This window comes from Gorilla gorilla, chromosome 6 (genome assembly GCF_029281585.2).
Source record: "Gorilla gorilla gorilla isolate KB3781 chromosome 6, NHGRI_mGorGor1-v2.1_pri, whole genome shotgun sequence".
Taxonomy (NCBI): Eukaryota; Metazoa; Chordata; class Mammalia; order Primates; family Hominidae; genus Gorilla; species Gorilla gorilla.
The window spans coordinates 74,817,767-74,924,255 of NC_073230.2; the positions used below are offsets into that span (position 1 = coordinate 74,817,767).

General features: G+C 42.5%; 1 protein-coding gene across 4 annotated transcripts; it reads left to right on the forward strand.

Moving 5' to 3' along the window:
• Positions 1-21,091: 21,091 nt before the first annotated feature.
• On the forward strand, positions 21,092-94,767 carry LOC129523663 (integrator complex subunit 4-like protein 2). 4 transcript variants are annotated; one of them, XM_063708572.1, is made up of 15 exons: positions 21,096-21,627; positions 30,270-30,358; positions 33,026-33,146; positions 47,802-47,873; positions 50,251-50,425; positions 59,069-59,274; positions 62,745-62,887; positions 65,161-65,276; positions 66,156-66,289; positions 68,453-68,610; positions 71,941-72,021; positions 73,830-73,960; positions 81,073-81,132; positions 83,592-83,751; positions 83,970-84,491. In XM_063708572.1, the coding sequence occupies exons 3-11, from the start codon at positions 33,096-33,098 to the stop codon at positions 71,966-71,968; spliced, it is 1,083 nt and encodes a 360-aa protein (XP_063564642.1). In that variant the 5' UTR covers positions 21,096-21,627; positions 30,270-30,358; positions 33,026-33,095; the 3' UTR covers positions 71,969-72,021; positions 73,830-73,960; positions 81,073-81,132; positions 83,592-83,751; positions 83,970-84,491. The 4 variants fall into 4 exon arrangements, with proteins under 4 accessions (XP_055202924.1, XP_063564642.1, XP_063564643.1 ...); XM_063708573.1 differs by having other exon boundaries at positions 83,623-83,751; XM_055346949.2 differs by lacking the exon at positions 30,270-30,358 and having other exon boundaries at positions 21,092-21,627.
• Positions 94,768-106,489: the final 11,722 nt, after the last annotated feature.

Sequence of the window (106,489 nt, forward strand, 5' to 3'; positions counted from 1 at the left end):
AAATTGTTTGTAAAGACTGCATTGTGACTGAGAAAGGGCATGCAAACTAGATGAGTTTAATCCTATCTCTCACTCCTGACTAACCTTATATGTATACACAAATACAAAATGCTCCAAGTTGGATGTGAAACAAATGGTGCTATAATACTCGCCCTTAAATATAATTGCAGATAGCCACAAAATATAAAACCATTTAAGGATGTGGGAAAATTAGTATAATAAAGAAGAAAATACAGAATAACTTTTTCTTCTGTTATTTAACTGGTGTAAAATTAATTCCTTGACTCTCATATTTTGTCAACAAATATGATAATGTATGTGGTGATGTACTGTTTTGCCTTGAGAAGGAAAAAATTATAGCCATAAAATATTTAAGAAAATTCTGGAAATAAGAGTAATAGAATTACTTTTTTCAGACATTTCCCAAATGTGTTTTAAATGGCTTTCCTGAAGGAGAAATAGAGAGGGAGAGAAAAAAAGAGAACATTTAGATATAATTACAGATAAGACCTATGCATAATATTAGTGGACTTAAAAATAATCATGCATATTCATAGCTGAATCGCTAATTAACATTCTCAGAATTTTGTTTAATGTAAGCAAGTTATCCTAATAGGGTTAGGGCAAAAACAATATGATAAAGATTGAAATCTGTGGCTATTTAAAAGCACTGAAAACTTGACTAAATTGCCTCTCCCCCCCCTTAGACATAAACAATTAAGCCACATCATGTTTTTTTCTTCCCCGCCACCCCCTCCCCCGACCCCACCCCAAGACAGAGTCTCACTACTCTGTGGCCCAGGCTGGAGTGCAATGGCGCCATCTTGGCTCACTGCAACCTCCACCTTGTGAGTTCAAGCAATTCTCCTGCCTCAGCCTCCCGAGTAGCTGAGATTACAGGGGCCCACCACTGCAATCTCAAAAAATACAAAAAATAAAAATAATTTTTGTATTTTTAGTAGAGATAGGGTTTCCCCATATTGGCCAGGCTGGTCTCGAACTCCTGACCTCAGGTGATCCAGCTGTCTCCACCTCCCAAAGTGCTGGGATTACAGGCGTGAGCCACCGTGCCCGGCCTCATCATGTTTTTTAAACAATAAAAAGGGCAAGTTTTAGAAGACAGTATCTTAAGGCTGGGTGCGGTGGCTCATGCCTTTAATCCCAGCACTTTGGGAGGCCAAAATGGGTGGATAACTTGAGGTCAGGAGTTCGGGAACAGCCTGATCAATGTGGTGAAACCCTATCCCATCTCTGCTAAAAGCACAAATGAATTAGCCAGGCATGATGGCGGGTGCCCATAATCCCAGCTATTCGGGAGGCTGAGGCTGGAGAATCGCTTGAACCCAGGAAATGGAGGTTGCAGTAGATGGCGCCACTGCACTCCAGCCTGTGCGACAGAGCAAGACTCTGTCTCAAAAAAACAACAACAAAAAAGACATATTAAGATACAATAACACTTTGACACTTTGCTGATTGTTGATGAGTTTCAAACTCACAGAGGGTTTTGAAGAAAGGCTGGCAGAACTTGAAGGCAGAACACATGGGCTGAAGTCCTGTCTATGCCTGTTACTAAATAGCAGTGTGAGCTTCTGGAGGACTCTGAACTCTCTCAGCCTCTGTGAAATGGAGATAACATTTCCTGTGGAGCTGCGTCAGAGATGTTGGGGAAATCATATGGAAATCAAGTATAGCTGTCAACAAGTTTTGTGAACTGTAAATGACCTTAAGCATATAAAGTATTAGTCATCTATTCACTCGTTCACAAATGGAGCATGCCTAGTGTTAGGAGGCATGTGGTGGGGTTGGCGGTGGGAGTCATTAACATGGTGAATGAGATCTTGAGAAGCAGTGTGTTCCCCTGGGTAAGGGCATGGGCTTTGGAGTTAAACCCACCTAGAGTAATTCAGGGCTCATCACTCCGTGACCTCCTGTCCTGAGACCTTAATTTGTCCAATGTTACATCATTGTAAATCCCAGTTTCTTTAACGTGGATATGAAAAAACACCATATATTTCACAGGGGAGTTATGAGGATGTGAGAACTATGATCAAGCACTTAACTTCACATGTTCAAAGTGCTCAATGACAGTTGGCAACTATCAATCAACTCTTCACACATTATATCTCTAATCAAGGGAAGCAGGCATTTGCACCAATAATGACAGAACAAAACAACATGGGGGAGAGTAGTAGTATAAACAACTTTGAGAGTTCATAGGTGGGCTGCCATACTTTCAGCTAGAGTGATAAGTAAAGACTTTGGAGACAGGTAAATATTAAGAATAAATCCTGAAGAACGAGTCATACCTCAATAGGAAGAGATATGATTGGTGGACAGCATTTTAGGTAGACAGAGAATAGAATGAGCTAAAGTGTAGAGATGAGAAATTTGAGTGCTCCAGTTGTCTAGACTAGCACTGTCCGATAGAACTTTTGTCCACAAAGGCAATGTTGTATGAATGTTCTGTCCAATATGGTAGCCACTAGTGGCTGTTGAACACTTGACATGTGGATAGTGTGACTGAGGAGTTGAATTTTTTATTCTATTTAATTTTAATTAGTATACATTTTAAAACCACATCTGATGAGTGCCAGCTCAAATCATAGGATACACGGAGAGGAGTTTAGTGTGATAAGATCCAAACAGATTGGCAAATTTCGAAGAACTTTACTGCTAGGCCAACATGTTTAGATTCCAAAATAGAACAAACATATTTAGAAGCAGGCAAAACAAAAGAATACGTTTATGAAGGAGACCAAAAAGTTGCAGAGAGAGAAATAGGAAGGCCAGGAATCCAACAAGGAATGGGCATTGAAGAAAGACTTGCCTCGTACTGTTAGTTAGAAGCCAATGGATATGGGAAGAAAATTTGTTAGATTTGGTAATTCAGAGCTTCTTTGTGACTTTCAGAAAAAAAGTTTCCCCTGAGTGGTAGAGGTGAAGAGAATATTGCAGGAAATTAGGAGTAAGGTATGCTGAATAGAGGCAACATGGAACAGCCTTTTTTTTTTTTAAATGTTTGTATTCCTAGAGTTATAGGATAAAGCATTACACACTAAGTTAGTCTCAGCAAGTACTGTATATTTGCCAAGTAAGTGGAGTTCTTGCAGGCAAACTAGGTAGTTTCAATGCCAGGTGTGAAATTATAATGGTTTAGATAAAATTTTGAAGCAATTCTACAAATAAGTACTCTGAGTCATGACATTTTTAGGCCACATTGAAAACGCTAGCTGAAAGAATACAAACAATGTTGAAATCATATTTAAGCCCCTTGCTGAGTTTATATTCTGAGCTAAGGATAGATTAGCCTCATGCCCTTATATGATGAAAAATTGTTTTGTTTTTCTTGCACAGCACAGTTAGGTATCAGATAAAGGGGGAGGAGTATCCTCATGGATACCTCAAAAACAAGTAACCCATGGACAGAGGACAGAGAAATTTCATGCAAAGACAGATTTTCCTATCTCTTATGATTAAATTCTCTCAGTTTCCTCATTATGAAAATCATTTGGGATACTTGATAAATGTACAAAATCTTCTGCCTCAGTTCATACTGGTCAATATAAATCTTAGCTTGGGGATCTGAATTTTTAATTAGCACCTGAGCAATTCTTAGTATCAGGCAATTTTAGGAAATGTTTATTCATCCTTTGAACAAACACCAGTGGAGTGTTTTTTCCGTATTGCAGACATTCAGATACTAGGACACAAAGATAATTAAGACATGGTTTCTAGCCTTAAGAAATTGTTCTAGGAGAGAAGACAGTAAATGCCATGTAAGAAATGGCTTGGTAGCTGTTGCAAAAGGACCACAGAGAAGGGCAGCTCAGCATTAAGGAGACCATGGAAAACTGTGCTTGGGGAAGGTAAAGTTTGAGTAGGGTATTCAAGGATAAGCCAACCAGATATACAGGGAGTGTGAGAGAAAAGCACTCTTTTCAGGATAAACGTCACGTTAAAGACAAGAAGAGATTGTGTTGGGTCTATGAATACTACTGAATTCAACACAGCTGGAAAACAGGTTTTCCATGAGATAATGGCCTGTGTGGCAACAGACAAAGGCATTTTTGTACCAGAGCACAAAAATAAGTGCCTAGTTATTTTCAAGGTAATGTGAAATCATTAAAGGGTAGTCTGGGGTTGGTGAGACTGGAGATAGGGAGACCCATTAAAAACTTAATACATTAATTCAGGTGAGAGGTGATGGTGTCTGACCTAAGGCAATAACCACAGAGGTAGAATGGAAAGAACAGTTTTTGATAAATAGTTGGTGATTTATTGTGTATGACATAATCAGACGATAGTTCTTTTGATCCTTTTATTAATATTGTCTCAATGAAATGAACTGAATTGCTGAATAATTGATTTTGTAGATGGCTCACATATGGCTCACATGATACATTTAGCCATGATGGGGAACATATAATTGTTTGCCATTTATACCTATGGTGACTTCTTAAATTGGATTGCTATTGGACAAGATTTTCAGTATTTATCCCATTGATTTAAGGAGACACCAACACAGAGGATGGTCTAAGAGGTTTTCACAGTCGCTTCTGTGGGTATCCCAAACTCTTTGATATTATATAGGTGAGGAAGTATGTATTGCTTACTACTTTTTAAGTTCTTCCTAGTATTCTGGCCCTTTAACAGTTTATTCTGTTTGTTTTTTTTTCCTTCTTTGATTACTTACAGTTGTAATACCTTTTAAAGACATTTTATATCTCTTCCTTGACTTATTCCAAATTTAAATTAATACATAGAATATGTATATTTACAAAATATGTTAACTAAATGAATTATTTTTGAATTATTTTGAGACTTTCTAAAATAGTTTAAAGTATCTTGAGTTGTCATGAAACTAACTTTGAAAGGTGCTGATTTAAAGTGACAATATTTGTGGCCATGCAAGAAAAGAGGCACTGGACATTTTAATAAGCAGTTTAATAGAATTTAAATATATGACAGCCAATTACCGACAGAATACAAAGCATCATAAAGTATGATTTGCAGACATATTTTATAAATTGGAACACCTTAAGGATTCATGGCATTTGTGTAAAATGTGTGGTCGTTAACACATTTTAATACATTGATTCTATTGTGGAAGGTCGTGTGACGTGGAATGTTAAACAATTAAAATGGTCAAATGTACTTCCATGTTTATGTGATTTGCATTCATAGGAAGAAAATGGGTAATGCCGAAGGAACATTGGCCTAGAGAAGCTTACTGAAGCAAGGGAATTTGGAGTGAGACAGACATGGTTTGGGATTCTGACTCTTCTAGCTTTGTGAACCTTAATGAATGGGCTCACCTCCCATAGCTTCCCTTTCCTCAATTGTAATATGGGAATAAAAATGCTTACTTACAGGGTTGTGTTGAGGATTAAATGAGATAATGAAAGTAAAATGTCAGTATGGCATCTGAGTCATGGTATGCCCAGTGGAAAAATAACAGCAATCATTATTATTTAAAAAAATCAGGATTCAAGATTCTAGTTGCAGTCCAGGTACAAATTCATGATGATCTTGAACAAGTCACAGTTTCTGTCAGGATCTGAGCCTCTTCGTTTGTAAAATGAAGCTAGTAGACTGGATGAATTCCATGTTTGATGACTGAAGTTAGGATTCAATGACTTATATGAGTCACATCTGAACCTGTGTCAGAAAATTTATTATTTAAAAAGTTTCATTTACCCCAGTCATGCACCTCCTTTGTAATCATTGAGAATGCATTTAATCCAAAATGATTTAGAGGCTGCAGGAATGTTGATTCTGAAAGCATGATGGGTATCCAGGTGAAGAATTCCATCAGGCAGTTAGAGAAGAAACTCAGGAAAGAGGGCAAAGCTAAAAAACATGGGAATTTGACAACACAAACGATATTTAAAGAATGAAAGTGACTAACACTTCCTCAGAAACAAAAATGTATGCAGGCAAATTTTACATTTATATATATTTTTCCTAATATTCATAGCAGGGGTAACCCATGAAGAATAACCCTACTTATTAATTCTAAAGTGTTTACAAAATATTGACTTACAATATAAAATTTTAAAAACAATTTGAATGTCCACATAATTCTGTCATGATAATTAGCAGATATTTTATGCATTCGGGATAGGTGAGGCCAATCATTTTTTGAGATCATGGATGCATTTTCTATCTGTCTCAGCCCAGTAGGTTGCCATGTTGAGAGCCTGAACATAGAATATGGCTCAAGACAAAGAAAACTCTAGAAAAGGTAAAGCTAGGAACTTAGAGATTCACATTTTTGGCTTATTCACCCTCAATTACATCCAGTTAATTTGAACTAATGATACTTTTCTGCTTATCCTCCTCTACATGTGCTCATTCTCAAGAGGTTGTATAGGATAGGGATTGGGCATTTGATTTTGGAGCTAGATTTCCTGAGTTCAGGTAACTTTCGGGAAGTTAGTTTACTCTCTGAATGGTAGGTTACACAGGCAGGAATTAATATTAGTACCTACTATCTAAGGGTGTGTGAGAGTTAAATTAGATAATACAGATACGGAACACTTAGGCCAAAATCTGATACACAGTTTATAAGCATCAACTGTTTTTTCCTTCAGTTATTAAAATAAGTTTCGCTTCTCTCAAGCCTAAATTTTAAAAAGTTCTTTAGTTTTAAGGGAAACTAATATGCTTAGTGGATTTGATCATGTTCGGAATAGAAAAAAACTGCAATGAATATGGTTGTTTTTGAATTGACCTGTCAATTTCATCAGAAAGCCAAACTGAGTGTACTGTACAGACACAATTTAAGTTGAAAAGTGCTCCCCAATGAAAGTTATCAAAGGTGAAGCAACAGTAACACATTCCAGAAGAGGAAAAATGCATCTTTAAAACTGTATGTGTGTGTATGTATGTGCGGGTGTGTGTTTTAAACTGTAGCAGAGAGTATGAACGTCTAGCATAATACTGGGAATTTGCTAAATTCTTTTTATTAATATAAAATAAATGTTATTTATAACTTAAGTGCTTTGTAATTGTGTTTATAGGAAAAAAAGACATTTCACAAAAGTTATCTTCTTTTTCTTACTCTGAAACTATGACATATGCCTGATGGATATAGATTTTCATTTTAAAAATTAAAGAGCAGCTCAAATGAGTTTAGTTATTTTCTTCGATGATGAAATGCTCCCCAGAGGTGGACCAAGAGGAGTGATAAATCTTTGATGCACCTGTGTAATATATGCAGTACACTGCTGAGAGTATCTGGTTTTGAGGTTTCAGTGGCAGAACACCAACTGCAGGGAATCTGGATATTCTAGCATACTTCTGACCTTAAATGTATTATCTACTGAAAAGAATAATGCACAGTTTCAAAAATGTTAACATGGTCTCAAAAGAAGGTGAGGGTTATTTTCCATACTTTAAAAACACTGTACCAAACAGCTTAAAATGCTAGTGTCCCTTTAACTTTAAAATAGAGGCTTCATTTATTTCGATGACTGCTATTTAGGGTACCCTAAACAACATCTTAGTAGCAGAAAGAATTAATACTCCTAATATTCCTTTTGGTGCTGGGAAATGGCCTCTGGGTAAGACAAAGAGGTCTGGGCTGATGACACAATGGAATGTGAATGGCTTTCTCCCTGTGGTTCTAAGCATGGGTCCTCCAGCTTCTCAAACGTTCTTAGCACTTCAGAATGAAGAGGAAAATGGGGAAAGGTTAGGAAAGCAGAAAATAAGAGGTAGGGCAGAACAACCCTTTGAAGAGTTTGCTCATCCTCAAAAGTAAAGACATAGAGTTGAAGTTCTTCTGAGAACAGCAGAGTCCCTTCCCTTCCTTCCATCCTATGCACATGCAAAGATCAAGAGCAGAAGCAGCTTTCATGCCAAGACACAAGTCAAACACCCAGACCACTTATAGACATACACAAGTTTACTCTGTGAGGGTCCTTGGGTGTGGGCTGGCAATATCTGTATATTCTTCATGCAAATGATAAAATATAAAGAATGTTTTGAACCCACAAACATAACACATCTTATGAATCATATGTATTAAAAGTATTTTAGTTTATGATCAACCACAAAGTTGTCTCTTTTATTTAACACTTTCCTTTTAATTTAACAGTTCTAGTATTTACTGTGTGTACAAGTATAAGTATAATGCTTAGAGATGGATTTAATTTCATATTCTCAAGTTGTTTTCAGAAGACAGTCTTTACCATACAACGCAAAATGTACAAAATAGTTTACAAACTCTATTTCAGTCATATATTGGCAGGCTCTTTAACAACTAGAAAGACAAGATGTTGTAAAATTGACTCATTTGTTCATTATGTATACCACATAGAGAACAAAGTACAATAAAATGCACAGAACATTCAGGATAAGACGGCTAATCTTGGCTTACTATAAAATGACTGGCATGGAGCCCTTTCCTCTTCTTTCTTCCGCCTTGTTCCCTGAACCAGTGCACACATACAATGTATACTGCTCAAAAAGGTGATTTGGTTATTTCATTTCCAAAAGACAAATGTCATATGAATTTTATCAAGGATATTTATAAAATGTGCTCTTTTATTACTACCTTAAACATGTATAAGTCACTTCAGAACATCTATAAAGACTCAGTATTTCAAAAAAGTACTTAACATTGTTAACTATTTGTACACTTATTAGGAACAAAATGCATACACAGAACAATGAGTATAATAAGAAAATATCTTCAAAATGTGACCAGCTTGGCATAGGCTTATAGACAACGATTCCATTCATTTTTGTGGACTTTTCCATCTCCTCTAAAACCCACTGAGCGAACATGGACTTATGTGGCTCTTGGTGTCACTTCTAGAGATGGTCTCACAATTCCATATCCAAAAGTCAAAAGTCATTTTCAGAAGACATTTCTTTCCTATGATTTCTTCTTTCTTTTTCTTTTTAAATAAGACATTTACAAGATGTGGGATTTTCTAGCATACCTTAGAACTTCTTTACATACAGAAGGCCAAGATATAGCAAAATAAGTTTTCCTCTCAAAAAATGGGGGGAAACTTGAGTGCAGCTCTTTCATATGCTACAGGCATGCCTTGTTTTATTGTACTTTGCAGTTTTTGCATTTTTTACAAATTGAAGAGCTGTGGCAACCCTACATCAAGCAAGTCTATCAGTGCCAATTTTCTAATGGCATGTGCTCACTCAGTGTTTTGATTTCACATTTTGTTAATTCTCACAATACTTCAAACTTCTTTATTGTAATATCTGTTACAGTGATCTGTTTTCAGGAGTCTTTGATGTTACTGTTGTAATTGTTTGGGGGCACTACGAACCCTATCTCTGGTTGAGAAATTTTGTGTGTGTTCTGACTGCTTCAGCAACCTGCTGTTCCCCCATTGCTTTCCCTTTTTTCGGGCTTTCCTAGTCCCTGAGCCACAGTAATATTGGAATTTGGCCAACTAATAACCCTACAATGACCTCTAAATGTTCAAGTGAAAGGAAGAATCATATATCTCTCACTCTAAATAAATAACTAGAAAAGATGAAGCTTAATGAGGAAGGCACATGGAAAGCTGATGTAGGCTGAAAGGTAGGCCTCTTGCGCCAGAGAGCCAAGCTGTAGATGCAAAGGGAAAATTCTTGAAAATTAAAAGTCCTACTCCAGTTTCTCTCCCTCTCCCTCTCCCTCTCCCTCTCCCTCTCCCCTCTTTCCACGGTCTCCCTCTGATGCCGAGCCGAAGCTGGACGGTACTGCTGCCATCTCAGCTCACTGCAACCTCCCTGCCTGATTCTCCTGCCTCAGCCTGCCGAGTGCCTGCGATTGCAGGCGCGCACCACCCCGCCTGACTGGTTTTCGTATTTTTTTGGTGGAGACGGGGTTTCGCTGTGTTGGCTGGGCTGGTCTCCAGCTCCTAACCGCGAGTGATCAGCCAGCCTCGGCCTCCCGAGGTGCCGGGATTGCAGACAGAGTCTGGTTAACTCAGTGCTCAATGGTGCCCAGGCTGGAGTGCAGTGGCGTGATCTTGGCCCGCTACAACCACCTCCCAGCCGCCTGCCTTGGCCTCCCAAAGTGCCGAGATTGCAGCCTCTGCCCGGCTGCCGCCCCGTCTGGGAAGTGAGGAGCGTCTCCGCCTGGCCGCCCATCGTCCGGGATGTGAGGAGCCCCTCTGCCTGGCTGCCCAGTCTGGAAAGTGAGGAGCGTCTCTGCCCGGCCGCCATCCCATCTAGGAAACAAGGAGCGCCTCTTCCCAGCCGCCATCACATCTGGGAAGTGAGGAGCCTCTCTGCCCGGCCGCCCATGGTCTGAGATGTGGGGAGCACCTCTGCCCTGCTGCCCAGTCCGGGATGTGAGGAGCGTCTCTGCCCGGCCGCCCCGTCTGAGAAGTGAGGAGACCCTCTGCCTGGCAACCGCCCCGTCTGAGAAGTGAGGAGCCCCTCCGCCCAGCAGCCACCCCGTCTGGGAAGTGAGGAGCGTCTCCGCCCGGCAGCCACCTCGTCCGGGAGGGAGGTGGGGGGGTCAGCCCCCCACCCGGCCAGCCACCCCGTCCGGGAGGGAGGTGGAGGGATCAGCACCCCGCCCGGCCAGCCACCCTGTCCGGGAGGTGAGGGGCGCCTCTGCCCGGCCACCCCTAATGGGAAGTGAGGAGCCCCTCTGCCCGGCCAGCCGCTCCGTCCGGGAGGGAGGTGGGGGGGTCAGCCCCCCGCCCGGCCAGCCAACCCGTCCAGGAGGGAGGTGGGGGGGGGTCAGTCCCCCGCCCGGCCAGCCGCCCCGTCCGGGAGGGAGGTGGGGGGGCCAGCCCCCCGCCCGGCGAGCCGCCCCGTCCGGAAGGGAGGTGGGGGGGTTAGCCCACCGCCCAGCCTGCCGCCCTGTCCAGGAGGGAGGTGGGGGTTCGGCCCCCCGCCTGGCCGGCCACCCGGTCCAAGAGGGGAGGGGCGCCTCTGCCCGGCCGCCCCTACTGGGAAGTGAGGAGCCCCTCTGCCCGGCCAGCCGCTCTGTCCGGGAGGGAGGTGGGGGGGTCAGCCCCCCGCCCGGCCAGCCACCCCGTCCGGAAGGGAGGTGGGGGGGTCAACCCCCCGCCTGGCCAGCCGCCCCGTCCGGGAGGTGAGGGGCACCTCTGCCCGACCGCCCCTACTGGGAAGTGAGGAGCCCCCCCCGCCCGGCCAGCCGCCCCGTCCGGGAGGGAGGTGGGGGGGTCAGCCCCCCGCCAAGCAAGCCGCCCCGTCCGGGAGGTGAGGGGCGCCTCTGCCCGGCCGCCCCTACTGGGAAGTGAGGAGTCCCTCAGCCCGGCCAGCCGCCCCGTCCGGGAGGGAGGTGGGGGGGTCAGCCCACCGCCCAGCCTGCCACCCTGTCCGGGAGGGAGGTGGGGGGGTCAGCCCCCCGCCCGGCCAGCCAACCCGTCCAGGAGGGAGGTGGGGGGGGGGTCAGTCCCCCGCCCGGCCAGCCGCCCCGTCCGCGGGGGAGGTGGGGGGGCCAGCCCCCCGCCCGGCGAGCCGCCCCGTCCGGAAGGGAGGTGGGGGGGTTAGCCCACCGCCCAGCCTGCCGCCCTGTCCGGGAGGGAGGTGGGGGTTCGGCCCCCCGCCTGGCCGGCCACCCGGTCCGAGAGGTGAGGGGCGCCTCTGCCCGGCCGCCCCTACTGGGAAGTGAGGAGCCCCTCTGCCCGGCCAGCCGCTCTGTCCGGGAGGGAGGTGGGGGGGTCAGCCCCCCGCCTGGCCAGCCACCCCGTCCGGAAGGGAGGTGGGGGGGGTCAACCCCCCGCCTGGCCAGCCGCCCCGTCTGGGAGGTGAGGGGCACCTCTGCCCGGCCGCCCCTACTGGGAAGTGAGGAGCCCCTCAGCCCAGCCAGCCGCCCCGTCCGGGAGGGAGGTGGGGGGGTCAGCCCACCGCCCAGCCTGCCACCCTGTCCGGGAGGGAGGTGGGGGGTCAGCCCCCCGCCTGGCCAGCCGCCCCGTCCGGGAGGGAGGTGGGGGGGTCAGCCCACTGCCCAGCCTGCCGCCCTGTCCGGGAGGGAGGTGGGGGTTCGGCCCCCCGCCTGACCAGCCGCCCCATCCGGGAGGTGAGGGGCGCCTCTGCCCGGCCGCCCCTACTGGGAAGTGAGGAGCCCCTCTGCCCGGCCACCACCCCGGCTTGGAGGTGTACCCAACAGCTCATTGAGAACGGGTCATGATGACAATGGCGGTTTGGTGGAATGGAAAGGGGGGAAAGGTGGGGAAAGGATTGAGAAATCGGATGGTTGCCGTGTCTGTGTAGAAAGAGGTAGACATGGGAGACTTTTCATTTTGTTCTGTACTAAGAAAAAATTCTTCTGCCTTGGGATCCTGTTGATCTGTGACCCTACCCCCAACCCTGTGCTCTCTGAAACATGTGCTGTATCCACTCAGGGTTGAATGGATTAAGGGCGGTGCAAGATGTGCTTTGTTAAACAGATGCTTGAAGGCAGCATGCTCATTAAGAGCCATCACCACTCCCTAATCTCAAGTACCCAGGGACACAAACACTGCGGAAGGCCGCAGGGTCCTCTGCCTAGGGAAACCAGAGAACTTTGTTCACTTGCTTATCTGCTGACCTTCCCTCCACTATTGTCCTGTAACCCTACCAAATCCCCCTCTGCGAGAAACACCCAAGAATGATCAATAAAAAAAAAAAAAAAAAAAAAAAAAAAAAAGTCCTACTCCAAGGAACAGGCAAATGATAAGCAAGCAAACCGTGCTTACTGCTGATATGGAGAAAGTCTGAGTGGTCTGGATAGAAGATCAAACGAGCCACAATGTTCCCTTAAGCCAAAGCCTAATAAAGAGCAAGACCCTAATTCTCTCCAGTTTCTTGAGGGCTAATCAAGGTGAGTAAGCTGCTGAAGAAAATAACTAGCAGAAGTTACTTCATGAGGTTTAAGTAAAGAAGTCATCTACATAACAGAAAAGCACAAGGTGAAGCAGCAAGTGCTGATGTACAGACTTCAGCAAGTTATCCAGAAGACCTAGCCAGGAGCATTGATCAAGGTGGATACACTAAACATTAGATTTTCAATGTAGAAGAAGAGTCCATCTAGGACTTCTTTTTTTTTTTTTTTTTAATCTATGAGGAAAAGTCAATACCTGGCTTCAGAGCTTCAAAGGACAAGCTGACCTTCTTGTTAGGGGCTAATGCGGCTTGTGACTTTAAGTGAAAGCCTATGCTCATTGACCATTCTGAAAATCATAGGGCCCTTAAGAATTACGCTAAATCTCCTCTGCCTGTGCTCTATAAATGGAATGACAAAACCTGGATGACAGCACATCTGCTTACAGCGTTGTTTACTGAATACTTTAAGCCCACTACTGATACCTACTGCCCAGAAAAAAAGGTTTCTTTCAAAGTATGACTGCTCATTGACAATGTACCTGGTCACTCAAGAGCTCTGATGGAAGTGTACAAAGTGATTAATGCTGTTTTTGTATCTGCTAACACAGTATCCATTCTGCAACCCATGGATCAAGGAGTGATTTTGACTTTCAAACCTGATTATTACAAAAGTATGTTTCATAAGGCTATAGCTCCCATACATAGTGACTTCTCTGATGGATCTGGGAAAAGTACATTGAAAACATTCTAGAAAAAAATTCATAATTCTAGATGTCATTAAGAACAATCATGATTCATGGAAATAAGTCAATATATCATGGGAGGAGAGCAAAATGTCTTAGAAGAAATTGATTTCATCTCTTATAAATGTCTTTGAGGGGTTCAAGATTTCAGGGGAAGAAGTAACTGCAGATGTGGTAGAAATAGCAAGAGAACTAGAATTAGAAGTGGAGTCTGAAGATGTGACTGGATTGTTGCAATATAATTATCAAACTTAAACACATGAGGAGCTGCTTCTTATGGATGAGCAAAGAAAGTGGTTTCTTGACATGGAATCTATTTCCCGTGAAGATGCTGTGAACATTGTTGAGATGTCAACAAAGACTTATAATTTCATATAAACTTAGTTGATAAAGCAGTGGCAAGATTTGAGAGGACTGAATTCCAATTTTGAAAAGTTTTTCTGTAGGTAAAATGCTATCAAGTAGCATTGCATACTACAGAGAAATCTTCTGTGAAAGGAAGAGTCAATCAATGCAGCAAACTTCATTGTTGTCTTACTTTAATAAATTGGCACAGCCACCCCAACCTTCAGCAACCACCACCCTGATGATTCAGCTTCCATCAACATGGAGGCGAGAACCTCCACCAGCAGAAAGGTGACTTGCTGAAGCTCATGCTGAAAGCATTTTTAGCAATAAAGTATTTTTAAATTCAGGTATGTACATTGTTTTTCTGATATAATGCTATCACACACTAATATAGTACAGTGTAAACATAATTTGTATGTACACTGGGAAACCAAAAATTTCATGTGTCTCACTTTATTGTGGTAGTCTAGAACAAAACGTGCAATATCTCTGAGGTATTTGTATATACACTGGTCTTCTATTAATGGCTGCTTAATCTTCCCAAAGGATGGCAGACACATCCTGTTGGCCAAATGTGGCGGCACATTGTTCTACCATTTCTCTCTTCCCACATCAAGATTTGGTTCTGATTAACCAACTTTTCTAGCCTCAGCTCATTTTCCAGGCCCCTTAAGGGACAGTACAGAGTGGCATCTTGTTCACTAGGGACACAGTGGTCACCTCAGATCTGGGATCTGCACAGCTCCTTAGCCTGAGGTTGAGCAGCTAGAGCTCAAGTCCACACTGGTCCACTCTTTCAACTCCTGATGCCCCTGTTGGGTTGGGGTTGCCGTGTTCCTCCCAGCCTTCCATGCCCTTCACACAGTAGTGTTGTTTACTCTGGGCATGGTGGGGGCTCAGCTGTGGCCTGCAGAGCTGGGGCCCAGTGGGTCTGGCTTGGAGAGGTCACAGGCAGGATGGGGATTGCTGCCATCAGGGCCTAAGCCTGGCCCTGTGCCTGAGAGCACTCAGCTCACCCACCAGCCTGAGAGCTAGGGGCCCAGAGGGTGCCAGCCAAGCTCTATGTCTTACCATGCTCTCTGCTAGAATTCACACCTTTATTTTCATTTTTTCTCTGATTAACATTTTATGATAGAAAGTATCCTTAGGTCCTGATCATATATTTTTTTCTGCTGTAAGCTGTTACTAATATTGAGGTACTTTATAAATACTTTTAGATTCATTATGGATTTATTACTCACTTGAATCCCACTTAAGACCTTGGCCCTGGTTCAAACACTGCACACTTTTTAAAACAGGTAGATGACAACATCTTTTCCTGGGTTTCTTGTCTTGTCTCCTCCTTTCACCTCTGTCCTCTCATTTCTGTTCTTCTCTGGCTTTCCTCTGCTTTTTTCACTCCTCTCATTTCTCTGTTGGCATTATTGTTATTTTTTGTTCCAACTGACCCTTTTGATAGGATCGTTTTCTCTCTTCCTCCTTTAATGTCTCATTTTTTTGGATATTGCAATATAGAAAGAAATGCAGACAAGAATTACTTACTGGGATTTACCATGTTATAAAGCACCTCTGCTTTTTCTTCTTTGCTGGTGATTCATTACTTGAAAATATTGACATCAATTTCCAGAAATTTATAAAAGTCTCCAGTCAATACAACTAAATTTCAAATAAACCTACAGTGGTTTGGGTAAGAAAGTGCCCAATTTACTACTTTTTTTCTTTTCTTGTAAATCACAACAGCGAATGTTTGGAACAAGGCTGCATCAGGGCACTGTAAGAAATTAGCCTATGTAAATGAGTTTTTTATTTCCTCAGAGCCCTTCATACTAGTGACTCAGATTGGTGAGAACTTGCTGAACTGTTTAGTTCTTAGTGGGACAGCACTACCTCCTTATATCAAAATTGCCACAATAATGTCTCCTTTTAGTTCTGTTAACCATAGGAAAACACACACCTGGAAATATGTAAGAGACCAATGACTTTGAACTAAGATTTTATAATTCCATGCTTTTTAAAGAGATCGAAGTATCAGGAAGGCTGATGTCTCATATCCCCTAATATTGCTGTGATAGCAATTATGCATAGTACGCCCCAAATCATGTCATTTTCTTGTCAGATCTTTAATTTAGAGAAGACTGTTACAGGTGGTAACCACTTTAAAAATTACCACTGTGTTCAAACCATATAAAAATTGAATCAAGGCCGGGCGCGGTAGCTCACACCTGTAATCCCAGCACTTTGGGAGGCCGAGGCGGATGGATGATGAGGTCAGGAGTTTGAGACCAGCCTGACCAACATGGTGAAACCCCATCTCTACTAAAAATACAAAAATTAGCCAGGCATGGTGGCATGCGCCTGTAATCCCAGCTACTCAGGAGGCTGAGGCAGGAGAATTGCTTGAATCGGGGAGTCGGAGGTTGCTGTGAGCCGAGATTGCACCACAGCACTCCAGCCTGGGCGACAGAGCAAGACTCCGTCTCAAAAAAAAAAAAAAAAAAAATGAGTCAAAATATATTAAAGACTTGAATGTAAGATCTGGAGCCATAAAGCTCTCAGAAAAAAAAAAGTATAAATCTTTGTGATGTTGGATTAGGCAATGTTTTCTTAGACATGCCACCAAAAAGCATAAGAAATAAAAGGAAAAAATAGATAAATGAGACATTGAAATTAAAAACTTTCATGCTTCAAAGGAAACCACTAAGAAAGTGAAAGAACAACTTACAGACTAAGAGAAGATATTTGCAAATTACATATCTGATAAGGCAGTTGTAGCTAAAATATAAAGAACTATTACAACTCAATAAAAGACAACCCAATTAAAAATGGATAAAGGATTTGAACAGACATTTCTCCAAAGAAAAGTATAGAAATGGCCAATAAGAACCTGAAAAGATGCTCAACACCATTGGTCACCAGGGAACTGAAAATCAAAACCATAAGTAGATACCACTTCACACCCACCAGGATGGCTGTTATAAAAAAGACAGATAACGAGTTTTGGCAGGATGTGGAAAAATTGGAAATGTCCTACGTTGCTGGCAGGAATGGAAGATGCTATAGCCACTTTGAAAACAGTCTGGCAATTCCTCAAACAGTTAAGTAAAGTTACCAGTTCTACTCTTAGCTGTGTACCTAAGAGAATTGAAACCACACATACACACAAAAATGTGTATATGAATATTCATGACAGCATCATTTATATTAGCCAAAAAGTGGAAACAAGTCAAATATCCATCAATTAATGAACAGGCAAATAAAATGTGGCATACCCATACAACGGAATATTATTTGGCAATAAAAATAAATTACTCATAGATGCTACACCATTGATAAACCTTGAAAGCATGATGCTAAGTGAAAGCAAACCAGTCGCAAAGGACCACCTGTTATGAGTCCATTTATATGGAATATCCAGAATGGGTGCATCTATAAAGAGGAAAAGTAAATTAGTGATCGCCTAGGGTTGGGTGGTGAAGGGACGGGAACAGGATGATTGAAGAGTGGTATGTAAGGGGAATAAGGCTTCTTTTTGGGTAATAAAAATGTTCTAAAATTGGTTATGTTGATAGATGAGCTGTGCTATGTGTATATTAAAAGCCATTGAATTGTTCATTTTAAATGGGTGAATTGTGTGACATGTGAAGTATATCTTGATAAAGCCGTTACCAAAATAAAAGTTCTTTCTTGATTAGAAGAATAAAGCCTGGGGGGTCACTGGGCTCCTTTAATTCACCTAAACTCAGGCCCTCCAAGTGGGGCCATGGAGAGGAGCCCCACGTGGGGTTAGGCTGCTGAACTCTGGGGTTCCCACCTTCTCCTTCCCTTCAGGATCCGCCACAGACAGACACTTTTTGCTTCCTTAAAGTAGGATCAAATCTAGATCCTCTAGCCTGGGCAGTAGAGGAAGAAATGCTAGCCTGGAAGCTCAGCATTTGGTTTCACTAAGGGCCATGTAGTTCCCTGCAGCCTCCTGCCTGGCCCCTTGACATATCCAAAGCAAAGGAAGTCCTGCCCCCTCCCCCCACTTCCTTTCTACCCTGCCTGTGCACAGTGGGTGGGTTGGTGTGTCTGGACACTGAGGACTTCCTCCCCCTCTGCCTGTCCTTCCCTCGGCCCTGTGTGCCTCAGGGCAGATATAGCAAACTCTTTCGACCATAGTTGATGGTAGGACATTTTAGATTTTGTTTCTCAGCTCTGTACAAACGCAAATACACACCCCCACACAACTAAAATCAAAGTTTCACTACATAACACTGGGCCTTACTGCATGTGGTTCATTCTAGCATTTCTGTTCTGTGCTGTGCTAAGCTATATTACTGTATGTTCTTTCAGTAAAAAAAAAAAAAAAAAAAAAAAAAAAATGCTGGTTTTGATTCACTACTGTGTTCTTATCTTTGGTTTGAAGAACATTGCTTATAACGGTGCAGTGATTGGCTAAGAGGATGTTTGGGACCTGCGGTTTGGGGTAGTCCTGCTGGCTGGGTCTCATTTGCTGGGAGACTCTGGGCTCCTGGCCCCTCTGGCACTGTCGTGCCTGCTAGGAGCTGAGGGAGGGTGGGCTGGCAGATTGCTTCCTTGGTTGTGTGGGTTGGGGGCCGGCTGGCAGGCGACCCAGCTGAGGGGACATGCTCTGCCCGGGGTGGGGATGCCGGGAGAAGGTGCCTGCTGCCTGGATGCCACCCCCCGGGGCTGAGCTCCCTGTCCTCTCCATGGCCTCCAGGGAAGAATGACATCTTTGGGGAGCCTCTGAACCTGTATGCGAGGCCTGGCAAGTCGAACGGGGACGTGCGGGCCCTCACCTACTGTGACCTACACAAGATCCATCGGGACGACCTGCTGGAGGTGCTGGACATGTACCCTGAGTTCTCCGACCACTTCTGGTCCAGCCTGGAGATCACCTTCAACCTGCGAGATGTGAGTTGGCTGCCCTGAGCTGGACCCCATCCTCCTGCTTCCAGCTGTGTGGCTGCCCCTTTGCTGTGTGACATTGAATGTGATGCTTCTCTGTCTCAGTTTCCCTGTCTGTCAAATGGCATCATAGAGCAGGCTACAAAAGTCCCAAACTCAGTCTTTGCCTGGAGCAGACTCACACTGGGGGCAGGGAAGGGTTTCCCCAGGGCTGGGGCGCCCAGCCCTACTTTTTCTGTGTTAAGGAGGGAGCTTGGGGCCTGACCCTGGTGGGGCAGGAGAGCACCGAAAGGGCCCTGATACTCATTTTGGTTCCAGACCAACATGATCCCGGGCTCCCCCGGCAGTACGGAGTTAGAGGGTGGCTTCAGCCACCTTCCGCAAGCTGTCCTTCCGCAGGCGCCACGGACAAGGGTGAGGAGGGGGAGGTGGGGGAGGGGAGGAAGGGGGAGGGCGGGGACAAGGTGAGGCTGGGAGCCGGAAGGCGGGGTGGGCCGTGTCTGCTTTACCCGGGCCTCAGACCTTCCCATCCCTTCCTCCAGTGTGCCCACTCCACACCCCAGCTGTCCAGATGCTGCCCATCTTTCAGGGCCCCTGCAGCTGTCACCTCCTCCAGGAAGCCCTCTTCCACCCTCCAGGGCAAGCCTAGGCTTTTTGGACTTCACAGGGCCGGGGTCTCTGTGAGCACTGCCTTGAATTGATGAGGAGGAAAGAACACAGGACAAAGGAGGGCCAGGGAGCCAACGATGGGGCTGAGGCCCCGCAGTCCCAGAGATCCGCCAACCCCTGAAGCACCAATGCCAGTGCTTGGGCAGTCATGGGGTCCTGGGAGTTCTTGGTCGGCTTCACAGTGGGTGCAAGATAGCAGAAGAAGCGACGGGGGACAAACCAGGGCGTCCTGCCCAGTCCTCTCTCAGGCTCGCTCCTGTCCCCTCCTCCACCCTCGCCCCCTCCTCTCCGCTCTCCTCCCCTCTCTGAGGCCCATTCTCTGTTTCCCACAGACACGGAGCAGCCAGGGGAGGTGTCGGCCTTGGGGCCGGGCCGGGCGGGGGCAAGGCCGAGTAGCTGGGGCCGGCCGGGGGGGCCGTGGGGGGAGAGCCCGTCCAGTGGCCCCTCCAGCCCTGAGAGCAGTGAGGATGAGGGCCCAGGCCGCAGCTCCAGCCCCCTCCGCCAGGTGCCCTTCTCCAGCCCCAGGCCCCCCGGAGAGCCGCCGGGTGGGGAGCCCCTGATGGAGGACTGCGAGAAGAGAAGCGACACTTGCAACCCCCTGTCAGATATCCCAGGCGACGGGCGAGGGAGGAGTGGGCGGGGCAGCGGTGGGGCGTCTACCCCGCTCACCCAGGTCTGCTCTCTGGCTGCAGGCGCCTTCTCGGGAGTGTCCAACATTTTCAGCTTCTGGGGGGACAGTCGGGGCCCCGGGCTTTTTGCCCGCCGTGGCTTTTTGCCCGCCGTGGCTTTTTGCCCGCCGTGGCTTTTTGCCCGCCGTGGCTTTTTCCCCCCGCTGCCGCGGCTTTTTACCCGCCGCGGCTTTTTGCCGCCGCGACTTTTTGTCCCCGCCGCGGATGATTTTTGCTGCCGCGGCGTTTTGCCCCCGCCGCCGCGGCTTTTTCCTCCCCGCCGCCGCCGCCGCGGCTTTTTGCTCCCCGCCGCCGCCGCCGCGGCTTTTTGCTCCCCGCCGCCGCCGCCGCGGCTTTTTGCTCCCCGCCGCCGCCGCCGCGGCTTTTTGCTCCCCGCCGCCGCCGCCGCGGCTTTTTGCTCCCCGCCGCCGCCGCCGCGGCTTTTTGCTCCCCGCCGCCGCCGCCGCGGCTTTTTGCTCCCCGCCGCCGCCGCCGCGGCTTTTTGCTCCCCGCCGCCGCCGCCGCGGCTTTTTGCTCCCCGCCGCCGCCGCCGCGGCTTTTTGCTCCCCGCCGCCGCCGCCGCGGCTTTTTGCTCCCCGCCGCCGCCGCCGCGGCTTTTTGCTCCCCGCCGCCGCCGCCGCGGCTTTTTGCTCCCCGCCGCCGCCGCCGCGGCTTTTTGCTCCCCGCCGCCGCCGCCGCGGCTTTTTGCTCCCCGCCGCCGCCGCCGCGGCTTTTTGCTCCCCGCCGCCGCCGCCGCGGCTTTTTGCTCCCCGCCGCCGCCGCCGCGGCTTTTTGCTCCCCGCCGCCGCCGCCGCGGCTTTTTGCTCCCCGCCGCCGCCGCCGCGGCTTTTTGCTCCCCGCCGCCGCCGCCGCGGCTTTTTGCTCCCCGCCGCCGCCGCCGCGGCTTTTTGTGGTTTTTTTGCCCTAGCTCCCACTGCTTTTTGTCCCCCCCCCCCGCAGCGGCTTTTAGCCCCCGACGCCGCGGCTTTTTGCCCCGACGCGGCGCATTTTTGCCGCCGCGGCTTTTTGCCCCCGCCGCCTAAGCTTTTTGCCCGCGCCGCCGCGGCTTTTTGCCCCCGTCGCCACGGCTTTTTGCCGCCGCGGCTCTGAGGGCGGGAGCGGCAGACTCCGCTGCCAGCTCTACTGGCGTCCTGGCAAGGGCAGCGCCGAGGGGCGCTCCCGGTCCAGCTCTCCCGGCTCGAGGGTTCCTTGACTAGGCGCCCGAGCCCCGGGCTCCCTGCCTCAGCCGCTGTGGCCTGCATAGAGCGGCGCTGCGCGCGGAGGCGATGGGAGAGAAGAAGGAGGTTGGTGGCGGGGGTGATGCAGCGGCCGCTGAGGGTGGCGCAGGGGCCGCGGCCAGCCCGGCGCTGCAGCAGTGCAGGCAGCTCCAGAAGCTCATCAGCATCTCCATTGGCAGCCTGCGCGGGCTGCGCACCAAGTGCGCTGTATCCAACGACGTCACCGAGCAGGAGACACGGACCCTGGAGGTAAGTGGTTTGGGGACCCGAGCTGGGCTCGAGGAGCGGCCCGGACACCTCCCTCGGGGCCCCAGTTCACTCCTGGCCGAGTTGCATCCTTGAGCCTGCGTCGCGCCCTTGGAGGCTTCCCCTCCCCCCTGCACTTGCTGATGCGGCAGCTGAAGGACCCGGGACCAGCCCTCACCTTGGGCAGGATTTGTGGGGCGGGTGCTTGGTAGGAACTGGGATGGAGGCTCTAGGGTCCTGGGGGGCGGGGGGGGGGGTTGGGGGGGTTGGCTGCGCGCGGACATCCCCTTACCCCCCGAATTTCCATCTGGTCCAGCCCTCTCATCTTGTAGCTGAGGAAACCGAAGGCCTGAGGGAGAACTGACTTGCCAGGAACCCCTGTTAAGGAGAATTAACAAAGTGTGGTTATTAAAGGAGAACTGAGTTGGGAGTCAGACCTGGAGTCCCACACCCGTGGTTAAGACATTATACCACCTTGAGTCTGGCCTGTTGACAGGGTGAGCCACTCCTCGTCTGATTGTGGGGTCTTGACCTCAAGGGGTTTTGTGCAGGAAGAAGCAAATGGGTTTGCTTTCCTAGCTCTGTCCAGTACCTTAGGGACCCTGAGGACTGAAGAGATTCTTGGAGAGCCACCTGGTGTATGTCATGGGTGGGCCTTTCTTGAAGGTCAGTCTGCCCAGTGGGCTGGCTCAGCCCGAATGAACTGTCTTGAATCTTTGGAGTTGTCTGTGTACTTTTAAGGGCTTCTCATCCTTGCACCAAAAGATCCCCTGGAAATTAGGTGGGAAAACCTTACCTTTTGTGGGGCTTTGTGTTTGTCTTAAAAGTTCATGCACATGGCCAGGTGTGGTGGCTCACACCTGTTATCCTGTCCTGGATCCCTTGAGTCAAGGAGTTTGAGACCAACCTGGACAATACAGTGAGACCCCGTCTCTACAAAAGATAAAATATTAGCCAGGGGTGGCTGTGCGCATCTGTAGTCCCAGCTAGTACTGCGGCTGAGGCGGGAGGAGCACTTGAGCCTGCACTGAGCTGTGATCTCACCAGTGTACTCCAGCCTGGGCCACAGAGCAAGACCTTGACTCAAAAAATAATAATAATAATAAATAACAAGAAAAATTCTTGAAGATTTTGCATTCTGTCCCACTATCCATTGGTTTTCATGTCAAGATAATGTGAGAAATTCTTTACAGTTGCTTCCAGAAGGAATAGCCTTTTGATCAAGTGCACAGGTGTCCAGTCTTTTGGCTTCTCAGGCCCACATTGGAAGAAGAATGCTCCTCGGCCACACGTAAAATACACTAATGCTAACAACAGCTGATGAGCTTAAAAAAAAAAAAAAAGGTTTGTGCATAATTTTCATGATACCCACTACCACAGATAGGCGGAAAAGTTGTAGTCACAGGGTTGGACACGGCTGATCTAGTGTCTTGTCATCCGTTTTGGCTTTCTCCCTGATTCCAGAATGCAGGTAGAGATGTAGAGACGTGCTCTCAAGACAGCTGTTGAGATAAAAAAAATTCGTTGTCATTTATTCCCAAGGACAGCTGTTTGTCATTTGCATTGAAAAAGTCTCCATTCAAACTTCTGTCACATATAAAATCTATTTCTATAAGTCTGTATTTTTCTGTTGTCTTGGCCTTTGTGGGCAGTAGTGTGTTTTAACTGAGCAAACTGTCCTTCCAAATAATGAAGCCGAAGTCAGCCTACCTGCTTGCCATTTTTCTTCCCCTTCCATTTTTCTAACCTCAGGATAATTGTAAGAATGAATTAAGATTTGTGTTTAAGGCCGGGCACAGTGTCTCAGGCCTGTAATCCCAGCACTTCGGGAGGCGGAGACGGATGTATCACTTGAGCTCAGGAGTCCAAGACCAGCCTGGGCAACATACTGAGACTCCGTCTTGTATAATTAAATTAAAATTTAAAAAAAGAAGAGAAAAAGACCTGTGCTTAAAATTTTAAAAAGGGGGGAAAGTGTAATGCAAAATGTGGACTATGCCAGCTATGATTGGGAAAAATAATTTTTCATACAGCATTATCTGTAGACTTGTATTAGCGGCATACTGGTCATAAGCGTTTTGCTGTCCTCAAATATGAGGTAAGCTACTTTAAAGTGTGGTGGGGCTTTCTTCCGCGTGGCTCCTGGAGGTGTTGAGTCCTAATTTAGCCAATTAATTTGGGTTTAGTTTTGATATGGATAAGGGAGACCAGCTTCATTCATGGTGCACACACAGTTTTGCCAATAAGGAAAAAAAAAAGCCACCAGAATGTTCCTACTCATTAGATGCTATCTGGAGAGCTCCTACCCCACCCGCACCAAGGCCCGGGCCCTTAAAAAGACTCAGTGCAGCCTTTCTGTATCTCATACTGTATTCTGCAAGATGCTCCTGTGAAAGAAAGTTGTGCTGCACCAGCCATCTCCCTCCTGAAGATCCCTGCAGATGAGGATTTGTGTTTTAAAGGTTCTGAGAAGTCCTGCAACAACAGTTCTCAAACTTATTTGTCCAGGGGATCTTTTCTTCCACTGAACGCCGTTGGGGAGACACGGCCTTAAGCCTTGAGCAGAGAAAGAGACAAGAAACTGTTGGCTCACTTATAACCAAGTGTTGTGTTTATGTTTTAGGTTTTTATGAAACTGAGGTGCTGTTTGAGGTTCTAAATCAAACTGGGTGGTTGAAGAGAGGCTGGTATCCCTGTAGACTTAGCCAGCCATGAGAGGTTGCCTTTTGTTGAAGGAGGTGTTTTACAAAGGGAAATAGGGTGTCTCCTGGGTATCACGTTAGCACTTAAATACATGTATCATTGAAATGAAATGAAATGATGAAATGATGAAATGAAGTGATCAAATGAAGAACTGAAATGATGAAATGATGAAATGAAATGAGATGAAATGAAATGATGAAATGATGAAATGGAGTGATGAAATAATGAAATGATGAAACGAAATGGTGAAATGAAATGAGGAAATGAAATGATGAAATGAACTGAAGTGAAATAATGAAGTGAAAAGATGAAATGATGAAATGAAGAAATGATATGAAATGATGAAATGAAGTAATGAAATGAAGTGAAATGATGAAATAATGAAATGATGGATTGATGAAATGAAATGATGAAATGACGAGATGAAAAGGTGAAATGAAACGAAATGATTAAATGAAATGACGAGATGAAAAGATGAAATGATGAGATGATGAGTTGAAATGAAATGATGAGATGAAATGATGAGATGAAGTGAAATGATGAAATGATGAAATGGAATGATGAAATGGTGAAATGAAACGAAATGAAATGAAATGATATGAAATGATGGAATCAAATGAAATGAAGTGAAATGATGAAATAAAATGATGAAATGATGAAATAAGGAAATGAAATGATGAATTGATGAAATGATGAAATGAATGATGAGATGAAAAGATGAAATGAAATAATGTAATGAGATGAAAAGATGAAATGAAATGAGATGAAATGAAATCATGAGATGAAATGAGATGATAAGATGAAGTGAAATGATGAAATGAAATGATGAGATGAAATGATGAAACAAAATAATGAAATGAAAGGATGAAATGATGAGAGAAAATGAAATGAAATGATGAAAGGATGAAATGGAATGATGAAATGAAATGGTGAAATGAAATGAGGAAATGAAATGAAGTGAAATGATGAAATGAAATGATGAAATGATTAAATGAAATGAAAAGATCAAATGATGAAATGATATGAAATGAAATGAAGTGAAATGATTAAATAATGAAATGATGAAATGATGAATTGATGAAATGATCAAATGAAATGACGAGATGAAAAGATGAAATGAAATGATGAAATGATGACATGAAAAGATGAAATGAAATCATGAGATGAAATTATGAAATGATGAGATGAAGTGAAATGATGAAATGATGAAATGAGGAAATGCAATGATGAGATGAAGTGATGAAATAATGAAATGAAAGGATGAAATGATTAGATTAAATGATGAAAGGATGAAATGAAATGATGAAATGAGGAAATGAAATGATGAAATGAAATGATAAGTGAAATGATGAAATGATGAAATGGAAACATGAAATGATGAAATGATGAAGTCAAATGATGAAATAAATGAAATGATGAATTGATGAAATAATGAAATGAGATGAAAAGATGAAATGAAATGAGATGAAAAGAAATGATGAGATGAAATGATGAGATGAAGTGAAATGATGAAATGAAATGTTGAGATGAAATGAAATGATGAAATGAAAGAATGAAATGAAATGATGAGATGAAATGAAATGATGAGATGAAATGATGAGATGATGAGGTGAAGTGAAATGATGAAATGATGAGATGAAATGATGAAATAATGAAATGAAAGGATGAAATCGAGAGGAAATGAAATGATGAAATGGAATGAGGAAATGAAATGATGAAGTGAAATGATGAAATGAAATGAAATGATGAAATGAAATGATAAAATGATGAAATGAAATGAAAAGATCAAATGATGAAGAAATGATATGAAATGATGAAATAAAGTGAAATGATTAAATAATGAAATGAAATGATGAATTGATGAAATGATCAAATGAAATGATGAGATGAAAAGATGAAATGATGAAATGATGACATGAAAAGATGAGATGAAATCATGAGATGAAATTATGAAATGATGAGATGAAGTGAAATGATGAAATGAGGAAATGCAATGATGAGATGAAATGATGAAATGAAATAATGAAATGAAAGGCTGAAATGATTAGATGAAAGGATGAAATGAAATGATAAGTGAAATGATGAAATGGAAAGATGAAATGATATGATATGAAATGATGAAATGAAGTCAAATGATGAAATGATGAAATAAATGAAATGAAATGATGAATTGATGAAATAATGAAATGAGATGAAAAGATGAAATGAGATGAAAAGATGAAATGATGAGATGAAATGAAATCATGAGATGAAATCATGAGATGAAATGATGAGATGAAGTGAAATGATGAAATGAAATGTTGAGATGAAATGATGAAATGAAATGATGAAATGAAAGAATGAAATGAAATGATGAGATGAAATGATGAAAAGAAATGATGCAACGAAATGATGAAAGGATGAAATGAAATGAGGAAATGAAATGAAATGATGAAATAGATGAACCAAAAATACTTATTCATTTTTTTTCTTGGCATCCTTCTAAGAGTATTTTAGTGAGGTTAATTTCTAAAACTAAATTGCTATTCAATGGCTTTACAGTTGGCCTTTGCACCACAGGGGTTTGAACTGTGCAGGTCCACTTAGCAAAACCAACAATTCTACATCCTTCTCCACACCCTGCCCATGAAAAGGATGAGGGTGAAGACCTGTTTGATCATCTACTTCCATTTAATAACTAGTAAATATATTTTCCTTATGATTTTCTTTTTCTTTTCTCTGGCATGTTTGTTAAGAATACAGTATATAAGACATATAACATATTAAATATGTGTTAATTGACTGCTTGTGTTATTTGTAAGGCTTACAGTAGGCTATTAGTAGTTAAGTTTTGGGGGAGTCAAAGTTATAGTGGACTTTCTACTGTGCAGGGGGGCCAGCACCCCAACCTCCGTGTTGCTTAAGGGTCAACTGTACATGTTATTTCCTTTCCTGTAAGAGAAAAATGATGAGAAGGTCTTTTCTCCAATAAGTGTATTCAAAAGGTAGCAGACTTGAAATGTGTTGGTGCCACCATTTTGCGTATCACTTTGAAAACTTATTATTAAAAATCGTACTAAAGCCTTACTTTTCCAACCTTAGAAAAAATGTTACAAAGAAAAGGAGTGAAACCATGGTAGTTTGCCCTGAAATTTGAAATTATCTTTTAAAAATATATTTTTACATTAATTGCTTCCAAAATAGAGATCAGTTGCATACAAATGGCAGGTCACCCTAATCCACCCTATGACTGCATTTAGATTCATGAGGAATTGTGCCATCTAGAAAGGACAGAAGAGGAATAGAGTGCTCTGCGTCTTGAAATATAAACATGCACATAGCCACATGCTTTGATTCTGTTATCACTGTGTACTTACTGCTAGGAAGAGGGCATGTTTGTGGATTTTTATGCTAATTATTATGCAAGTTGTTAATGATTTAGGCTTTCAGAACCATATAAAGATTTTTTCCTTTTTTACCTTTCAGATATAAACTATCTTGCATTGTTCTTCTGATCATATGAGGGATAAATTTGCCTAAATATTCTTCAGACCATAATAGTATGTCCATATAAATGCCAGTAGCAAGAATAGAATCAACCACAACTGCCTTTGTAATTATTAAAAGCATGTGTGCCTATAAGTAATTGGCATTTTATATAATCAAGAATCTTTGATATAATCTCTCAACTATTTGAAACATGGCTCACATATATTAATTTTATATGCAAATATATATATAATATCATTGTATATGAAACTAAATTTTGGACTTTAGAACAGCTACTTAGAATCTTGACTTAAATGTCCACAGTAATATTTCACTTAAAAAAATTTAGCACACTGTCACTATGATGAAAAAAATTACTATAAAATTATTTAAAAAATTTTTCCACCCTGACATTTAGAACATTCTCACATTTGTGGTTAAAACCTATTGTGATTGTTCCTAGAATTTAGATAAAAAATGTTCCAGAAAGTTTGAAGAGAAGCACTTTAGTCAATTTTTATTTGTTCAAGCATGAAGAAATGGCATTTCATTGACATTTTAAAAACTATTCAGATTCCCTCTTTGAATTCAAGTGTTTCAAAGATATCTTAATTTTAAATACCAAAATAGGAATAGAATATGAAGGGCTGGTTATGAGTAATATGAGACACTTTTATGAGAGGATGAGATTACAATAACAATACCTCCTCTCATAGAATAGCCAGCAAGTCTCCACTAAATAACAGTGCCTTGATTTTATAGATGTTTAATCATGGATATTGAGTTCATGTGAACCATTGGTAGACACAGGAGTTTATTAAAGAATCATATAATATCTTTCAAGTATTTAGAATAGTGTTGAAATTAAGCCTGCATCCCCACGATTTTCAGAGGTGCTGATGCCTAAGAAACTCAACCCCTTGCATGCCAAAATTGGCTTAAATCCCACCCATTACCCAAGCTACACTTCAAGCATCAAGGCTCAAAAATGTAATTTTAAACATGCAAGAGTTTGAGGAATTCACTACTCACACTTTCTTGAACAGTCTATCCAAGTGCATCAAGCAAAATGTAAGTAAAGAAATTTTGACCAAAGGATTGATAGTAATGTTGAATACGTTTAATAGTAGATCTAAGATTAAAAGGTGAGAGTGAGGGTGAGAAGAGTGTATGAATGCTTTGTGTTCTGACAAAGAGAATGTAGCACCCATGTCCTACCTGCTCGGTTGCATTGCCAGTGCCCACGGTAGGCTATTTTATCCCAGTTTTAGGTTTTTTTGTTTTGTTTTGTTTTTTTCTTTTCAGGAGAGTTAGTCCAAGACCAATAACTCCATAAGTGGTAGAATTGGAAGACTTCAATAGTGCTTAACATTTTGTACATAGCTTTATAACAGTTTTTTTTCTTTTTTTCTGAGAGATTCTTTTCAATATACCCAATCATGGTTGAACTCAAAGTCATTGCTTATTTAAAATCTACAACTGCTGACGTTTTGTATCCTTCACATTCCAGGTAATTGGTTTTTTTGTGCATTTTCTGTATTTTTCTCCGTCAGTCTGCCTAGATATTTGTTAGATTTAATATTTTAATATTTTTCTGAAAAATTGACCTTTTGCAGTTTTAAACATATACTCAGTTGTTTTAATTCTGCTTTTTCATGTACTATTTCCTCTTTTTTTTTGTTTTTTTTTTGTTTTTTTGATACTATGTGGGAAGCCAAATAATTTAAAGGAAACTTGGATAGTAAGGACTCAGAGGAAGGGAAGTTAGTTGGCTGATTCAGATGTTTGGTGGCATAAGACTCTGTTAGTAATCTAGGCAAGCAGTAATGACAGCATCAAGGGAGTGAGGATGGACTGATAGTGTAGAATTTAAGATATAAGGTAGAATTTGCTTCCTTAATGAGTTCAGGTTTGCGTGTGTTGAGTACAAAAGTTTGATGGGACATCCGTGAAGAGAATTCCAGCCATAAGTAGTTATAAAGGTCTGGAGATCAGGAGAAATCAGAGCTAAGGGTAGGTATTCGGAGCCATCAGTATTTAGGGAGTATGGGGCTACCCAGAAAGAGTGAGTGGATTGAAACAGAGGCCAATGATTTCAGACCAAGGTAAACAGAAGTGTGCGCTTTGATTTTTACAGTGGGAGGAAAAACCCATAATTGGTGTTTGAGCCTGTGAGAACAGTACTGTGGGCTCCCAGCATGCTTTGCTGGGTTTGATCTGTTCTAGATGTTTTTATGCCGTCAGTCTGTGATTCTCCTTCCAGACGCAGGGTAGAGTGCATAGTCAGAATATAGCCAGAGCAGCTGACAGAGGTCAGGATTCATTTTTAAGCAAAGATTCAAGAAGTTAAAACCACACACAAGTGTTTTACTGGGCATCCTTATCCAACTACCCTATGTCTTCACTTTGAAAATAGTTTAAACATTGCCTGAGAGGACACAGAACTAATAGACTTTTGGAATTCTTCTTTGCAGGCCTGTAAATTACTCTGTGATGACTATGAACAAGTGCGCAGTGCTGCAGTCTAGCTTATCTGGGTTGTCAGTCAGCTGTATCCTGAAAGGTCAGTGCGGGTGTAAGCTGGCTTTTGTTGATTGTGAAGCCGTTTTCCTCTCCTCTCACCATGCAAAAAGCCCACTTCTAGAAAAGAAATGTTGGTTAGATTTTTGGAAGGCAATGGGGAGTAAGGGAAAAGCACAGGCCCTGAAAATCAGATTGCCTGGTCCTCATTTTTCTTCTCTGATAGGAACTTTCTGTACACCTTCGGAAAGATACTTCACTTCTTTTGTCCTAATCTTCTCATCCATAAGTGAAGAAATTAGAATATCTTTCTTAAATGGTTTTCAGTACTTTACAAAAAAATCTTTAAAATTGTTTGGGACCCATTTTAGTTTGGCTTGCGCCAAATGCCAGACAAAGATACCAGATGAGTTTGAGAATAATGATCTCTTATGTAGTTTTCCTGGTTAAAAATATTTTCACAGCAATTAAATTAACCACAGTGATTCTTTGAGGAGGTAGGCAATATTATTTATTATATTTTGTAAGATAGAATATTATATTTATAAATATTTATTTATCTTTTATTTATAAATATTTATAGAATATTTTATTTTTCCTTGTATAGGAAAAAGAGGTGTTTTTTCCTCTTCATTAAACTGCCAAAATTTGAAAACCAGAATGGATTAATAAATCTGTAGGAGTAGGCTCCATTTGTAGTAGACTCCATTTTAGGACTTAGACACATACAAAGAAAAGCGCTAACTGGAAATTGTCTCTTCTTTTAGGACTGGATTGATAAGTAAGTTTTATATTGATTTATTCTGAGATTTAATGTATTTATAGAAGTTCAGTCTGGACACGGTGGTGCCTGTAATCCCAGCACTTTTGGAGGCCGAGGTGGGCGGATCACCTCGGGTCAGGAGTTCAAGACCAGCCTGGCCAACATGGTGAAACCTCATCTCTACTGAAAATACAAAAATTAGCCGGGCATGGTGGCACACGCCTGTAATCCCAGCTACTAGGGAGGCTAAGGCAGGAGACTCGCTTGAACCTGGGAAGTGGAGATTGCAGTGAGCTGAGATCGCACCACTGCACTCCAGCCTGGGTCACAGAGCAAGACACTTTCTCTCAAAAAAAAAAAAAAAGAAGAATTTCAGTTACAGAAGATAATAAACTTAAGGATATGAAATATTCGGTGGAGGCTAGTTTTTGATAATTTCATAAATCTTTGAACCTTTGGTGGGTTACGTACTTTTTTTTTTAAGGCAGGGTCTTGCTCTGTGGCCCAGGCTGCAGTGCAGTGATGTGATCTCGGCTTACTGCAACCTCCAACTCCTGGGTTGAAGCAATTCTCATGCCTGAGCCTCCCAAATAGCTCGAATTACAGTTGTGCACCACCACACCCAGCTCATTTTTTGTACTTTTAGTAGAGATGAGGTTTTGCCATGTTGGGTAGGCTAGTCTTGAACCCTTGGCTTCAGGTAATCTGCCCACCTCAGTATCTCAGTGTGCTGGGATTACACGCCTGGCTGAACCTTTGGTGGGTTACACACTTTTATTCAATACATTGAAAATTTGCACCTGGTTGCAGTGGCTCAGCCCTGTAATCCTAGCACTTTGGGAGGCTGAGGCGGGCGGATTGCTTGATCTCAGGAGTTTGAGATCAGCCTGGGCAACATGGTGAACCGTCTCTACTAAAAATATAAAAAATTAGCTGGGTGTGGTGGCATGCTTTTGTAGTCCCAGCTACTCAGAAGAGTGAACTGGGAGGATCACCTGAGCCCAGGAAGTTGACACTGCGGTCAGCAGTGCTCATGCCACTGCACTCCAGCCTGGGTGACAGAAGTGAGACCCTGTCTCAAAAAAAAAGCATAATTTGCAATGCAACTGAAAGAGTTGGTTTGTACTCCTAGAGTGATTTGTTTATTTCAAACTGTATTTAATCCTTCTAGGATTTGAACTATTCAATTATCATTTTTGTGTGTCAGTCTTCATTGACTGTTCTCAGTTTATTGAGCCTGCAGCCTTACTTACTTATGTATTTATTTGTTGTTGATTATTATTATTATTATTATTATTATTTGAGATGGAGTCTCGCTCTGTTGCCCAGGCTGGAGTGTAGTGGCACTATCTCAGATCACTGCAACCTCCACCTTCCAGGTTCAAGCGATTCTCCTGCCTCAGCCTCCTGAGTAGCTGGGATTGCAGACATGTGTCACCGTGCCCGGCTAATTTTTATATTTTCAGTAGAAAGGAGGTTTCACCATATTGGCCAGGCTGGTCTCGAACTCTTGACCTCAAGTTATCCACCTGCCTCAGCCTCCCAAAGTGCTGGGATTACAGGCGTGAGCCATTGCACCCAGACTGTATTTATTTTTTGAGACAGGGTCTTGCTCTGTCATCCAGGCTGGAGTGCCGGGGTGTGATCTCAGCTCACTGCAACCTTCACCTCCAGAGCTAAAGTTATGTTCCCACTTCAGCCTCCCAAGTAGCTGGGACTATCAGCGCATGCCACCATGCCTAGCTAATTTTTGTATTTTTTTTTGTAGAGATGAGGTTTTGCCATATTGCTCAGGTTGGTCTTGAACTCTTGGGCTCAAGCAATCTACCTGCCTGGGCCTCCCAAAGTGTTGGGATTATAGATGTGAGCCACTGTGCATGGCCTGAATCTGCAGACTTAGATTCATGTTTTGTTCTAAGTGATTTCATTTCTTTTCTTTTAATTTAGCATTGTCCCAATTCCTTCTTCTAATGAAGAAATACGCTTAGTTGATGATGCGTTTGGAAAAATTTGTCACATGGTCAGTGATGGCTCTTGGGTGGTTCGTGTTCAGGCAGCAAAACTGTTGGTAAGTTATACTTTTTATGTATGTATGAATGCATGTATATATTTATTTATTTTCTTTTCTGTAGAAATGAGGCCTGTGTGGCCCAGGTTGGTCTCAAACTCTTGGCCTCAAGCAGTCCTCCTGCCTCAGCCTCCCAAAAGACTGGGATTATAGGCTGGGTGCGGTGACTCACACCTGTAATTCCAGCACTTTGGGAGGCGAAGGTGGGTGGATCATGAGGTCAGGAGATTGAGACCATCCTGGCCAACATGGTGAAACCCCGTCTCTACTAAAAATACAAAAATTAGCTGGGGCGTGATGGTGCACACCTGTAATCCCAGCTACGTGGGAGGCTGAGGCAGGAGAATCGCTTGAACCCGGAGGTGGAAGTTGCAGCGAGCCAAGATCACGCTGCTGGACTCCGGCCTGGTGACAAGGAGGAGACTCTCATCTTAAAAAAAAAAAAAAAAAAAAAAAGGCTGGGATTATAGATGTGAGCCACTACACCCAGCCAATAATCCTTTTTTTAAATGAACACATTGCTTGTTAAGTTTTTACAAACATTTTGAGAAACTACAGATGGCGCAGTGTGACCTGAATTTAAAACCCCAGAATTTCTTTTTCTTTTTCTTTTCTTGAGACAGGGTCTTCCTCTGTTGCTCAGGCAGGAGTGCAATGGTGCAGTCACGGCTCACTGCAGCCTTGACCTGCCAAGCTCAAGCGATCCTTCCACCTCAGCCTCCTGAGTAGCTGGGACTACAGGCATGTGCCACCCTGCCTAGCTAATTTGTATTTTTTGTAGAGATGGGGTCTTGCTTTGTGCCCAGGCTGGTCTTGAATTCCTAGGCTCAAGTGATCCTTCTGCCTTGGCCTCCCAAATTGTTGGGATTACAGGTTTAAGCCACTACTCCCAGCCCCAGAATTTCTTAATATAGAAAGAAATAGTTCACTCTCCTGTTCACTTTTAGAACTGGAAAGAATCTTAAAACATAATTCTATTAACCCTACTAGGAATTAAGATAGCCGGAGCCCAGAGAAAAAGGAAAAAAATTAAAAATAGTTTTTCCCATTTATTAAGCACTTGTTATGTCCTAGTTCAGGAGGCTCAAACCCCCAGGCTGTGGACCAGTCCTGGTCCATAGCTTGTTAGGAACCAGGCCACACAACAGGAGGTGAGTGGTAGATGAGCAAGTATTACTGCCTGAGTGCTGCCTGCTGTCAGATCAGCAGCTGCATTAGATTATCATAGGAGTGTGAACCCTATTGTGAACTGAGCATGTGCGGGATCTAGGTTTCATGCTCCTTGTGAGAGTCTAATTCCTGATGATCTGAGGTGGAACAGTTTCATCCTAAAACCACCCTGCTTCACCACCCTCTCTGGTTTCTTCCATGAAACTGAACCCAGATGCCAAAAAGGTGGGGGACCACTATCTTAGATAATTTGAAGGAGGCCCCTTACATATATTTTCTCATTTTCTCTTTACAGTAATCCTGCAAGATAGATGCCATTATCCAGTTGGGGCATGGTGGCTCATGCCCATAATCCTAGCACTTTAGGAGGCCGAGGTGGGTGGGTCACTTGAGCCCAGGAGTTCAAGACCAGCCTGGGCAACACAGCAAGATCCCATCTCTATTTTTCAAAAAATAAAATTTTAAAAAATTTAAAAAAAATTTTTTTAAATGCTGTTATCATTTTCTAGATGAGAAAACTGAGGCTCTGAGGAGTTAAGTAAGTTATCCAGCTTATACAGACAGAAAATTGTAGAGTGAGGTCAGATCCTGATCTTGCATCTTTTAGCCTGGTACTTTTCTGTTTTCTTTTTGAGGACTCAGCACATTTATTGAAAATTTTTAACTTTTGTGGCTCACGCCTGTAATCCCAGCACTTTGGGAGGCCAAGGTGGGCGGATCACGAGGTCAAGAGATTGAGACCATGCTGGCCGACATGGTGTGAAACCGCGTCTCTACTAAAAATACAAAAATTAGCTGGGCGTGGTGGTGCACGCCTCTAGTCCTAGCTACCTGGGAAGCTGAGACAGGAGAATCGCTTGAACCCGGGAGGCAGAGGTTACCCGGGAGGCAGAGGTTACCTGGGAGGCAGAGGCGCAGTGGCTCACACCTATAATCCCAGCACTTTGGGAGGCCGAAGCGGGCAAATCACTTGAGGTCAGGAGTTCGAGACCAGCCTGGCCAACATGGTGAAACCCCATCTCTACTAAAAATACAAAAACTAGCCTGGTGTGATGACACACACCTGTAGTCCCAGCTATTCTGGAGGCTGAGGTGGGAGAATCACTTGAACCTGGGAGGCAGGGGTTGCAGTGAGCTGAGATTGTGCCATTGCACTCCAGCCTGTGCAAAAGAGCGAGACCCTGTCTCAAAAAAAAAAAAAACATTGTTTAACTTTTAAGGGATAAAATTGTTTTGTAATAGAGTGTTGGCCTAATAGCCTTATTTTATATCTGTGTTACCTTGTATATGTCACTTGATATTAGTCTCAGTTTCCTCATCTGTTAAGTGGGGTTCTAATATCTCTCATATTTACCTGATAGTGTTGTCATGATGCTCAAATGAGATACAGTCTATGAAAATGTTTATAAACTAAAAAGTACTATACTATGTAGGGTGGATGGGGGCATAGTGTATAACTATATGTGTGTGTAAGTATCTATAAAAATTTGTATACGTGTCACAGCAGGAAAAGCTGTGATTCTTTTTGGACACTTCCCCTTTGAGTGCCCCCAGCCCTGCCACTCTTGGTGAGACTGTTGGCTGAATGCTTTGTTTCTGACTGTACTGGACACTGATCCAGTGATAGCTTTAGTCCTGTGACCAGTATTTATGGGAGTACTTGCTGAAACCCGTGTGAAGCATTTTCATGAGATATAGTAATGGATGATTGGAGTATTTCCACTCTTGTGCATATTAGAGTTAAACAAGCCAGCTGTTACTGATTTTATTTCTGAATTCATATTTTAAAACTTTCTTTTGGGTTATGAATGTTTTAAAATTCAGAACAGTCTAATCATTCATCACATCCTTTCATTTGGCATTTACAGAGGATCTACAACGAACTCTAGGTGGGAGTGGGGAAGAGAAAGATGTTTTAGAGGAGTAAATTAATGATATATCTTTACCTGAATAGGCAGTTTTAAAAAGTAATCCTTAAAGTAAGAATCATTCAAAATTTTCAGTTTTGTACTCTATAGGATCTGAAATTTATTTGCATAAAGTTGTATGTATAACATATGGTACATTGAAAGGATTTCTACTTGAATGACTCTAACTTGAGTCACATGCCTTGTGTTATAATTTCATGTTAAATCCGAACAGCTTCAAATTATATAAGTAATTATGTTTGTATTCAGAAATAATAATCATTCTTACCTTGCTGATAATAATAATTACTACTATGTATAGAGTTCCTGGCCTACTAAGTGAGGCATTTTTAGTCATACATACACACATAAATACACACATATTCACACATAAATATTAACCCACTTCTTTATATACAAGCACACATGCCTAACTCATTTGCATACTTTTGCAAGTAACTTTTAATCTTTTTAAACTCTCTGAGGTAAATGTATTACTTATAAATAACAAAATTAAAATTTAGGAATGTGGTATAATTTTTCTGAGACCACACAGATAGTAAATGATAGATGAGGACTTCAAACTTCATAATCTAAAGCCCATGTATAATCCTTTCCTGGTGAGTATCCAGTTACACATTGGGATTGGCCAGTTAAGGCCCTGCTGGTTTATTAGTATCTCTGTGCAAGCTAAGAGGTAAAGCTGCCCTACTCCAGCTCTCCAGTAGATAAACCTGTGATCAAGTGATTTGTGTATAATCTTTCATTAAAAATTAATTTTTAAAAATTGACACATTGGTTGAACTAGTTTACAATCCCACCAACAGTGTAAAAGTGTTCCTATTTCGCCACATCCTCTCCAGTACCTGTTGCTTCCTGACTTTTTAATGATCGCCATTCTAACTGGTGTGAGATGGTATCTCATTATGGTTTTGATTTGCATTTCTTTGATGGCCAGTGATGATGAGCATTTTTTCCTGTGTCTTTTGGCTGCATAAATGTCTTCTTTTGAGAAGTGTCTGTTCATATCCTTTGCCCACTTTTTCATGGGGCTGTTTGTTTTTTTCTTGTAAATTTGTTTGAGTTCATTGTAGATTCTGGATATTAGCCCTTTGTCAGATGAGTAGATTGCAAAAATTTTCTCCCATTCTGTAGGTTGCCTGTTCACTCTGATGGTAGTTTCTTTTGCTGTGCAGAAGCTCTTTAGTTTAATTAGATCCCATTTGTCAATTTTGGCTTTTGTTGCCATTGCTTTTGGTGTTTTAGACATGAAGTCCTTGCCCATGCCTGGGTCCTGAATGGTATTGCCCAGGTTTTCTTCCAGGGTTTTTATGGTTTTAGTTCTACCATGTAAGTCTTTCATCCATCTTGAATTAATTTTTGTCTGAGGTGTAAGGAAGGGATCCAGTTTCAGCTTTCTACATGTGGCTAGCCAGTTTTCCCGTCACCATTTATTAAATAGGGAATCCTTTCCCCATTTCTTGTTTTTGTCAGTTTTGTCAAAGATCAGATGGTTGTAGATATGCGGCATTATTTCTGAGGGCTCTGTTCTGTTCCATTGATCTATATCTGTGTTTTGGTACCTGTGGCGATTCCTCAGGGATCTTGAACTAGAAATACCATTTGACCCAGCAATCCCATTACTGGGTATATACCCAAAGGATTATAAATCACACTGCTATAAAGACACAAGCACACGTATGTTTATTGTGGCACTATTCACAATAGCAAAGACTTGGAACCAAGCCAAATGTCCAACAATGACAGACTGGATTAAGAAAATGTGGCACATATACACCATAGAATACTATGCAGCCATAAAAAAGGATGAGTTCATTTCCTTTGTAGGGACATGGATGAAGCTGGAAACCATCATTCTTAGCAAACTGTCGCAAGGACAAAAAACCAAAAACCGCATATTCTCACTCATAGGTGGGAATTGAACAATGAGAACACATGGACACAGGAAGGGGAACACCACACACCAGCGCCTGTTGTGGGGTGGGGGGAGGGGGGAGGTATAGCACTAGGCGATATACCTAATGTTAAATGACGAGTTGATGGGTGCAGCACACCAACATGGCATATGTATACATATGTAACTAACCTGCACATTGTGCACATGTACCCTAAAACTTAAAGTATAATAAAACAAACAAACAAACAAAAATTGACACATTGTATATATGGGGCACAAGTTGATGTTTTGATACACATCTATGTTGAATATTAATCCAGTCAGGATAGTTAGTATAGTTATCACATCATACATTTATCATTTCTTTGTCATGAACTTTCAACAGCCTCTCTTACAGCTATAATATTGTATATTTTGTAATATACAATATTTTACTGTTAATCAGTCACCTTTATGTGCAGTTGAACACCAGAATTTATTTCTCTTAATTGTGACTTTGTATCTGTTGTCCAGTTTCTTCCCATTCTCTCCTACTCCCTCCCCTCCTCAGTGTCTGCTAACCACTGTTATACTCTCTGCCTCTATGATATCAATTTTTTTTGAATACTTTAAGTTCTGGGATACATGTGCAGAACGTGCAGGTTTGTGACATAGGTATACATGTGCCATGGTAGTTTGCTGCACCCGTCTACCTATCATCTACATTAGGTATTTCTCCTAATGCTGTCCCTCCCCGAGCCCCCCACCCTCTGACAGTCCCTGGTGTGTGATGTTTCCCTCCTTGTGTCCATGTGTTCACATTGTTCAACTCTCACTTATAAGTGAGAACATGTGGTATTTGGTTTTCTGTTCTTGTGTTAGTTTGCTGAGAATGATGGTTTCCAGCTTCATCCATGTCCCTGCACAGAACATGAACTCATCCTTTTTTATGGCTGCATGGTATTCCATGGTGTATATGCACCACATTTTCTTTGTCCAGTCTATCATTGATGGGCCTTTGGGTTGGTTCCAAGTCTTTGCTGTTGTGAACAGTGCTGCAATAAACATACGTGTGCATGTGTTTTTATAGTAGAATGATTTATAATCCTTTGGGTATATACCCAGTAACGGGATTGCTGGGTCAAATGGTATTTCTGGTTCTAGATCCTTGAGGAATCGCCATGCTGTCTTCCACAATGGCTGAACTAATTTACACTCCCACCAACAGTGTGAAAGTGTTCCTATTTCTCCACATCCTCTCCAGCACTTGTGGTTTTCTGTCTTTTTAATGATTGCCATTCTAACTGGTGTGAGATGGTATCTCATTGTGGTTTTGATTTGCATTTCTCTAATGACCAGTGATGATGAGCTTTCTTTCATATGTTTGTTGGTCGCATAAATGTCTTCTTTTAAGAAGTGTCTGTTCATATCCTTCACCCACTTTTTGATGGGGTTTTGTTTTTTTTTTTTTTTTTGTAAATTTGTTTAAGTTCTTTGTAGATTCTGGATATTAGCTCTTTGTCAGATGGATAGATTGCAAAAACTTTCTCCCATTCTGTTGGTTGCCTGTTCACTCTGATGATAGTTTCTTTTGCTGTGCAGAAGCTCTTTAGTTTAATTAGAACCTATTTCTCAATTTTGGCTTCGTTGACATTGCTTTTGGTGTTTTAGTCATGAAGTCCTTGCCCATGCCTATGTCCTGAATGGCATTGCCTAGGTTTTCTTCTAGGGTTTTTATGGTTTTAGGTCTTATGTTTAAGTCTTAGATCATGCAGTATTTGTCTTTCCATGTCTGGCTTATTTCACTTTACATGATGTCCTCCAGGTTAATCGATGTGGCAAATTACAAGATTTTATTCTTTTTTATTTTCTTTAAGTCAGGGTCTTGCTCTGTTGCCTAGGCTGGAGTGTGGTTCTACGATTGCACAGTCATAGCTCACAGCAACCTCAAACTCCTGGGGACTCCAGCCTGGACAACAGCGAAACTGTCCCTAAAAAAAATTAAAAACCAGATTGTTCTTCTTTTTTGATGTAGCCATTTATTGCTGTATACTTATCTCTTAGAACTGTTTTTGTTGCATACCATAGGTTTTGGTATATGTTTTAATTCTTGCTTGTGAAGTGTGTTTCTTCTAGGCAATGTATACTTAGATTTTGTGTTTTAATCTATTCAACCAATGTATACCTTTTATTTTTTTGTTTCTTTGAGACAGGGTGTCTGTCTCTCTGTTGCCCAGGCTGTAGTGTACCTTTTAATTGAAGAACTTAATCCACTTATATTCAAGATTTTTTTCTACTTCTTCTTCTTTTTTTTTTTTTTTTTTTTTTGTTTCTTTGAGACAGGGTCTCACTCCGTCACCTAGGCTGGAATGCACTGGTGTGATCTCAACTCACTGCAACCTTCACCTCCTGGGTTCAAGTGATTCTCATGCCCCAACCTCCCCAGTACCGGGATTACAGGCATGTGCCACCATGCCCAACTAATTTTTTTGCATTTTTATTAGAGACGGGTTTTGCCATGTTGGCCATGCTGGTCTCAAACTCCTGGCCTCAAGTGATTCGCCTGCCTTGGCCTCCCAAGGTGCTGGGATTACAGGCATGAGCCACCGTGTCCAGCTATATTCAAGATTGTTATTGATAGATAAGGTCTTATTCCTGCCATTTTGTTAATTACTTTTTGGTGGTTTTGGAGATCCTTTGTTCTTGTCTTCCTTTCTTGTTGTTCACCTCTGATTTAGTGGTTTTCTGTGGGATCAAGCTTTGTTTTCATTCTCTTTCTTGTTTGTGTATCTGCTGTAACTTTTTTCTACATAGACTATAGAGTCTTCAGTTAGGCTGGTGTGGTGGCTCTTGCCTATTATCCCAGCACTTTGGGAGGCTGAGGCAGGCACATCGCTTGAGCTCATGAGTTTGAGGCCAGCCTGGGCAAGATAGTGAGACCTCGTTTCTACTAAATAAAGAAAAAAGAAATCAGCCGGGCATGGTGGCACACACCTGTAGTCTCAGCTACCCAGGAGGCTGAGGTGGGAGGACCACTTGAGCCTGGAAGATTGAGGCTGCAGTGAGCCATGATCAGGCCACTATGCTCTAGCGTGGGCATCAGAGTAAGACTGTCTCAAAGGGGAAAAAAAAAGTCTTGTAGTTACAATAGAATGTTTTAAGCTGATAGCAATTCAACTTTGGTTACATAAAAGGACCCTAGGTGTTTTCCCTCCCCCCTTCAATTTATATTTTTGTTGCCTTAATTTTCTTCTTCATCTGTTATGTGTTCCTTAGCTACTACTTGTAGCTGTTGTAGTTTTTGACCATTTTAAATTTAACCTTCATACTAGCAGATTGAATATTTTATATGACATATTGTATCACTGGGGTTTGATCTGTTTGATTTATGAGTTTACCTTTACTGGTGAGTTTTATACTTTTGTGTGTTGTTATGATAGTGATTATTGTCCTTTTGTTTCTAGTTGTAGCATTCAATACCTTGAATATATTAATTCTATCCCATTCTCTCCTGGTCTACAAGGTTTCTACTGAGAAATCTATTGATAGTAATGGAGATTCTCTTGACAATTTTCTCTTGCAGCTTTGAAAGTCTTACTCTTTGACTTTCGATAGTTTGATTATAATGCACCTTGGAGAGGATCTTTTTGGGTTGAATGTAATTGCGAACCTTTGAACTTCCTGAATCTGGATGTCCGTATTTCTCCCACTACTTGGCAAGTTTTCAGCTATCATTTCATCAAATAGGTTTTCTGCGCCTTTCTCTATCTCTTCTCCATCAGGCAATCTTCAATGCAAGTATTTGTTTGCCTATTGATGTCCCATATGTTCCAAGGCTTTCTTTTTTATTCTTATTTGGTTTTTTTTCCCCCTCTTAATGGGTTATTTCAAAAGACCTGTCTTCAAGGTCAGAAATTCTTTCTTCTGCTTGATCCTAGTCTATTGTTGAAGCTCTCAATTGTATACTCTTTTTATTTTTTTCATTGAATTTTTCAGTTCCAAGATTTCTGTTTGGTTCTTTTTTATGATATTGATTTCTGTTGAATTTCTCATTCAGATCATGAGTTGTTTTCCTGATTTCATTTAATTGTTTGTCTGTATTCTCTTGTATCTTACTGAGTTTCCTTTAGATCACTATTTTGAATTCCTTTTCAGGCATTTTGTAAGTGTCCTTTTCTTTGGGGTCTGTCATTGGAGACTTTTTTCCTTTTTTTTTTTTTTTTTTTGAGACAGGGTCTTGCTCTGTCACCCAGGCTGAAGTGCAGTGGCATGATCTCAGCTCACTGCAACCTTCTCCTCCTGGGTTTAAGTGATCCTCCCACCTCAGCCTGCTGAGTAGCTAGGACTACAGGCGCATGCCACCACACCCGACTAATTTTTTTATATTTTGTAGAGACGGGTTTTGCCATGTTGCCCAGGATGGTCTTGAACTCCTGAGCTCATGCTATCTGGCTGTCTTGGCCTCCCAAAGTGCTGGGATTACAGATGTGAGCCACTGCCCCCAACCAGGAGACTTCACCGTATTCCTTTGAGGGTGTCATGTTTCTTTGATTTTCATTTATCATGTGCAAGATACTGGATGTTGATATCTGTGCATTTAGTAGTGTAGTTGCTCTTTTCAATTTTATTGAGTAGCTAGTATATAGTAACAGTCTTTTTCTGTAGATGGTTTTAGGGTATTAGCTGGGTATGGTGTGTTGCCTTTGGTTCTGGGTGGACTCAATGGGTGGTGTAATAATCCTTGTCAGCTTCAGCTGTAATCTTCAGCTATAATCCTAGTCATTAATGTTTGCAATTGCCTCAGTTGCCTAGGTTGTGGGAGTTTGTGATGGCAATGCTATAGATGAGGGTACTGAGCTGATTTTTGGCCAAGACATGTACAGGCTAAAATGGCTGCCAGGCTGTCTATCTGGTTTTCCAGGGAGGCAGTAGTTACTGCTGTGGTGGCTGTCGTGCTGGGCTCAGGCCTTTGCTGCAGCGGTCTGCTGGGCAGCTCTGTGGCTACGTAGGGAGATGGGGCTACTGCCTGGTTGGCTGTTGCTTTGGGCTAGGCTCAAATGCTTTTGTGCAGTGGGGCTGGGCAGTTTGGCAGCAGTCTATGGTAGGGGGCCAGGGCTACCACAGGACCAGTTGGACTGTGTGCTGTGGGACTGTGGGACTCCACTGTGGCCTGTTTTATGGGACAGGACCACTGAATTGCCAGCTATCAGGCAGGGCGTGGGCAGGTGGTTCTGTGATGGGTGGTGAGGAAGTAGGGCTGCCGCAGGATTGGCTTTTTGGCTGAGTACTGGCGCATGCATACTTGGCAGCCCAGATGGTTGTATGGAACAGGGGTGTTGGGTAAAGCGCTGCCAGCTGTCTATTTGATGGCTTCCTTGCTGTGCAGGTCTGCCTGTTTTCTGGGTGGTTGGTAGCGCTGTGTGAGGTCTGATGCTGAAATCTTCGTCACTCTGTTTGACCTAGACTCTATGTGGATGGGGTTATGGTGCTGCAGGCCATCGTGTGATCACGGTAGAATGATGGCTGGTTCTCAGGGATGAAGAGAGTCAGTTGCTACTGGTCCCCAGGGCAGGATGCACACTAGTAGTGAGTCTAGCTTCAACTTGGTGCCATGCTACAGCAGCTTAGGACAAGGTGGGCTCCCACTCTGAGGCAATACAGCTGAATGATCTCTTGGCTACTCTCCAGACTGGATTTGTGGCCACTGAGGACTTAAGGACTCTCCTTTATCAAGAATTGCTGGTGCCTGTGGCAGCAGTGGGGACCACTGATAGGTATCTCCAGCTTGCTTTTTCCCTGTAAGAAGTTCCTCTGATTTTAAGTTGATTTTGGCAAGGGAGACAATGTGGCAGGTAGGAAGCCTCATTCCCTTCCCTGTGGTGCTATCCTGAGGCTTCCATGTTCCACAGGGATTTTGCCCTTTCTCTGGTGCTCTGCAGCATATATCTACAGTCATTTTAGTTGAAATATAGTTATTTGTTATTTTGGTCTCTTTTTGTTGTGGGTGATGTGTGCCAGGTAACTCTGGTGAGCCATTTTTTTTAAACGAATCTGCATACAGATTGAGTATCCCCTATCCAAAATGCTTGAGACCAGAAGTGTTTTGGATTTTGTTTTGTTTTGTTTTGTTTTTGGATTTTGGAATATTTTATTTGTATTAGACTTACTTGTTGGGCATCCCAAATCTGAAATATGCTCCAAAATCCAAAATCTGAAGTGCTCCAGTGAACATTTCCTTTGAGCATCATGTTGGTACTCAAAAAGTTTTGGATTTTGGAGCATTTTGGATTTCAGATTTTTGGAATTGGGATGTTCAACCTGTATAATCTTTAGATCACCTGTTCAGCAAATCGACAAACACCGAGGACAGTTTCTGTCTTCAACGAAGTTGGTAGTCAGGTAGCCAGGGATAGCTAATCAGTGAATAATAATACCTGGTACTGGTAGGAAAGAGCACCAACCACAACCACAGAAGCCTTCTTGGACGAGCTGATCTCTGAACTGAGTTTTGAAGGATGAGTAACTAGGTAGCAATGCAGAGAAAGAGAAAATATGAGCAGGGATATAAAAGCAGTACATTATCATGCATAGCAATATACTAAGCTGCAATATCATACTAAACTACAAGCAGTTTAGTGCTTTCTAGTTGGGGGGTAATGTTCAATATAGGGGATCTGTAATGAGGTAAGTTGGAGAGGAAAACAGAAGCCAGGTTCTACAACAACTTAGCTTTGTAGCCTCGAGTCTATCTTGCTTAAAAAGTGAATAGTTTCCAATCCCTTTGGCTTATAGCAGTATGAAAAATTTTCTGATATGTGTTATATCAGAAAATTCAAAACCATGTAAAAGAGGTTAGCTTTTACTTATTTATAACTGCCCTCTTTGTGGGGCAAAGAAACTTGAGGTTCCAGTAAGCAGATTCATGGGACTATTTAGAATACAGTCACTACTTTTATAAGCCTTAAGAAGTCATTGACCTTAAAAATTACAACATTTTCAGACTGTTAGGTTATAGACTTTTATGCCTGTAAGTCTGCCCATGACTGGTCTTTCCCAGGGTAATTGCAGATATTCCTAGTTAGTGGCAGTTTTATGTCTGATGTACTTATCACCTAGTTGCATAGACTTATGTTATTTATACCAGTTGAGCAGTTTTTGCTCTTAAAGCAGGTGTGTGATAATTGTTAAATATCTTGTATCTAAATTTCACATACATTTAATAAAGCTCTCAAGTGAAATGGTTTTCTCAGTGTTAAGTAAGGTTTTCATAGCATTAACTACCTAAATTTAGGTTGTTAAGTAGTGCTAGTAGTACAGTTGGAGAGATTCCATCTTAATCTAAACATATTTGTCTTGGTTAAAGTATACCAGAATGTAGCTTTTTTTCTCCTTGGTGAGGTGCACTTTATAATGAACTCATTATCTTTTTGGTCCAAATCTGTTTCTCTGTGTTTTCGTAAGTGATACTATCATCTGCTAAGTCATGAACCAGAGGAATTTGGGAATAGTTTTTCTATGTCTTACATCCATTGAGTCACAACTCATATCAGTTCTTCCTTCTTGACATCCCCTAAATCCATCCCTTCTCCATTTCCACTGGTCCTGCAGTAATAGACATCTCACCATTTTTCAAGTGGATTACTATGCTATAGGACTCTGTGTTTGTGGACTTAAAATGGAAAGCTTCACCTATTCTTAGGTGACATTGAAAATTTATTTCAAGTAATGATATTTAATTTTGGGGGGCACAAATTTGCATAGTACTCCCTCTGTGCTGCTGTGTTGGTTGAGCGTGCAGCTGAGGGCATTGGAGGAGGGCACTGGGAATTATGGATGAAGCAACTTACTGTGAAGTCATGAAAACTTTTATTCTAGTAGAAAAAAGCCAACGGCTAATGCTAGTGGTAAAACTAGAGAGAGATTTAGGAGGTCTTAAGCGTTTATAGTTCTTATTTATAAAATTGTTGTTGGGATTTAAAAAATGGATGTTAGATATGACATTGACTCAGATCTACGTAACAAAAGAAAAAGTGGTTTTGAAACTACTTTAGTCAAAATAGTACAGCAGTTGTTTTTGTGGAATCATAGGAAAAGTGTGAACTTGAGTAAGGACATTCCCCAGGAACATGTAATTTTCTATGAAAAATTTGGTTAGAGAAAAGATCTGAGCCTGTATAAGCATTTCCGCATTTATTAACGTAGGAATTAGAGAAGATCTCAGATAAATTTCTTAACGTCTAGGACCTGCTCCAACAGCCTCTGAAACTAGTCTTTTTGCTTTCATTTTGATTCCTTATGGTCCATTAGTCATACTGTTGCAAGATGGGCTTTATGAAATATAAATCTATGTTCTCCCTTACTTAAAATGAGTAAGTTGCCTAATCTCAGCCTCAGTTGTCATCTAGAAAATGGGGATGAGAGGTATATGGGATTATTGGGAAGAATAAATTGGAAAAATGTAAGTAAAATATTTTATACATTGTTAAGCTCATTAGATGTTTAACAGGGATTATGTAATAATTATTTATAAGGCAAACCCCTTACTATGGCAAATAAGGCTCTTTATTATCCTATCTGTACTGCCTTATTTTCAGGAGCCCTGTCTTACGTTCCATTCGTAAAACCACTTAATATTTCCCACTTGGCATTTGCACTGTGATTTTCATTTCTCCAAGTATACCTCTCCCTGCCTGTACCTTAATACTGCTTGTTCTCTCCATTCCCATGGCATCATTCATAGATGTATATTACAGCATTTCATACCATATTGCAGGAATCTTTTTTCTTGTCAGTTTCCCTTACTAGTCTGTGAGATTGTTGAGTGTACAGCTGTTGTCTTTTTATTTTTGTATTCTTGTTCCTGGTAACTGTAGACACATAATTGAATGGTTGCTAAATATTTGTTTAATTGAATGCATGAATGAATGAACAGATGAATGGAAAGAAGAATGAAAAGGAGTGGAGAGTAGTCGTTAAGGGAAAGGATTTTGGAGCCTGGATTTATCTCCTAGCTCTGGAATTTATTCTTTGTGACCGTCAATATGTTATTTAATCTTTTTGTGCCTTTTCTCCATATATAAAATGGGACTAATATAGTATTTACTTCTCAGGGTTATAGTGAGGATTTAAATGAGTTAATATACGTCTAAAGCCCTTAGAATAGTACATGACACATAGTGGCCGGGCGTGGTGGCTCACGCCTGTAATCCCAGCACCTTGGGAGGCCGAGGCAGGCAGATCACCTGAGATCAGGAGTTTGAGACTAGCCTGCCCAATGTGGTGAAACCCCGTCTCTACTAAAAATACAAAAAATTAACTGGGCATGGCGGCGGGCACCTGTAATCCAGCTACTCAGGAGGCTGAGGCAGGAGAATTGCTTGAACCTGGGTGGCGGAGGTTGCAATGAGCTGAGATCATGCCACTGCACTCCAGCCTGGGTGACAAGAGCAAAACTCCATCTCAGGAAAAAAAAAAAAGCACAGTAGGTGACACATAGTAAGCTCTATTTAGGTGTTAGCTGCTGCTAATATTTTTATTTTCCTGCTGATTCAGAACCCATAGCATCTTTACTGTCATGAATAATATTATCTTTATGCACTTAAATTGGCTATAGACTGAATTTTAAGATAATGTTCAAATCATAAAAGTTGTTTTATATGCTCTGGATTTTTCTTTTTATAGGGCTCTATGGAGCAAGTCAGTTCTCATTTCTTGGAGCAGACCCTTGACAAGAAGCTGATGTCAGATCTGAGGGTACCTTTTATTCTTTGTTGTTTAAACTGGGTTTCTGTAACCAATGTAGGGGGGCAGTATTGTGAGTTGTGTTGATTTAACTTAGCAGCATTTGTTAAATTAACGTATGATAACTATTACATTTTAATTTAAAATCTTAGTAAATTGAAGCAAATAACAAATGACTTCATTAAATTTCGTATTATTGTAATGAAATACTTTGCACAGGTTATGCTTTACAAAAAAGAGGCAAGATTAATTTTCTAAGCCAGGTGCAGTGGCTCACACCTGTAATCCCAGCACTTTGGGAGGCTGAGGCAGGTAGATCACTTGCGGCCGGGAGTTTGAGACCAGTCCGGCCAACATGATGAACCCCGTCTCAACTAAAAAACAAAAATTAGCTAGGTGTGGTGGCATGTGCCTGTAGTCCCAGCTACTTGGGTGACTGAGGCAGAGAATCACTTGAACCCTGGAGACCAGAGGTTGCAGTGAGCCGAGATCGCACCACTGCACTCCAGCCTAGGCAACAGAGTGGGACTCTGTCTCAAAAAACAAAACCCAAAAAAACAACAAAAAAAAACCCAGAAAACCCCAAAAGATTAATTTTCTATTTGTTAGGAACTACAAAGGCCCATTCTCATTTTTTGAGATGGTATGACATTTTAGGACTCTTTTTCAGCAGCAGTTACCATGGAAGACTGAGTAAAGCCTTTCTCCAAACAGTAACAAAATACCCCCCACCCCACGCCATTTTTTCTTCTTTTTTTTTTTGAAACTGGGTCTCACTCTGTTGCCCAGGCTGGAATGCAGTGGCACAATCATTACTCAATGCAACTTTGATCTCCTGGGCTCAAGCATTCCTCCCACCTCACCCTCCTGAGTAGCTGGGACTACAGGCATACCTCACCATGCCCAGCTAATTTTTTTTATCTTTAGTAGAGATGAGGTCTTGCTCTGTTCCTCATGTTGGTCTTGAACTCCTGAGCCCAGGCAGTCTTCTTGCCTCTGCCTCCCAAAGTGCTGGGATTACAGATGTGAGCCATTGTGCCCGGCCCCAAATGCCTCTTATGAAATGCCCTTAAGCTTTGATTGTGATGGTTCACTAACGTGGTTTGCAGAACCAAATTTGAGTCTGAGAAAATAATATGTACATTCATTGTTAGTACCTCAATTTTGAAATTACAAAAGTGATATTATAGAGTTGTAGAATTTTTGATAAGGGAAAGGAAAACAATTTACCCATATGCCTGCTACCCTAATATAATGACTTTGGTCATTTTGGTATATGTCTCTCAGCTCTTTTTCTGGTGGATGGTTTTTTTGTTTGTTTGTTTGTTCTGTTTTGTTTTGTTCTGTTTTGTTTTGTTTTGTTTTGTTTGAGACAGGGTCTCGCTCTGTCACCCAGGCTGGAGTGCAGTGGTGCGATCTTGGTTCACTGCAACCTCTGCCTCCCGGGCTCAAGTGATCCTTTCACGTCGGCCTCCTGAGTAGCTGGGACTACAGGTGTGTACCACCACACCCGGCTAATTTTTTGTAGTTTTTTAGAGATGGGGTTTCATGAGAGGCTGATGTATAAAGCAGAGTGCCAGGTCATTCATTTGTGATGAGAACCATAACTGTCAGGTGGACTGGATACACTAACCGGTATATTCCACCTTAGGCAATCTCTGTGTAAAGTGAGTTTACTAGATTATTTAGTGACTGTACTGCAGCTGAAATAGAACGCAATGTTGCCAAATAGAAAAATACTTTTACTGGGACTGAAGATAATTTTTTTTTTGAGGCGGAGTCTCACTCTGTCGTCAGGCTGGAGTGCAGTGGCATGATCTCGGCTCACTGCAACCTCCACCTCCTGAGTAGCTGGGACTACAGGCGCGTGCCACCACGCCCAGCTAATTTTTGTACTTACAGTAAAGATGGAGTTTCAACATGTTGGCCAGGATGGTCTCAATCTCCTGACCTCATGATCAGCCTGCCTTGGCCTCCCAAAGTGCTGGGATTACAGGTGTGAGCCACCTGCTCCCTGCCCGATAATTGTTTTCTTAGAGTCAACGTATTGTCTACCCAAGATGGTTTTTGGGGGGGCACTGCCATTATTTGCCTCTCTGGCTCTCTCTTTTCCTATGTCACTGCCACAGCAAACATAACCAACTTTCTTAACACATTCTTCAGCTATCTTTATCCTCTTTAATTAGGTACTTTCAGCTATTATAGACCAGCAAGGCTTTGGTTTCATTTTAAGTTGAATTTGCATTTCTCTTGTATGAACTACTGATAATTTTTACAAACGTAACTCTCAAAGAGCAGTTTTATTTTCTGCCTTCCCATGTTCTCAGGGTTCATCTTAGTGTTCCTTCATGAACCTCCTACAATTGGTAATTGTTGTTGTCCTCTGCAGAGGAAACGTGCTGCACATGAGCGTGCCAAGGAACTTTACAGTTCAGGGGAGTTTTCCAGTGGCAGAAAGTGGGGAGATGATGCTCCCAAGGAAGAAGTAGATACCGGGGCTGTGAACTTGATTGAGTCAGGAGCTTGTGGAGCTTTTGTTCATGGGTTGGAAGATGAGATGTATGGTAAGTATCACTGTATAATAGCAATAGCACTCTTTAAGTGACTGCCGTGTGTCAGGCATTGTACTGGGTGATACATATGTATCGTTTCATTTAGTCCTCACAGTAACTCTGGGAAGTACTTACTATGCTTTTTATTTTACACACAGAAGAGACTGAGGCCCCAGTAGTATGAGACAATGGTAAAGAGCAAGAGATTTGGGTTCAGTCAATCTATATTTAAATTCCAGCATTTTTATAAAACAGGGATAATAATAACTATCTTTCTGAGTTGTGAGAATTAAATGAGGTTCTGTATACATAAAGCACTTGGCATAATACATGTGCCTATTTATAATAAGCACTTAATAATTGGTAATTAAAATTGATATTAATACAAATAATAACTTGATATTACTTACCCAGCTAGTAAGAGACAGAGCAAGATTTAAACCTAGGTATGTCTGACTGCCAAACCTTTATATGACTGATGAATATTTTATTTCACCTTCAGTTTTGAAAGATATTTTTGGGCCAGGCGTGGTGGCTCACACCTGTAATCCCAGCACTTTGGGAGGCTGAGGCTGGAGGATCACTTGAGGCCAGGAGTTCAAGACCAGCCTGGTTAACATGGTGAAACCCTGGATCTACTAAAAATACAAAAAATAGCTGGTATGGTGGCATGCACCTGTAATCTCAACTGCTAGAGAGGCTCAGACACAAGAATCACTTGAACTCAGGAGGCAGAGATTGCAGTGAGCTGAGATCGTGCCACAGCACTCCAGCCTGGGCAAGCAACAGAGCAAAACTCTGTCTCAAAAAATAAATAAATAAATAAATATAGAAAGATATTTTTGTGGGAATACAATTCTAGATTAATAAGTTTTTTTTTTCCAAGAGACTTTTTTGTTTTATGAGACAGGGTCTCACTGTGTCACCCAGGCTAGAGTGTAGTGGTGTGATCACAGCTCACTGAAGCCTTGACTTCCTGGACCCAAGCAATCCTCCCACCTCAGCCTCTCGAGTAGCTGGGACCAGAAGCACATGTCACCATGCCCGGCTAATTTTTTAATTTTTTGCAGAGACAGGGCCTCCCTATATTGTCCAAGCCAGTCTTGAACTCCTGGGCTCAAGTGATCCTTTTGCCTTGGCCTCCTAAAGTGTTGAGATTGCGGGCGTGAGCCACTGTGCGTGGCCTCTACCAGTCTTTTAATGATATTGCTCCATAGTTTTCTGTCGAGAAATCTGCTGTCGTTTTTATCTTCCTCTGTATATAATGTGTCTTTTTATCTCAAGCTGCTTTTAAGATTTGTCTTTATCACTGGTTTTAAACAATTTGATTATGATATGCCTAGGTATAGTATAGTTCATGTCATGTTTCTTTTGTTTGGAATTTGTTGAGCTTCTTGAATCAAATAGTTTTCATCACAGTTGGAAATTTTTTTTTGCTATTATTTCTTTCTCTCTCTTTTTTTTTCGGGGGGTGTGGCGGGGACAGAGTTTTGCCCAGGCTGAAGTGCAGTGGTGTGATCTTGGCTCACTGCAATCTCTGCATCCTGAGTTCAGGCAATTCTCATGCTTCAGCCTCCCCAGTAGTTGGGACTGCAGGTGCCCGCCACCACCCTCGGCTAATTTCTGTATTTTCAGTAGAGACGGGGTTTTGCCATGTTGCCGAGGCTGGTCTCAAACTCCTGAGCTCAACTTATCTGCGCGCTTCAGCCTCCCAAAGTGCTGGGATTACAGGTGTGAGCCACCATACCCAGCCACTATGTTTTTTTTAATTTCTCTGACTCTACAGGCCCTTTGGCGGCTTTCATTACACGTGCATTAGGATACTGACATTGTTTTACAGCTCACTGATGCTCTATTCTTCCTTCCTTCCTTCCTTTCTTTCTCCAGTTTTTATTTTCTCTTTGTGTTTGATTTTGGATAGTATCTATTGCTTTGTCTTTGAGTGTTGCAAGATATAATCTGATGTTAATCCCACCCAGTATATTTTTCATCTCAGACATGTAGTTTCTGTCTCTAGAAGTTTGATTAGAATTTGGGTTTTTTCCACCCTGGACCACATAAGGAGACCCTATCTCTACAAAAAATTTAAAATTAGCCAGACATGGTTGTGCATTGCCTTTAGTCCCAGCTACTTGGGAGGCTGAGGCAGGAGGATTGCTTGAGCCCAGGAGTTAGAGGTTGCAGGGAGCCATGATCACACAAGTGCACTCCAGTCTGGGTGACAGAGCAAGACCCTGTCTCAAAAAAAAAGAAGAAAGAGTTTGGGGCTTTTTAGTATCTACCATGTCTTTCTTAACATACTTTATCTTTCCTCTAGCTTTGTCAACAGATAATATGTTTATAATTGTCTTACTATCCTTGTTTACTAGGACTATTATTTCTGTGATTCCTAGGTTGGTTTTGATTGATTTTTTTTCCTCCAGTATTATATATTCATCCTGTGTATATTCCATCCTGTGTCTTTTCATGTCTGATAATTTTTAATTGGATGCCAGACATTATAGATATTTCACTTTATTGGATACTGAACATTATTTTATTCCTATAAATATTTTTGAGCTTTGTTCTGGGATCCGTTTTTTCAGGTCTTATACTTTGTTAGGCAGGATTAGAGTAGCATTTAGCGTACAGCTTACTTTTCTCCACTAGTGAAGCAAAAAACTCTTCTTTTTCACTACTTGAAGCACAAAACCTCTTCTTTTCTTTTTTCTCTTTCTTTCCTTTTTTTTTTTTTTTGAGACAGGATCTTGCTTTGTTGCCCAGGCTGGAGTGCCAAGGTACAGTCACGGCTCGCTGCAGCCTTGACCTCCTGGGCTCAAACAACCTTCCCACCTCAGCCTCCTGAGTAACTAGGACCACAGGTGGGCACCACCACACCTGGCTAATTTTTGTATTTTTTGTAGAGATGGGTTTTGCCATGTTGCCCAGGCCAGGCTTGAAGTCCTGGCCTCAAGCAATCCGGCCACCTCGGCCTCCCAGAGTTTTAGGATGACAGACATAAGCCACCACACCTGGCTGCAAAATTCTTCTAAGTTAACTGTGGTTTTATAGGCCCTGTGTGACCTCTGGAGATTGTTTCCTCTCATTGTTTTGAGTGGTTCTTTTCCAGGCCTCAGATGGTCTCTGTCGCACAGATCAGAATTCAGCTGAAGACTTGAGGCGACCATCTGCAGATCTCCCAAGCTCTCTGTCTCTCTGTGTAGTTCTCTCCTTTCCAGAAATTTGCTCTATGAACTCTAGCCACATTAGACTTCCCAAACTCCTAGCTCAATCTTCTCAACTCAGGGAGAGAAGACCTAGTGCCTGGAGTCTCTCTAAACGGAATTGTAATCATTGAGATCACCTCATTTATTTCCCATCTCTCAGGGATTGCAGTCCTTTATTGCCAGATGCCCAGTGTCTGGAATGCTGTTGTTTCATATATTTTGTCTCTGTCTCATCCTTGGAGGATAAAGCTGGTCCTCATTACTCCATCTTGTAATAGACATCCTATAAAAGCCCATGTGATTTCCATATGCTATCTGTCTCATGTACATCTCAGAATTTCAGTGCTTTGAGATGATTGACTCCAGCCTCTTCATTATCAGCAAGGGTAACAGACCTGGTGAGGTAATGTTGATTGTCCACATTTTACAGTAAATTTGTGCCAGAGACCTGTGCCAGGTCTTAAAAATGCCTATACAATCATACCTCAGGATAGAACTGCTTCTTAGAAGGGCAAGAATATTATTTTTGAAAGAAAGTTTTTCATCAGTAGATGTAAGAATTGGGTTATCCTATCATTTGTTCTAAAATGTTCCATATATATAGAAAGTAAATCTACCTCTGCTTTTTGATTCTCTATGAACTTAAAATATGAATTACAATTTAAATAATATTGGATAATAAGGAAGTCCAGTTATTAAAACCTATTTTACTCTAAAATGAGTAACTGAAACCTATTTTGTTTCTATTGGCATTTTTGCTTTGTTTCGTTTCTACAACTGAATTTCATCACTTTTAACATTTATATGATTTAGTTATACAGTTTTCAGTTTGCCATTAAGATTTTTTAAATACTTTTTTTTATACTTTTAAGTTCTGAGGTACATGTGCAGAACGTGCAGGTTTGTTACATAGGTATACATGTGCCATGGTGGTTTGCTGCACCCGTCAACCCATCATCTACGTTGGGTATTTCTCCTAATGCTATCCCTCCCCCAGCCCCCCACCCCCTAACAGGCCCCAGTGTGTGATGCCCCCCCACCTGCAGTGTCCATGTGTTCTCATTGTTCACCTCCCACTTATGAGTGAGAACATGCGGTGTTTGGTCTTCTGTTCTTGTGCTGGTTTGCTGAGAATGATGGTTTCCAGCTTCATCCATGTCCTTGCAAATAACATGAACTCATCCTTTTTTATGGCTGCGTGGTATTCCATGGTGTATATGTGCCACATTTTCTTTATCCAGTCTATCATTGATGGGCCTTTGGGTTGGTTCCAAGTCTTTACTATTGTGAATAGTGCTGCAATAAACATATGTGTGCATGTGTTTTTATAGTAGAATGATTTATAAGGCTTTGGGTATATGCCCAGTAATGGGATTGCTGGGTCAAATGGTATTTCTGGTTCTAGATCCTTGAGGAATCGCTACACTGTCTTCCACAATGGCTGAACTAATTTACACTCCCACCAACAGTGTAAAAGTGTTCCTGCTTCTCCACATCTTCTCCAGCATCTTTTGTTTCCTGACTTTTTAATGATCGCCATTCTAACTGGTGTGAGATGGTATCTCATTGTGGTTTTGATTTGCATTTCTCTAATGACCAGTGATGATGAGCTTTTTTTAATATGTTGGTTGGTTGCATAAATGTCTTCTTTTGAGAAGTGTCTGTTCGTATCCTTTGCCCACTTTTTGATGGGGTCATGGTTTTTTTCTTTTTTGTGTGTGTGAATTTAAGTTCCTTGTAGATTCTGGATATTAGCTCTTTGTCGGATGGATAGGTTACAAAAATTTTCTCCCAGCCTGTTCACTCTGATGATAGTTTCTTTTGCTGTGCAGAAGCTCTTTAGTTTAATTAGATCCCATTTGTCAATTTTGGCTTCGTTGCCGTTGCTTTTGGTGTTTTAGTCATGAAGTCTTTGCCAATGCCTGTGTCCTGAATGGTATTGCCTAGATTTTCTTCTAGGGTTTTTATGGTTTTAGGTCTTACATTTAAGCCTTTAATCCATCTTGAGTTAATTTTTGTATAAAGTATAAGGAAGGGATCCAGTTTCAGTTTTCTGCATATGGCTAGCCAGTTTTCCTAACACCATTTATTAAATAGAGAATCCTTTCCCTGTTGGTTGTTTTTGTCGGGTTTGTCAAAGATCAGATGGTTGTAGATGTGTGGTGTTATTTCTGAGGGCTCTGTTCTGTTCCATTGGTCTATATATCTGTTTTGGTACCAGTACTATGCTGTTTTGGTTACTGTAGCCTTGTAGTATAGTTTGAAGTCAGGTAGCGTGAGGCCTCCAGCTTTGTTCTTTTTGCTTAGAATTGTCTTGGCTATGTGGGCCCTTTTTTGGTTCCATACTAGTATATATATTTAAGGGGTACATGAGATGTTTTGATACAGGCATGAAATATGAAATAATCACATCATATAGATAGGTATCCATCTCCTCAAGGATTTATCCTTCGTGTTGCAAATGTTATTAAGATGTAATCAAATTAAGTTAAGTTTAAAAAGTGAGTATACCATAACCAGGTATCAGGTATGACAGCTTTCTAATTTTATCACATTTATACAATTCTGGGAAAATTTGGGTTTTAGGGGTGCATTGCTGGGAATGAAATGGAGCCTTATTTCGCTGGCTGTTCACTCTAGTGTAGTGCCTCACATACTTCTAGTCTTCTAATTTATCCATCTTCTCTCTCCTTTTTGGGACTTTGTGCATGCAGCTTTTCTTCTAGAAAGGCTTTTTCTTTCTTTTGGCTTAGCAGCTCTTTTAGTTACTGTTTTTAGGGATCACGTATTACAGAAAGCCACCTCTGATCCCATTGATTGGGCTATATTTCTTCATATGCATTTTCTTACATTCCCTGTGCTTTTCCATGGCAACAGTCATCACTCTGTAATGCAATTAACTGTTCTTATTTGTAAGCCTGGAGGATAGTCTTGCTTTTGTTCATCTTTGTGTCTTTAGTACTAAGTACAAACCTAATAGGTAGCTAAGTCTGGACCCAATTATACATGTGCAGATGCTGAGGATCAGTCTTTTTTAAAATATAGTATAGTAGATTCCTTTTCTCTGCTCTGTACCCATGGGGAATCTGTGACATATTATTTATTTATTTTTAATTAACTTTTTTTATAGAGATGGGGTCTCACTATGTTGCCCAGGCTGGTGTTGAACTCCTGGGCTCAAGTGATCCTCCTGCCTTGGCCTCTCAAAGTGCTGGGATTACAGACGTGACATGCCTGGCCGACATATCTTCAACATTCCAAAAAGTTCAGTGGAAAATGTCAATTTTCTTGCTTATAGTCTGGCCGTTCAGGCAAAGTAAAATACCACATTTCTTTGCTTCTGCTTGGAACTGTATCAGCTGAGGTCACACTGATTATCTCTTTCTGATCAGAAATTCCTTCCTGATTGCCTTGGTGGGCTTGCAAATGTTACATATGAGTCAGTGTGGTGTAATGGATAAAATTCTAGGAGGAAGAGCCAGCACTTAACATGTTTGGGTTTATCTCTAGCTTGCCTTATAATTAGCAATTTCATGTTTAAATTATATTATTGTGAAGTGAAGAAAATTGTTCTCTTCTGATGAAAAGGAGGAATTCATAACTACCAAGAAAAACCTGAATCATCTGTCTTTAATGTAGTAACTCTACTTTTAACATGTCTATAAAACCTTTCTTTATACAAAGAGGAAATTGTGTTTGTAAGTTTTAACCACAACTTGAGGTACTTTTTGTTTTGTTTGTTTTGGAATAGTCCATTTTGTTACAGAAGCATATGGGAATCACTAGAAAAAAACAACCATGTATAGAAGTCTTGTGAGCATTTTCTGTGTCTTACTCATTTCTCATCTTTGTATCCTAGCCCTTAGTACTGCACCTAGCATATAGTACGTGTTCAGGACCCATTTATTAGTGAATGAAGAAAGGGCTTCCTCGGATCAGTGGCTTTATTGTTTACATGTTCTGAGCATGCCAAGGGGTGGAAAACATGCCTCTGTTTTCAGGGTGCTTACAGAACCCAAACCTATACCCTAGGTGATACTTATTGAGCCCTTAAAATATGCCAGGCAGAGTCCCTATGTGCTTTACCTGTATTATCTCATTTAGTCCTAACAACTCTGTAAGGAAATGAGTATTATCTCCATTTACCAGGTGAGAAATTTGAGGTGCCAGGAAGTTGAGTTACTTATTCAAGATCACCCTCCAACTTAGTGGAGGGATCATTCACTACAGTGTGCTCTGAGACCTCTATCATTCCAAGCATGTATCCTTAACCACTATATGATTTTAGCCTACAATCAACAGACCTGAGTATTGGTCCTATTCCTGCCCTCATTCACTTTGAGGCAAGTTAATCCACGTTGCTGAATCTTACCTGTAAAATTCGAACAATGATATTTAGTCTACTTTAATCTTAATAATAATGATAACATTATTTACTAACTGACTTTTTAAAAAGTACTGTGGTTGGAATACTGAGATAAGTAAGGCAATTTAATTTTCAAGAAGTTAATGTAGACAGACTACTGAGATAAGTAAGACAATTTAATTTTCAAGAAGTTAATGTAGACAGACACGTGACTTCATCACATATATGTGGAGTCAGATTTAAGCCATAGTCCTTGTGATACTAAAGTCCATGTTCTTAGATCGACGTTAAGGTGGGTGGTATGTGAAACTGTGGGCATAGAGATCTCCCAGGGAGAGTTTATAGAATGAGTGGAGTAGAGAATAGAAGACAGCCTGAAGGAGAAGGAATCCATCTTGGACTTTTCCCGTGGCTCTTAATTTGATATGAGTTACTTTATATATATATAAAATATGGGGCTTCAGTGTGTTGCTCAGGCCGGCCTTGAACTCCTGAGCTCAAATGATCCTCCTACCTCAGCTTCCTGAGTAGCTGGGACTTTGGTGTATGGCACTGCACCTGGCTGATGTGCAGTTTTTGTTTTTTTGTTTTTGGAGTTTTTTTTTTTTTTTGAGACAGGGGCCCAGTCTGTCACCAGGATGGAGTGTAGTGGCACGATCATGGCTCACTGCAGCCTCAAACTCCTGGGCACAAGTGATCTTCCTGCCTCAGCCTCCCAAGTAGATGGGACTATAGGCGTGCGCCACCACACTTGGCTAATTTGTTTTTTGTGTGTTTTGTTTTGAGATAGGGTCTTGTTCTGTCACCAGGCTGGAGTGCAGTGGCATGACCTTGGCTAACTGTAATTTCTGCCTCCCAGGTTCAAGTGATCCTCCCATCTCAGCCTCCCAAGTAGCTGAGAGAACAGGTGCACACTACCACAGCCAGCTAATTTTTTAATATTTTTGGTAGAAACAGAGTTTTACCACATTGCATAGGCGGGCTCCAGTGGTCTGCCTACCTTGGCCTCCCAAAGTGTTGGGATTACAGGCATGAGCCACTGTGCCCAGCCTGATGTGCAATTTCATTTGTTCTTTTTTCTAGGGGTTCGTATTGCTGCTGTGGAGGCCCTCTGCATGTTGGCCCAGTCTTCACCCTCTTTTGCTGAGAAGTGCCTTGATTTCCTAGTTGACATGTTCAACGATGAAATTGAGGAAGTACGTCTGCAGTCCATACATACCATGAGAAAAATCTCTAACAACATCACCCTCCGAGAAGATCAGCTTGACACTGTCCTGGCTGTGCTAGAGGTGAGTGTTCCTAATTTGTTACTCATTTCTTCATCCCTCACCCCCCCTGTTAAAATCAGGTATTGGTGACAGAACAGTATATCAGGCAGCACAGTTCTGTTTTCTCACCATACCCCTCCCCTAAGATGGAAGAAATTGACTGTGAAACAGGAAATTTGAATAAGCTTGGTCTTTCTGTGATCAAGAAAGGATAGGATGCCTAGGGAATACATAGTGTCTAACCTGAATTGGCTGAGGTGAGGTTGGGAAGAAGGAGGAAGTGCTGTAGTGGACACTTGAAGGAGGAGTAGGACTTAACTAGGCTTTTTTTTTTCCTTCTTCTTTTGAGACAGGGTCTCACTCTGTCACTCAAGCTGAAGTGCATCTTTTTTAAAGGAGAAGTGACACTGGTGGTAGGATGAAAGGGTACCAGACAGAGGGAGCAATGTCTAAAGATGCAGAGATAAGACAGAATATGATATATTCAAGGAACTAAAAAGAGTTTATTATAATGATAGCGTAGAGTTGAAGAGATGGAAGAGTGGAGGAAGTGGCTATAGATAAGGTAGGGGCTAAATAATGAAGAGTTCTTTTCAACCTTTAATTTGATTTGATTCTTGTAGTGAATCATAGGCTGTTATAGCAGCAAGTGCTCTTAGGGATTGATTCATTCTACCCTGGGAATTTTATAGAGAAAAAAATAAGTTGTCTGAGTTAGTGGCTGAACCAAAATGTAAACACAGAGTTGCTTCCCAGGCCGTACAGCTCTAGGTAGTTCTTGTATTATTTTTCTAAAATGTCTAGATTTTAATTGCAACTACTCAAGTTCTTCAGAGTATTCATAAATGGGGTTTGTCCTCTGGTTTCCTTTTTGGGGAAGATGGGGTTCAGATGTGAAAGGGATAGTAATTAGGTGCTTAGTTTTTAGAACACTTGTAACAGATTTCTACTGCATACTTTAAAGAATAGCTGGTGCTTTGGTTTTGAAGGTCCCTACCATTCTCTCAGCTGCTTAGCACTTCTACTAAGATTTTTCCTGAATTATAAATCTTTATAATTTTTTCATGTATTTTTTCCTAAAAATAAGTTTACATTCTATGTGTGGTTCTTCATGGGTGGCCTCATACATAGCCTAGCCACTCCTTTCCTTTTTAGCTTTCTTTTCCACCATTCCTCACCTTGAACTTTATGCTGAAGTCACTTTCCTACACATATTGCTTTTCCTCACAATTTTACCTTCAGTGTAATTTCCCCCTCAGTTTGCAAAACTGCCACTTTAACCCAGGAGACGTCCACTTATTCCCACAGCCTATATTAGGTAACATATCCAGGAAGCCTTCCCTAACTGTTACTCCCAGCCCTGGGTGGGCTAAATGCCACCACTCTATTCCCATAGCACTCTGTGTATACTGCTCTAGCATTTTTCAGTAATTCTGTATTTCATAAGACTGTGAGCTCCTCAAGGTGTCTTGACTTTTCTTTTCTCTTTTGTTTTCCTTTCCTTTCCTTTTTCTTTTCCTTTTTCCTTTCCTTTCCTTTTTCTTTTTTGTTTGTTTGTTTGTTTTTTGCTTTTTGAGGCTGAGTCTCTCTCTGTTCCCCAGGCTGGAGTGCAGTGGTGCGATCTTGGCTTACTGCAACCTTCACCTCCTGGGTTCAAGCAATTCTCCTGCCTCAGTCTCCTGAGTAGCTGGGATTACAGGCACGCACTACAATACTAATTTATATATATATATTTTTAGTAGAGATGATGTTTCACCATATTGGCCAGGCTGGTCTCGAACTCCTGACTTCAAGTGATCCACCCACCTTGGCCTCCCAAAGTGCTGGGATTATGCTGTGAGCCACCGTGCCCAGCTGACTCTTCATTTTTTTTATTACCAATGTCTTGCAGCAGTGTCTGGCACAATTAGGTGCTCGGTAAGTGTTTGCTGAGTAGCTGAGCTATGTTCCAAGCTATGTTTTGATGTACTGAATTGTTCACAGGTATGCTTATTTGTGAGTACTTATGTATATAACTCACAAACAATCCTTGCTTTTTAATTCTTTTCAGGAGTTCAGACCCATATAAACTTACAGTAGACTATTCTTCCACCCTGCTGTGCACTGCTCCTTTATATTTTCTGTGTCACTGTGCTTCATTGCTTTGAGCCTTACCTTGCTGACCCTTCCAGGTGGAATTTGCCTTTTTTTTTTTTCCTGCTGTGTCAAGATCCTACCCTGCCTAGAAAAACTCACTTCTTTATTCAACAAGCACTGTCTATGTATTAGAAATATAGGGATATCAAAACAGACAGGATCCCTGCTGTCATAAAACTTATATTCTAAAGAGAGGTGGAGTAAACAAACAAAATGATTTCAGATGGTGATAAATGTTTTGCAGAAGATAAACAGTATGATGGAGGAATGGGGAATTTCTCTGTAATTTGAGTGGTTAGTAAAGACTTTCTGAGGAGATGATGTTCAAGTTGAGTCTTGAATGGTAAACAGAAGCTAGCTACGTGAAGACTGGGAGAATAACTTCAGGTAGAGGCAACAGCTAGTGGGAAGGCTCTAAAACACAAGTGAGCTTTGTTGTGTTTGCAGAATAGAGAGAAAGCCAGTAGGAGTGAACCACAGTGAGAAAGTAGAAATGTGGCATGAAATGAAGTCTGAGAGGGGATTAGGGAGAGGTGGAGAGCCTTGTAGGCCATTTTAAGATGTCTGGATTTTATTCTAACATTATGGAAAACTGTTGCAGAATTTTATGGATAGGAGTGACATTTCGATTTGCCTCTCTTTTAATATTTCTCATTCTTGAAATCTTGAAATTCACTTCAGATAGATCGACTCTTTCCCTCACTCCTCCATTTAGCACATACAGGTATACCTCTCTTTATTGGGCTTTGCAGATATTGTATTTTTTTAATAAATTGAGAGACTGCGGCAACCATGCATTGAGCAAGTCTATCAGTGCCATTTTTCCAATAGCATGTGCTCACTTTTTGTCTGTGTCACATTTTGGTAATTCTTGCAATATTTCAAACTTTTTCATTATTACATCTGTTACAGTGATCTGTGATCAGTGATCTTTGATGTTACTGTTGTAATTGTTTTGGGATGCCACAAACTGTGCCTGTATAAGATGGCAAACTTAGTAAGTGTGTGTGTTCTGAGTGTTCTGCTAACTGGCCATTCCCAGCCTCTCTCTTAGCCTTTCTTCTTAGCCTGTCCTTTTTCCTAGTTGCAAAAAGGCTCTTGTACCTTCAGCATCATGACTGAGTTCCAGATAGGATGGAAAAGGAAGGTTAAAGAACAAAGGGGATAAAGCTACTGCCTCTGGTCCTTTATCAATAAAATGAAAGATATTTCAGGAATTTCAGCCAAAAAACTTCCACATACTTTGTTACATGGCCACCCTAGATGGGAAGGTGGCTGGGGAGAAGGGGATGGTAGATAGAGGCTGAGTCTGCTAACCAACAGTAACTACTATTATTATTACTTCTTTTTAAAAGGATTCATCCAGAGATATTCGAGAGGCTCTTCATGAACTCTTATGCTGTACCAATGTTGCAACCAAAGAAGGGATTCATCTTGCATTGGTGGAGCTGCTGAAAAATTTAACCAAGTACCCTACTGATAGGGACTCCATATGGAAGTAATGACTTTTTTGCCCATTTACTCACTGAGTCGCATAATGTGGTAAATGTACAATGCTGACATTTGTTCCGTCCTTATAGATTGAGGGTAGTATGGCCCTGAATTTTGCCTTTACTTTAGAAACGTGATTCAACTTAACCGCTCTCAGGAATCTGATTCCTAAGCTGAATATCACATTTTAGATTACTTACTAATTTGTGCATCTATCCACCTAGCAAATATTATGTGCCTGCTGTGTGCTGACTACGCACCAACCCTTGTGGTAGCTGTTACAAGTATAGAAATTAATTAATTAGATTTCCTCTTTCTCCTATATAGTGTTTTGTTTTGTTACTTTTTTTTTTGAGATGGAGTCTTACTCTGTCACCCTGACTAGAATGCAGTGGCGTGATCTCAGCTCACTGCAACTTCTGCCTCCTGGGTTCAAGCGATTCTCCTGCCTCAGCCTCTCGAGTAACTGGGATTATAGGTGCACGCCACCATACCCAACTAATTTTTGTTTTTTTTTTTAGTAGAGATGGGGTTTTACCATGTTGGTTAGGCTGGTCTTGAACTCCTGACCTCAGGTGATCCACCTGCCCTGGCCTCCCAAAGTGCTGGGATTACAGGCATGAGCCACTGTGCCCGGCCTTATTATTTTTTATTCATTAAGTTCTGGTTTAGAAGGTGCACTTAATTGGCTGGGCGCAGTGGCTCACGCCTATAATCCCGGCACTTTGGGAGGCTGGGGCGGGTGGATCACCTGAGGTCAGGAGTTCAAGACCAGCATGGGCAACATGGTGAAACCTCATCTCTACTAAAAATGCAAAAATCTGCTGGGCGTAGTGGCACATGCCTGTAATCCCAGCTACTCGGGAGGCAAAGGCAGGAGAATCGCTTGAACCCTGGAAGCAGAGGTTGCAGTGAGCCGAGATTGTGCCACTGCATGCCAGCCTGGGCAACAGAGCAAGACTCAGTCTCAAAAAAAAAAAAAAAACCATAAATAATAATAAACATATATAATTACCTTGCTTGTATAGTTCCATATAGTTTATAAAGGGCCCTCAGGTAGTTATAATAGCTAACATTCAGTTCTTACTATGTGACAGACGCTTTGCTGAGTACTTTATGTTAGTTATTTAATGCATATAGCAACTCTGTGAAGTAATGACTTTTAATCTCATTTTGTAGATGAAAAAATTTACTTGCATAAGGCTACTTAGTTTCAGACAGATCTGTGATTTCAGGACTTCACCCAGGATATCAATTAGAATGTTTTTGCCCACAAATAAAAAAGACAATCTGATTAAAAATATCTTAGCCAATAAGTCTGTTTTTTCATAATGAGGTCAGAAGGTTGGTTTCAGGATTGGTCATTCAACAGGTTACCAGGGCTCTCTTTGGTTTCTCTGCAGTTCTCTTGGCTCTTTTTTTTTTTTTTTTTTTTTGAGACAGAGTCTCTCTTTATCGCCAGGGTGGAGTGCATTGGCATAATATCGGCTCACTGAACCTCCGCCTCCCAGGTTCAAGTGATTCTCCTGCCTCAGCCTCCCGAGTAGCTGGGACTACAGGCCCGTGCTGCCATGCCCAGCTAATTTTTGTATTTTTAGCAGAGATGGGGTTTCACCATGTTGGCCAGGATGGTCTTGATCTCTTGACCTCCTGATCCAGCCATCTTGGCCTCACAAAGTGTTGGGATTATAGGCGTGAGGCACCACACCCGGCCGGCTTTCTTCTCATAGTTGTAAGATGGCTGCCTCATAAGATAATATCTCAAGACAGAAAGGAAGGGTCATTCCCTTTCATGCATTGCTCTTTTGATTTGCAAAAACATCCCTGAGAAGCTCCCCAGCCAGCATACTCTTCGTGCTCCATTGTCTAGAACTGGCTTACTTGCCTACCAGCAAACCAGTCACTGGAAAATGGGAATGGGATTGCCATGATGGGTTTAGACCAATAGTGGTTCAGCTCTTGGGCTGGACCTGCCTTTTCCGAGCACTTTGCTGCCTGCCTGATACCTGAGTAAAATCAGGGCTCTCTCAGGAAGAAAGATGGGGGAAATGGCTGTTGGTTAAATAAACAGTTCTTTTATCTTTATAATAACCAGTTTTTTAGATGAATTAACCAAGTTCCAGAATAACTGGGTGACTTATCTGAAGTCATAGAGTTAGCAAAAGTATATGGTTGAGAATTTCCAATTCCAGTTCAGGTTTTCTGATTCCAGTTCCTAGTACTTTTCAAAGGACTAACTTTACTAATTTGTTGATGTGCATTCTTATTTGTTTGTTTCAGGTGCTTGAAGTTTCTGGGAAGTCGGCATCCAACCCTGGTGCTTCCCTTGGCGCCAGAGCTTCTGAGCACCCACCCATTTTTTGACACAGCTGAACCAGACATGGATGATCCAGCTTGTATCCTCTGTGCTTAGGATGGGCCCTGATGTGTTGGCAGCAGCTTTGGCATCTCCTTCTGCAGTGTAGCTAGGGTGGTCTGAGTTTTCTTTTCTTTGCTTTTCTTTCCTTTTTTTTTTTTTTTGAAGACAGAGTCTCATTCTGTCACCCAGGCTGGAGTGCAGTGGCCTGATCTCGGCTCACTGAAACCTCTGCCTCCTGGGTTCAAGCAATTCTCCTGCCTCAGCCTCCTGAGTAGCTGGGATGATAGGCGCCCGCTACCACACCCAGCTAATTTTTGTATTTTTAGTAGAGACGGGGTATCACCATGTTGGCCAGGCTGGTCTCAAATTCCTAACCTGTTGCTTGGGCTGGAGTGCAGTGGCACCACCCCAGCTCACTGCAACCTCCGCCTCCCGGATTCAAATGATTCTCCTGCCTCAGCCTCCCAAGTAGCTGGGATTACAGGTGCCTGCCACCACTCCCGGCTAATTTTTGTATTTTTAGTAGAGACGGGGTTTTACCTTGTTGCCCAGGCTGGTCTCAAACTCTTGACCTCAACTGATCCACCCGCCTCAGCCTCCCAAAGTGTTGGGATTACAGGCGAGAGCCACCATGCCTGGCCAGTATGTACTTTGATAGGCCATATAGTTGCTTACTTTATAGGCAAAATCATTTCCATTTTTTTGTATTCTTGGCAGTCTCTGGCATTTTTAAAAACCTTTGGTAATTGGGGGTGTGGGTGGAGTAGGGGAATGTATTTTGTTGTTTGTATTTGCATTTCTTTGATTATTAGAAAATCATAGTCTCTTGATGGAGATTTTGGAGGTGGAAAGTGAGAGTGCCAGAATCTGGCCAACCTTTTATACTTCAAGTTTACTTAACCCAGTGATCTATCAGATATTGCAGTTTTGGTACTTATTTTCAGTGCTGCTAAAACCTGTCCAACAATGCGAGCATTGTTCTCAGATCACACCTTCAGGCACTATGCCTGCCTCCGAGACAGTCTTTCTCATCTTGTTCCTGCCTTGAGGGTATGTTGAAAACATCTGTTGTCCTTGTTTTTATTTTGCACGGGGTAGGGGTATTTTTGTTCATGTTTTCCTTTGAGATGGGGGTCTTGTTATGTTGCCCAGGGCGGTCTCAAACTCCTGGGCTTAAGCCATCCTCCTGGCTCAGCCTCCCAAGTCGCTGTGATTACAGGTGAGCACCACTGTGTGCAGCTTGTTTTTGGCTTTTTATTTTTTGTGCTTTGTGGTTATTAAATAGTAGAAAGCAGTCCATATATTCTCTGAAAACTTGTTTGTTCATTCTCTTTCTCTCTTGGGCTCTTTGCCATTGTTTTATACTTTTGCTTTTGTATCCTTTACCTTTTAAGATGATTCATTTTTTTTGGTGTCCCTGGGTTATTGATATTAGGCAAGAAGAAAGGAACCTGGAACAATAGATTATATTTTAGATCAAGAATTTAAATTGTTATATATATATAATATATATATATATATTTTTTATTATTATTACCTTTTGAGATGAAGTCTTGCTGTGTCGCCCAGGCTGAAGTGCAGTGGCGCGATCTCGGCTCACTGCAAGCTCCGCCTCCCAGGTTCACTCCATTCTCCTGCCTCAGCCTCCCGAGTAGCTGGGACTACAGGCACCTGCCACCACACCCGGCTAATTTTTTGTGTTTTTTAGTAGAGACGGGGATTCACCGTGTTAGCCAGGATGGTCTTGATCTCCTGACCTCGTGATCTGCCTGCCTCAGCCTCCCAAAGTGCTGGGATTACAGGCGTGAGCCACCACACCCAACCTAAATTGTTATATTTTAACTATTACATATAGCCATGATTCTCCACAAGTGCTTATTTTTTAAAAATAAAACCTTTACTATTTTTAAAACCTAGAGATATAAAGAGGAAAATTTAAAAATGGATCATAATAATAATAGCAAACACTTCGTGAATGCTGTGGCCCAGGTACTCTTCCAATCTCTCTATTTGCATTAACTCATCCCTGCTTGGGTGACTCCAAATCACTTTATTTGGAGTAATATACAAAATGAGGCCAGGTGCGGTGGCTCATGCCTATAATCTAAGCATTTTGGGAGGCTGAGGCGGGTGGATCATCTGAGGACAGGAGTTCACGACCAGCCTGGCCAACATGGTGAAACCTCATCTCTACTAAAAATACAAAAATTAACTGGGCATGGTGGTGGGCACCTGTAGTCCCAGCTACTCGGGAAGCTGTGACAGGAGAATTGCTTGAACCCAGGAGGCAGAGGTTGCAATGAGCCAAGATTGCGCCACTGCACTCCAGCCTGAGCGACAGAGTGAGACTCCATCTCAAAAAAAAAACAAAAAACAAGTAGATACAAAATGAAAAGTGAAATACTCTTTGCTCTCTCCTCCCCATCCATCTTAAAAGGTAACCACTTTTAACAGTAAGAATAAGTATATCTGAAGGGCTAGGCCAAAAATAAAAAAAAATTATTCTCATGAAAAAATTGTATGCTATATAAGTTTATTTGGTAATAAATCATTACTCTTCCTTCAAGTGAAAGATAAGATAGTGTTTTAAAGATAAATGTGGCCGGGTGCAGTGGCTCACGCCTGTAATGCCAGCAGTCTGGGTGGCTGAGGCAGGCGGATCACCTGTGGTCAGGAGTTCGAGACCAGCCTGACCAACATGGAGAAACCCTGTCTCTACTAAAAATACAAAATTAGCTGGGTCTGGGGCGGCCACCTCTAATCCCAGCTACTCAGGAGGCTGAGGCAAGAGAATCGCTTGAACCTGGGAGGTGGAGGTTGCAGTGAGCCGAGATGGTACCATTGCACTCTAGGCAACAAGAGTGAAACTCTGTCTAAAAAAAAAAAGATGTAGCAACAGTTTAATTTTTAGTCTCCTTCCTATGGTTGGCCCATTTATTTCAGTTAGCAATAGAAAATATTATAGCTTTCTGTTTTTCTCCTGGCAGCTGTGGCTGTATTGGGTAGACTATGTTTGCATTTTGTCTCTTTCTCTTTAACTCCCAATTGTTGCTGAGGAAGGGGAGAAATGTTATTTATAGAATCTCCTAGCCTTTTTTCCCCTTTGTTTTGTTTAGCTCACATTTTTAATGTGCTTTTATGTGTTTGTGTGTGTGTTACCAAAAGCTGAGCCACCAAACTTCATGACTCTATAATCCCACTGTGTTTGCTTAGTTACCAGGTAGAAAACTGGTGTCATCAACTGTTTCTCCCAGCATCATACCTCAAGAGGATCCTTCGCAGCAGTTCCTGCAGCAGAGCCTTGAAAGAGTGTATAGTCTTCAGCACTTGGACCCTCAGGGAGCCCAGGAGCTGCTGGAATTCACCATCAGGTAGGGTAATCATCCCTTCATCTGACAGAGTTAGTGCTGTTACACTCAGCTTGACTGTTCTGAATTCTGGTGTTGGTTACTAGGCTTGATATTCTGACTCTGTTGGTCTACATTCACACACGGTTTTATGGTCTGTTTATATTTGGATTAGATTGTGGTTAGAACATATTTTTTAAAAGAGCTCTTTATATTCATGACTCGATTGATGATTAGTACACAACAGAAATAGTTACAAAGAACCTGTTTTTAGTTTTTTAATTTTATATATTAGGATGAGTGAGGGCACTCATGAGTGAGGGATGTATTAACTATTCAAAAAAACTAAATTTTTTTTTTAAAGAACATCTGTTCTTTAAAGTCGTAGAACATTTTCATCACTCCAAGAAGTTCCTTCATGCCCCTTTGCAAAGTTGTTTGGCTTTTCCAAGCCTCTGTGAAACCCCAGGAATTCAAGGAGGCCATGGAGAAGAATCCACTTTTCTATAGTAGCAAAATATGGTGAGGAAAGAGAAGTGATTACTCCCAAAAAGAACACATAATTGTTGGTTATTCAATGACAAGGAGTGACAGTGTAGGTAAGGGGCCCAGAGCCAGAACCCAAGGCAAGTGTGTTTAATAACAGGAAAAAAGCTAAATAAATTTTGGTACAGCTACCTAGCAGTATATTCTGTAGTCAGTAATTCTTTATGAAGAATTATACAACAGCATGACAAAATACTTAGGGTGTAATGTTATGTACCGAAAAGAAGGGGAGCCAATCATAATCCCAAAAGATAGTCCAGAACATCATAGTCCTAAACTGTTTAAATTCCAAAAGACTAAAATCCCTAAAGTCTAAAATCCCAAAACCACAGCCCAGAAAATATCAAAATCCCCAAAATATAATTATGGAAGAAATAATTTAAAAAATTTAAAGATATTTATTTTTTAAAGGGGAACTTATTTGAGAAACATAAAAACACAACAGAATAATTTATACACCACCTAATATAATAAAACAGACAATAATAACATACATTTTTGCAAGCATAAACACTCAGGTTACTAATAACATTTGGGTGGGTCTAACAGTTATGAGCAGATGAGCCATATTTATAAAGAAATTGGTCGTAAAGAGAAAGGTATAAATGCATATCACTTTGGTTGTTAATTGTGTATACCCAGCTTTTTAACTCTGGTCATCTGAAATACTGTGCCCAACAACCTCAAGTCTTTTGATGAGATTGATGGAAACTGTGCTGGGTCACCACTGCATATGCAGTCACCCAAAGAGCTGAGATCTCAAGAAATTTTATCTTTCACAAATGCAGATGTACGAAAAGGATATCTCATTTATCGAGGAAGTTTCAACATTTTATGTACACACTCAATGCTTATACGCAAAGTCAGTATTGTGATAATGCACTTTCATGGAGTCAGATTTCTGTTATCCAAGCAACAGAACCCAGAGAGTCCGTTTTGCTATTTTGCCTTTTTTTTTTTTTTTTTTTTTTTGAGACAGAGTCTCAGCTTATCACCCAGGCTGAATACAGTGGCGTGATCTCGGCTCACTGCTGCAACCTCTGCCTCTTGGGTTCAAGCAATTCTCCTGTCTCAGCCTCCCAAGTAGCTGGGATTACAGGTGTGCACCACCACGCCTGGCTAATTTTTGTATTTTTAGCAGAGACAGGGTTTTGCCATGTTGGTCAGGCTGGCCTCGAACTCCTGACCTCAGGTCATCCACCCACCTCGACCTTCCAAAGTGCTAGGATTACAGGCATGAGCCACCGCTCCCAGCCCATTTTGTCTTAAGTATTTGTTCTCTCCTGGCCACTGGCTGATTGGATGGTGCCCGCCAATATTGAGGGCAGATAGTCTCCACCTAGTACACTCAGATTTATACACTAATCTCTTCTGGAAACACTCTCATAGACACACCCTCAATGTGTAAAACAAAATAATGTTTTACCAGGTTTCTGATATTCCTTAATCTGGTCAAGCTGATACCTAAAATTAGGTCCACAAGTCCACCCCTTGTCAGCTTGGCACTCATACACATCTCCTTAAGCCATATTTAATTTCCAAATAAAGACAATAACATGGTAATAGTTGTGCCTAACATGATACAACTAACATGATGCAACTATCCTGCATGCAACCCAAAACACACTAATCACTTCCCCAGAATTTGGATGTCAGGATTTCAACATTTGTGATTGTATGTTTTGGGATTATGATCTAATCCCCAAACTTAATTCTGCTTTCTGACTACAACTGTCAAAAAAACATGCATACAAGAAATGATTAGAAGTAAATATTCCAGAAATTCCTATAGTTTATCTATAGTTTAGACCTACCACTGTTTGATAGCCACCAGATACATGGGACTCTTGAGCACTTGAAAAGTTGTTAGTCCAAACTGAGATGTGTTATTAAGTGCAAAATACACACTGGATTTCTCAGACTTAGTATGAAAAGAAAATGTAAACTATCTAATTAATAATTTTAAAAATACTGCATGGTGAAATGTCAATATCTTGGATATATTGGGTTAAATAAACTTTTTTAAAAAATTAACTTAGTCTTTGTATCTTCAAAATTAACTTACATCTTTGTAATTTAAAAACTGTGGCTATGAGAATATTTAAAATTATATATAGCTCATGTTATATTTCTATTGGACAGTGTTAGTCTAGGTTTTCTGTAATGTCATTTGATTACATCTGTAATTCAGAAGGACTGAGAAAATAAGAGGCTGTCACAGAAGTTTGTGCAAGAGATGAGGTCATGTGGATGGATAGGTGAGGAGAGAGATGGAAGGTAAAATCGTGGCTCTTAGTGGTGGTTTTGAATGTAGAAGATTGAAAGAGGGAGAAATCTAGGAAAGCTGCTTGATTTCTAGTTGAATATGTTGGTGAAGTGGTTGGGGCTTATAACATAATGAGCATAGGGGAAAAGAAAAAAGAACCACAGTCAAGGAAGAAGTATCTAGGTGGCTTGGGTTAGTCCAGTGGCTCTGGGAACAAGGAGAGCCTAGAGCCCGGAAGCTGGCTTGCCTGCGCATTCTGGTGAAGGTTTCGTGGTTCCTGTCCTCTGCTTCCAGAAGCACTGATCTGAGACACAGAGCCTTTGGGCCAAGAATTGGATCAAATGGGTGGGAATTCATTTAGCCCAAACCATTGGTCTCATCTTTCTCCATAATAGATACAGCTTATTGGGTTAAAAGAATAAGATTAATTGAGAAGTCCTGTTCATGGTAGACTTTCAAAGGAAAACAAAAATGTAAATTCCAAATGATATGCCAGTCTTTGTGACGTCAGTATTCTGTTCCCTCCTGATTTGTCTGTGTAGGCCTTGCAGGAAAAGTCATGGCATGTAGCTGCCCCTTTGTATTTGAAGCAGAGTGATTTGGCCTCAGCAGCAGCAACACAGGTAAGCTTATTCAGACCTTCCCTTCAAATAGGTCTGTGTCCAGGAATTGTCTGGTCCAAGGCGGAGCCAGAGGCCTTCCTGTAGCTCTATACCTCTGCTGTGGCCTCCCTAATTTTAGGCTATGACAGAAGTTAGTGATATGAGAAGGAGCATAACTAGGGGACGCAGCACTCACTGTGGACTCAGGGGACCTGGGTCCTAGTCCCAGGTCTTCCTCTGATTTGCTGAGTGATATTGAGCAAGTTACTTAAATTCCCTGGATTTTTTCTCTTCTATAAAATGTGGCAGTTGGGCCAGGTGCGGTGGCTCACACCTGTAATCCCAGCACTTTGGGAGGCTGAGATGGGCGCATCACTTAAGGTTAGGAGTTTGAGACCAGCCTGGCCAACATGGTGAAACGCTGTCGCTACTGTCATGAATCTTTCTTCTGAAAATGTAGCCCAACTCAGTTAAGGTTGTTTATATCTTTAGCCTGTACCATCTCTTCAACATTAAAAGGTCCTGGGTAGTTCATTAAGTAGGCTTTAATTTTATTTGTCTCTAGTTTATTTCTTTTTAGCTTTGAGCCGTTCCCCTTTGCACCTAAGTATTGACACTTGGTGATCTCTTGCAGGTCAAGTCTTCCAGATAGGGAGTCTGTAAATGACCCAGGAGGAAGCTAATGATGGTGATTGTTATTGTTACATTACAGTTCACTAAATGATTTCAAGTCTATTAGCTTAATTAACCCTCATAATAATCCCATTAGATAGGAATAAGTATTAAGTCTATTTTAGAGATGAGGCAGTTAAGGCTCAGCAAGGTTAAATTCATAGAGCTATAGGTAATACAGTCAGGACTTAAGACCAGATCCTCTGATACCCAGAATCTGTTTTCTACTACAGTGCTGAACTCTTGTCTGATCCAGACTCTTTCTCAGACCTGGTATGTGGCTTATTGTAGAAGAGTAGCATTTAATGACTAGAACCCGATAATTGAGCCACATTGGAAGGATGGGACCAGGGAGCAATAATTTGGAAGGAAAAGAGGAAAGGAATTACCATTGCTGTATACCAGATACTGTGATAAACACATTGCATGCTCCTTTTGATACTTGAAACTTCATGATATTGGTACTGTTTCTTCCCTGTTTACAGAAAGGGATTGAGACACTCATGTAATTTAACTTGTCTTATTGCCAATTGTAAGAGAGTCTGGAGTCATTTCCGTGACCCTAGAGTGTTCACTGGGAGGCAAGCACAGAAGAAAAAGAGAAGCATCATTTTGATGAAAATCGCTTATTTGGATAGAACCAAGCAAGATCGGGGACTTGATCTGGGGTCATAGACAATGTTCTCTTGCACTTATTTCCGTCCCAAACTCCCTCAGACCAGGCCCATGGAACAGTCTGTCAGGATAACTAACATATGGTTAATAGTTCCTGATGCTTAATTCTTGAGGACTTTGTGGGGATTGGGTTTCCATACATAATATATATATATTTGTTCCCACAGCAGAGTGGGCTTCATTTAGGGTAAGAAGCAGTGCTTTCAGTGCTTTTCAGTTTGCTTAGTGATTAAACTGTCTTATCTTCACATCATCAACTAAGATGATTTTATTACCAGGTCAGTCTTCTTTTTAAATAGGCAAAATAATTTATTCTCTTTTTACAAGGCATACTATACTAATTTCTTTCAACACTTAAAAGCATAGGGATGTAAAATCTCAGTTAAGAGTTTCACCTAAGGTCATTTAACAGTAGAATTCTATGCTGCTCTCGAGTAAGACTATGATATTTTTATTGATTGTTAATTATCTTTTCTTTATAGATTATGGAAGAGACCTACAAAATGGAATTCATGTAGAGTGGTGTGGAGAATAAGCAGGTGGTGATTATACATCACATAAGGCTGCAGGCCAAAGCTTTGCAACTTATAATAACAGCACAAACTACACGAGGGTAAGATGTGTGGTTGGCCAAAATATGTGGCATGTTCCTTTCAAAGATACTTCAAATGCATTCAGACATCACACGAAAGTTAATGATAAGTAAAATGAAATTTAGGAAAGACTAGCTAAGGAATGTGTGATCTATTCATTTTTTTCAGATATTACAAATTCTGTTGTTGGATCAGATTAGACCCTTGGAAATCCAATTGTGTGTCTCCCTTGCTAAAAACCCTCTGGTGACTCTCCATTACATATAGCACAACACTGGACTTTATCTGGCAGTAAGGACATTCTGTATCCTCCTGCTTGATAGATTTCCTCAAGAATTTAGTGCCAGGGACCACTTTTTCTGTTCTGAAGGGACTAATAAGCTTTTTCTCAGGCAATAAGGATAAATTAAGAGGATGTACTGGGAAGTCAGACTACTTTGTTCAAATCTTGTCTTTTCTACTTACTAGTTGTTTGGTTATGAACCTTTCTGTACCTTGTTTCCCTGTACAAAATGAAAATGAAGACAGCATCTACCTCATGGCATTTCTATGAAGAATAAATGAGATAATACAATATAAAAACACTTAGCATGGTACTTGATACGTAATAAGAGCTCAGTGTAATTATAGCTGTAAGACTTTCAGATAACTGGAATTGCCACATTTCATTGATTCCAAGATACACATTTTTTATTATTGTAACTTCTCTGAAATCAGATATTTTGATGGTGTCCCATAGTGTTTTTTGTTTCTTACTATTTCATAAAATAAAGGTGCATCTTAAGAATGATGGCATCATAGATTTGATACAAAAAAGTACTTAGGTGACTCATTGCCAGCTCACAGACATGTTTGATGCTCAGTCCAGCTGCTGTGTCAAAAAAAAAGTGGCATAGAGATATAAATATGAATGTTTAAACACAGAAACATACTAGGTCAGAAATGACATCCTGAAAAATAAAATATTTTATTTCTTCACTTATCTTGATAGTGACCTCATAAAGTCAAAGAATCATTTAATCTTAAAGATACTCATATGTGGCCGGGTGTGGTGGCTCACACCTGTAATCCCAGCACTTTGGTAGGCCAAGGTGGGCAGATCATGAGGTCAGGAGATCAAGAGCATCCTAGCTAACATGGTGAAACCCTGTCTCTACTAAAAATACATAAAATTAGCTGGGCGTGGTGGCATGCACCAGTAGTCCCAGCTACTCGGGAGGCTGAGGCAGGAGAATCTCTAGAACTCGGGAGGCGGAGGTTGCAGTGAGCCGAAATCACATCACTGCACTCCAGCCTGGGCAACAGAGCAAGACTCCATCTTTATAAAAAAAAAAAAAAAAGATATTCATATATTCATTTAACAAATGTTTAATCCCTACTATGTGCCAGTTATAGCTGAAAAAACAAAAGTGCTTGTGATGGCATCTATACTGTTTTTTAAAAAAGATTTTTTTTAGTTTATATATAATTGTTACAAAAATTAAAATATTACAGGGTAAGTGAAGGTTCTCTGGTAATCTGCCACTTCGAAAACAGCTGCCAACATTTCATGTGTATACTTCCAGATTTTCCCAAACCATATAAACATAGATTATAAAGATGTGTACAATAACATAAAGGGGATCATACCATACTTTGCTGTTCTGCCTCCTATTCCTTTCACCCAACATTATAATATGCTTATCTTGTCGTGTCATTATATAAAGATACTAATGTTTTTAGGTCTTTACTCATGCTATAATATTTTATATTTTTCTTTTTTTTTTTCTTTTAGACAAAGTCTCGCTCTGTCACCCAGGCTGGAGTGCAGTGGTCCAATCTCAGCTCACTGCAACCTCTGCCTCCTGGGTTCAAGCGATTCTCCTGCCTCAGCCTCCCAAGTAGCTGGGATTACAGGCATGCAACACCATGCCCGGCTAATTTTGTATTTTCAGTAGAGACGGGTTTCACCATGTTAGCCAGGCTGGTCTCGAACTCCTGAACTCAGGTGACCCACCCGACTCGGCCTCCCAAAGTGCTGGGATTACAGGCGTGAGCCACCGAGCCCAGCCTATATTTTTCATTTGTATGCATTCCTGTTTTTTTCTTTTTTTTCTTTCTTAAGTTTTGCTAGATTGTTTTCTTTTGTCCTCTAGGGGTTTGAAAGTTATGCACCGTAATTCTAAACACTTCAAGTGAGAGGCAGTAGAACATACTGGTTAAGAGGGCTGTGGTGTCACACTGCTTGGGTTCACATCTTGACTTTACCATTTGCAAACTGAGTAACCCTTGGACAAGTTACTTAACACTTCTTGGCCTCAGTTTGTTCCCATAAGTTAAACTGAGATAATAGTAGTACCTATCTCTTCCTCACAGGGTTATTGTAAGGGTTATTGAATTATTATATGCAAAACCATTTATTTATTTTATTTATTTATGAGACAGAGTCTTGTTCTATCACCCAGGCTGGAGTGCAGTGGCGCGATCTCAACTCACTGCAACCTCTGGTTCCCGGGTCCAAGCAACTCTCATGCCTCAGCCTCCCAAGTAGCTGGGACTACAGGCACATGTCACCACACTCAGCTAATTTTTTTATTTTTAGGAGAGATGGGGTTTCACCATGTTGGCCATGCTGGTCTCAAACTCCTGGCCTCAAGTGATCCACCTGCCTTGGCCTCCCAAAGTGCTGGGATTCCAGGCGTGAGCTACTGTGCCTGGCTGGATTATTATATGCAAAGCCTTTAAAATAGTGTCTGTCACATCCATTATAAATACTTGATACATGTTAACTAATATTAGTTTCAGTAATACTGTTATTACTTATATTTTTAATGAACATATTGAACTTATATTTATCAGCATAAAAAGTTAAACAGAATTTATGGTCACCTCTCTAAGATCAAGGTGATCTAAGAGATCAAGATGATCTAAGATGAAGATGAAGATTTTAGTATGCTTTTGTTTGTCTCTTACTGCTTAAGTAATTTGGGCCAGTTGGCCGGGCGCAGTGGCTCACGCCTGTAATCCCATCACTTTGGGAGGCCAAGACAGGTGGATCACGAGGTCAGGAGTTCAAGACCAGCCTGGCCAAGATGGTGAAACCCCATCTCTACTAAAAACACAAAAAATTAGCCAGGCGTGGTGGTGGGCATCTGTAATCCCAGCTACTCGGGAGGTTGAGGCAGAAAATTGCTTGAACCCAGGAGGCGGAGGTTGCAGCGAGCCGAAATCGTGCCACTGCACTCCAGCCTGGGTGACAGAGTGAGACTCCATCTCAAATAATAATAATAATAATAATAATAATAATAATAATAATAATAATTATTCAGGCCAGTTAAGGTCTCTTACTGAGCAAAAAATAATAATAGCAATTTGGGCTAGATGCAGTGGCTCATGCCTGTAATCCCAGACTTTAGGAGGCGAAAGCAGGAGGATCGCTTGAGCCCAGCCAGGAGTTTGACCCCAGCCTAAGCAACATAGTGAGACCCTGTCTCTAAAAAATAAAAATCAAAAATTAGCTGGACATGGGTGGTGTGCACCTGTGGTCCTAGTTACTTGGGAGGCTGAGGTGGGAGGATCCCCTGAGCCCAGGAGTTCGAGGCTGCAATGAGCTATGATCATGCCATTGCACTCCAACTTGGGCAACAGAACAAGACCGTATGTCTTAAAAATAATAACAATAATATGGCTGGGTGCGGTGGCTAACGCCTGTAACCCCAGCACTTTGGGAGGCTGAATCGGGTGGATCACGAGGTCAGGAGATCGAGACCATCCTGGCTAACATGGTGAAACCCCGGCTCTACTAAAAATAAAAAAAAAAATTAGCCGGGCGTGGTGGCAGGTGCCTGTAATCCCAGCTATTCGGGAGGCTGAGGCAGGAGAATGGCATGAACCCAGGAGGTGGAGCTCGCAATGAGCTGAGATCCCACCACTGCACTCCAGCCTGGGTGACAGAGTGAGACTCTGTCTCAAAAAAAAAATAATAATAATAGTAATAACTTGGAGGTTTGTTTCAGCTGATTATGTTTTTATAATGTAGCTTATATTAATTTTTATGTTTATAAATATAATCTTTTAAAGTTATAAGTACATAATCCTTGTATATCCTTGTTTATTTTTATTTTTAATTTTTTTATAAAATATTTTTTATTTTTAAAAATAATAGAAACGTGGTTTCACTGTGTTGCCCAGGCCAGTCTTGAACTCCTGAACTCAAAGTATCCTCCCACCTCGGCCTCCCAAAGTGCTAGGATTACAGACGTGAGCCACCACTTATAATCTTTATAAGTTTAGCTCCAACTTTGCCACCACTGTTCTCTGTCGCCTTTTAAATTCCTTTGCTCTCATACATAAATGGAATTCTTTTCCAATATTTCCATATTGCTATGGTGCCTTTATTTATTTATTTTATTGGGCAACCCCCGCCAAACCAGAATAGGTTCATAGAGACTCTCTGCCTTTGCTATGTTCCCTTTTAGTATTTAATGTTACAGTTGAATGTTTTATGTCAGTCTGGTTCTCTTCCCTACAGCTTATTTTTCATGCTCAAACCTTTAAAATTTTCTTTCTTTCTTTAATTTCACCAGGATATATCTAGGTATGTGTTTTCTTTCAATATTCTTGCTGATCTTCGGTGGGAGTTTGAAGTATCAGCTGTTTTTAGCTCAGGGATTTTTTTTTTCTCCATTATTTCTTTACTTCTTCTATACACTCTAGTCTGTCATACTAAATGTTGGATTTTCTGGATCTATTTTTCCTATACCTTTTCTTTTGTAATTTCAATTTCTTTGTTTTTCTATTCTATATTCTGAGTAAATTCATTTTTTTTTTTTTTTTTTGAGACGGAGTTTTGCTGTTGATGCCCAGGCTGGAGTGTAATGGCACAATCTCAACAATCTCAGCTCCCTGCAACCTCCACCTCCCGGGTTCAAGCGATTCTCCTGCCTCAGCCTCCCAAGTAGCTGGGATTACAGGCATGCACCACTGCACCCGGCTAATTTTGTATTTTTAGTAGAGACAGGGTTTCTCCATGTTTGGTCAGGCTGGTCTTGAACTTCTGATCTCGGGTGATCCGCCTGCCTCAGCCTCCCAAAGTGTTGGAATTACAAGCATGAGCCACTGTGCCTGGCCAGTAAATTCTTTAATATGGTCTTTTTAGTTTATCATTTCAGTTTACATTGTTGTTGATTCCGCTGTTCTCAACTGTTGAGTTTGATTTCATTATTATGTGTTTTATTTCCAAGTGTGCTTCTCTACTATTTTTTTCCTTTTTTTTCTGCTGTATAGTTTCTCTTCTTGTCATCTGCTGTTTCTGTAGCAGTTTCTCTTGCTTTGTCAATGTAATATCCTTTTAAATCCCTGTTAACTCTCACCGAGGTTGTTGATTAGAATTTTTTAAAAAGTTTTCTGTGCTTTCTTGCCTTGAAAGAAAGTCCTCTTTTTGAGGACTGCTTGGTCTCCTTTACAGCTCCTGATTGTCATTTATAACACCTAGTCATTTTCCATTGTCTTTGCCTACTTACAATGAAAGTCTAGACTAGTTTAAATTGGTAATTTGTATTCTTTAATGATTGTTAGCCCCCGAGTGAGCCTCACTTTGATAGCTTTCCTTCCCTCACACCAAAGGAAAAGTAGGAGATCTTAGTATTAGAGGCCTACTTCATGTATATGGCCTGTTGATGAGGATGCCTGCTCTTTTTTGACGTCTGGGGAGAGTTCCCAAATCTTTTTGTATTTTACTTCCTGGAGTCTCTCCAAGATGATTCTCTATATAATCAGGCAAACAAATGAGGAAATGTCACTGCTTGGCCAAATTGCTTTCCTTTGTGCCCTTGCTTGGCTGGAATTCTCCCTTCTAGCCCTCTCACTCCTTGTGGTGTTTGGTGGGTAACCTCACTATGAAATTTCACTTCCATTTCTGGTAGAAGATTAGTTTAAAAACTTTCAAGTGCTACTTTTTTTTGTTGTTTTTTTTTTTCAGGAAAAGAATTAGAATGAATGTTGCTTCCAGAGTAGGTTTCCATTTGCCATCTACCCCCGGCCCCATTTTTTGTTCATTCAGCAAATACTTATTGAATGCTGCCTGTGCTAGGAAATATATGATGAATACAAAGTCTACTCATGGAGACTATATTTTAATAAAAAGACTAAACTTTGACATCATTCTCTTACATATTTTTACATAAGGAAAGAGTATTTGTTTTATCTTGGTGGGAACTTTTATTCCTCCAATAAAAATATATTAAAGAAAACAAGTGGGAAATTTCACGCAGAAATTACATACAAGAAATAGGAAGAAAATATACAAAGGTCAAAACTTAGTAAGTCATATTGACCTAGCATGTTGCCTGGATTATTTAGGTATGCAATAACTTTTTACTGAAATGGAATGTTCTCAAGTACTGTGAGGCCAAGTAATTCAAGATAGAGAGGAAGGAACACCATCTATGTCTGTCGGCAAAATAGTAGCAAAACCTTTTCCCCTCTTGCATAGGAATTTAGTTAACTTTTAGGTATGTTTCTTGGAGCCCTTACAGTATCAACTACCTTAGTAGGCTATACCGCTATGGAAAAAATGATCTCTGAGTAAATTGCATGTAGACCAGAAGGAAATATAAATGAACTAGTTTCCAGATGCCGATACAATGGCTGTAGGCTTCATTGAGTGCAGTGATTCTTGAAACTGGATAGATCTTGCAGCAGTCCACACAGCTATCTGGGAGCTTTCATCCCAATGCTGACAGCTCATGTGCAAGGAGATGAGATCTAAATCAGATAGGTATAGAGACCATACTAGCTGAGATGCTAATAAAGCAAGGACTCCTGAAGAAGGGGAACTTGACACTGTACTGCCCACATGCTATGCTTCTCTTCTGTATTCGTAGTGAGTCTAGTGCCAAGTGTAGCCTGTGATAGTCTTTGATTTTTAATATTCTTTGAGCTTAATGGGCACTGCAGTGGTTTAATCAGGTCTTGGGATCCCGACAGGTGTTTCCCCCAGGTCCATTAGGAGTCTTCTGTTACTTTTAGAGATCATTTTTATAGTGTAAAATACACTAACTTTCCTTTAATTTAGGCTCAGGTTTCTGGGACTTTTGATCCTCCTCAGTTTGCAGATTTCACAAGCAAATTATTTTATGTTTCTTTTCTACAGACTTTACCCCTTATTTGGGATGTGTGAAAAATTTTTACAGGAAGTAGACTTTTTTCAGAGGTAAGTATTTTATAACTCTTCCGGCTTATAAAATCTTGGTTACACGGAGTATAGCACTTGCAGGCAATAGGAACAATCACAAATCACATTCCTTGGTTTAGCTTGTGCAGCCAAGCTATCATCTGTGGCCATGTCGTTAACCTTAAATTAGGAAAAAAAAAACTAATTTGGTTTTTTTCCTTAATATTAATAGAAACTTCTTTGAAGTTGGAGCTTCAAAACTAAACCTACCAGGAATCACTTGCATTTAGCACTCGGCTAGGCCATAAAAACACAAGTAATATGAAGAAAACGTGTAAATACGTTTGTTGAAAAAAATCATTAGTCATCTGTTTTTTTCAACACTGTTCGTTCACACCATTCTTATTTATTTATTTATTTATTTATTTATTTATTTATTTGAGACAGAGTCTTGCTCTGTCACCCAGGCTGGAGTGCAGTGGCGCAGTCTTGGCTCACTGCAGCCTCCGCCTCCTGGGTTCAAGTGATTCTTCTGCCTCAGCCTCCCAAGTAGTTCGGACTACAGGTGCCTGCCACCACACCTGGCTAATTTTTGCATTTTTAGTAGAGATGGGGTTTCATCATGTTGGCCAGGCTGGTCTCTAACTCCTGACCTCAAGTGATCTGCCTGCCTTGGCCTCCCAAAGTGCTGGGATTACAGGCATGAGCCACCACCGCGTCTGACCTCATTATTATTTTTTGAGACAGGGTCTCACTCTGTCACCCAGACTGGCACAGCTCACTGCACCCTCGAACTCCTGGGCTAAAGCTATCATCCTGCTTCAGACTCCTGAGTAGCTAGGACTACAGGCATGTGCCACCATGCCTGGATAATTTTTAATATTTTTTTTAGAGATGGGGTCTTGCTGTGTTGCTCAGGCTGGTCTCAAACTCCTGGCTTCAAGAGATCCTCCTGCCTCTGCCTCCCAAAGTATTGGGATTACAGGTGTGAACCACTGCCCCAGGCCCTATTCTTATACTTATACTTGCATATTTCTCTGTAATCTACAAACAATTGTTTTGTAATTTTGTAGGTAAATTTTATTTTGTAGAATACATATATTTTTTCAGAGTTTTATATGGAATGAATCTGCTAAAGCACATGCAGTAGTTGAATGGAAAGCTTGATGAAGAAATAGGAGTCAAGGGAGTGGCCAGACTTCTGGTATGCTGGCAGAATAATACTGGGAGAAGACATAGGATCTTAAAGCACTGATGAAGTCTGTTTCATTTCTTCCGCTCATTGTCTCTGCCCTCATGAAGTTCACCAAACCTGAGGTTTTTGTGACTCTGTACTTGTCATTGGGGTGATGATAGCTTCTTAGAGGGCTGAGTTGCAAGGCTACCTTCACCAGCAGGTAATGCTGTCTAGCGAACTGTACCATCTAGCTTGGCTTTTTAAGATCCTAGTTTTGAGGCTGGGCACGGTGGCTCACGCCTGTAATCCCAGCACTTTGGGAGGCCGAGGCGGGTGGATCATGAGGTCAGGAGTTCGAGACCAGCCTGGCCAACATAATGAAACCCTGTCTCTACTAAAAAATACAAAAAATTAGTAGGGCATGGTGGTGGGCAGCTGTAATCCCAGCTACTCGGGAGGCTGAGGCAGGAGAATTGCTTGAACCCAGGAGGCGGAGGTTCCAGTGAGCCGAGATCACGCCATTGCACACCAGCCCGGGCAATAGTGCGAGACTCCTTCTCAAAAAGAAAATAAAAAATAAATTCTAGTTTTGAATCTGAAATAAGTTCATGCCTTACTTTTGGCTTTAGATTCTTTAAAGTAGAGAGTCTGTTTTTGCACAGTGGGGTTGAAAAGATTTTTGGGAAGATGATAGCTCTGAATCCCCAAAGTTCTTCATCTGATGTTCTTAATTCATCCTTTGAGTTCCTGCACAGATATCACCTCCTCAGTGAGATATTTTTTGACTATCCACTGGCACGAGGCCCAAAATTGGATCAGTCTGAGCCAGGAGTAACGTACTGAACTTTTCTGAGCCTCAGTGAGGCATCATCCCCTCTGAGTCTCAGTGTTTCTGCCACTTGAATGTAAGCTCCATTGAAGCAATCGTTTTGTTCTCTTTTGTTCACTGTGTTTCCAGAACCTAAAATAGTGCTTGGTGCTTCGGAGGTCTTAAAAATGTATTTGTTAAAATAATTAATGAATCTATAATATGAAAATAAAAATTCTAATGATGCATAGGATTGCTGGGAGTTAAATAAGATCATGTAAAACACTTAAGAGTATGCCTGGCACATAATGGTTATCAATAAACAGAGGCCTTTCTGATGACCATGTGACTGAGGCATGATTGTATAGGTACCAGTCTATCTTGGTCGTAAACTGCAAGCTCCTCTCACTTCATCATTCTTCCTACTTCAGGGTTTGGTAGGTGTCTGGGGCCCAGCCTGTGGTGAATGAGTGCACAGTTGAATGAGTCAGTTGCTTCTGTTTGTTCCTCCAGGTATTTCATCGCTGATTTGCCCCACTTGCAGGACAGCTTTGTGGACAAACTCCTTGACCTTATGCCCCGATTCATGACATCCAAACCTGCAGAAGTGGTCAAAATTCTACAGACCATGCTGCGACAGAGTGCCTTTCTGCATCTCCCACTTCCAGAGCAGGTCAGGGTCTATTTGGCCCCTGTAGGCCAAATCTGTCCAGACGGTCAAAAATCTTTACCTTGGTGATCTTCTTTGACCAATGGAGCAGCTGGGCTAGGCTCTTCCTCTGAGTGGCTCCCACATGCCCACTCATTAGATAAGGAGACAGAAAAAAGATGTGTTTTCTTGTCCAGGAATGACCTGGCTTTAGAATCAGAGGATTTTCCTCTTGCTTACAGATCCACAAAGCCTCAGCCACCATCATTGAGCCAGCGGGCGAGTCAGACAACCCTTTGCGGTTTACCTCTGGGTTGGTGGTTGCCCTGGATGTTGATGCAACCCTGGAGCATGTGCAGGATCCTCAGAACACTGTTAAGGTCCAGGTCTGTCGGGTTTGGGTCGTCGTGGAGCTTCTAGACTGACCTTGTGTTGAAGTATTTAATGTTAGTACCCCTGTAGTCTCTACTTGAGGGACAGAAACTGGGACAGGAGAAGAAATGAGCCTCTGTGGGAAAGAACCTAGGCTTGAATCTCAACTACTGCTGAGTGTGGTTTGGAGCAAGTTACTTTAAACTCTGAGTCTCAGATTCTACAACTGACAAATAGGAGGAGTTGACATAAAGAGATAATGTATTTAAAGCCCCCAGGACCCAGTAAGGGTTCAGTAAATGATAAGACCTTTTCTAATCTTGTAATGTGACGTTAAGATTTGGTCTTTTGTTACAGAAAACTATAATAAACAAGCTCCTTTCAGGCTGTGAGTCAGTCAGCTGGCAGATAAAATTTATGGATGGGAAAAAGCGATTACTAGGAAATATTCTTTCCCAAGTTACATAGATGTAATAGAGACACATGAGAAATGTAGTAGAGACACTAATCAATTCAGACAGTGCAGTTAAGCCCCACAAAGAGTACTACTCCTTCATTCATCCATCTGTCCACTCATTCATCCTTCCTTCCATCCATCTGTGCAATCGTGTTTACTCTATTGCATGCACTAAGTGCTGTGGTTGCCAAGGTAAATATGTCACAGTTCTTCCTCTCGGGGTGTGCACAGTTTCATTGAGAGACATACAAATGGGCAGGCAATTATAAAACAGGGTTTGGTGAGTAGACATGCACAGGATGGGTCATCTCCTAGACTGTCTCCTAAAAAACCCTTTCAAAGCACCTCTACCACATGCAGGCCCTAAACCTTTTAGAGTATTCAATTTGGAGTGTGGTGGAGGCTCAGGAAAGGAAAGGAGAAGGGCACAAGGGATATGAGAGAAGGGCCAAAGGGATATGAGTCAAAGCAGGGATGCAAGCACTGGCAGGAAGTACAATAAGGGGACAGGAAAATAGGCTGGAACAGGCAGAGAAGGCTTCCTGGAGGAGGTAAGGATGAATCAGGCCTTGAAGATTATGCTTTTCAGCTATGGTGACAATAAAGGAACGGGCCTTCTGGCTTCCAAGCAGAAATTATTATAAATTATGAGACCTGCAGAGAACTAGTTCTGAGCTAGCTGTGAAGTTGTATTGCATATTGGAGTGTTTTTGTTTTGTTTTGTTTTTTTCCACATTAGTGGTTGTCCACCTTCACTGCACTTTAGGATTACTCAGAAAGCATTAAGAACAGATGAATAGGTGTCAGCCTACATTAATTCAATCAAAATCCTGAGAATAGGGCCTATGGACACTAGTGTTTAAGAGTTCATAGGTGATTCTAATACGTAGTCAGTGATACCAGCAGAACTACTGTCTTACATTGTCCCTGAAAAAAACTTCACTGATCACCTGAGTGTAAAGGAGATTGTAGGCAGGTTACTTAAGGGTCATCTCCTAGACTGTCTCCTAAACCCCCTTCAAAGCACATCTACCACACGCAAGGCTAAACCTTTTAGATACCTTATAGGTAGAGGGACGGGAAACTCACAGCCCCATCGTGGGACAGGTCCAGTGCTTTGAAAGTGCCATCCAGTCCAGTCACCACACCCTGACTCATTCCTCTGTTCCAGGCACTACTTCAGGTGCTCGATAGAGATATAGCAGTAAACATGCCTCAGAGATGACACTGAGATTACATTCCCCATTAAAATACTGTAGATCTGTTCTTTAAAGCAAAGCCTGCAGAACTCCATTCATTAACTGTTTATTTTATTTTATTTTATTATTATACTTTAAGTTTTAGGGTACATGTGTACAATGTGCAGGTTTGTTACATATGTATACATGTACCATGTTGGTGTGCTGCACCCATTAACTCGTCACTTAGCATTGGGTATATCTCCAAATGCTATCCCTCCCCCCTCCCCCCACCCCACAACAGTCCCCGGGGTGTGATGTTCCCCTTCCTGTGTCCATGTGTTCTCATTGTTCAATTCCCACCTATGAGTGAGAACATGCGGTGTTTGGTTTTTTGTCCTTGCGATAGTTTGCTGAGAATGATGGTTTCCAGTTTCATCATGTTTTATGGCTGCATAGTATTCCATGGTGTATATGTGCCACATTTTCTTAATCCAGTCTATCGTTGTTGGGCATTTGGGTTGGTTCCAAGTCTTTGCTATTGTGAATGGTGCCGCAATAAACATACGTGTCCATGTGTCTTTATAGCAGCATGATTTATAGTCCTTTGAGTATATACCCAGTAATGGGATGGCTGGGTCAAATGGTATTTCTAGTTCTAGATCCCTGAGGAATCGCCACACTGACATCCACAATGGTTGAACTAGTTTAGAGTCCCACCAACAGTGTAAAAGTGTTCCTATTTCTCCACATCCTCTCCAGCACCTGTTGTTTCCTGACTTTTTAATGATCACCATTCTAACTGGTGTGAGATGGTATCTCATCGTGGTTTTGATTTGCATTTCTCTGATGGCCAGTGATGATGAGCATTTTTTCATGTGTTTTTTGGCTGCATAAATGTCTTCTTTTGAGAAGTGTCTGTTCATATCCTCCGCCCACTTTTTGATGGGGTTGTTTGTTTTTTTCTTGTAAATTTATTTGAGTTCATTGTAGATTCTGGATATTTGCCCTTTGTCAGATGAGTAGGTTGCGAAAATTTTCTCCCATTTCGTAGGTTGCCTGTTCAGTCTGATGGTAGTTTCTTTTGCTGTGCAGAAGCTCTTTAGTTTAATTAGATCCTGTTTGTCAATTTTGGCTTTTGTTGCCATTGCTTTTGGTGTTTTAGACATGAAGTCCTTGCCCATGCCTATGTCCTGAATGGTATTGCCTAGGTTTTCTTCTAGGGTTTTTATGGTTTTAGTTCTAACATGTAAGTCTTTCATCCATCTTGAATTAATTTTTGTATAAGGTGTAAGGAAGGGATCCAGTTTCAGCTTTCTACATAGACTAGCCAGTTTTCCCAGCACCATTTATTAAATAGGGAATCCTTTCCCCACTGCTTGTTTTTGTCAGGTTTGTCAAAGATCAGATGGTTGTAGATATGTGGCGTTATTTCTGAGGACTCTGTTCTGTTCGATTGATCTATATCTCTGTTTTGGTACCAGTACCATGCTGTTTTGGTTATTGTAGCCTTGTAGTATAGTTTGAAGTCAGGTAGCATGATGCCTCTGGCTTTGTTCTTTTGGCTTAGGATTGACTTTGTGATGCGGGCTCTTTTTTGTTCCATATGAACTTTAAAGTAGTTTTTTCCAATTCTGTGAAGAAAGTCATTGGTAGCTTGATGGGGATGGCATTGAATCTATAAATTACCTTGGGCAGTATGGCCATTTTCACGATATTGATTCTTCCAACCCATGAGCATGGAATGTTGTTCCATTTGTTTGTATTCTCTTTTATTTCGTTGAGCAGTGGTTTGTAGTTCTCCTTAACATCTGTTAAGGAGATTAATTAACATCTGTTAATGAGACCTTTCCTCGATTAAATATTCTGTCATTGGAGATTGGTACATTTCTTTGTCAAGGGCAACAGTTTTTAAGCCATTCACATACACACGTTCCTGGGAGAAGTGACACTGTGGGAGATTTTTTTTTAACCCCTGAAAATAAACATATCGGAGAATACATTCATGATCTCTCCACAGGTTCTAATAAAGGGGGGAGACCTGGGTTCTGCACCTGGCCTTGTTGTCGTGGTTAGGGTTGCTTTCAGGCGATGGCACCTGTTCTCCAGGTGTGTCTGGACTTCTACTTGCTTTAGCCATACATGGCCACCAGGGGGAGCAGTCACCCCACAGTTGCCTGGAGCGCCCACGCTCTCCAAATTCACAGCTTGAAATGTCACCTGTGGCCGTCTGCGGTCATCCACGGTTTTCTTTCTTACCTTTTCTTTCCTTCCTTCCTTCCTTCCTTCCTTCCTTCCTCCCTCCCTCCCTCCCTCCTTTTTCCTTCGTTCCTTCTTTCTTCTTTTCTCTTTCTTTCTCTTTTCTTTCTTTCTTTCTTTCCCCCTCTCTCTCTCCCTTCCTTCTTTCTTTCTGTCTTTCTTTCTATCCTTCCTTCCTTCTCCCCTCCCCTCCCCTCCCCTCCTCTCCCCTTCCCGACAGAGTTTCGCTCTTGTTGCCCAGGCTGGAGTGCAGTGATGTGATCTCAGCTCGCTGCAACCTCTGCCTCCTGGGTTCAAGCAATTCTCCTGCCTCAGCCTCCCAAGCAGCTGGGATTACAGGTGCCCACCATCAAGCCTGGGTAATTTTGTATTTTTAGTAGAGACGGGGCTTCCACATGTTCGCCAGGCTGGTCTTGAACCCCTGACCTCCGGTGATCCATCCTCCTCGGCCTCCCAAAGTGCTGGGATTACAGGCGTGAGCCACCTCAGCTGGCCATCCATGGCTATTTTCACCATGCCTCGCTTTCCCCTGTTGGTTCAGTCACCCTCAAAGGACAGAGCCTCTGTGCTATAGGCCTCCCCCCAGATCTGTGCATTGCCTAATATGACTGGACCCTCCTCCCCACCCCCCATCCTGCCCCACCTCCTCTGATGACATCATCGGCTCTGGAGCCACCACTCAGCCTCTTGCAGGAGGGTCCCCTCCCTCCAACCCCACTGGCCCCTCAGGACCCCACATCCCCCGGCACCGTCTGGTGCAGGGACTCTTTTTTCTCCTATACCCCACGTACTGTAGAATCTAAGGTAGGGTCTATATCCTTCATGCTTCCTGTGGTCGTGTCCAAGACCTTTCTCTTTCAAAGGCAGCGGAGTCACCTGCTGTCCCTCTCAGTGACTGCTGTCTGCTGGTCTTCCGCTTGCACCTCGTTATCCATTGAGGACTTGTGTTCCTGGCTGACTGCGTTCTCCATCCTTCTTGCCGTCTTGTAGAGCAGCAACCCCTCTACATTCCCCCAGCAGGTTTGCAACAGTGATTTCATACAAGATGTTGGTGTCGTCACCCACGTGGACAGGCCAGGCTACTCCGCATCTCTCTGGGCACTTAGACTGCTGCAGCTCCAGTGAGCTTTTCCAACATGCCTCTCAGCCACCACTCCCTGCCTGCGGTCACACCTGGGACCCTCCATCACCCAGAAAGGAGACTTCAGACAGCTCTCTGCTGACCTCTCTTCTCTTGCTCCAGAACTCTCCACTTGGCCTCCCGACCTCATTGTCACTCTCTCTGTGGTCAATGCCTTCCTTAATCATGGTTCATAATTAAAATCAACTGCTGCAGGGCGAGGTGGTTCACGCCTGTAATCCCAGCACTTTGGGAGGCCGAAGTGGGTGGATCACTTGAGGTCAGGAGTTCGAGACCAGCCTGTCCAAAATGGCAAAACCCCTGTCTCTACTGAAAATACAAAAATTAGCTGGGTGTGGTGGCAGGCGCCTGTAATCCTAGCTACTAGGGAGGCTGAGGCAGGAAAAATCGCTTGAATCCGGGAGGTGGAGGTTGCAGTGAGCCGAGATCACACCACTACACTCCAGCCTAGGCGACAGAGGGAGACTCCATCTCAAAAAAAGAAGAAAAAAACCCTCCTTTTTCTCTCTCTCTCCTGACATTGTTCCCCTGGGCAAGGGTGACATGAACAGGCTGGATCTCTTGCATCTGCATCTGGACAGCCAAGCATCACTGGGAAAGCACACACTCAGCTGCACTTTCACTTTATTTATTCATCTATTTATTCATTTACTTATTTATTTATTTATTTATTTATTTATTTATTTATTTATTTATTTATTTATTTTAGTGACAGGGTCTCACTCTGTCACCCAGGCTGGAGTGCAGTGGTGTGATAGAGCGAGACTCCATCTCAAAAATAAATAAATATATAAATACAGGGGACAGAGACAACAGCATTCCAAGATGAATCAGAGAAAGGATCTGCTGCCCAATTACAAGGAAGCAAAGACAACAGTTTGTGTGTGTGTGTGTGTGTGTGTGTGTGTGTCTGAGACAGGGTCTTGCTCTGTCACCCAGGCTGGAGTGCAGCAGTGCAATCATAGCCCACTGCAGCCTAGAACTCCTGGGTTTAAGCAATCCTCCTACCTCAGTCTCCTGAGTAGCGGGGACTACAGATGCACACCACCATGCCCCGCTAAGTTTTTATTTTTTGTAGAAACAGGGTCTCGCTATGTTGCCCAGGCTGACCTTGAACTCATGGCCTCAAGGAATCCTCCCACACTGGCCTCCCAAAGTGCTGAGATGACAGCCGTGAGCCACCACACTGGGACTGCAGTTTCTTATAAAGTTAAACATATACTTATCATAGGACCCACCAAGGCTGGGCGCGGTGGCTCACGCCTGTAATCCCAGCACTTTGGGAGGCTGAGGCAGGTGGATCACCTGAGGTCAGGAGTTCACAACCAGCCTAGCCAACATGGTGAAACCCCCATCTCTACTAAAAATACAAAATTTCCAGGCATGGTGGCACATGCCTGTAATCCCAGCTACTAGGGAGGCTGAGGCAGGAGAATTGCTTGAACCCAGAAGGCAGAGATGGCGGTGAGCCAAGATTGCGCCATTGCACTCCAGCCTGGGCAGCAAGAGTGAAACTCCATCTCAAAAAATAAAAATTAAAAAGACACCCAGCAATCCCAGTCTTGGAGTTTTATCCAAGAGAAATGAAAACATATTCATAGCAGCTTTATTTGTGACTGCCCAACACAAGAAAAAACCCAAATATTCACCAACAGATAAATAGCTAAACAAATTGTGGTATATCCCTACGATGGAACACTACTCAGTAATAAAAAGAAATGAATTACTGATACATGCTACAACATGGATAAATATTTTTAAAAATATACCAATAGGGCTGGGCGCGGTGGCTCATGCCTGTAATACCAGTACTTTGGGAGGCTGAGGCAGGTGGATCACGAGATCAGGAGATTGAGACCATCCTGGCTAACACGGTGAAACCCCGTCTCTACTAAAAATACAAAAAATTAGCCGGGCACGGTGGCACATGCCTGTAGTCCCAGCCACTCAGGAGGCTGAGGCAGGAGAATCACTTGAACCCAGGGGGCAGAGGTTGCAGTGGGCCAAGATTGCACCACTGCACTCCAGCCTGGGGGACAGAGCAAGACTCAGTCTCAAAAAAAAAAAAAAAAAATTATACCGATGGAAGGCCAGGCACGGTGGCTCACACCTGTAATCCCAGCACTTTGGGAGGCCAAGGCAGGCAGATTACCTGAGGTCAGCAGTGACCAGCCCAACCAACATGGTGAAACCCTGTCTCTACTAAAAATACAAAATTATCCGGGCATGGTGGCGCATGCTTGTAATCCCAGCTACTCAGGAAGCTGAGGCAGGAGAATCACTTGAACCCGGAAGGCGGATGTTGCAGTGAGCTGAGATTGCGCCACTGCACTGCAGCCTGGGCAACAGGAGTGAAACTCCATCTCAAAAAAAAAAAATTATACCAATGGAAAGAAGCCAGACACAAGAGCACATACTGTTTCAGTTATATGAAACACTAGAAAATACAAATGCCGTAACAACAAAGATCAGATCAGTAGGGCTGGGGGTTGGGACAGGGGGCTGACTGGAAAGAGGCCCTAGGAACCTTCTGGGTGATGGAAATGTTATTGTGATGATTACAAGTATGAATAAATTTGTCAAAATTCATCAAAATGCGCACTTAAAGAGTGTATTTTATTACATTTAATTATATAGCAATAAAACACCGGCTTTAAAAAACTCTCTGATAAGAGGCTGGTCTAGGCAAACTTGAGGATCCCTTTCACCCTAATTCTAGCCCAAATATTTTCTTTTTTTTTTCTTTTTTTTTTTTTTCCCCCTGAGATGGAGTCTCACTCTTGTCGCCCAGGCTGGAGTGCAGTGGCGCGATCTTAGCTCACTGCAATTTCCACCTCCCAGGTTCAAGCAACTCACCTGCCTCAGCCTCCTGAGAGCTGGCATTATAGGCACACACCACCATGCCCAGCTAATTTTTTGTATTTTTAATAGACAGGGTTTCACCATGCTGGCCAGGCTGGTCTTGAACTCCTGACCTCAGGTGATCTGCTCGCCTCAGCCTCCCAAAGTGCTGGGATTACAGGTGTGAACCACCATGCCCAGCTAGTCCAAGTATTTTCTTAAAAATAAAATAAAACAAGGCCGGGCATGGGGGCTCACCCCTGTAATCCCAGTACTTTGGGAGGCCGAGGTGAGAGGATTGATTGAGTCCAGGTGTTTGAGACCAGCCTGGGCAACATAGTGAGACGTCATCTGTACAAAAAATAAAATAAATGAGCCAGGCATGGTGGTGCATACTTGTAGTCCCAGCTACTTGGGAAGCTGAGGGGAGGATCACTTGAGCTCAGGAGTTTGCGACTGCAATAAGCTATGATTGCACCACTGCACTCCAGCCTGGGTGACCAAGTGAGACCCTGTCTCTTAAAACAAAAAGAAAAGAAGGAAGGAAAGGAAGGTAGGTATCAGGTATATATTAAATCATCTGAAAATTTTAAAAAGTCCTGATTACTTTGTTTCACCGACATGAAAGTGACAGGACTATGGTCATGATATTGAAAACCTACCTGGCACTGTAATACAGGAATATTGGATTTTATTATTTTCCTCCCTGATTCTCATTCCAATATCAGTCATCAAATATTTAAAAAGTAATAATATGCAAACATACGTAAAGAAAATATAGTGGCCAGGTACAGTGGCTCATGCCTGTAATCCCAGCACTTTGGGAGGCTGAGGCGGTGGATCGCTTGAGGCCAGGAGTTTGAGACAAACCTGGCTAACATGGTGAAACCCTGTCTCTACTACAAATATAAAAATTAGCTGGGCATGATGGCATGCGTCCAGCTACTCGGGAGGCTGAGGCAGGAGAATCCCTTGAACCCGGTAGAGGGAGGTTGCAGTGAGCCAAGATCGCGCCACTGCACTTCAGCCTGGGCGACAGAATGAGACTGTCTCAGAAAAGAAAGAAAAGAAGAGAAAAAAAGAAAAAGATAGTAAATACATTTAATGAATGAAAGCATGATTAATTTAATTCCCAACTTGAAGTTGTATCGTTATTAACAATGTACCTGGTAAGTACTTATTTTAACATTCTAATTCTAATGGGAAAGGAGACGACAAAGTCGGACACTTCAACTCTGAGTTTGGGATGGCCCCAATTTTGCACTGAGAGTGCTCCTGCGCAGGACTGCATCATTCATTCATGCTGTTTGGAAACAGGCAGCTGCTGAGAGATTAGACAGTGAAGCTACCCCAAAAAATAAATCAATGAAAAGAAAGCCTGGAGATTCTAGGAAATGATCTGCCTATGCGACTAAGCAGACTAAATGTAGACTCAGACAGGAAGCCTGGAAGAGGAAAAGGAAAGTCGGCGAAATCAGAAAGTTGGGCGCAGGGAAGGCACAAGGCAGGGACTTAACCTGCGTCCTGGGCCTCCGGGGCTCCTGCGGCTGCAACTTTCTGGCTGCAGGGGGCCAGGGCCGGCTCCGACGCTCAGGCGAGCAGTTCCCAGGGAGGTGAGCTGTGCAGACCGGCAGGGCCTCCACTGAACACTCTCCTGAGATCTGCTGATAAGCGGGGTGGCTTCTGATCAGTTCTGAAAGTGCCTCCGTAAACTGGAGACACCAGATCTCTGCTCTGCAAAGCCGGGCTGGGAGGACGCCTTGGCCCCGCCCCAGGGTAGAGGCTCCGCGAGCCCGCCCCCTCCTCCTCCGGGGTCTCAGCGCCTGCAGACGGAGAGGTGCACCGTGTGGAGTACGCTTTCTCGCAAAGCCGCGCCCTGTGGCACCTTTGCTTTGCAGAGGAAGAACAAAAGAGCTCCTGGACCTTCAGAAGCTGCTCTGCGCTGCCGCCACCGCCACTTGGGATAAGAGTAGGTGAGGGAAGCAAGGGACCGCTGCACTGATTCTGCAATTAATGAAATCCCCGTGGGGGTCCTCTTTTGAAATCCAGGTTTGACCTATTTGGCCTATTTTTAATTTTTATTATGTTTTTAAATAGAGATGGGGGGGTTCTCACTGTGTTTCCCAGGCTGTGCTCGAACTCATGGGCTGAAGCGATCCTCCCTCCTCAGCCTCCCAAAGTGTTGGGATTACAGGTGTGAGCTACTGCGCCCAGCCTATTTCTTTCTTTTTCAAAAATTTCTGGCCGGGCGCAGTGGCTCAAGCCTGTAATCCCAGCACTTTGGGAGACCAACACAGGTGGATACCTGAGGTCAGGAGTTTCAGACCAGCCTACACAACATGGCAAAACTCCGTCTCTAGCAAAAATGCAAAAATTAGCGGGGCATGGTGGCGCATGCCTGTAGTCCCAGCTACTTGGGAGGCCAAGGCAGGAGAATTGCTTGAACCTGGGAAGAGGAGGTTGCAGTGAGCCAAGATCATGCCACTGCACTACAGCCTGGGCAACAGAGTAAGACTCCCTCTCAAAAAAAAAAAAAATTTATTCCATGTGTCACTTGCCCAGCTCCTTGTATGTTAACTACAACAAATAAGAGGTGTTTCCCCCAAACATTTACCACTGGCATTAGCTGGGTGGAGCCGGGCATCAAGGTCCACTCTAAAACACAACCTGAAACCTCAGAGGCTGACAGTCTGCGCTCCAGGCTCACTCTAAGTTGCTCACCCACACAGAGGATGCAATCCCTGGGGCAGGACACATGGTCACAGCGTCCCTGCCCTTAGCTACAGGACCCTCCCCACCAAAACACAATTCTTTTTTTTTTTTTTTTTTTTTTTTGAGACCAAGTCTCCCTCTGTCACCCAGGCTGAAGTGCAGTGGTGCTCACTGCAACCTCCGCCTCCTGGGTTCAAGTGATTCTCCTGCCTCAGCCTCCCTAGTAGCTGGGATTACAAGTGCATGCCACCACGCTCAGCTAATTTTTGTATTTTTAGTAGAGACAGCGTTTCACCATGTTGGCCAGGCTGGTCTCGAACTCCTGACCTCAAGTGATCTGGCCACCTTGGCCTCCCAAGCTGCTGGGATTACAGGCATGAGCCACTGTGCCTAGCCACCAAAACACAATTCTATCCGGTAACAAGAGGCCTGATGCTCTTGGATTGGATGTGCCCTACATTCAATACTTCCAGATTTTGAGGCCAGGCTCGGTGCTCCCGCCTGTAATCCCAGCACTTTGGGAGACCAAGGCAGGAGGATCGCTTGAGCCTAGGAATTTGAGACCAGCCTGGGCAACAAAGTAAGGCCCTGTCTTTATTATAAAACTAAATAAATAATATTTCCAGATTTTATTAGTAAGAAAATGGTTGCAAGTTTTTGGGGACATCCAGTTTAATATCTGCCAGTGAGGCAGAAAATTTAAAAATAAATATGCATTCATTCACTCCAAGAAAAGTAGCAGGCAAGGCAAAGGTTAAAAGGAAAAGAAACAAGTTTTCCTCTGCTTAGCAGCTCACGTAAAGGACAGTTATAAAATAACGCTGTCTGAAAAGCCAAGACCAAAGGAACAGGATCCAGACACCTCTCCCCCTTCCAGAGCAAGGTTGAAAGAAAAAAAAAGGAGAAAGACAAATTACTTTACTGTTACTCTCCTTTCTCTAGCTTCTTTTTTTTGTTTTTTGTTTTTGTTTGTGGTTTTTTTTGAGACAGAGTCTCACTCTGTTGCCCAGGCTGGAGTGCAATGAATGGCATGATCTTGGCTCACTGCAACCTCCGCCTCCCGGGTCCAAGCGATTCTCCTGCCTCAGCCTCCCAAGTAGCTGGGATTACAGGCATGTGCCACCATGCCCGGCTATTTTTTTTTGTACTTTTTTAGTAGAAACGGGGTGTCATCATTGGCTGGACTGGTCTGGAACTCCTGACCTCAAGCGATCCACTGCCTCGGCCTCCCAAAGTGCTGGGATTACAGGTGTGAGCCACTGTGCCCAGCCACTCCTTTCCCTAGCCTCTTAAGCGTGACTGTGTTTTACAAATGTCTGTATTTAGCCAGTTCTTGTTTTTCTTTCGATGCAGCTACAAGGCCACAAGTTAAGCACTATATGATTAACTGCCTTTGTTTTGCTTTTGTAAGCCTGCTTATAAACCCCCCACCTCTGTCTTTGTTCTAGGCTCAGCTTTTTAGATGTGAATCCACTGAGCCAGTGCTTACCTTAAAATGAATATCTTCCTGTGTTCCCATATCAGTATCTCTGTTCCTCAGTTTACCATAACACCAAGTCTGTGGGAAGTGGTTCTGATAAAGGATTCAGAGGATGAATTCTGATATTTTGAAATAATGAGATTAAAAAATTATACAATTCATGGTGGGGTTCCTAATAGGGGTCTGAAATAACAATCTAGTCAAGAACCTGTATATATTTTGCTTTTGTTCTCTGTCACCCAGGCTGGAGTGCAGTGGAGCAATCTTGCAACCTCTGCCTCCCAGGTTCAAGCAATTCTTCTGCCTCAGCCACCCAAGTAGCTGGGATTACAGACGTACACCCATGCCTGGCTAATTTTTGTATTTTTAGTAGAGATGGGGTTTCACCATGTTGGCCAGGCTGGTCTCAAACTCCTGACTTCAAGTGATCTGCCCACCTCAGCTTCCCAAAGCTCGGGATTACAGGCATGAGCCACTGTGCCCAACCTGAAGTAGTTTTTTTAAAAGCATAATAAAGGAAACAAAATGTTAAACACCAAATGTTTGTATCTAAGTGTAAGTTGTAACTGAGAAGTTGTTTTGAGGGGAAAAGAAACTCAAGTATGTAAATGTGGATGGCTAGAAGAGTTATCTATTATTTGTATTTCATAAATGTTTAATATTAAATAGATTTCAGATAAAATATTTATATTTACTAAAATCTTGCTGGGTGCGGTGGTGCATACCTATAGTCCTAGCTACTTGGGAAGCTGAGGCAGGAGGATCATTTGAGCCCAGGAGTTCCAGGTTACAGTGAGCCGTGATCATGCCATTGTACTCCAGCCTGGGTAAAAAAGCAAGCCCTTGCCTCCAAAAATTAATTAGTTAATTAATTAATATAAAATCTGTTACCTCTTCATGGTCCTGGAATCCACCTCACATTCATACCTGTATTAATACTTGTGGGCATGAGATGGCAGTATTGTTTTGCTAAAGCATATCACATTAAAAATATATATATATAGTTGCCTAGAAGACACTAATGAGTGGTCACATATAGTGTAACAACCAGGAGGTAATCTTGCCAGACAAGGCAAAACTATGAAACAGATTAAAATATGCTTCATTAGGCTGGGCGGAGTGGCTCACGCCTGTAATCCCAGAACTTTGGGAGTCCGAGGTGGGAGGATCACCTGAGGTCAGGAGTTCAAGGCCAGGCTGGCCAACATGGCAAAACCCTGTCTCTACTAAAAATACAAAAAGTAGCCGAGCCTGGTGGCGGGCGCCTGTAATCCCAGCTACTCAGGAGGCTGAGGCAGGAGAATCACTTGAACCCAGGAGGCAGAGGTTGCAGTGAACCAAGATTGCGCCACTGCACTCCAGCCTGGGTGACAGAGCCAGGTTCTCTCTAAAAAAAAAAAACAAACAAAAAAAGTTTAATTGCTGTTCTTACTGGAATAATAGCACATGTGAACCAAATACAATACAGCAAAATGAAGCCATAATAAAAATATTAGCAATTTATTTTGCAAAGTTTTAATCACAATTGGTTAGTCAAAAGTAATGCAGGTCATACTACTGTTCCTGAAAGGTTTTCTATCCTTTTTTTTTTTTTTTTTTTTGGAGACAGGGTCTCACCGTCACCCAGGCTGGAGTGCAATGGCTCACTGAAGCTTCGAACTGCTGGGCTCAAGCAATCTTCCTGCCTCAGCCGTCTAAGTAGCTGGGACCACAGGTGTGTGCCACCATGCCAGGCTGGTTTTTTATGTTTAGTAGAGCCTGGGTCTCATTATGTTGCCAAGACTGGTCTCCAACTCCTGGGCTCAAGCCCAAGTGTGATCCGCCTTACCCGGCTCTGAAAGGTTTTCTACAGATCACATTTTTTAAGCTAACAAATTTTCTTTTAATTTTTCTTTTTCTTTTTTTTTTTTTTTTTTAGACGGAGTCTCGCTCTGTTGCCCAGGCTGGAGTGCAGTGGCATGATCTCGGCTGACTGCAACCTCTGCCTCCTGGGTTCAAGCGATTCTCCTGCCTCAGTCTCCCAAGTAACTGGGATTACAGGCAGGCACCACCATGCCCAGCTAATTTTTGTGTTTTTAGTAGAGATGGGGGTTTCACCAGGTAGGACGGGCTGGTCTCAAACCCCTGGCCTCAGGTGATCCGCTCACCTCAGTCTCCCAAAGTGCTGGGATGACAGGAGTGAGCCACCGTGCCCAGCCACAAATTTTCTAATGGCTAATTGTGTTAGAATCATGTACTACTTTTTAAAAAGTTATTCACTGATAATGGCCTTCTAAAGTATAGTAAATTGGAATGAACACTCCGGAAAACAATATGGTGTTAGTAACACTAAACACACGCAATTTATACAACCCAGCAATTCCACCTGAGGGAGACACTCAGGAGAAACTTTCATGAGTAGGCTGGGTGTGGTGGATCATGCTTCTAATCCCACCACTTTGGGAGGCCTAGGTGGGAGGATCGCTTGAGCCCAGGATTTCAAGACCGCCCTGGGCAACATATTGAGACCTAATCGCTACAAAAAATAAACAACATTAGTGGGACCTGGTGGCACACACCTCAAGTCCCAGCTACTTGGCTGAGTTGGGAGGATGGCTTGAGCCTGGAGGTTGAGGCTGCACTAAGATCACGCCACTGCACTCGAGCCTGGGTGGCAGAGTGAGACTCTGTCTAAAAAAAAAAAAAAAAAAGAGGCCAGGCACGCAGTGGCTCATGCATGTAATCCCAGCACTTTGGGAGGCTGAGGCAGGCGGATCACCTGAGGCCGGGAGTTCAAGACCAGCCTGACCAACATGGAGAAACCCCGTCTCTACTAAAAATACAAAATTAGCCAGGCATATTGATGCATGCCTGTAATCCCAGCTACTGGGGAAGCCGAGGCAGGAGAATTGCTTGAACTCGGGAGGCAGAGGTTGCGGTGACCTGGGATCACACCATTGCACTCCAGCCTGGGCAACAAGAGTGAAACTCTGTCTCAAAAAAAAAAAAAAAAGCAAAGTTGTATGATTGGAGGAGCCACATATATAAGAATTTTTACAGCAATACTGTGAACATTCTCAGTTACTGTGATTACTGTGATACTCCAATAGCCATTGGAAACTTTAAAAAGAGAATATCATTTAATGTCATAAATGATAACTTACAACATAAACTGCAGGAGAGTAGTTACTTCTGAAAGTAAGAAAGGAAATGAGATTGAGAAAAGGTATGTAGAGTTAATCAATGGCATTATAATAATAATGTTCCTTTAAGTAGGATAGTAGGTGTAAAGATGCTTTTTGTATCTGTGTGCATAAAATATTTGCTAACAAATGTAATATTTCATATCAATATGTTAAATAGCAATACATTGCTGCCTGGGCACGGTGGTTCACACCTGTAATCCCAGCACTTTGGGAGGCCAGGGCAGGCAGATCACGATGTCAGGAGATCGAGACCATCCTGGCCAACATGGTGAAACCCCATCTCTACTAAAATACAAAAAAGTAGCTGGGCATGGTGGTCCGCACCTGTAGTCCCAGCTACTTGGGAGGCTGAGGCAGGGGAATCGCTTGAACCCAGGAGGTGGAGGTTGCAGTGAGCCGAGATCGCGCTACTGCACTCCAGCCTGGTGACGGAGAAAGATTCCATCTCAAAATAAATAAATAAACAAACAAATAATACCAATACATTAAAATAGCATGAATGTCTTAAAAGAACACAGCGAACACAGTTTGAAATGTGATTTAATATAAACATTAGCATTCAAAATAAGTCACACCATGGAAATATGCCCATGATATGTCACATGAATAAAGGAAGTTGCAGAACATATATATAATGTGAGCCCCCATTTTTGAACAAATAAATCTCTACGTGTGTCTATATCCAGGTATGGTATATGGTTATACATCTATGTCTATATAGCTATATAAAAGATGAAACATTTATTTATTTATTTTTATGTTTTTGAGACAGTGTGTGGCTCTGTCGCCGTCCAGGTTGGAGTGCAGTGGTGCAATCTCAACTCACTGCAATCTCCACCTTCCGGGTTCAAGCGCTGGGATTATAGACATGAGCCACCACATCTGGCCTACAGCTATCTTTATAATGGAAAAAGTGGGGGAAATTTATATTACAAAGCGATATGATTATAGTATAAGAACCGCAGCAATATTTGACCGAATCTTCCCCTTCCTCCTCCTAGAAATTATGCAAAGTGATAGGGAGACATAGTGGGGGGGAATGAGGCAGAAGTCCCATATTCAGCAAAACTAGAAGACAAAAAGTCACTGGAGACTCCAAGACCTGCACAAGGGCTACCAAAGTTACACGCGAAGAGGCAGATGCAGATCCTAGGAAACACTAGCTAAAACAGACTCTCTGAAGATGAGCCGTTCATGCCACAGTCCAAAAATGTGTTGTTTGAAACAAGCACAGCAGAGCAGGGATAAAAAGAACTGAGGGCAAGGCTCAAACAAGCAGAAAGGGAGTTGAAACCCTTGTAATCCAAGGGGTGAAGGACATCTCTTCTGGCCTGAGCATCTTATGGGCAGAGTTAAGGTCCTAACACCCAGCTCACTCTCCTAGGGAGGGCATGGGAAAAGAATCAGCCTTCCAAGTAAATTCAATGTAGGGTGTGTCGCTAACATTCTATTTTGGCCAGCACGGTAGCTCATGCCTATGATCCAACCACTTTGGGAGGCTAAGGCAAGAGGATTGCTTGAGCCTAGGAATTTGAGACGAGCCTGGTCATCATAACAAGAATCTTTTTTTTTTTTTTTTGAGATAGAGTCTTACTCTGTGGCCCAGACTGGAGCGCAGTGGCACGATCTCAGCTTACTGCAACCTCAGCCTCCCAGGTTCAAGCAATTTTCCTGCCTCAGCCTCCTGAGTAGCTGGGATTACAGGTGCACACCACCAAGCCCTGCTAATTTTTGTATTTGTAGTAGAGACGGGGTTTCATCATGCTGGTCAGGCTGGTCTTGAACTCCTGACCTCATCATCTGCCCATCTTGGCCTCCCAAAGTGCTGGTATTACAGGCATGAGCCACTGTGCCTGGCCCTAAGACTCTATCACTTGAGAGAGAGAGAGAGAGAGAGAGAGAGAGAGAGAGCCACTCGCACCTGTAATCCCAGCACTTTGGGAGGCCAAGGCAGGTGGATTGCTTGAGTCCAGGAATTTGAGACCAGCCTGGGTGGCATAGCAAAACCCCATCTCTGCAAAAAAATACCAAAAAAGGCTAGACATGCTGGCTCACGACTGTAATCCCAGCTACTCGGGAGGCTGAGGCACAAGAATCCCTTGAACCCTGGAGGTGGAGGTTGCAGTGAGCTGAGATCGTGCCACTGCACTTCAGCCTGGGCGACAGAGAGACTGTCTTAAAAAAAAAAAAACAAGGTAGATGAAGAGCTCACCAGAAACACAGGGGCTGTGTGCCCTATGTGCAGTGATTGGTGGTGATGCTAGGGAGTATTGGACTGGGAGGCGAAGCCCTACAGGGCCAGTTTAGAACAGTGCAAAGAAAAAATAACAAAAATAAAACAAAACAAAAAATAGTACACAGCAAAGGAGGCAGAACTACACAAAAACTACCGAGAGCCACATTGAATGACACAGTCTGACTGTGGCAGCTGGAAACCTTCGTTTGCATTGAGAAGCTTGTAAAACTACCCTGGTCCCTCTTGTCTTTCCTTCAGAGAAGACCCTTGCAAATGATCGGTCCAGGAAAATACAACTCATTCTATAATGAATTAAAGAAGGAAAAAAGAAAGGGACACCTTTGCTATGGGCTGAATGAACTGTGTTCCCCCAAAGTCCATATCTTGAAGTCTTAACCCCCAATACCTCAGAATGTGACTATATTTGGAGACAAGGTTTTTGTTTGTTTGTTTGTTTGTTTGAGACCAAGTCTCAATCTGTTGCCAGGATGGAGTGCAGTGGTGTGATCTCAGCTCATTGCAACCTCCACCTCCTGGGTTCAAGCGATTCTCCTGCCTCAGCCTCCTGAGTAGCTGGGACTACAGGCGCCCGCCACCATGTCCAGCTAATTTTTGTATTTTTAGTAGAGACGGGTTTTCACCATGTTGGCCAGGATGGTCTTGATCTCTTGACCTCATGATCTGCCCACCTCAGTGTCCCAAAGTGCTGGATTACAGACGTGAGCCACCTCACCTGGCACAGAGACAAGGTCTTTAAAGAGGTGATTATGTTAAAATGAGGTCTCTAAAGTGAGCCCTAATCTAATCTGACCTGTGTCCTTGTAAGAAGAGAAAATTTGGACATGGAGAGACATCAGAAACATGTGAGTGCACTGGGCACAGTGGCTCACACCTGTAATCCCAGCACTTTGGGAGGCCAAGGTGGGCGGATCACTTGAGGCCAGAAGTTGGAGATCAGCTGGGGCAACATGGCAAAACCCTGTCTCTAATGAAAATAGAAAAATTAGCCGGGTGTGGTGTTGCACACCTGTAATCCCAGCTACTAGGGAGGCTGAGGCAGGAGAATTGCTTGAACTCAGGAGGCTGAGGTTGCAGTGAGCCAAGATTCAAAAAGATCTGTTTGGAGAAAAAAAAAATGAATTCTTTCCATGGAAGACAAACAAAAAAACAAATACAGGAATTCATGGAAAAGATGACAAAATAAGACAAGGAGAAGAGACAAAACTGACAAAATCCAGGAAAGAAGCAGAAGGAAGCCGGGCACAGTGACTCAAACCTGTAATTTCAGCACTCTGGAAGGCCAAAGCAGAAGGATTGCTTGAGGCCAGGAGTTCAAGACCAGCATAGGCAACAAAGTGAAGCACTGTCTCCATGAAACATCAAAAAATTATCCAGGTGTGATGGCGAGTGCTTGTGGTCCCAGCTACACGGGAGGCTGAGGCAGGACAGCTTGAGCCCAGGAGGTTGAGGCTGCAGTGAAACATGTTCGTGCCACTGAACTTCAGCTTGGGCAATGGAGTGGGACCCTGTCTCAAAAAAAGAAAAAAAAAATCAAAAGGAAGTAGAAGGGAAAAACATAACTATCATGCTGGGCATGGTGGCACATGCCTATAATGCCAACTACTCAGGAGGCTGAGGCAAGAGGATCACTTGAGCTCAGGAGTTCAAATCCAGCCTAGGAAACATATTGAGATGCCATCTCCAACAAATAGGTAAAATAACCATCACAGAAGTGAATATGAAACTAAAAAGGGCAAAAATAAAAGTGGACACTATGAAAAATATATTAACCATATGGAGGATAAAAATGAGAAAAGCAAACAGTATAAACAAAAGGAATTAAATGAAATTAGAGAAAAAATGACAGCTGGCCAGGTGCGGTGGCTCATACTTGTTATCCTAGTACTTTGGGAGGCCAAGGTAGGCAGATCACCTGAGGTCAGGAGTTCAAGACCAGCCTGGCCAACATGATGAAACCCTGTCTCTACTAAAAATACAAAAATTAGCCAGGCGAGTTGGTACAAGCCTGTAATCCCAGCTACATGGGAGGCTGAGGCATGAGAATCGCTTGAACTCAGGAGGCAGAGGTTGCAGTGAGCTGAGATGGCACCACTGCATTCCAGCCTGGGCAACAGAGCAAGACTCTGTCTCAAAAAAAAAAAAAAAAAGAAAAAAAAAAGATAGCTATACAAAACAGACCAAAGAGAGCCAACATATGCACAACTGAAATTTCCAAAGAAGATAACCAAACATCAGAACAAATAAGTATTTAACTGGGTGTAGTGACTTGAACCTGTAGTCCCAGCTACTGGGTAGGCTGAGGTAGGAGAATCACATGAGGCCAGGAGTTCAAGGCTAGCTTCAGCAACAGAGTAAGACCCCCATCTCTAAAAATAAATAAATAAATATTTAAAGATATATAGGCTGGGCATGGTGCCTCATGCCTGTAATCCTAGCACTTTGGGAAGCCAAAGTAGGAAGATCACTTGAGGTCAGGAGTTTGAGACCAGCCTGGGCAACATGAGACTCCTCCCTTCCCACCCCAACCCTGTGTCTACAAAAAAAAAAATTCGCTGGGCTTGGTGGCGCACACATGTTGGGAGGCTAAGGTGGGAGGATGGCTTGGGCCCCAGGGGTGGAAGCTGCAGTGAGCTGTAGTCATGCCACTGCACTTCAGTCTGTGCAACAGAGCAAGACCTTGTCTCAAAAAAACAAATGAATAAAGTATGAGCCAGTGATTTTTTGTTTTAAAACAAGCCAAGCCATTATTCACACAGAAAGGCTACAAACGATAGTTTTGAACATATAGGAATTCTGGGTATATTTTGCCCATGGGAATATTTTTCTTTTTCTTTTTTTTTTTTTTGAGATTGAGTTTCACTCCTGTTGCCCAGGCTGGAGTGCAGTGGCGCCATCTCAGCTCACCACAAACTTCTGCCTCTCAGGTTCAAGTGATTCTCCTGCCTCAGCCTCCTGAGTAGCTGGGATTACAGGCATGTGCCACCACACCCAGCTAATTTTGTACTTTTAGTAGAGATGGGGTTTCTCCATGTTGGTCAGGCTGGTCTCCAACTCCCAACCTCAGGTGATTCGCCTGCCTCAGCCTCCCAAAGTGCTGGGATTAACAGGTGTGAGCCACCGCGCCCAGCCTCCCATGGGAATATTTTTCTTGAGGAAACTGTTAATGAATAAACTTTACCCACCAATGTATGGCAAAGGGAACTTCAGCAAAGGGACAAGCAGGAGCATTGAGTGTATATAACTGCAAAACTAAGACTAAACAAACCCAGGTTTGGGGGAGAAAAAACAGAATGTAAATGTTATCTACTCGACAATATAGAAATGATGCAATAGAAAATTTAGGAGGACAAAGATTATGGAAGAAGTGAAGTAGGGTGAGTTTTTGCTGGCTGTTTCATCTATAACAACTGAGTTAAAAGATATTACTTAAATCACATTTAATTAACGGTGAAAGAATATCAAGAAAAACAACATTGTTGGCTAAAATCAGATAATAGGTCAGTCATGGTGGCTCACATCTGTAATCCCAGCACTTTGAGAGGCTGAGGCAGGAGGATCACTTGAGGCTAGCTACTTGGGAGGCTGAGGTGAGAGGATCACTTGAGCCCAGGATTTCAAGGCTGCAGTGAGCTAATGATTGTGCACTGCACTTTATTTAGCCTAGGTGACACAGTGAGACTCCATGACAAAAAATAAAAATAAAAGGCCAGGTGCGGTTGCTCATGCTTATAATCCCAGCACTTTGGGAGGCTGAGGTAGGCAGATCACTTGAGGTTGGGAGTTCGAGACCAGCCTGACCAACATGGAGAAACCCCATCTCCACCAACAATAAAAAATTAGGCATGGTGGCGCATGTCTGTAACCCCAGCTACTCAGGAGGCTTAGGCAGGAGAATCGCTTGAATCCGAAAGTTGAGGTTGTGGTGAGCTGAGATAGCTTCATTGCACTCCAGCCTGGGCAACAAGAGTGAAACTCTGTCTCAAAAAAAAAAAGAATTCTTGAATCCATAATGATACAAATTCATTCATTCACTCATTCATAGAGGAGAAGGGAAAGTTCTCCTTTACAGTAGAATTCCAACCAATAAATGTATAATGAATGATGAAAACAGAAAATTGGCCAGGTGCAGTGCCTCACTCCTGTAATCCTAGCACTTTGGTAGGCTAAAGTGGGAGAATCGCTTCAGGCCAGGAGTTCAAGACCAGCCTGAGCAACATAGCAAGACCTTGTCTCAAAAAAAAAAAATCAGCCAGGCACGATGGTGGATCACTTGAGCCCAGGAGGTCAAGGTTGCAGTAAGCAGTGGTTGCGCCACTGCACTCCAGCCTGGGCAACCAGAGTGAGACCCTATCTCAAAAACATATATAAAATAAAATAAAAAATTTATGGAAAATTACCACTTGCAAACTGTCAGGTCTGAGATTTGATTTTACCCTACTTACAAACTAATAAATTAGCCTCTTGCTTGTTTTATGGATGTGGCCAAAGAAACAAGACTGCTGGCCAGGCGCAGTGGCTCACACCTGTAATCCCAGGACTTTGGGAGCCTGAGGCGGGCAGATCACGAGGTCAGGACATTGAGACCATTCTGGCCAACATGGTGAAACCCCACCTCTACTAAAAATACAAAAATTAGCCGGGTGTGTGGTGCGCGCCTGTGGTCCCAGCTATTCAGGAGGCAGAGGCAGGAGAATCGCTTGAACCCAGGAGACGGAGGCTGCAGTGAGCCGAGATCGCGCCACTGCACTCCAGCCTGGGCGACAGAGCAAGACTCCATCTCAAAAAAAAAAAAAAAAAAAAAAAGAAGAGAGAAAGAAGGAAGGAAGGAGAGAGAGAGAGACAGAAAGAAAGAAAGAAAGAGAAAGAGAGAGAAAGAAAAA

Coding starts and splice junctions, on each gene's coding strand:
- LOC129523663 (XM_055346949.2), top strand. CDS start 21,461: ATGCAGCGGCCGCTGAGGGTGGCGCAGGGGCCGCGGCCAGCCCGGCGC. Junction 65,277..66,155: donor AGACATGGATGATCCAGCTT/GTATCCTCTGTG, acceptor GTGATCTATCAG/ATATTGCAGTTTTGGTACTT. Junction 68,611..71,940: donor CTGCTGGAATTCACCATCAG/GTAGGGTAATCA, acceptor TTGTCTGTGTAG/GCCTTGCAGGAAAAGTCATG.